Source organism: Rhamphochromis longiceps, linkage group LG3 (assembly GCF_057381845.1).
Source record: "Rhamphochromis longiceps isolate RC_006_pf linkage group LG3, R_longiceps_female_GT1.1, whole genome shotgun sequence".
Lineage (NCBI taxonomy): Eukaryota > Metazoa > Chordata > Actinopteri > Cichliformes > Cichlidae > Rhamphochromis > Rhamphochromis longiceps.
Genome location: NC_140559.1, coordinates 15985736 through 16127750, shown reverse-complemented (window position 1 = coordinate 16127750; position 142015 = coordinate 15985736). Strand labels below are relative to the sequence as shown.

The 142015-nt window shown below is 42.2% G+C and overlaps 10 protein-coding genes across 11 annotated transcripts; 9 read left to right on the top strand and 1 right to left on the bottom strand.

Moving 5' to 3' along the window:
- The first annotated feature begins 1327 nt into the window (after window positions 1-1327).
- On the top strand, window positions 1328-12155 carry LOC146673148 (Fc receptor-like protein 4). 2 transcript variants are annotated; one of them, XM_085402268.1, is made up of 9 exons: window positions 1328-1391; window positions 1705-1740; window positions 4679-4796; window positions 5315-5463; window positions 6721-6963; window positions 7800-8066; window positions 9873-10124; window positions 10268-10405; window positions 12049-12155. In XM_085402268.1, exons 1-9 carry the CDS (start codon window positions 1367-1369, stop codon window positions 12153-12155), a joined length of 1335 nt encoding a protein of 444 aa, XP_085258394.1. In that variant the 5' UTR covers window positions 1328-1366. The 2 variants fall into 2 exon arrangements, with proteins under 2 accessions (XP_085258394.1, XP_085258393.1); XM_085402267.1 differs by having other exon boundaries at window positions 6715-6963.
- Window positions 12156-17230: 5075 nt separating this feature from the next.
- On the top strand, window positions 17231-18547 carry LOC146673147 (P2Y purinoceptor 14-like). The gene is made up of 3 exons (XM_085402632.1): window positions 17231-17335; window positions 17435-17694; window positions 17896-18547. The coding sequence occupies exons 1-3, from the start codon at window positions 17231-17233 to the stop codon at window positions 18545-18547; spliced, it is 1017 nt and encodes a 338-aa protein (XP_085258758.1).
- A 16338-nt stretch (window positions 18548-34885) lies between these two features.
- Window positions 34886-36227, top strand: LOC146673146 (P2Y purinoceptor 14-like). Its single transcript, XM_085402631.1, has 3 exons — window positions 34886-34990; window positions 35094-35353; window positions 35561-36227. Exons 1-3 carry the CDS (start codon window positions 34886-34888, stop codon window positions 36225-36227), a joined length of 1032 nt encoding a protein of 343 aa, XP_085258757.1.
- An 8916-nt stretch (window positions 36228-45143) lies between these two features.
- Window positions 45144-46557, top strand: LOC146673145 (P2Y purinoceptor 14-like). The gene is made up of 3 exons (XM_085402630.1): window positions 45144-45248; window positions 45347-45603; window positions 45909-46557. Exons 1-3 carry the CDS (start codon window positions 45144-45146, stop codon window positions 46555-46557), a joined length of 1011 nt encoding a protein of 336 aa, XP_085258756.1.
- A 6625-nt stretch (window positions 46558-53182) lies between these two features.
- On the top strand, window positions 53183-54581 carry LOC146673144 (P2Y purinoceptor 14-like). The gene is made up of 3 exons (XM_085402266.1): window positions 53183-53287; window positions 53385-53644; window positions 53805-54581. The coding sequence occupies exons 1-3, from the start codon at window positions 53183-53185 to the stop codon at window positions 54400-54402; spliced, it is 963 nt and encodes a 320-aa protein (XP_085258392.1). The 3' UTR covers window positions 54403-54581.
- A 7793-nt stretch (window positions 54582-62374) lies between these two features.
- Window positions 62375-74990, top strand: LOC146673143 (uncharacterized). Its single transcript, XM_085402629.1, has 6 exons — window positions 62375-62473; window positions 62565-62824; window positions 64032-64632; window positions 73495-74013; window positions 74063-74129; window positions 74812-74990. Exons 1-6 carry the CDS (start codon window positions 62375-62377, stop codon window positions 74988-74990), a joined length of 1725 nt encoding a protein of 574 aa, XP_085258755.1.
- A 28565-nt stretch (window positions 74991-103555) lies between these two features.
- On the top strand, window positions 103556-104623 carry LOC146673142 (G protein-coupled receptor 87-like). Its single transcript, XM_085402265.1, has 2 exons — window positions 103556-103815; window positions 103908-104623. Exons 1-2 carry the CDS (start codon window positions 103631-103633, stop codon window positions 104581-104583), a joined length of 861 nt encoding a protein of 286 aa, XP_085258391.1. The 5' UTR covers window positions 103556-103630; the 3' UTR covers window positions 104584-104623.
- Window positions 104624-114918: 10295 nt separating this feature from the next.
- LOC146673141 (P2Y purinoceptor 14-like) lies at window positions 114919-116231 on the top strand. The gene is made up of 3 exons (XM_085402264.1): window positions 114919-115017; window positions 115120-115370; window positions 115547-116231. Exons 1-3 carry the CDS (start codon window positions 114919-114921, stop codon window positions 116229-116231), a joined length of 1035 nt encoding a protein of 344 aa, XP_085258390.1.
- A 16362-nt stretch (window positions 116232-132593) lies between these two features.
- LOC146673140 (P2Y purinoceptor 14-like) lies at window positions 132594-134011 on the top strand. The gene is made up of 3 exons (XM_085402263.1): window positions 132594-132680; window positions 132784-133043; window positions 133345-134011. The coding sequence occupies exons 1-3, from the start codon at window positions 132594-132596 to the stop codon at window positions 134009-134011; spliced, it is 1014 nt and encodes a 337-aa protein (XP_085258389.1).
- Window positions 134012-140232: 6221 nt separating this feature from the next.
- Window positions 140233-141504, bottom strand: LOC146673139 (nuclear factor 7, ovary-like). The gene is made up of 2 exons (XM_085402628.1): window positions 141136-141504; window positions 140233-141090 (listed from the first exon to the last, which is right to left on the bottom strand). The coding sequence occupies exons 1-2, from the start codon at window positions 141502-141504 to the stop codon at window positions 140233-140235; spliced, it is 1227 nt and encodes a 408-aa protein (XP_085258754.1).
- Between the last annotated feature and the right edge of the window lie 511 nt (window positions 141505-142015).

Below are 142015 nucleotides of genomic sequence, written 5' to 3'. Positions count from 1 at the left end.
TCTGTTCAAAGATGGTCGCTCACAGTGGACATAGATGCTTCTTTCACTCCTCTTTCAAACCATCTGTCCTCTCTGTCCAAAATGTGAACATTGGCATCCTCGAAAGAGTGTCCTTTATCCTTAAGATGCAGATGGACAGCTGAGTCTTGTCCTGTGGAGGTGGCTCTTCTGTGTTGTGCCATGCGCTTGTGAAGTGGCTGTTTGGTCTCTCCAATGTAGAGGTCTGAGCATTCCTTGCTGCACAGTACAGCGTACACCACATTGTTAAGCTTGTGTTTTGGCGTTTTGTCTTTCGGGTGAACCAGTTTCTGTCTGAGTGTGTTGCTGGGTCTGAAATACACCGGGATGTCATGCTTGGAGAAAACTCTCCTGAGTTTTTCTGATACACCGGCTGCATAGGGGATGACAATGTTGTTGCGTCTGTCCTTCTTATCCTCCTTCGCTGGTGTCTGGTCTTCTTTTCTGTGCCTCTTTGCTGACTTTAAAAACGCCCATTTAGGATAGCCGCACGTTTTGAGTGCTTCCTTTACATGTGTGTGTTCCTTCTTTTTTCCTTCAGGTTGAGAGGGAACATGTTCTGCCCGGTGGTGTAGGGTCCTAATTACTCCAAGTTTGTGTTCCAGAGGGTGATGGGAGTCAAACAGGAGGTACTGGTCCGTGTGTGTGGGCTTCCGGTAAACTTCGATGTTGAGTTTGCCGTTCTCTTCAATGTGCACGGCGCAGTCCAGGAAAGGCAAACAGGGAAACTATGAGTATGACTCATGTCTCACTTCTTAAGTGGACATTACAGGAACAGCAGCTTTTGGCAGTTCAGTGTTGTCTTCATGACCCTTGATACTAAGCTGTTTAGAAGATGGGTGGATTCACAGAGCAGCTTCAAATAGACTTTGTGACTTGGAGTAATGAGCTCTCGCCCTATGTTCCAGGAAGGAGCAAACTTTTACCAGGTAGGTAAGAAAGATGTGCTGAAACCTATCAGCTACAACTGGCAGATAATTATATCCATATTATATTAATCTCCACTTTATTCCTTATATAAAAGCATTTGATGGCTTCTTATGTACAGCTGGCTGTTTCATGTCTCAGTTCCTGCTTGCATTTATCTTTTGTTTTTTTCAAAGTTTGGTGTCAGAACAAGAGGATCTGAATCCTGTTTCATTTCTCCCCCTGTTTACAAACACATTAACATAATGTGTTATACCAGATAAAGGTTTTCTTCTTAAATACCTTAAAAAAGTATTTTTTTATGTTCTTTTTGTCTTGAACTCACATCCTCCTCCCCCTCACCACCGTGTGGTTTCTTTAACAGGATGTTGTCGCCACTTTTGCTACAAAACGGTCAGTGAAACTGCAGCGTGCAGACGCCATGAAGGCAATTCTGCTTCTCCTCTGTAAGTACAGAACAAAAATTAACAACCAAAACTTCTTGCCACACAATACTGCAAAAGTACTATAGATTAAAATGCACAGAGGTGTGTTTGAGTTCTTTGTTGATGTATAACTCGTTATAACGTATAACGTTGTTTTTGCTGAACACAGTTCTGTGACAGACTGAATGGCTGTTTTATGAAAGTTTAAAGTTATCAGATGTCTTAAAGTTAAGAGTTGCAAATGAAACTTAGTGATTTCATGTTTGTGTCGTATGACTGAGAGTTTTTAAGAACACTTACACACTGTGTGGTTTGACTTTGACTTTCATATCAGTGTTGAGCACCTGCCGGACGTCAGCCGAGAGTCGTGGTAAGATTCAAGCCTGTTTATGTCTGTGTGTGTGTGTGTGTGTGTGTGTGTGTCTGTGTGTGTGTCTGTGTGTCTGCATGTGTGTGTCTGTGTGTGTGTGTGTGTGTGTGTGTGTGTGTGTCTGTGTGTGTGTCTGTGTGTCTGCATGTGTGTGTCCGTCTGTGTGTGTCTGTGTGTCTGTGTGTCTGCATGTGTGTGTCTGTCTGTCTGTGTGTGTCTGTGTGTCTGCATGTGTGTGTCTGTGTGTGTGTGTGTGTGTGTGTGTGTGTCTGTGTGTCTGTGTGTGTCTGTGTGTCTGCATTTGTGTGTCTGTCTGTGTGTGTCTGTGTGTCGGTATGTGTGTGTCTGTCTGTCTGTGTGTGTCTGTGTGTCTGCATGTGTGTGTCTGTGTGTCTGTGAGTCTCTGTGTGTGTCTGCATGTGTGTGTGTGCGTGTGTGTGTGTGTGTGTCTGCATGTGTGTGTGTGTCTGCATGTGTGTGTCTGTGTGTCTGCGTGTGTGTGTCTGTGTGTGTCTGTGAGTCTCTGTGTGTGTCTGCGTGTGTGTGTCTGCATGTGTGTGTCTGTGAGTCTCTGTGTGTGTCTGCGTGTGTGTGTCTGTGTGTCTGTATCTGTGTGTGTCTGTGTGTGTGTCTGTGTGTGTGTGTATCTGTGTGTGTCTGTGTGTGTGTGTGTCTGCATGTGTGTCTGCTGTGCGTATGTCTGCGTGTGTGTGTCTGCATGTGTGTCTGTGTGTCTCTGTGTGTGTCTGTATGTGTGTGTCTGTGTGTGTCTGTGTGTCTGCGTGCGTATGTCTGCGTGTGTCTGCATCTGTGTGTCTGTGTGTCTGCGTGCGTATGTCTGCGTGTGTGTGTCTGTGTGTGTGTGTCTGTGTGTGTGTCTTCATGCGTGTGTCTGTGTGTGTCTGTCTGTGCGTGTCTGTGTGTCTGCATGTGTGTGTCTGTGTGTGTCTGTCTGTGTGTGTCTGTGTGTCTGCATGTGTGTGTCTGTGTGTGTCTGTCTGTGTGTGTCTGTGTGTGTCTGTCTGTGTGTGTGTGTCTGCGTGTGTGTGTCTGTGTGTCTTCGTGTGTGTCTGTGTGTGTGTCTGTCTGTGTGTGTCTGTGTGTGTCTCTGTGTGTGTCTGTGTGTGTCTGTCTGTGTGTGTCTGTGTGTGTCTCTGTGTGTGTCTGTCTGTGTGTGTCTGTGTGTGTCTGTCTGTGTGTGTGTGTCTGTGTGTGTGTGTCTGTGTGTGTGTCTTCATGCGTGTGTCTGTGTGTGTCTGTCTGTGCGTGTCTGTGTGTCTGCATGTGTGTGTCTGTGTGTGTCTGTCTGTGTGTGTCTGTGTGTCTGCATGTGTGTGTCTGTGTGTGTCTGTCTGTGTGTGTCTGTGTGTCTGCATGTGTGTGTCTGTCTGTGTCTGTCTGTGTGTGTCTGTGTGTGTCTGTCTGTGTGTGTGTGTCTGCATGTGTGTGTCTGTGTGTGTCTGTCTGTGTGTGTGTGTCTGCGTGTGTGTGTCTGTGTGTCTTCGTGTGTGTCTGTGTGTGTGTCTGTATGTGTGTGTCTGTGTGTGTCTGCATGTGTGTGTCTTTGTGTGTCTGTCTGTGTGTCTGCATGTGTGTGTGTGTGTGTGTGTGTGTCTGTGTGTCTGTGTGTCTGCATGTGTGTTGACTGAATGCACTGAGATGTTATTATAAACATTTTCTTCTCTAATCTAAGGATCTTCAAACTGAACCTCACCAACTGTTTCCTGCCTGCAGAATCAGGCTTTTCTTCCTAATGACACCAACACAGCTCCTAAAGCAAAATGCTAAAGCCCAATGTTTTCATTGTATTTTCTGCTCCTTTATGATTCATATTTACACATTGGAAATAACAGTCAGTCAATCCAAAACAACCACCATCATCACCCAAGAAAACTAAAAAAGTCAGTTGCCTCACTGATGAAGGTCCCTTAGCTCCCCTAGCTGTTACAGTATCTTTTACCGAATCAAGCATTCGTATCGTAGCCTTAGCTCAACGCAGACGCATGTTTGCCCCTCGCTAACCAGAGATCTGTAAGACAACATGTCACACAGCAGATAAATGTCCGATCAGAACAAATAGCTGCCTTACTTTACTGTTTATTACTGCTGTGGGGCAACATAACACATGAGTTTTATTCATTACATTTCTTCTGTGTGTGTGTGAAGTGAAGCACACCATCATCAGATCTCTCACACTCACTATGTTAACGACAGCAATTGCAAAGCTCAGTTGTTACACTGTTTCACTAACTTGGTAACTCTCTGGGTTTTTGATTAATTCAGTGAGTGCATTTATTCACTTTGGCTAACATCTGGTCTCAAATAATAACCCCTCAGAAACAGCACTGAGCTGAAAAATCAGAATTTGAGCATTTGTATTCAGCAAATGTTCAGAAAGCCCAAAAGAACCACTTGCTTATTTTATTTAGGCCATTGCATGGGAAGGAAACAGGAAGTCAGTCGACTTAGGAGGCACGGCTCTCATTGGTGCAGGTTCAACAGAGAAAGGCGCGTTTTCTTTAGGCCAAAGTTTGCATGAGTTTACATGACACCAGAGTTTGTAGTGGAGGAAGCTTTCTCAGCACGGGGTCGACTGTCCAACTACTGTTCACACGTAGGATGGTAACAATGTAAAGTGCCTTAAAAACCACACATTTACTACACTCACCGACTGTTTGTGGATCTGAGTGGATTATGTAGAGATGTTGCTGATGATGTGTTTTTCTCTCCAGGTATGATGGTACATTTCTCACTGATTTTTATCAGATCCCAGCTTGTTTCGTTCATTATTTTGGCCTTTGTTCACCCCAGAGTCAAAGGTTTCAGTTTGGTATTGATAAAATCACCTTAACTTGTAAATTTGTTTCTGGGTATAACTTTGGGGACCACGGCAGGGTCACCTTCCTTTTAAACACTTATGCTGTGCTATCTCTCTCAGCCTCTTTGAAGGTCACTCCCAACTGGTCCCAGTTTTTCGAGTACGAGCACATCAGTCTGAGCTGTGAGCGGATCGCCTCCGGTGAATGGACAGTGTGGAGATCCCCAGCGAAAAAAGGGTCAGTTTACTGCTTAAATAACTAAAATCACAAAACTGGCATGTTAAAGGAAGAGCACTCTTTATGTTTCCCTCAGCTAATTCATCCTTTCACTTGCTGTTGTGCAGGAAGAAAATCATTTCTACCGAGATGTTTTCAGTGTCTAAACCTGATAGAATCATTTTCAGTGAATTAACCTAACCGGAGACTGAAAGCAAATAAAAGGAGATGTTAAAGAAAAGCAATCAGCAAAACAAAGAGCAAATTCCAGCGGTCTCATAACAAACTGCTGACAAACTGATATTTGACTGGTGATTCAGAGCACCAAAGTACTTTATGAGTGACAGTGAGAGTCAGCAGGCATCTGGCAAAATGCCTGGTTTGAGAATTTCTTGCATAATTTACAACCTTGGACTGTAAAATGATTCCAGTATAGTACTGAATTAGATAATTAGTTTATTCATTAGTCGTCTAAAAATGAAGTTGAGAATCAGGTTATTCCACATGTGTAAAGGACTAACACAAACGATGTTTCTCAGGTTGAAAGTGTCTGACTGCACATCAGGCTGGGGTATTCAAACTTCCTCTACCTGTGAAATTAAGAGAGTCACACATTCAGACTCTGGGGTTTACTGGTGCCAGTCCACACACGGTCACAGCAGCAACGCCATCAGCATCACTGTCAATGGTAAGATTCATTAAACTGCATTTCAGCATGCCTGAAGGAGGCTACATAACTCCTGCTTCCTGTTTCTATGAAATTTAATGTGACTCATTCATGTGTGAATCAGCTCTTCTCTCTCCAATAGACTTTTGCAACTATAGACGTGTATAGTGTTTTACAGGGAACTAGTTGTGATAAAGGGAAGCACATCAATATAAACCAAAAAGGTTTAGTTCAGTTAAGTGGACTCATTTTTATACACAACTTGCTTCATTCATTCGGGGTGATTGTGGCTCAAGAGTTAGGTGTTCCTCTTGTAATCGGAAGGTTGCCGGTTTGAGCCCCGGCTCGGACAGTCTCGGTCGTTGTGTCCTTGGGCAAGACACTTCACCTGCCGCCTACTGGTGTTGGCCAGAGGGGCCGATGGCGTCATATGGCAGCCTCGCCTCTGTCAGTCTGCCCCAGGGCAGCTGTGGCTGCAACTGTAGCTGCCTCCACCAGTGTTTGAATGTGAGAGTGAATGAATAGTGGAATTGTAAAGTGCTTTGAGGGGTCCCGAAAAGCGTTATATAAATGCAATCCATTATTATTATTATTCTCCCATTAACACAAGCACTATTGACTAACTTGATATTTGGCATTGAGACTGGTGCAGTCAGGGATTGAACCACCAGCCTTTTGGTTGGTGGTCTGGCTCAGGGCTGCAGCTCCAAACAAGCCACACTTTTGCAGTCTAACATTTAACATTCAAGTCAAAGTCTGTGAGCTGTAGCTCTTTGATGTGTTTCTGATCAGCAGCGACCTGCTCTACTTTCTGTGCCACAGCCAAGCAGAGCTAATGTTGCATGTTATGTCAGTAAGCTCTCTGTATGTGGAAAAAATGATCTATAATGCTGCGCATTTCTTGCTGTATGGGGCTGTTCATGATCAGTGTTAGAAATGGATGCCTGATTAACCTCTATGAGGCTGGTAGCTAACCTGTGCAGTGTTAGGTTCCCTAAACTGGGACGCTCAAATAAAATCATTTTTAAAAGCAGCTAAATTACTTTTTAGCAATACCAAAAATGATCCCACTGGGCCTGTTGAATATCAGTTGTGTATGTGGACGCAACACCTCCAGTCCTTCTCTGTAAACCACAGTGACCTAATTTCTTACCGGCAGAGATTCAGAGATAGCTGATTTTGTTAGCATAATTGTTCTAGGGCAGTCACCTCTTCCCTGTAGGCTGTCTCCTCACCTGAAATCACACAACAACATATTTCATTTTTCTGGAGGTTTAGAGAACCCAGTGATCCTGCTGAGTCCTGCTGCCCCTGTGGTGGAGGGAGAGAACATCACTCTGCTCTGTAGAACAAAGAATCCATCCAAGCTCCCTGCTAATTTCTTTAAAGATGATCACCCCATCAAAAGTGAAACTGCAAACCACACGACCATCTACCAAGCATCTAAAGCTGATCAAGGTTCCTACAAATGTCACATAAGTGGTCATGGGGAATCACCATCCAGCTGGCTGCTGATACAAGGTAAGGAACAAAGTCATTTCACTAAATAACAGCTGTCTGCTTAAGCTGCTGCCTGTGACATGACCCAGATAAGTGAATGAATGGATGCAGACAGCTGTATAAAGACATAGTGAGGGTAAAGATGACTGAAGAAGAAACATTCAGTGCATCCTGGGACTCCCCCAGCAGCCTACACCTAAATGCAGCTTAACTAAGGGAGGATTCAGGGTAAGAGTGGACATGCAGCCAAAGTCCACAAAAGTCATAAAGCCAAAGTAACTTGTGTTTTGCCCACATACACCGATGGTGATCTCACAATCTAAACTGGCATTCATCAGGATTCATTCAGTTCAAGTATGAACAGGACGGCTGTGAGTATGCTGAAGGAACATCCTAAAAATCTCTTCTTTACTCTTGGATTTGGTTACCTGACATCATGTATTTATTAGGATTTGTGTTAATTAGAAAATCTTATTGTAAAACTAATTGTGTTACCAGTCTCAGTGAGATTCGTAGCGCTGCAATACATCATCCAACACGTTGCTTTATATGTAATAATGTGTGCCCAGTCGAACTGGGGTTTGTAAAGGTTTAAATATATATGATTTTAAAATGCATATTATATTAATATTAGTTGTAATGCCTTGCATGAATGGAATTCTGATTGGGGCTCAGCAACATAATAAATACATTAATTGAATTTTGTTGCATTTTTTTAGTGTAAAAAAGTTTTGACACGTGTATCATAGAAACAAAGTGAATAAGCAAAACAGAAGACGTCTCATAACAACAGGAAATGTGAAAACATTGAATACAGCGCACATATTTTAACACACTGAGTCTTGTTCTGTCCCCAGATCATTCTGACCTTCCCACTCTCACACCGTCTCCCAACTCCGCTCAGATGTTTGAGTATAAGGACTTGAATCTGAGCTGCGGCATTCAAGGATGGACAGTCAAGAGATTCAGCACCTTTGACAAACAAGTGTCCCGATGTGAAGTCTGGGGAAAAGCTACTTCCTATGGTTGCATCCTCCACAAAATCAAGGGGCTCGACAGTGCTGTTTACTGGTGCGAATCTCCTACACACCAGCGGAGCAACTCAGTCAACATCACAGTTTATGGTAGGAGAGGGTTAAAAATCTAATTTGAAACAGAAGCCCTCAAAATGTATACGAATGAGAGAAAACTAAACACGTAATAGTCATGCTTGTAAAACACGTGTCAATGTTGTTATAACAAAAATGGTTAAATGAACACTTTTTGTTTTACACACAAACAGTGGAGCTGTACAGCTTCACAGCTGAGCTCAGTGGATGGATGCTTTACTATGAACAAACATAGTCGAGCTAAACAGAAAAAAACATGCATTTCTATTGCTTGTAGAAAATAATAGTTTCCAACTTCATGAGAATAGGTTGGCCAACTCTTCTTTACAGCATTGTTTCAGTTTATTAATGTGCACAGCTCTCTATCTTAAGATCCCACAGGGTTGCAGTCGGGTTCACTCCTGGACTTTGCATAAATCACTGATACATTTGATCACAGAAGATGTCGTTCTTAAAATCCTGTAACTAAGTTTAAGGATGTAAATTCTCCACTGTTATCTTCTCCAATGACATACGCCAACACAATGTAAAACAGCTACCTAGACTCCCACAAGACTGATTATCTTGTTAGTGTTGCATTAAACAGCTTTCATTGAAAAAGCAGGCCTCAAATCAGAAGTGCATGAGTCCCTGGTATAACTCACAAAAGTGTGCCTTAAAGCAGATAAACTGCAAGCTGTAGAGAGAAAGGCAGCTCACTATTCTAGATCTTCATTTAGACTGGAAGAAGAGTTTGCTGCTCTATAATAAAAAGACGTCTTAGTATTTGTCACTGAATCAAGACAACAAAAACAACCCCAGGTTTCCTCAGGTGACCACAATATTTTAATACACAGAGAAGAACATGCAATAGAAATTAAAGGTACTGCACTGCAGTGCTCTGAATCATTCCATATCTATCTAATAAACTCTGTTTTCATGTAGATTGATATCTCTCTTCACACACAAAGGTTTATTATGAAGTTCCACAGGGTTTAGTGGTGGAATCAATTATGTTTTTCCCAAATATATTTTTCCTATCATCACTTTGGTGCAGATAATACCCAGCTTTATCTATCCATGATGACACACACTGATTAGCTAAACTGCAGGAATTTCTTAAGGACCTGGATGAGCTGTAATTCCTTGCTTCTTAATTCAGATGAAACTAAGATTATTGTAATTTGCACTAAAAATGTTAGAAACATTGTATTTAACCAAAATGCTTACTCTGAGTGGGATTACCTTTGCCTCCAGTAACACTGCGAGGAGTCATTTTTGACCAGGATATGTCCTTCCATGTACATATTAAACAAATAGGGAAGGTGCTGCATATCTGCAAGAAACGTTCATGCAAAAACTAGTTCAGTCATTTATTACTCAGAATCTGCACTGCTGTAATTTATTATGATCAGGATGTTCAGATGACCCACAATGACAGTGACTACTGTTGTAAATTGCTGAAATAAAAATGAAACCGAATTGAACTGCATCTTGTAGAAGTACTCACACTTGCTGATGATCAAATAATCAAGTGCATTTAGTAGCACCTGCCCAGAATACTTCCTCACCCACTGTTTCTCTATTCTGGCTTAATTTTTTATATGTCATGTCATGTAGTTCCTCTGAGGTTTTACTTACTTAATTTTAAGAACTTTAAGGAATCAGAATATTTTATGTCCTGATACTTGAAACCTTAGCAACTAAGGAAGGTTTACTTTCTTTATTTACTCTGATTTTATCTGCCTCTCATCAGACAGTGCTTGATAAATAAAGCTGAATAGCATGTTCTGCTACATGGCATGTACTCGTGTATTCAAACAATTTGTTTTTATCTCTCAGAACGAGAATATACTCCAGTAATCCTGCAGAGTCCCGTCTGCCCCGTGATGAAGGGAGATAACGTTACTCTGCTCTGTGAATCAAAGAACAGTCAATCCGACATCCCAGCAACTTTCTATAAAAATGAATCTATTATTGGGACTGCGCCTAGAAGTCACATGATCATCTATAACATCACAAAGTCTCATGAGGGCATCTACAAGTGTAACATGAGTGTGGGAGTGTCTCCATTCAGCTGGCTGTTCATCATAGGTAAGGACTGAAAATCCAAGGAATGACATGACTGGTGACTTTGGTCTTTTTTCTTTGATGTGTATTAGACACTGTTCATCTGTGGTTTAGAGAGAAGATAAAAAGAGCTTTTTTCCAGCAAGATCTTTGTTGTTTGTTTCTAGATCCTGAAGATCCTGATGCCCCCACCTCAGATCCTCACAAAAACCTGTCTTCTCTGGGAATACTGCGCTACATCTTGGTGTACTTCCCATATGTAATTTCCACATTCCTCATGGCTTCTATATATCGCATGTCTGCAGGTAACACTGATCATTATGTTCAAAAATCACCCATTCATCTCGTAGTGTTGGATCTATAATCTTTACCAGAATAGAAAAACACTGGTTACTGAACATGAATATTTTGTCATAAACCAGAGTTACTATGTAAAAATCAGAGAATAACCAAAGTTATTGTCGTTTTGATGGAGGTTTGATGTGCCTGAGCCACATTTAATTACAGTTCACACAAAAGTCGATAAGAAAAGCAGGAAATTGGCAGACGAACTGGCCAACATCTACAGAGACATGTTTTCAGGGCTCTTAATCTACCAGTTTCCCAGAAAACTGGGATGATGTGTAGAACAGCATCAAAAACAGAAATTCATTATTCATAATTCATTATAAGTGCACCTGTATTTATTTTGTTTTTCACATCAAAAAAATTTGTATTTGAACAAGGATAGCAAAAGACTAAGACATCTCATTGTGGTTCAATTTTCACTACTAATCGGGTTATTTAGGGACATGATCGATATATTAGATGATCTCATAGAGGCTTTGTGTTTCAGAAGCAACCCTTGGTAACCTCCAGTCTCTGTGTGTTTATTCTCAAACCAGTTGCTGAGTGGTTGTGAGATCAGTCACATAAAGGGTGCTGCATCAAAAACCTTCTTGCTTTGGACACTTGTAGATTGCAGTGGTTGCCCAGATGCATGGAAGATGCAGACTTTGCCTTAAAAGTAAAAGTTACACATCATCTGGTTTCTGTGACACTTTTACCACAGCTTGGGAAGTATTTGGCATTTATTTGCAGAAAAGTTAGTGTCTTCCTTTCAAATTATAGGCAACGTTTGCAATGTGCTAGTGACCAAATTAAATACAAGGAGGTCCTCAATGTATAGCTTTTTACAACCAGCTTCATGTTATGGACTGCCAGCAACTTTATCAAATCAGACAAATCACTTTTATTGTCACATCACATGTGCAGGTACATTGGTACAGTACATGTGAGTGAAATTCTTGTGTGCGAGCTTCACAAGCAACAGAGTTGTGCAAATACAATAACGTAAACAAGAAAAATACAAGAATGTCTAAATCTGAAACTAATAAATATATGTACAATATATAATAGTATATGCATTTCTGGATGTGTATACTAAATATTTTTCTACGTTTAGCAACCACTCATTGGGTCACAGAATACACATTATTCCAGAGGGGGTCAGTGACTGGATTAATGGGACCAATGGGCTAATGACTCAAAATCAATATACATAAGGGAATAAATGAAAGCTTAAATTTAAAAGCCATGATCTTCAGGCCCTCAGGCAGCACTGCAGTAACGTCTTGATATTCACATGTCCCGGCTTAGGTTTGGAAGTTGTTTTAGCCACATGTTAGTTTTAGTCACTACAATCTGCAATTCAAATAAAGTCTAATACAGTTTGGCGGTCCAGTTTTGCTGTCTTAACAGTTTCCATCCCACTTTCTGTTGGCCCCAAATTATTTAAGATGGCGACAAATAGAAGCTCAAATCTATCGTCAGACAAGAATAAGTTAACATCTACAGTCGATGTCAAATTAAGTTCAAATTAAGAATGTATTATTCAAAAGAAAAATGACTTCTTTATATTTACAGTTTGTTTCATCACTGTTGTCATTTCTTACTTTGCGCCTAACAGGCAGGAGCTCACATGTTTCCATAACGATGCCTCCACCCACCGAGGAAGACGAGGACCAGTCGTATGATGATGTCATGGCTGACGTCACCACTGAGCATAATTTCTAACTTAAACTCTTTGTCATGTTTTGCAGTCCTGGTTTTACATGAATTTTGTTGCATGTTGTTTTTAATTTTTGTATCAATAAAGTTTTACTGTTTTTTTTTTGTAAATTCATTGCTGTGTGTTTTCTTTAGTTTACATCTTCGACCTCTTAACATGAAAAATGAAGCGGTGCTTTCCTGGCAACAAACGTTATCAGGGTTAGAGGTGAGATTTTATTTATAGGATCTATTTTTAGGGCAAAGGGAGAATTTAACTGTTAGTTTCAAACTTTACTGGGTTGAAGAAGTATATTCAAAATGAATAGAACCGTGATGTTAAGCTGCCACCTGCTGATGGCTTCTTGTCACTGCATCTCTGAGAGGTGACTGTGGAGCTACAGCAGCAAACTGACTCTGAGATATTAAAGATGGAGCTTTATTAAAACACCACCAGACTTTATGCCTGACTTCAAACATACATGTGGCTTAAAACTGATGATGCATATACATGTATATTTTAGTTAGTTGGTATTTAGTTGTGTGAAGGGAACCTGCAAAGTGCGGTGTATATGACAATAAACTTCTTGAATCTTGAATATTTTTTTTAATGTAATGCTTACACCCCACGAAACAGGCCGTCTGTTTTTTCAGTCTGATGACTGACAGCCTGCACAGAAGGAACCCTGATCCTCTCACCAGAGAGAGGCCAAACTGAGTGCAATCATGGTTGGCTGAAACAAATCACAGAATGCATGAAAGCTATTGGAAAATAGCTCAATTTAACTGAGCAAGTGAAAGAAAGTTTAAAGTAACATAAAAAGAAAATCAAATATTTTCCACAACATTTCTTTTGCTGGCCACCTTTTCAGTCCCCAGAGAAACTGCGATATCGGCCAGTCTCCGGTGCAGCCGCTCCACTGCTGGCTGCTCATTTGACCTCCAGAGATGCTCATGTGTCCTTCTCCATGTCCAGGCTGATGCTCTAAAGTGTCTTCAGGCCTCGCTCAGCCTCGTGGTAGACCCCCTGAAGTGGTTAGCCCCTGCACAGGGCCTTCCTTTCTCCTGTCGTTGTCTCCTATGCTGTGCAAACCTCTCACACCTTAGTTTATTCTTGCTTTTGTATCTTGCTTATCTTTGGACTTCAGCACTAAATGGTCCCTTGAGTTTTCATCTGCCTCCTTTTTCTACATTTGGGTTAACAACTTTCTAGATTTAGTATTTCTAGTAATTCATAGCATCTGTAGTTATGCAGTGAAATGGGTAACACAGCAAAAGAGTTTGTAAATGTAAATGAGCAAAAACACGCAGCCATTAGCTGTGTTTTCACTTCTATTATGAAAATAAAAAATGGTGCCAAAAGGTAAAAAACTAAAATCTTGAAAATAAGTTCTTCTTGCTATGAGAAAATATTGAAATTAAAACAGGTTTTGACACTCGCTTGAATTCAGATTTCACACATTTAACACTTCTTACTTTGTTGTAAGACTTGGGCCACAGACTGGTTGAGTTTATTCATGCCTACAGATCAGTAATTGTGCTAATAGCTGGCAGCTAGCATGGAGTTGATGGGGAGGAGAAACTTGTTGTGGGCAGCACACATGGGAGAATTTCAACCCCAGGTTTGACCACGAGAACAGTAGAAGCATTCAGCCATCCAAAAAACATCTATCCAGCAAGAGACGCAGCTGCAAGATGCACATGTAACCTAGATTTGCTTCTGAGTAAAATATCATGAGCAGAAATGATGCTTGCCAGTGAAACTACAGCAGGAGGAATCTGCCAGTTCTGCAGTAGTTAGAGCTACAGTAACAAAATATGCACAAATGCTGTCTATTTAAGATCATGTTTGTGTTGAGTTCAGCCTCATGTTGATCTCTGATATCATATTCATTTTCCTGAATGCTTGGGATCGATTAAAGCTCTTTCTCTCACTGATATCATTTGACTCAAAAGGCCTCACCTCCTGCAGGAGGTGCTGTAGTAGAAGAAGAAAACCAACCTACAGCTGGATGGTGAAGCTGGTGTTGATTGTTTTGATGAGCAAGTCGACATTAGAAAGAGATCTGAGATAACGTCAACGGGCACTAAAAAGTGCCTTCAAAACAAAATTCCCCCTCAGTGTACGGAAATAATGTGCAGTACAGATAAGCAAATGACGCATGTTGTGGTTGCTTAAGAGCAAAGTCAGACTTTGAGGGGAAAAAAACTCAAATCAAACTGAATTATAAAGGTGGAAAGCCTGTGAAGTCTTATCAGAAAGTGACAGTGTGATATGACCATCTGAGAAAAAAGTCCTGACATTTGAAGAATACAATATGCAGGCAACCTGTGCATCATAAATGATGAGAAAGCATATCTGTTCCTGCGTTGGAAATTTGTAGCCCAGTTTAGCATAAAATACAAAGAGGAAATAAGTATGAGGGTAGTAGTGCGGTCTTTGTGAGTTTCCTGATTTGCAACAATATCATTAAACTCAGAGGACTCAGCGAATCAAGCAGCTTTTCCACAGGTGAGTCTTGTTTACGCTCAAAACTTTTGTGCTTAAGTTCTAATTTCATGCTTAAGTTGAACGATGATTTGTAGCAGCACCACAGTTGGCTCCTGCCAGTGTTCAGGGTGCAGATCTATTGATGTCATTACAAATTGGTTATTGTTGTTGTTATAGACAAAGACTTAGAGTGTACTGGTGCCAAATGCACTGATAATCAGCCTCACACTCTTTTATGGCTTCGTTATGAACAATCTGTTCACTACCATTCAAATGTTTGGACACCTTCTCATTTAATGTTTTTTCATCTTTCGTCCTGGAAATTGTTTTTAATGGAGTTATGTAGTAAACAAAAAAGTGCGAATCAACTCAAAACACGTTTTATATTTTAGATTCTTGAAAGCAGACACCCTTTGCTTTGTTGACAGTGCGCGTTTCAATTATCGCTTTTAGCTTGAATATCAAAATATAAATGTATTTTGCCAGAAACACCAGAATCTCAGGTTAAAGCTTTCATTTGAACAACCATCAAACAGCTAAAACAGCAAATGACAGCAGGTAAACAGATTCCAAATGAAGACGTAAACACAAAGCTCACCGACGGCACGCATACAGACCTGCTGCTGGGGCTGAAAGCCAACATCTTACAGGTTCTGATTCTGCACATTTTGTCACTCTCCAACCAAAATTCATTGAAACAGCAGAAGAAGGAGATCAAAACTACGCATCACATTTTATAGACATTTACATTCACAGCATAAACAGTTCCCTCTTACTTTCCCTCTTACCATAAAAATCACACTTGCTGCACAGCTCTCTCTCTCTCTCAGTGTTCGCTCAGTTCACGACCAGTATCTATATCTAAGAAATGTAAACTTTTTAAAACCCTTAGCTGTGTCTCTAATCAAACCTCTGTAACTTTTCTCTGCTTCAGTTCAGCAGCATCACTTACTGTTCATATGCTGATTAATGCTTCCCTCAGTTTTTGTTCTACTCCAGAATATTTTTAAGGTATTTGCTATAAAAAACCAGGCCAGGAAAATTTCCTTCATGTTTTTCTGTGTTTTAGCCTCACTTACACTGACAAAAAGGCATCTGCTGTGATGTTTACACCTGTGATGAAGTCTCACGAGTGTTAGTACTGATAAATGATCAGAATTATAATATTTCTTACTGTTTGAGGCAAAATTTCCCTAATTTAAATTGAAACAAATTAAAAACAAATCGATTACAGAAATCAGTGACGATACCCAGCCCTCCTGCAAACCCTTGACCTTCTCTCAGTGAGATTCATGTTGTAGACACCTGCCGTGGTCTTCACTTCACATTCCTTGTCAGGCTTGTCAAACTTGTCAGTTTGCATGTTCTCCCCGTGTTTGCCTGGGTTCTCTCCAGGTACTCCGGCTTCCTCCCACAGTCCAAAGACATGCAGTTAGTGGGGATAGGTTAATTGATTAATCCAAATTGCCCATAGGTGTGAATGTGAGTGTAAATGGTTGTCTGTCTCTGTGTGTTGGCCCTGTGACAGACTGGCGACCTGTCCAGGGTGTACCCGCCTCTCATCCTATGACAGCTGGGATAGGCTCCAGCGCCCCCCGCGACCCTGAAAAGGATAAGCGGAAGTGAATGAATGGATGTTCAGACTTATACCACAGGTTGTTGTTAATTTCAGATGTGTTCATTCATAGTTTTGATGCTTTCAGTGAAAATCTTCAATGTAAATAGTCATGAAAATAAATAAAAACCATTAAATAAGAAAGGATCTGTCTACCAGAGGACCCAAGCTTGAAGGATAGACCACCCGCAGGGGCAAGAGGGGATTTATTATTATTATATACTCAGCCTTGGAAAGAGCAAAGATGACTGACAACCTTGGCCAACCACTTGAAGAAGTATACTAGAGATATTAAAGGCAGAAGAATAAACCAGCACTACTCCACGGAGCCATCTGAGGTGTACTCTGAGTGGCAGGGGAACAAAATGAGAACAGTGCCACTAAAGCTGGAGACAGAGCAATAGTGGAAGAGCATAAGGGAGAAGGACGCAACCATGACGGCAATGCTCAGAAAGGGTCATCAGTATGAGCTGAAAGTTGGACATCAACAGGCCCATGATTCACGTCCACTGGCTGAAGAAACTGACTCCACTCCATTAGTGACTAGCAGCACACACACACACACACACACACACAATCAACCCAGTTGATAGTCAATGAGTCACTTCCAGAAGGGAGCAGTCCCATTTAACTACTGAAGAACAACCTGCCTCTGTAACACATGGATTCTCCTGATCTCCAGACTTCACCAACGTTGTTTTGCTGAAGCTGGTTCTCCATCTTCTGCCTGTAGCTGTCCTTCCCATTCCTTATCAGTCCCCTCAACTCTCTCTGCACCCTTTTCAACTCCTCTTTGTCTTTGGATTTGAAGGCCCTCCTCTTCTGCTTGAGGACAGCTTTAATTTCTGGGGTAATCCAAGGTTAAAGAAATGGATTAAAACACAATACTAATAATAAAGTGTTAGAATAATAGGTCGGTTAAGACTGAGCAGTGGATTTCTATGACTGCTCCTTCTTGAACTCAATAAATTGGATTTATTTTTCAGCTCCAGAAACATGGCTGACACAATAAATGTGACTTCATCTTCCAAAAAGACCTGCGATGCTGTTAACACTTCAGCCTATCCTTTCTTTATGCTGGTCTACAGTCTAGTGTTCCTGGTAAGTTTCAAATCATCAGATCACTGTTAAAAATGTGTTAAAGGTTCTCAGTGTATGTACTGAAGTCCTGTCCTCTCCATCCTTTCTGTGTTTCTTTAGGTGGGGTTAATCCTCAATGGCTTCATCATGAAGTTTCACTTTTGTGGAGCACAGCAGCGGGCATCGAGCAGCTTGAAGATCTACCTGAAAAACCTGACAGCTGCTGACTTCCTGCTCTGCCTCTTTCTGCCACTCCGCATCACCCACTATGCCAGCAGCTCTGTCATCATTCGGCAGCTCTACTGTAGTTTTGGAGCTTGTGCCATTTTCATCAACATGTACGCCAGCATCATATTCATGGGCTACATCGCTGCCAACAGGTAAACTTCATGATGAAGATTAGAGGAACCTTTTACCTTTTACTCAAACTGCATTTCATGGTAATGCTGTTTACGCCTGACAGCTTGACTAAAGTGCTGACAAGAATTTTTACTTTATTAATGATTTCTGCTGATTTCAAACTAATAATTAATAAATAGTGACTGATTCATCTACTCAACCCCCGTTTCTTTTCTCTTCAGGTATCTAAAGATCGTCCGACCTTCAGGAACTCACATCCTGCAGACAGCAAAAACTGCCCACATCATTTCCATCATTACCTGGGTTTTCCTCCTGGTTCCGACTGTGACATACACCATCCTGTTTTTCATCACCCAGACCCCTGTGACCTCTAACCCCAGCTGCTGTGATCCCTTCTTTAGTGAATCAATCAAGTTGTTCTTCACAATCATCCACACTTTGTCTCCCATCATCTTCCTCGTGGTCTTCATATCCCTGGTTTTCTTCTATTACAGCACCTCCCGCAGGGTGTTGCGGGCACAGCAGAGGCAGCTGGCCTCCTCTGGCTCCGAGAAGCTTGTCAAGCCTCGCAGGAACATGTTGGTGCTGGTCAGCATCTTCTGTGTTTGCTTTGTCCCCTATCACCTGGCTCGTCTTCCCTATAGTCTTCTGTGGAGCAATGACTCTGTAGGCTCAGTCTTGAACTATGTAATGGAGGTGACCACCATGGTGGCAGTTTTCAATGTCTGCCTGGACCCTGTTGTTTACTTTTTCCTCTGTAAGTCTTTCCGGGCAAAGGTTAGAAAGGTGTCCAGGACAACCAACAACCAACAAGCAACTGAGGAGAGTGAGAGTACCAAAGAGCCACTGGACAGTGTTCCAGCAATGAAGTAACCCAGTGAGTTGTAAGGAAAAGCTCAACATTTTATAAAATAGAGAGATTTGCATTTGGTTTGAGAGTCAGATTACACCAGTGAAACCAGTGTCATGGATCCCTAATCCTTGTCAGTTATATGACTCTCTGCTAAGCACATGAATCAATACAGTGCTTAACACAAACATAAAGACAGAATCAGTGTTTGTGTTGCTTTCAGCTATTAGCACAGTGGCTGATTTAGCATAAACAAATTGAACCAGTCTGGGTTCACATGGATATAACACTTGGCATCTGATGAACATTTACAGAGGACAGAGATGACTCCCTTTGGGGAGAGTGTGATGGTATGATGACAGTTATGAAGTGAGGGTTAAAGCCATGCACACACTGGAAGTGATTCCCCTCATCGCACATGGCTCTGAAAATGGTTGTTGGTCACTTGTGGACATTGCAGGCTATGGTTGCCTGGGTAACGCTTTAATGTATTTATTACCAGGTTGTATATCAATCAGTGGTTCCCCATGTTCTCATTGGTAGTTGCTTCAATCTCTTACCTGGGCCCAGAAAAATGTCGTTCGCTTCATTTTGCCAGAGTGTATTTTTGTTGTAGTCATTTAAAGTTGCAGAATGTCATTCACTTTCTATGTCTCAGGTTGCCAAATTCCTGTGAATTTGATGTATGTATGAAGCTTAAATCTGTAAGAAAACCTGCATCAGAATGAGGCTTAATGAAAAAACGAGTACTGTGTCAAATAAAGCAGCATCTTAACACCAGTGAACTCGTTTTGGTTTCTTTTCTGAATCTTGTCAACAGTTTTTCAGGTCTTCGCTGTGTTCCCTCTGTCTGTCCATGATGTCATAGTGTCTGCTCGTGGGTCTGTCTGTTAAGTTCAGTGTCCAGTCTGGATCTCTGTGTCTGTATTTCCTGTTTTACTTAGAAGGTCCATTTCTGATGTGTATAACTGTGTCCCAAAACGTCGGCTGTATCCTTTGGAGGCTGTCACAGCCAGGCGACGAAGGCTGTCCCAATTCGGCGATTCCTTCAAATGCAGACGACAAATGAGTCCTCCATTTCCCCAAATTTGAAGGATGGGTCGGGTGTGTCCTTTGTGGCCCACCATATCCCAGAATTCATAGTGCGGCCCAGCCAATTTCAGTTCCCAACAATGGCAGCCGCTACTAAGTTTTAAAATTACTCTTATTAATCTTTCTGGGTCACAAAATAAACTTTTAACATTTCTCAGGTGAGAAAGTAGCTGTGTAAACTTCAAATATCTGCTTTGTTTATCGAGACATTGCATATGTGCAAAAGTGCGCCGATGTTTTTGGAGACGTCTGTTACCCACCCGCTCAACCGGGGGATTCAATGGTCACTCCAGCCGGCGAGAGCAGCGGACTCCCGTCTTTTCAGACCCCCGCTCTTTCGCTACTCAGGTTAAACATGATATATAAGTCACTCGGATAACTTAAAAATGTAATTGTTTGGATTTTTTGTAATTAGCTTCCTTTAAGTTGCTTCAGTGATGCAGTTTTTCAAAACTTTTTTATGAAACTAACACCTCGGTGGTTGTCCAGTTTCCTCTTTCTGATAAAACCTGTTTTACTGCATGCCTGTCGTGTTTAATAACCCACATAGTCACCCACATGTGCACAATGCAAATTATGCGGTTTCAGCATGTTTTGAAGCAGCTCAGCAGTCTGTCTAACCCACATGAGTCACCATTCTCGTCATCAGAAGTCTTTATTTTTCTTAAACACTTAAAACATCATCATCTTTATTTATACAGCACTTAAAAAAAAACAAAGCTGTCACGAAGTACTGTACATTTAAAGTAAATAATAAAAATACACAGGTGTACAAAATGAATTGTTAAGTGATGATGAGAAAGTTGCACACATTCATCATGGAGGTGGATTCATGGTAATCTGTTCTTTTTACAAGGTGGAATGATTGCACAGCATGCAGGCTCAAAAGTATACATATGGGGTCAATTATAAACATGTATGGGATGCTGTGTAAGACATAAATAAAGCTAAAATACAAAGGTTTGGACACTGTTTTGCATGTTTCGGAGGGGGGCTATGTGTTTACGTGCATAACGAGTGGTGCTGTAACAGCAGGATCATTCACACACACTGTTCTCCTGATTTGGAGGTTCTGGCAGTCTCGTGCAGACCTTTTTACATCCCGAGGGAGTTTACAGTAGTTATTGTGATAGCTGTTTATATACCGCCGGATGCTAACGTTGGCACGGCTCTCAGCCTCTTGCTCAACACCATAAACAAACAACAGCTTGCCCACCCTGATGGGGTTTTTATTGTCGCCGGCGACTTTAACAAAGCGTGCCTAAAGACTGTGCTTCCTAAATTTGTCCAGTTTGTGTACTTTGCTATGAGAGGAGAACACACTTTGGACCATGTCTATTCAAACATCAGGCATGCTTTCAGAGCGACACCCCTCCCCCACCTGGCTGGATCTGACCACCTCTGCATGTCCCTCACCCCCACCTAGACCCCCCTGCTGAGAAAAACAAAGCCCCAGACAAAGACAATAAAAACCTGGCCTGAAGGAGCCCTCTCTCAACTGCAGGACTGCTTCTCAACAACTGTATGGGATTTATTCTCCAGCCACAACCTCAAGGAGTACATGGACACTGTACTCTCATACATCAGGAACTGTGTTGACAATGTCACCATCAACAAAAGGGTCAGGGTTTTTCCAAATCAAAAACCCTGGATGAATAGCGAAGTGCAATCCCTCCTAAAAAGCCGCAACACTGCCTTCAAGTCAGGGGACAGGGCTGCGTATAGGGCGGCCAGGACAGACCTGAGTAGAGGCATCAGGAAAGCTAAGGCTGCCTATAGGAGGAGGATTGAAGATCACTTTGCTGACAACGACCCCAGAAAAATGTGGCACAACCCTCTGTAGAGCTCGTCTGTCCTGCATGGTGCTGTTCCCGAACCAGGTTAAGATGTTTCCCGCCAGGATGCTCTCTATGGTGCACGAGTAAAAGTTCCTGAGCACCTTGGAGGGCAGTTGGAAGTCTCTCAAGCGTCTGAGGTGGTAGAGACGCTGACGGGCCTTTTTCACCACGGTGTTGATGTGACAGGACCATGACAGGTCCTGCGTGATGTGAACTCTGAGGTATTTGAAGCTGTCCACTCTCTCCACTGGGCACTCGTTGATGACGGGGGTCTGGTAGTTCCTCTCCTGCTTAGTGCTGAAGTCCACTATCAGCTCCTTTGTCTTACTGACGTTTAGAAGGAGGTTGTTCCTCTGGCACCAGTTCTCCAGATTCCTAATCTCCTTCAGGTAGGCCGTCTCGTTGTTATCAGAGATCAGGCCCACCACGACGGTGTCGTCAGCAAACTTGATGATGGTGGTGGAGCTGGTAGTGGCCACACAGTCATATGTGTACAAAGAGTACAGCAGGGGGCTCAGAACACACCCCTGGGGGGCTCCAGTGCTGAGAGTGGTGGAGGCTGAGACATGTCCGCCCATCCTTACTGCCTGTGGTCTGCCAGTTAGGAAGTTGGAGATCCACTGACACATAGATGAGCTGAGACCCAGATGCTCCAGCTTGGTGGTGAGTGTGGAGGGAATTATGGTGTTAAATGCAGAGCTGTAGTCTATGAAGAGCATTTTAACATAATTCCCCCTTCTAGTGTCCAAGTGAGTGAGTGATGTGTGGAGGAGATGAGAGATGGCATCGTCTGTGGAACGATTTGGACGGTAAGCGAACTGTAGTGGGTCCAGTGTGTCTGGTAGTGAAGAAATGATGAAGTCTCTGACCAGGCATTCAAAGCACTTCATCACTACTGAGGTGAGGGCTACAGGGCGATAGTCATTGAGAGAAGCAGGGTGGGGTTTCTTCGGGACAGGAACAATGATGGACTCTTTGAAGCATGTGGGGATCACCGACTGAGATAAAGAGATGTTGAATATCTCAGTGAACACAGGAGCTAGCTGGTATGCGCAGTCTCTTAGGATACGACCTGGGATGCCGTCTGGTCCTGCTGCTTTCCTGGTGTTCACTCTCTTGAAGGCTCTCCTTACTTCATGCTTGGAGATGACGAGCACGTTTCCGGTGCTGGCAGTATCTTCCTGTCTGCAGCCGTTAGCGCCGCTAACACTAGCATTGTTGGAGACCTTAGCTGCAGCCTCGAAGTGAGCATAGAAAGTGTTCAGCTCGTCTGCCAGAGTCACGGCCGCGTTCGTCATACCGGTTGTTGGTGCTTTATAGTCCGTTATTGTCCTTAGTCACCGCCACAGGCTCCTAGAGTCACTCTGTTGGAGTTGTGACTCTAGTTTCCTCCCGTAGCGCTGCTTCGCCTCTTTCACCGCCCTCCGGACGTTATATGACGCGGCTTTGTACGGGTCCATGTCCCCCGTCATGAGTCCCGTGTTGTAGGCAGCGGTGCGGGATCTCAGAGCGTCGCGGATGGTTTTATCCACCCACGGCTTCTGGTTGGGAAACGTTGTGATAGTCTTTGTCTCCACGGTATCATCCGCTAGTTTCCCGATGAATCCCACAACCGCTTCCGTAAACACGTTGACGTCATCGTCGGAGCTGTTTCTGAACATGCCCCAGTCTGCGTCATCGAGTGCGTCCTGTAACGCGGCCACTGATTGATCCGTCCAGCGCGCGACCTTCCTCTGAACCGGAACTTCCTGTTTCAGCCTTTGTTTGTATTTTGGCATGAGGAAGATGGCGGCGTGATCAGATTTGCCAAACGGGGGGCGGGATTGTGCCTTGTAGCCGTCCTTGACCGTAGTGTAGCAGTGGTCCAGTGTCCTTTCACCCCTGGTGGGGCAGGTGATGTGTTGATAAAAGTTCGGCGCTGTGCATTTGAGGTTGGCGCTATTAAAGTCCCCCGTCACAATAAGCGCAGCGTCCCGGTGTTGTGTCTGGTGCTGTGTGAGTGCCTCATGCAGCTCGCATAAGGCGGTGACCGTGTCCGCTTGTGGTGGAATATAAACGGCACTTACAATGACCGATGTAAATTCCCGAGGTAGATAAAAAGGACGACACATGATGGACAGTAGTTCCAGATTTGGTGTGCAGGAGCGTGTGAGAGGAACAAGAATGCTATGTGAGAATGCTCTTCCTGGACTTTAGCTCAGCATTCAATCATATCATCCCGGAGATCCTGGTCCAGAAACTGTCTCACCTGGGACTCTCCACCCCCATCTGCCTCTGGATCAAGGACTTCCTGACAAATAGACCACAGTCTGTCAGACTCGGCCCCCACCGGTCCAGCACCATCACACTCAGCACCGGGTCTCCACAAGGATGTGTTTTGAGTCCCCTCCTGTTTACGCTCTACACATCCGACTGCTCCCCTACCCATCTCTCAAACACCATCATAAAGTTCGCGGATGACACCACAGTGGTTGGACTCATCTCAAGGGGGGATGAGTCGGACTACAGAGATGAGGTCAACAGACTGACTCAGTTAGCAACCTCCACCTGAACACTACGAAAACTAAAGAACTTATCTTGGACTTCAGGAAGGGCAGAGCAGACCCGGCCCCACTCTACATCCACGGGAACTGTGTGGAGAGGGTACACTCCACGAGGTTTCTGGGCGTGCAGATCTCTGATGACCTCTCCTGGACTGCAAATACCACGGCGGTGGTTTAAAAGGCCCAGCAGCGTCTCCACTTTCTGAGAGTGCTCAAGAGGAACAACCTGGAGGAGAGGCTGCTGGTGACATTTTACAGAGCCACCATAGAGAGCATCCTAACGTACGGCATAACATCATGGTATGCAGGGTGCTCAGCTGCGGACAGGAAAGTACTGCAGAGGGTCATCAACACAGCCCAGAAGATCACTGGCTGCTCTCTGCCCAGCCTGGAGGTCATTGCATACTCTCGGTACCTCAGCAGAGCTGGCAATATCATCAAGGACCACTCTCACCCCAGCAACCAACTGTTTGAACTATTACCGTCAGGCCGACGGTACAGGTCACATAAAACCAGGACAAACAGATTCAGGGATAGCTTCTTTCCCAGAGCTATCACCGTAGTAAATAAGCACAAAAACAATTGAACCTGCTTAGCTATACCATACCGTCACTGCCATTATATTATGCTGCTATTCATACTGTCATTATATTAATGCTGCTATCCTGTATATATCGTACTTACTATTGTTTGAGTACTTGCGATTATTTTATTGTACTTTTTATATTTTACATTTATATTTATTATTTATCTTGCACCAAGGGAGTGGCACTCCAATTTCGTTGTACTCTGTACAATGACAATAAAGGCTATTCTATTCTATTCTATTCTATTCTATTCTATGTTTCCCTACTGTAGGGGTCTGTTCAGGGCTCTGAGAGGGTACAAGATGACAACTTTGGAATTCTACAAGAAACAGTCGATCATATTTGTTTGTCAAAGCTGAATCCAGGGCAAACTACGCTAAATTAGCATTTTTAGCTAACAACTACAATAAGCATAAAAGTTACTGTACGGCTATCATTTGTCAACATGATGCTTGTTCTTTTACATGTAATACATTTATTAACAACCTGAGAGTTTATCCGCTGGTCATTCGACATGACGAATGACTTCTGAAGTCTTAATTCAGCTCAAGACGCTGTAGATTCCCGTCAGTAACACTTTCGGTCCGCTAGTAAAACGTAGTTCTATTAATCTGCGCTTGATTACTTTTGAACCGGAACCGGATGTAAGTCCCAAAAAAACAGAATTTTGGAACTGAAACTGAATTGTAGAACTGAAACTGAATGGTGAGAAGTGAAACTGAAATTATTCAAGAGCTAAATTTTTAAAGGATAAAATATGGTTTCAAAGCAAATGAATTCATTTTCAAACTATAAAATTCAATTTCAGTTTAGTGATGATCATTTTCAAACCAATAAATTGAATTTCAAATTAGGCTAATTCATATTCTGTTTTTAAAAGCATTTATTTAAGTTACAATTCAGATTCAATCCGAGCAATTCAAATTCAAATTGAACTTATTCAAATTCAGTTTTTGATGGCACAGATTTCTGCCCATATGAAAGGGCATAGCCTAACATATAAAACAGGAACAGACCGCTATGTAATTCATTTATTTCAACAAAGTAACTTTATTCTGAATATCACCTTTTTAAACGGTAACTGTAATGGACTACAGTTACTAAAATTTTGTTTTAAATATGTAATGCTGGTACATGCACTCTGTTACTCCCCAACACTGTCTGTGTACAATATATAGTGCTCTAGCATGGTCCATGGTAGTGATGTGCAAAAACACAGTGACTTCCAAACCCTTTTCTCAGTGATGATTCAGCTCTCATAACTCTCCTCCTCTCTCCTCTCAGTTCCAAGTTCCACTTAATACTTAATACTCCAGGGCTGACTGAGGCCCTCTGTTAAATAGTCAAGGCAAGAAGATTAGTGGCAGGTTTGACGTCTCCAGCACGGGAACGCTCCCAAGAGCGCGTGACCTTGATAAACATAAACAACACATACAGAGGGAAATGAGAGGGAGAGGAAGTGAGAACACCACACCAACGCAAGTCGACCGGTGAAGATCATCAGACCTTGACAGTTTCCATTTTGCATCATAGTCTAAACTTTGTGGTGACACCTCACGGACTAAATAATGAGTGATTTAGAAAAGTTAACATCTACAAAAGTGACCAAAGAAAAAACAAGGAGGATTTTGGTGAAACACCTTCAGTACAAGTGACTTTAACCAGCATTAGCCAAAGAACAACCAGCAAGTTTCATGTTGCCATGTTTTTATCCATGGCAACATGATGTTGCCAGGGGATCACCAACTGGTTTCTATGCTTAAGTAACTGTGGTGCAGCTGAAGTCATGTTTTCATTATTTTAACTATAACTGTGACTCTATTATTTTACAAACTTCAACAACGTGTCTCATTACTGTCACACACAGGCATTAAAAACAGAAATATTATGTTCACTGTCATTAGTTCAAAATGAAAATATATTGTTCAAAAGGACAATTACTGAATTTTAACATTTGATATGTTCGCTTTGTGCTCTGCTCCAGGACTTGATGACTCAATTTTCTTTTATTTATATTTAATTTGAGACAATTATTTACTGTACAACTAACAGAGAGGAACTCATGTGTTTCCAGGACAATGAAGCCACTCACCCAGAAAGATGAGGAAAAACTGTGTGACATAGCTGACGTCACTACTGAGCATCATTTCTGGAACTGCCATATGTTGTTTCCTGATGTCTTTGTTTTTTTCTAACACAATAATTTCAGGTTTCAGTTCATGGCTTTGCTTTTGTTCCGGTTTGTTTGTGTTTTTCAGTTTGCCTATTGATAAAGATATTTTTTTTTCAAGTTTATTAGTATTAAAGTTGGCATTGCAGGATAACATGTAGGTTTTCATTTTCAGATTCTCTGTTACACTAAAAAGTCGTCTTATCCCTCAATTGCAGCGGTGTGAAACATAAATCTGGTCCACTGGAAGGCACAAAATTTTGATTTTTAATTGTATTTTTATATGTATTGTGGCGATCGTGGCTCAAGAGTTGGGAGTTCGCCTTGTAATCGGAAGGTTGCCGGTTCGAGCCCCGGCTTGGACAGTCTCGGTCGTTGTGTCCTTGGGCAAGACACTTCACCCGTTGCCTACTGGTGGTGGTCAGAGGGCCCGGTGGCGCCAGTGTCCGGCAGCCTCGCCTCTGTCAGTGTGCCCCAGGGTGGCTGTGGCTACAATGTAGCTTGCCATCACCAGTGTGTGAATGTGTGCGTGAATGGGTGGATGACTGGATATGTAAAGCGCTTTGGGGTCCTTAGGGACTAGTAAAGCGCTATATAAATACAGGCCATTTACCATGTATTACAGCTTTTCCTACTAAAGGTCATTCATACTACACCATGATAATGAAGTACAATACTACATAAAAAATTAAATAACCAAGAAATGTTTTTCAATATCTAGTATAAAAAATAAAATAAGACATTTCTTGTAAATTGACAAAGATATTCTTTAAAAAAAATGCAGGCCAATCAATGAATACATGAATGTAAATTTGACATATTCATATTCATATTTCACGGCACGGTGGTTAGCACTGTTGCCGCACAGCAAGAAGGTCCTCCATCAGGCCGGGGTCTTTCTGTGTGGAGTTCGTGTAATGGTCCCCGCACCTCGCCAGCTGACAGCAGTCAGGCGCTTTGTTTTGTTTATTCTCCTCTCTCACCTCTGCTCTCCCTTTCTCTCTCGTCCTCTTCCACTCTCTCTTTCTCCTGCCGGGGCGGAGCTCAGTATGGGCTCCTGCTCCTGGCCCACGCACCTGGAGATGATCAGCACACCTGCCGCTGATTATGAGAATTGGAGTCCTACTTAAGATGGCGAGTCTGCTCTACTCGTCGCTGGATCGTTGAGCCATCAGCGTCAGTCGTCCTGCACTCTGCAAAGTTTGTTCGTGATTACGTCTGAACCAGGAGGCTAACTGTTTCTCTGTCTGTGTATAGATTTCCCCTGGACCTGTTTTCCCTGTGCACGGTGACTGAGCGTGAGCAAGAGTGATAGAGGAAAGAAGAGGAGCTGTGTGTGGTTGCGAGGGCTGTATGGAAATCTCCCCTCCCTGGACTCCTGCCCCTTTCACTCCCGGACCCTGGAACCCCTTTTCCCCAGACACCGTTGTGTGTGTATATATATTTCACCGTGGGGAACACTGTAAATAAATTCACTTTTGATTTGAAGAAGCTTGTGGTCTGCGCCTGAGTCCGCTCCACTAATCGTGACAGTTCGCATGTTCTCCCCATGTTTGCGTGGGTTCCCTCTGGGTACTCCGGCTTCCACCCACCATCCAAAGACATGCGGCTTGTGGGGATAGGTTGATTTATTAATCTAAATTACCACAGGAGTGAATATGAGTGTAAATGGTTGTCTGTTGCTGTGTGTTAGCCCTGCGACAGACTGGCGACCTGTCCAGGGTGTACCCCGCCTCTCGCCCTATGACAGCTGGGATAGGCTCCAGTGCCCCCTGTGACCCTGAAAAGTATTAGCGGAAGTAAATGGATGGATGTTCATTTTTCATTGTTTCACTGGTTCATCCCACTTCAAATCAATATGGGCTTTATGTGGCCCACGATGTAAAATGGGTTCCTAGTCTAATGAGTTGTGGCTGTGAGGATGTCCAAATCCATGGGCTGCATCCTCCTGAGGATGGATTTGTAGGCCGATTACGTCAAAGCGACGCAACGAAGGCTGTCCAAATTCGTAGACTCCTCCGAATGCAGTCGACAAATGCGTCCTCTTTTTCCCTGAATTTGAAGGATGGGTCGGGTCTGTCATTAGTTGCCCAACCTATCCCAGAATTCATAGCTCGGTTCCAATTCCAGTTTCCAACAATGGCGGCCGCAACTAAGTTTTTAATATCACTCTTATTATTCTTTCTGGGTCAAAAAATAAACTTTTAACATATTTGCAGGCGGGGATGTAGCTGTGTAAACATTAAATATCTGCTCGGTTTATCAAGATATCACATATTTGCAAAAGTGCTCTGACGTTTTCAGAGATGTCTGTTATCCACCAGCTCAATAGCTATCCAAGAGCTCGAGGAGCAGAGAACAGGAAACTCCCGGCACATCATTTTCAGTTCACCGCAAAGAGCACACGGCCGAGTTTATTCAACTCCACCGAGACAGCAGTGACACAAATCCAAAGGCTACACCGTCCAATTTCACAGGGGTTTACTTTCAGCCTACCCGACGTTTTGAGGACCCGGCCCACGTAGACTGTAAAGGCCGGGTCCTCAGGAGGATGCAGCCCATGAATTTGGACATGACTTATATACACACAATTTGTAGAACCATTTATTGAGATGGGCAGCTGGCTTCTTTCTGTTTCTGTTAAGGCTGTCCATATCTGAGAGGAGACCGTGGAGCTACAGTAGGAAACCATTTGATATTAAAGACAGAGCTTTATTAAAATACCACCATCCATGTGTGTAGTGAACTGTTCAGATGGGTTACTGGAACAATAAATAAGTTTAAGCATAAATTTTCATAAGATAGAAAGAAAATGATGTTGCAGTCATTTAAAAGAAAAGTTTGTTCTGTTAAAACTGTTTGTTATTCTATAAAAAAAGCTCTCGGCAAAGTTAGGAAAATTGGAACAGCCCCACTAATCTTTCCAACACTGTAGCCAGGCTGCAAAGACCCAGAGTTCAGTTCACTCAGTAGTCCCTTAACTGTAACTAGCAATTAATTTATGAATTATCTATCCATCCATCCCTCCTTATCAGGGTCAGATCAGAACTGGACACTATCCCAGGTACCATAATAATACATAATTCTTTAGGTTTTAGAGAACAAGACTGTGAGACTTTATGCAGGTTCGAGTTAGACGAGATTAGACAAGGACCTAATAAGGCAATCAGGAATGATAAGGAAGGAGATGGTGAACAATGTGTCCGCCTCTGCCAGGGCCAAAGCAACACGTCCAGTGACCAAAAGACAGATGAAAAGTGAAATTCACATTTTTCTATCTTTACTATCTTTACTCTTCTATCTTGTAGCACATTGCATTGGACCCATTTATCCTTCAGAGACTAAAATAAAATAAAAAATCAGAATATAATCCAAGTAAATAATATGATGACTGGTAAAAATAAAAAGATTACAGACAGTATTGTGGAGCCCACCATCTGTATCCCCAAAATTACCTGACTGTGGAATCTGTATCGTGAGGCCATGGGTCTTTCATCTAGTGTTTGCAAATATACACCCAGAAACAGGAACTTAGCCCAGACAGGCAGAACCTGGACTCATGGGCCAGAATGGAAACATACAGCAACACCCTTGACACTCAGCATGGACCATGACACTATTGATCTTGTTTTTAGAGTTTGTTCCTGTGTTGCTATGATTAGTGCCACTGTGCCATCTTTCAGCCCAGCTTTGTCCATCCACTGGTCCAGATTTCTAATATTAGATTAATATCAGCCACTTCTTCTATCTGTTGGTGCTAAATACCATGTTTTCATGTTTTCAATGATGGTTCCTCTTGCTCCTCTTTTTTCTCTGGCTTCGGCTGTCTGAGATAGTTACTAAGCAAATAATAAGTCGTAACTATCTTCCTGATGTATTCATGAATCTTTGTTGTTTCGTCCTGGAAAGGGGTTCAGACACTATCTAGTCTCCGGGTGCCTTCCTTCTGCTTAGTGTATGTAACACTCCCCTAGTAAAAGGGCAACAAACAGCTTATATATGGTCCTGAAAAAAAAGAGCAAATGATGAGATGGATGAAAGGTAGTGTGTTTTCCTCTCCCGCATCTGCTAAAGCTTTATTTATACACATTCACGTCTTCACAATAGATTACAAAAACTTCTTAATCTCTTTGTGTCACATTACTAAAATCTGAGTAAACTAAAATAATATAAAAAAAAATCTAAACAGTCATATCTGTTGTTTGTTACTCAAAGTTACACATCACACTCTTTTTCCCCACACATAGTTTAATAGAACAAACATTCGTACTTGTTCAGATACAAACTTGTATTGGAAATCTCCACATCAACATTTCAGAGTGACCAGAGTTGTTATTACACTAACTTTAGACAATTACAGTGCTAGAACATCAAACTGTCTCTGTGAACTCACTAATATAGAGGAGCTGTGGTGTACTGTTGTTACAAGAGACTGCCTTCAGTTTAGAAGAAGCCAAAGACAAAGGCTACTGCGGTGAGCTAAGCTAGCTCTGCTCTCTTAACCATAAAACGTTTCAAAGAGAAAAAACAGACAAATACAGATCCCACCAAGACAAACTGTTGGTCGGGTTTTACCCTTATTTGGCATCTTAATCATGTGGACCACATGTGTTGCCTTATTATTTACTAACCTGAAAAAAACAGGTGGACTACAGGTAGTGTGTTTTCCTGCTTCTGCCAGATCTGAAGACGAGCAGTAGCTCACACTAAACCGTCTCACTAAGGTGGAGGTGCCCCCTTGTGGCGCAACTTGGGATCACACAACATGTTGACTCTCCACACAAAATCACCAAATTAAAGGCCTCCTTTAACAAAAATACACCTGGAAACTTATACAATACACAAAAGGTAAATCACATAATAACGCTACCACACATTATGGGGTATCACATACGTTCTTAAAATGCAGATAAGGAGTTTTCTTGTCTCTCCCCTTTGCTCTCTCTCTCTCTCTCTCTCTATAGACAGTGACATGTTTTTTGTGTGTTTCTAAATCTGTTGCACTTTTATTGCAGTGAAGACAAACAGGAAGTAAGTGAGAGTGCAGGGTAGAAGTGTGATCGCGGTGTTTCCAGATTTAAAGCAGTACGATAAAAGAGCACATAAAAGCTCAAGCAGCTTTTCCTACTCATTGACAACTGCAGAAACATAGGTGAGTCCTGCTTGTTTTTCATCCTCCACTTTTTTCTTCTACTGATTTCATGTTTACCTTAAAATATGCATATATAAAATATACTTTACCAGCTCTGACACGCTAGAAGAGAAACACTATGTTCCTTCGATACAGCGATCGCAGCATCACAGCTGGTTTCTGGCAGTGTTCAAGATGCACAACCTACAGCTCTATAACACTTTTTTATTAACTAAGAGCTGCTAACTAGCCTGCAAATCAACCTTACACTCATTTTTTGCATTTATTACGAACAATCTGTGAGTAACACAACATTATATTTAAAAGTGTTGTATATTCAGTAATGCAATATATTTGGTCATTTTCCATCTGCATACAGGGATTTCTTCTCTGTATTTATACACGACACACATACTGTGGCCCTTGTTAACGATTTTATCCAGTTGCTATTGCAGATGACAGCTTTAATCTACGTACTGAGGCATATGGTGACCCAATTTCGGCTTTTCAATTTGCTTTTAGAAAAGCCAGATAGTAAGGAAAGTAACAAATGTAGAAACATTGATCAGATTAGAGAAGGAAGTTAAACAGTTGATACTTTAATGTGCGAGTTATGATAGGGGGAGGGGGCATGAGCACTGCTGAGCAAGAATAAAGTAGTTGTGGTAAACCAGTCATATGACCAATTTAAGGTAGCATAGTAATAAGATGCTATGTACCCATTTTTAAATTGTGTTGATAGGCCAGGTAAAACCAGAGTCATGATAAAAATAAAAAACAACGCTGTGTTTTTTCTGAATACTGTCGTCAAATTTACTGTCTAAGGACAGCGCTAGAATGCAGTCTCTGCTGATGACCCCCCGAAAGTTTAGAAAACAAAAAACACCTTTCCTATTGGTGGAAAAATGTACAATGTTTAGGAAGAGGGGGAGGTTTTAAGAGGGATGGTTGTGTGAGCGTTTTAAGATGTGAGAGATTTGTGGCATTTAGTGTGTTTAGAGAGTGTAATTAGTGTGTTGTGTAGTTGATAGTTTTGTGTTGTGTGTCAGAACAAGAGGCGACTGCTGAATCTCCCAGTTACTGTCAAAAAGCCCCCAAAGGCAGATTGCAATGTAAACGCTGTCTCCAGGTGAAAAAAATGAGTGATACACCTCCTACCGTAAGGCCTGCAGGTATCAGGCATGTGGCTGCGTTTTGAGGCAAATAGCTGCAAACTTTGTTCTTTGTAAAACTTGTGCGTAGGTTTTTAGAATTTCCAATTTATATTTGGATGTCAAGTGTCAGGGTTCCTGGGTCGTTGACTCAGTGATTTCAGTTTGTTCGTGTTCAGTTTATTTTCTACGTGCTAGTGTTTATCTGTGTCACCCTTCTGTCTCTGTGCATGTTCTAGTTCCACTGCATGTCATTAGTCAGATTATGTTCAACCCTGTACTCACCTGTTTCCAATCATTGTCATCATTCAGCCTGTGTATTGATATCGTCATTGTTGTCGTTCTTGCCTATGTTCAACCAGTCTCTCAGTCAGTTAGTCAGTCCTGCCGTTCCTGCTTTGTCAGTTCTCTCAATCCAATAAATCCGCATCATTTTTCACCGTGAGTTCTGTGTTTGGGTCGTCTCTTCCTTGCCTCCACACACGACACTCCTGACATCAAGCCATGAAAATGATTTTTTTAAATATGATTTTGGTTGTTACAGTAAAAATTGACTTTGATTCTGAATTTATGTTTTTTGTCTGAATTCAGATCAATTGTGTTAACCCTTTAAGACCTACCATAGAACCAAGTCCGCCAGAGCTTATATTATATTTTTACATGCTGCAGTGCCATTTTTGGGAGCATTTCAAGTTGATATAAATTAATACAACTGTTATAGCCCAAATTTTAATAATATGTATTCATTAAGTGCATAGTAATTACATAAATTGCAAAAAAGTGCAATAAACTACAAAAAAATTTAAAATCGTTTTTCTGTTTTTAACATATATTTCTAGTTAGAGAAATTTAAGAGGCTTATCCCTCAAAACTGTAAAAAGTTGCACAAAATAGTGTCTTCATAGTTTTCTTTTTGAAATACACCGATTTTTATATACTGCAGGAAAAACAAAAATAAATATTATACTGCAAATTTGCAAAAAAAACCAAAACAGCATATGCATCAAACTAAACTATTTCCAGCATATGAGTCATAAGCATCCGAGAAAAGACACAGAAAGTCATAAAGTCAAACATAACTTTTAAAAGCATCAGTTTAGCCTTACAAGGCCCTGATAGTAAAAAAATTACATTTCCGCAAAATGACGTCACTTCCGATTTCGGGCAGGACATGGAGGACATGCAATAGTTCGCGCTGATGGACATAGGAAGTGTTACGAACAGCTGATGAGATCGGCAAAGCGTGTTTCTGGAATATTATGTTTTTGTTGCTGCAAGTGCTTTTTATGCAGTTTTTGCAAAGCTATATGTGGAAGGAAACTGTGACCTAGGACAAGCTGATGGCATAAGATGTAAGTACAACTCCTCCGGTTTCATATGCAAAAAAAATTATTGCGCTAGCTTACGTGGTTGCAGTGCTACCGGGATTTAAAAATAGTTATGCAAAATAGAGCGTGCCCGCTCTGACTGGCTTTAAAGGGTTAATGCAGTATGTCAAAATGAAAAAAAAAGGAAGATCAGACATGTGAGATCATGCTGAAAAGAAAGGCAAGTAGGCAAAGTAGTCAAAAACGGCCAATTAAACCCTGGTCCCCAGAGGGTCAATAAAAGTTTAAAGTAACACAATGGTTACTTTTCCTAGTAATTACTTTTTCAAAGTACCTTGCCCAACACTGGTCTTGAGACACCGAGTATAGTGATTTAGATCTGAAAAAAAAGAAGAATGAATTAAAAAACAATACTAATGATAAAGTGTTAGAATAATTGGTTATTAAGACTGAGCAGTGGATTTCTATGACTGCTCCTTCTTGAACTAAATAAATTGGATTTATTTTTCAACTCTAGAAACATGGCTGACGCAATAAATGTGACTTCATCTTCCAACCAGACCTGCGATGCTATTAACACTTCAGCCTATCCTTTCTTTATGCTGGTCTACAGTCTAGTGTTCCTGGTAAGTTTCAAATAATCAGATTAACACATTTTTAACAGTGCACAAAGGTTCTCAGTATATGTGCTGAAGTCCTGTCCTCTCCATACTTTCTGTGTTTCTTTAGGTGGGGTTAATCCTCAATGGCTTCATCATGAAGTTCCACTTTTGTGGAGCACAGCAGCGGGCATCGAGCAGCTTGAAGATCTACCTGAAAAACCTGACAGCTGCTGACTTCCTGCTCTGCCTCTCTTTGCCACTCCGCATCACCCACTATGCTAGCAGCTCTGTCATCATTCGGCAGCTCTACTGTAGTTTTGGAGCTTGTACCATCTTCCTCAACATGTACGCTAGCATCACATTCATGGGCTACATTGCTGCCAACAGGTAAACTTCATGATGAAGATTAGAGGAACCTTTTACTGAATTCAGACTGCATTTCATGACAATGTTTTTACTACAAATTCTGACAGCCTGACTAAATCACTGACATCACTTTTGACTTTATTAATTTCTACTGATCTGAAACCACTGTGACTGATTAATGAATAGTGACTGATTCATCTACTCAACCCCCATTTCTTTTCTCTTCAGGTATCTAAAGATCATCCAGCCTTCAGGAACTCACATCCTGCAGACAGCAAAAACTGCCCACATCATTTCCATCATTACCTGGGTGTTTCTCCTGGTTCCGACTGTGACATACACCATCCTGTTTTTCATCACCCAGACCCCTGTGACCTCTAACCCCAGCTGCTGTGATCCCTTCTTTAGTGAATCAATCAAGCTGTTCTTCACAATCATCCACACTTTGTCTCCCATTATCTTCTTGTTGGTCTCCATATGTATGGTCTTCTTCTACTACAGCACCTCCCGCAGGGTGTTGCAGGCACAGCAGAGTCAGCTGGCCTCCTCTGGCTCCGAGAAGCTTGTGAAGTCTCGCAGGAACATGTTAGTGCTGGTCAGCATCTTCTGTGTTTGTTTTGTCCCCTATCACCTGGCTCGTCTTCCCTATAGTCTTCTGTGGAGCAATGACTCTGTAGGCTCAGTCTTGAACTATGTAATGGAGGTGACCACCATGGTGGCAGTTTTCAATGTCTGCCTGGACCCTGTTGTTTACTTTTTCCTCTGTAAGTCTTTCCGGGCAAAGATGAGGAAGGTGGCCATTGTGACCAATATCCGACAAGCAACTGAAGAGAGTGAGCTCAGCAAGGAGCATCTGGACATTAACAGTCTGCAGGAGACAGACACAACACTGTGAGCACAGAAGCAGGCATCAAGCAGCTTTCAACTCTGCCCTCAACAGTTCTCTACGTTTCATATACTGATATAATCTCAGCGATTTTAGTAAAGATTATTTACTTTTGTTACGTTAAAGAAAGAGGAATTTTCTGATCTTGGCCCATGAGAAGTCCATAACAAATAACTTGGTTATGAATGAATCTGTAAGAGTTTTTGGAAAGGAAAGCAAAAGACATCCCAGTGTACTTCAGACCCAGCAACACAATCAGACAGAAACTGGTTCATCCCGAACACAAAACGCCAAAACACAGACTTAACAATGTGGTGTATGCTGTACAGTGTAGCAAGGAATGCCCAGACCTCTACATCGGAGAGACCAAACAGCCACTTCACAAGCGCATGACACAACATAGAAGAGCCACCTCCACAGGACAAGACTCAGCAGTCCATCTGCATCTTAAGGATGCCAATGTTCACATTTTGGACAGAGAGGACAGATGGTTAGAAAGAGGAGTGAAAGACGCCATTTTTGTCCACTGTGAGCGACCATCTTTGAGCAAAGACACCAGCTGTCTGCCATCTATAATCCAGTTTTGAGATCCCTTGCCAGACGCCTTAACGCCCACTCACATCCTGGGCCATCTGGCCTCAGGAAATCACATGATGGGGTGGGGCCAGGTTTCACAATGAGCTCACCCGAAACCCTGGCTGATTGTGACCTAAACCCGTTTTCACACCTTGGCTCATGTGATTACGTAGAAGATCCCTAAGGGGTCCCTAACCCCCTTGGGGACACTCGCATAGGGCTTAAAATCTGTGACTCTCCTCCAATTGCTCTTAGAACATCTTGCTTAACTGTAACTAGCAATGAATTTAAGAATATCTTTAATCCATTCATCCATCTTCTCCTGTATATATGTGTATTACATATATCAATAATGTGATTAGGTAGAGGATCATTAGGGGGTCGATTGTCCCTCTCGGGGGAATAATCCCCAAATCTGGGACTCCCCACCATTTGACCTTAGAACTGAAGAAGCTTCTTGTATGAGAGGTGAAACGTCTTCAAACAACTTAAAGAAGTCCAGACTCTTTTCTTTCCAAGGTCCTTAGACTACGATGAGCTGGATGACTGAGAACCTTCACAGACAAGCAGGAGACTGTTGTTGTACAGTGGATTGAAGAGAGAGAGGAGCAGTTCGGTTTCAATCAGAGTTCAGTTCCTTGCAAAACAAATAAGCTTAAAACAAGACAAAATCTGTTGTTTTCTACAAACAGTGTTGGAGAGTAATGGAATACATGTACCACCGTTACATATTTAAAATCCAAAATATGAGTAACGGTTTTCCGTTAGTGGTACTGTTTAAAAAGGTAGTATTCAGAGTACAGTTGCTTACACAGAAGTCTGTTCCTGTTTCGTATGTTAGGCTATGCCCTCTCTATTTTAGGTAATTCCACGGTGGTGGAAACCTAAACAAAACACGCATTAAGAGGCTCTAATGCCTGTGTCTCAATCTCGAGTCTCATAATGGCGTGAGGAAATATTTTTAAGAATAATTTAATATGAAGGCAAAGCGGAGTGTTACAGGTATAGCCCTAAAGAATGTAGCCTCGTGGGTAGGGATGGTATCGTTTAGGTTTTATCTGATACCGGTGCTAAAACAGTACTTTTGAAATGGTGCCGGTGCTTAAACGGTGCTTAAACTGGTGCTTAAAGAATGAAGAACACAAACTTTGTCCAAAAACCTCTCACGTTTAGCTGTTTTTTTTTGTAAAAAGATAACAATGTTAGCCTTTTCTGCAGCTATAGGGCATATATGGTATCACTCTTGGCTGGAAGCAGTGCTTAAACAGTGGGAAAAAATCCAAAAACCTCTCATATTCAGCTGTTTTCCACTTTTTCTTTGGTCATTTTAGCCTTTTTGGCCAGGGTGAAGAGAGTATCTGCCATCAAACAAGAAGACAGCCGCATGTAACTACAACGGTGTTTGCTAGTTCACCTTACGTGCATTAATGTAATAACGTGGTTAGCCTACTCAACGTAAATTACACACGAACAACATTAAGCTACTCGCCCAGAGAAGAACGGCTGCTGCTGCATCATCATCCGTCATCATTTCTGCTACACTGGCAGGGCTAGGGGCCAGGACTCTACTCTTTGGGTTTTTGGGGGATGTTGCAAACTCCGGGCCCGATAACAGGCACCACACCCGCAGTAGATGTGCACAGTGTGAGGTCTCACAGCAAGCTATCAAATACGGTGCATTTCTCGGCTTTTAACAAAACGCTATATGTCTCAAGGTTTGTCGTCAGATTCAAGGTGTTACCTCCTTTGACAGTATCACAGTATCAGCTTAAAGCACTTGTTGCAGGCTGCTGAGTTTGCATCTTTTGCTGTGAAGTACAGCCAGACTTTTGACCGCTTCGCCTTGGGCATTTTTAATCTGTAGCTCTTCTCTAAAAGAACGTACGTACCTTGGCCCGCTTACTATCCTTGCAAAGGTAAAATTATTGGCTAGAATCCAAAGTGTATCACATCTCAGGAAAAAAGGCAACTACCGTTTATGTCAGACCGGTACACATCCCTACTCATTGGCAGTGTAGTCTGTGCCGCAGGGAGAATGGACTGCCATATCCGTTATGTGTCTGTGAGCGCGAGGGAGGGAGAAAAAGGAGAGTAGAAAAGTACGAGTTGTCATCGAGCAGAAACGGGAGCTGGAAGCATGTAAATATAATAATAACCACTGCAGCCAAGAAGAGTGCCTGACGAGCCCAGTTGTAAGTAAGCTATTAAGACTCGACTGTACACCGTGTTCATGTTTTCCTCTGAAACAATAAGTTCAGTTGGAGCTTTCAACGCCTCTCTCTGTCTCTTGCTATACAGTTGACCCAGACAACAAAGCATGTCTGTAAGACATGGCAAATTGTTTTGTTTTTTTTACTATGCCAACCCTTTTAGGTTTGTTACGGCCCTGGCCGAAACTGGAGTCCTAGGGGTCTCTTGTTTCTGTCTGTGTCTTTAAGAGTCCACAGGTCCTTCCTCATTGGAGAGCTGGCGGCTGCTGATTGGTCCCCTGATCTTGTGACTGCTTTGAAAATCCCTCAGCAGCAGTTGACCTGTGGCAGCCACTGGTTGTGTCCCAATTCAGGGTCTGCATGCTTGAAGTACGCGCACTACGTACAGTGCGTACTATAAGTACGAGAAGTGCGGAAGTGAGAGGCTTGTGAAATGGGATGGTCTAGCCTTCGTCGCGCTGTTCAGGTTGCCTAGCAACCATGATACTAACCGCGAGAAACGTTACATACAGCATTGTGTGACAGAAATGAAGGAGAAAAAATGTTTTGTTGGTCATTCGTTTTTGTCATGACATCACTTTGATTAGTTGAATATCTGAGGCTGAGACCACGGGACTGTAAAACATGATTGTTGGGCTTCATTTTTGTACTGAACAGTCATTTCAAGATTAGTTAGTAAAGAACAATTAGTTAATGTTGTTCATGAGACTAAAATCATCTCACTGTGGTAATGTAAATATAATATGGCCAATATTATAGTATTGTCAGATTATTATGATATATATATAGATTATATATATATATATATTAGGGGTGCAACGATACACAAAATTCACGGTTCGGTTCGATACTTTGGTGTCACGGTTCGATATTTTTTCGATACAAAAAAATGTTCATGCTTTTTTAATTTGTCATTTATTAAAATTATAAATATATATTTTAACTCAAACGTGCAGTTTTTAAATTTAATGTTGCTGAAACAACAAAGGGATAAAATGCAAATGCTACACCTAGCTCCCTAACTGGATAAACAGGAGAAAACAAGACAGAAAATAACAAGGCAGCTCCTCCCTTCTGCTTCAGTGACTACTTACACATGAATCTAACTGTACACTATATACAAATAGGGACATTCCTCAGAAAACACACACAAAATGTCAAAGGGTTTGGAGGCCAAGGATGGGTCTGCTGCTGCTGTCAGTGGCTGTGTCCCAATTCAGGGTCTGCACGTTTGAAGTACGCATTTTAAGTGCGGTTACGTCACCGCCACGCCACGACGGCTGTCCCAATTCGAAGTGTACTTCAAATGCATACTCGAAATGCTCCATCAATTTCCCCAAATATCAAGCGTGGTCCGGTGCACACTTCGTGGTCCCATATATCCCACAATTCATAGCGCGGCGGAGGGTGTGGATAATTTTGCCGCAAAATACGGCAGAAGGGAGCGGCTGAAGAGTGAACTGTCAAAAGTAAGTACTGAATATGACGTCACTTATTTATGTGCGAATGTTTAATAATGAAGAACATTAAAACATTGCTGTTGGCCACATGTCGGCAAAGCTATGTGACATTAGTGATGTTTGTACTTTCAGTGTTGACTTGGTTTTAATATATATATATATATATAACAACACCCAGCACGCCCCTGCGGGCGGTTTATCCTTCAAGCTCGGGTCCTCTACCAGAGGCCTGGGAGCTTGAGGGTCCTGCGCAGTATCTTAGCTGTTCCCAGGACTGCGCTCTTCTGGACAGAGATCTCTGATGTTATTCCCGGGATCTGCTGGAGCCACTCGCCTAGCTTGGGAGTCACCGCACCTAGTGCTCCGATTACCACGGGGACCACCGTTACCTTCACCCTCCACATCCTCTCGAGCTCTTCTCTGAGCCCTTGGTATTTCTCCAGCTTCTCGTGTTCCTTCTTCCTGATGTTGCTGTCATTCGGAACCGCTACATCGATCACTACGGCCGTCTTCTTCTGTTTGTCTACCACCACTATGTCCGGTTGGTTAGCCACCACCATTTTGTCCGACTGTATCTGGAAGTCCCACAGGATCTTAGCTCGGTCATTCTCCACCACCCTTGGGGGCATCTCCCATTTTGACCTCGGGACTTCCAGGTTATACTCGGCACAGATGTTCCTGTACACTATGCCGGCCACTTGGTTATGGCGTTCCATGTATGCCTTGCCTGCTAGCATCTTGCACCCTGCTGTTATGTGCTGGATTGTCTCTGGGGCATCTTTACACAGCCTGCACCTGGGGTCTTGCCTGGTGTGATAGACCCCAGCCTCTATGGATCTTGTGCTCAGAGCTTGTTCTTGTGCTGCCATGATTAGTGCCTCTGTGCTGTCTTTCAGTCCAGCTTTGTCCAGCCACTGGTAGGATTTCTGGATATCAGCCACCTCCTCTATCTGCCGGTGGTACATACCGTGCAGGGGCCTGTCCTTCCATGATGGTTCCTCGTCTCCCTCCTCTTTCTTGGGTTTCTGCTGCCTGAGGTATTCACTGAGCACTCGGTCAGTTGGGGCCATCTTCCCAATGTATTCTTGGATGTACGTTGTCTCATCCTGGACTGTGGTGCTGACACTCACCAGTCCCCAGCCCCCTTCCTTCCGCTTAGCGTACAGCCTCAGGGTGCTGGACTTGGGGTGAAACCCTCCATGCATGTTAAGGAGCTTTCTTGTCTTTATGTCAGTGGCTTCTATCTCCTTCTTTTGGCCAGCCTATTACCCCAGCAGGGTACCTGATCACAGGCAGGGCGTACGTGTTGATGGCCCGGATCTTGTTCTTACCATTCAGCTGACTCCTCAGGACTTGCCTGACCCTCTGCAGGTACTTGGTGGTTGCAGCTTTTCTAGCGACCTCTTCATGGTTCCCATTCACCTGCGGGATCCCCAGGTACTTGTAACTGTCCTCTATGTCTGCAATGTTGGCTTCTGGTAGTTCAATCCCCTCAGTTCTGACTACCTTCCCTCTCTTTGTTACCATCCAACTACACTTCTCCCATCCATGTACAGGAGGTGGCTGACAACTGCTCCGTTCCGTAGTCTGTATCCGTAGCCAGTCTTGTTAATGATCTCACTGAAGGGGTTCAGGCCTATGCAGAACAGCAGTGGGGACAGAGCATCTCCTTGGTAGATCCCGCACTTGATGGTGACTTGTGCTATGGGCTTGGAGTTGGCCTCTAGTGTTGTACGCCACATCCCCATTGAGTTCCTGATGAAGGCTCTTAGGGTCCCATTGATCTTGTACAATTCTAGGCATTCCAGTATCCAGCTGTGGGGCATTGAGTCATAGGCCTTCTTGTAATCAATCCAGGCAGTGCACAGGTTGGTCAGTCTGGTCTTGCAGTCTCGGCTGACTGTTCTGTCTACCAGTAGCTGGTGTTTTGCGTCTCTGGTATTCTTGCCAATCCCTTTCTGTGCCCCGCTCATGTATTGACCCATGTGCCTGTTCATCTTAGCCGATATGATGCCTGACAGGAGCTTCCATGTAGTACTGAGGCAGGTTATTGGTCGGTAGTTGGAGGAGACCGGTCCCTTCTTGGGGTCCTTGGGGATCAGGACCGTCCGACCTTCGGAGCGGTATAATATTTATTTTTGTTTTTCCTGCAGTATATAAAAATTGGTGTATTTCAAAAATAGAACTATGAAGACACTCAAAATAAATTTCCTGTGGTAGGAAACTATTTTGTGCAACTTTTTTGTATTTACAGTTTTGAGGGATAAGCCTCTTAAATTTCTCTAACTAGAAATATATGTTAAAAAAGCAAAAACGATTTTCAATTTTTTTGTAGTTTATTGCACTTTTTTGCAATTTATGTAATTACTATGCACTTAATGAATACATATTATTAAAATCTGGGCTATAACAGCTGTATTGATGTATAGCAACTTGAAATGCTCCCAAAAATGGCACCACACCATGTAAAAATATAATATAAGCTCTGGCGGACTTGGTTCTATGGTAGGTCTTAAAGGGTTAAGACTGCACTAAACTAGACAGAGATCTTGGATGTCATTCCTTTCATGTACTGGAGCCATCTACCCATTTGGGGGTCTCTGCCCTGAGTGCTCCAGGTCATCCATCTGCATCTTGAAGTCCCACATGATCTCAGCCTTATCATTCTCCACCTTTGGGGTATCCAATTTTCACCTCTCTGGTCTGTGTCCAGATCCACCAGTTCTGCTGGAAGTGATGTGTGAATGCATGGTGAGATCTGTCTATACAGTCCTCTGTCAGGCACAACTTCTATTAGAATTTGATGTAGTTTGAAAACACGGTCAATAAATAATTTAGAGGTGTGTGACACTGTGGGCAGTTTTTCTAGGGCTAGGAAGTGTCATTTGGTACTGCTTTTATTGTTCTATGAGAAAAGGCGGTTCAGCTCCCTCCAACCAGCGTCACCATTTGTCCAGCTCCAGCCTAACCTTGAGTAGTTCACAATCACCCCACATTCAAATTTTGTTCTTTGGGGGTTAACTGATAGGAGGATAATGCACAAGGTTGCAGCCTACCCAGTGTTTAGAGACTCAAAAAAAAATCAGAATATAATTCAAGTGAACTAAAATCAAAATGTTCAAGAAGTAAATGGCCTGCATTTGTATAGCGCTTTTCTACTCCCTAAGGACCCCAAAGCGCTTCACACTACATTCAGGCATTCACCCACACACATTGGCGATGGCAAGCTACATCAAGCTACATTGTAGCCACAGCTGCCCTGGGGCGCACTGACAGAGGCGAGGCTGCCGGACACTGGCGCCACCAGGCCCTCTGACCACCACCAGTAGGCAAACATGGGGTTAGTATCTTGCCCAAGGATATTTGGCATGCAGCCAGGAGGCAGCCTGGGATCGAACCACCGACTTTCTGATTAGTGGCTGACCTGCTCTGCCACCTGAGCTACAGCCACCCCTTAACACATCATTAAATAAGTCCTGGAAGACTGCAGGTGCAATTGTGATCCAAAAAGCCATCACAAGATCTTCAAAATGTCCTAAACATGTGTTAAACACAGCCTTACATTCATCCTCCTCCCTGATATGGACCAAGTGTAAAATGTTTCAGAGGTCAAACACTGGAGAGGCTCCAGAGCAGATCTAACGAGTGGCAAAGGATACTTACTCTTCAGGTTACAGTAGTCAGTGCATGGCCTACATGTTTTTTTTTCTTCTTGGCTGCAAAGGGCATGACACTGTGTTTTTTTTCTGTGTTTTAAATATGTTGCACTATTTTGCAGTGAAGGCAAACAGGAAATAAGTTAGCGGGCAGTGTAGAAGTGTGATCACTGCTTGTTTCCTGATCTAAAGCAGTACTATAAAAGAACCCCTAACAGCTCAAGCAGTTATTCCTGCACACTGAAAACTGCAGAAATAAAGGTGAGTCTTGCTTGTTGTTCAACCTCAAGTTTTTTTGTACTTTTAGTGATTTCATGCTTAACTAAAAATATGATTTAACCAGCTCCTGACTCATGAGAAGAGAAGCAGTGTATAATCCTTCTGTACTGCCATCTCAATGCCAACGTTGGCTTCTGACTGTGTTCCAAATGGGAAACCTGTAACACTATAACAAATTTGTCATTGACAAAGGCCCAAGTAATGCTAACTGACCTGAAAATCAACCTTACACTCATTTGTAGCATTCATTATGAACACACCATTGTACGTAGCGTTGTATATTCAATAATGTAATATATTCAGGAATTTCTTCTCTGCACGTGGATATTTCTTCATAAATTGTGCACCAATCCCATGTCACAAGTTCTTGATAAGGATTATATCCAGTTAAATGCTGGTATAGAAAACAGCTTATAATGTTCAGAGTAATGGGTCAGTTAAGAGTCAGTGTTGGATTGCATATGTAGGCTAAAGATGAGAGATGACATCTAACAGTGGTTTCTGTACTTGCATGTTAAGCTTTCAACTTTGTCTTCAAAGCTGCAAGACTGTAGGGAAAGCAACCTGAGACAACTGTAAACTGAATAGAATTAAACTTTCAGTAAACTCCTCCAGAAAGTAGCATGTATAAAGAGAGCTTTACTGAATCTTAAAGGCAACATTTAAAACTGGACTTTGATTAACACTAAGAGACTATGAAAGAGGGATCTCTGAAGGCAGATTTATTTTTCAGCTTTGGGAAAAATGAGTGACTTAAAAAATATGACTTCAACTTTGAGCCAGACGTGTGATGTTGTCGCCACATCAGTCAACTCTTTCTTTATGCTGGTCTACAGTCTGGTGTTTCTGGTATGTTTCAAATCTTCAGATTATGTTCTGTCAGAAATGTTATTAAAGATCGCTGTGCATGCACTAAACTCCTGCCTTCTTCATGTCTGTCCTTTCAGGTGGGTTTACCCCTCAATGGCTTCATCATGAAATTTTACTTTCGTCGTCAGCAGCAGACATTGAGCAGCTTGATGGTCTACATGAAGAACCTGGCAGCTGCTGACTTCCTGCTTTGCCTCTCCCTGCCACTGCGAATCACTTTCTATGCCAGCAAGTCTACCATTGTTCAGCAGCTCTACTGTAGTTTTGGAGCTTCTGCCCTGCTCCTCAACATGTATGCCAGCATCCTGTTCATGGGACACATCGCTGTTAACAGGTAAGTACAATCCCCGTTTCCCTGATCCAAGCATAGGCATCTCTTTGTAACTTTCCAAAAGTTGATCCTGTTCGTCTGGACGTAGCGTTTTGTCTCTGGAGACTGAAGAAATCGCTTGGATGAGTCACAAACGTTTCTCCCACAAAACGCTACGTCCAGATGAACAGAATCAACTTTTGGAGATTTACTTACCTGGACGATTGCAGGCATTTTAACCATCTTTGTAACTCAGTTATGTCTTCTGCAGATTCTCTTCCACTGTGACTGATCAGTGAAATTGCATACTGCCTCTTTTCTCTCTTCAGGTATCTGAAGATTGTTCACCCTTCAGGAACTCACATTCTGCAGTCAGTGCGAGCTGCCCACATCATCTCCATGGTCACCTGGGTTTGTCTCCTGGCTCCAGCAGTTATTTACACCATCTTGTTTTTCATCACCCAGAAGCCTCTGAACTCTATCCCGAGCTGCTGTGATCCATTCATTAGTGCATCAATTAGCTTGTTCTTCACAATCATCCACACTTTATCCACCATCATCTTCCTCGTGGTCTTCATATCCATGGTCTTCTTCTACTACAGCACCTCCCGCAGGGTGTTGCAGGCACAGCAGACACAGCTGGCCTCCTCTGGCTCCGAGAAGCTTGTGAAGTCTCGCAGGAACATGTTAGTGCTGGTCAGCATCTTCTGTGTTTGTTTCGTCCCCTATCACCTAGTTCGGCTTCCCTCAACGTTTTTGACAAGCAATCGCTCTGTTGTTTCAGTCTTGAACTATATAATGGAGATGACCACGATGGTGGCAGTTTTCAATATCTGTCTGGACCCTGTTGTTTACTTTTTCCTCAGTAAGACTTTTCGGTCCCAGGTGAGGATGGTGTCCTGGAGAGGCAACATTCAACAAGTGAAAGAGCAGGAAGGAGCAGCTGGACATTGCTACAGCTGTGAGTTAAGCCAGTAAGCTGTTGCTTTGATTCTGACAGCGTGTCATAGATCCAAGTCCTCGTGAACCACAGGAGCTTCTGCTAAGCTAAAAAATCAACACAAGCCTGAACTCAACACAACACATGGACAGCGTGAATGTCAGCAGTGTTTCATACAAAAAAATATGTGAAAACTGAATTTCTGTGTGTCTTACAAGGCATTTGAGATATCAACCTTTCAGCATTGATTTGTGTTAAGATGTCTTAACTGCTGATGCTTATAAAGGAAAAAGATTTTAACTGTTTTGCTACCCTACTGACTGATTTCACGTTTTTGGTCTGAAGTATAGGAAATGCATTTAATGAAGACGTGTGATGACGTGTACAAATGTGACTCTTGTGTTGACATTTCCCTTTTGACTGGCGAAGCAACAATGTGACAAGCTGTACGGCACTATTTTGGTAAAACAGGACCTTGGTGTAAAGGCTCATATAGATGTAATTCATAAGTCATGTCCGTAAACTTAACAAAAAGCAACGATTCTCTTCTGATCCTGTTTGAATTACGGAGAATTCAGAGAAGAAAAGAAATTCACATTTGTACACGCAGTTCTTATTTTGTAAACTCCTCAAACATGCATGTTTTACAATCATTTCACCTTGAAAGTGGAAGAGTTCAAAGAAATCATTAAAAACCTAAAATTACCACGACATTCTTGTATAAAAAGTTTAGGCAATACCTATAAACCACCTTTGTAGTGGTTTTTCTAACCCTCAACCTTCCTGTCAGTCAGATTGAAAATGTAACTTGACTATGAAGAGTTTAGTTTAGTTCGATCAAGAAAACTTTGAGTCTTTTTCTTTTGTTTTATGTTTTGTATGTTTGCAGGTTGCTATGTTGTATGACAAGCATGTGAAACCACAACAGTTATTTCCTCTCTTTTTTTTTTACTCTATGTGCAAAGCTATAGTGAGATTTTTTCACCACAGTGCTGAACATAGCATACTATCGCATACTGTGACAAAGTGTGGGTCTGTTTTGTACTTTGAGTCACTGTGTATTCATTTACACCTAAACTCACAGCACTGCTCTGTGCTTTAGTTTTTTAGAAAACAAAAACCCTATAAATCCTGTTTTTCATTGATGTTGAACATTACACTTTAGTATAACACCTGGGAGAATAACCACACTGATCATTTTACTGGAGCCAAAAGAATTTGGACTATTTTAATTCTCAGTCGTGAACTGCAGGATCCCCTGCATTTGAACCCAACATTCATTACGTTATGAGTTTATCGAGTGTTTGGCGCTCTCACTTAGAGTTGGTTCTCTCTGTGGTATTGTATCACATCCTTTTCCTGTTAAAGTGCACCCCGCTGTTTTGCCTAGCTTATCTCTGTACCTGTTTATTTAAAACCTTTAGAATAAGACTCTTTTCATATTGTAATCTCCATGTGCTATATTCAAAGCACACTCTCCTAGCGAGGCACCTGTACCAGTAGCTTTTCCCAGCAAAAACCAGGCCGACTGGGTGACAGTGAGAAGGAGCTGTAGTCTTAAATAGAAGCCCCCAGTACGCCACCAACATGTTCACATTTCACATCATTTTCTGGCACTCTGTGACACACACACCAAAGAAAAAACTATTCTTATTGCCAGTTCCGTTTTGACAAACCTGAAGTGAGAAACACAAGCAGCCAATTACCAGGGGCCAGCGCACACGGCACTGAATGGAAACCTGAAACTGCAAATAAATGTAAACTTCACAAAATAATAATTCACTTCGGCAGTAATGACACTTGCCAAAACAAAGGTGAACTGTAGTTTTCTCTGGTCCCCTCCCCAATCGGACCAGAAGTGACATTTTTAGCTGGCTTTCTGAGTGAGCTGGTGTGGTCTTTATAGATAACAAAAGTTTGGGGAAGTTTGTGGGTGAAACCTGTGAATATTCAAAGATGGAACCAGGAGCAAAGTTGCAGTTTCTCTTCCTCTATCATCCCAGGAAAACACTATCCTAGAGAAACTGCAGGTGGTGCTGTTGCAGAAGCGATATGAGGATCAACCTAAAGATGATGGTGTGGCTGGCATAGATGATTTTGATGAACAGGCTGACTAATGCACTTAAAACTCAAAGGGAACTAGGGGAAAAATCTTTAAAACCATAATAGCCTCAGACCTCAAAGATGCCTCCCCCCCCCTCCCTTCTTTTTTACTTTAGATCACAGGCAGATTTTCAAATGAAGAACCTGAGATCAACTCGAACCATGGACGTGGAAGTGCTTTGCTTTGTTGCTGATGATAGATTTTCTGCTCGTGGATTGTTCTTGTAAGATAATGTGAGATCATCTAAGAAAAAACTGCAGACAGGTGAAGTAAGTATTATATATAAACAACCTGTTGACCACATCTAAAAATGACATCAGGGTTTTCTGTGGTGGAAATGTGTTGAGACAGTCTAGCAGTGACGTCAAACAGAAAATAAGTACAAGTGCAGGTTAGCGGTGTGGTCTCTGTGTGTTTCCTGATCTTTAACAATACAGTTAAATTGAGAAGGCATAACAACTCAAGCAGCCTCTTCTGCTCACCGAAGTCTGCGAAAACACATGTGAGTCTTGCTGTTTTTTTTATGAAACATACTCTGAAATCATATATATTTTTATACATACCTATGCAGGAGTGTTTATATACTGGAATTACAATGTTAAGCAAGTGACCCACATAGTTAAATTGTTTATGACCCATATACTTAGGTGCATCACTGGTGATGTGCAGCGGTTGCTTTAGCCTACTATTTTAGACTATGGCAGTTTTATGGGTTATGCTGACAGGTTTGTCTCTTACAGTTGGTAGAGTTTGGCTGATTTGATGCATCTGGTTTGGGTTTGTGTGTCCTCGTCTTAATCTTTTTTTGTCTTTGTTAGTTTTTGACGCACATGTGCTTAAAGCTTTTCACCCAGGTTTGCTTTGTCTTGTTCTTCTGTGATGTTATGTTTTGCTCTACATATGGCTCTGTTCAGTAAGCTCTGTTTCAAGAACTCTGCTCTGTTCCAGAGGATCTTTTTGAGTGGTTTGATTTTAATTGGATTTAAAAAGCTGAATCCACAAATGATGTGCTGGATAAAGTTCATCATATTTGTCTTAAAATTGTGACCTGACACTCATCCTTAAATCTTTTGTACTTCTGTTGAATTCCTGCTTAACTTTACTCCTGTAATGGGAAAGACAGACAGCTGCCTCAGCACTACAGCTGGTTTCTGCCAGGCCCAAGGCATCTTGCTGCCAAGAGTGCTGACAATCTTACAGTCATATGTGGAGTTCATTATGAAAAATCTGTGATTAGCATATAATTATATTCACATTGAATAATGATATATTCAGTAATTTTTCTGCTGCACACCAGTGTTTCTTCCAAAAAATACATATAGAGTGGTCTGAGCCCAGACTTCTCAACCTCAAAGCTCTGATTACCTGTTCTGATCAAATTGTGCAAACAACAATGGAGGTGGAATATTAAGAAATGCGTGAACACAGTAAATCTAAAATTATCATCTGAAAACTTATTATTTGGCGCCATCGACAAGTTTCATCTTCTTGGCAAGAAAAGTACAGGATTGGAGATACCAATGACATATTCCATACCCATTATATTTTTGACCATTAACATAAATATCTGGTTGCAACATTTGTTTACATTTTCGAATAAATATACTCAGTGGAAGGCATGTAGATCTGCACCAATGCAAAACAAACACAGACTGTGAATTAATCTCATGTTACAGGTTTGATAAGAAGAAAAACAATTACTGTCCCCAGAAAGTTGGGTACATGTCAGTAATTGACTGTACAGGTGTGTTACACAGAATGCACTGTAAGACAAATGTTTTGAATGGAATTGAATTGTCAGAAAATACAAGTATCTGCCTTAAAGAGGGATGTTGCCACGGACAGGTGCAGACCATGGAGTAGCAGTGAGGAGGACCCAAAACACTATACATGGAACAATATACAGAAATACATCACGCTTACGATGAACACTGGATTTATTTATAGTGAGTGGAAAAAAACACAACTATATAGAAATCCCAGCACCGTGGCCCCACCCATATGGAAAAGATATATATAAATCTTATAAAGTTTGTATCTGTCTTGTGGAAACTTGTATGAAAAGCATATAAGAGTGAAAACAGATATAAGATCCCTTGAAAAATTATATAATGCAACTTGTATGTTTTGGATACTTACTAAAACAATATATGAAGGTAGGGAGAAAGTGGCCACTTTCATGAGTAAATCATGTAAGCCTTATATGATTTACTCATGAAAGTGGCCACTTTCATGAGTAATCACATATAAGTTTTTACTATTTCTTTTCCATATGGGCAGTGGCAATTCTCATTGATTCCCACACAGTGGACATGTCCATGAAAGGTGAAAAAGTAACATCTCCAAAAACACCCTCCGCTCCCCAATTCCTGGTAACACACAAACATACTCAGCTTAGCAGGATCAGCTATAATCACGACAGTGTTCTTGGTCCACAGTTATACTAACAAGTTTTGCGTTAAGGATCTAGTGCCGACTAGAGCTCAGCCACCCTCTTAAATAGGGCGCTCTTGACGAGGCCATCAGCTACAGCTGGTGATGGCTGATGAGCGGCAGGTGTGGAAGCCTCCAGTGTAGGAACACATCTGAGAGCGCAAACGTACATAAACACACACAGGGAGACGGAGGAAGAAGCGAGAGGATACAACCAAAACACTACACATGGAACAATGAACAGAAATACATGAGCCCTGGATCCCTAGACCCAGGCCATGACAGACGTAGTGGATCTCAATGCAAAATATTTATAATTTGTTTAAATTTGATTTGACATAACAAACTAAGAGTCTACCAAGGTCGATCCTTCTGAGTATTTATGTCTCCCAAACCATCAATGTGTCTTTTAGACCCCATCCTACAAGACTGTTCAAGAAAGTACTACGATTAATTAATGTTTCAATCTGATCAACCTATCTCTGTTAATTATTTAATCTCCACAGGCCATCAGTAGTTTAACCGCAATCACTTTACCTAGCTGTTACAGCTAATTATAGGCCAATCTCCAACCTTCCTTTCATATCAAAAATCCTTGAAAGAGTAGTTGTCAAACAGCTAACAGATCACCTGCAGAGGAATGGTTTATTTGAATTCGATACTGTCGACCATAATATCCTATTAGAGCGATTAGAACATGCTGTAGGTATTACAGGTACTGCACTGCAGTGGTTTGTATCACATCTATCTAAAAGACTCCAATTTGTGCATGTAAATGGAGAGTCCTCTTCACACACTGAGGTTAATTATGGAGTTCCACAGGGTTCAGTGCTAGGACCAATTCAGTTTACACTATACATGCTTCCCTTAGGCAGCATCATTAGAAGACATAGCATACATTTTCACTGCTATGCAGATGACACCCAGCTCTATCTGTCCATGAAGCCAGATAACGCACACCAATTAGTTAAACTGCAGGAATGTCTTAAAGACATAAAGACCTGGATGGCCACTAACTTTCTGCTTCTTAATTCAGATAAAACTGAGGTTATTGTACTCGGCCCTGAAAAGCCTAGAAATATGGTATCTAACCAGATTCTTACTCTGGATGGCATTACCTTGGCCTCCAGTAACACTGTGAGGAACCTTGGAGTCATTTTTGACCAAGATATGTCCTTCAATGCTAATATTACAGAAATATGTACGGCTGCTTTCTTCAAGTTTTGCAGTATGTCCAAAATTAGAAATATCCTGTCTCAGAGTGATGCGAAAAAACTAGTAAATGCATTACTTCTAGGCTGGACTACTGTAATTGGTTATTATCAGGTTGTCTGAAAAACGCAGTTTTGATAAAGTGGTATAGTTTGCATTGGCTCAGGTAAACCTGACCCCTCTTTTAGTTACACTACAATGAGTGTAGGCTGCTGGGGGATTCCCTTGGTGCACCTACTGTTTCTTCTTTAGTCATCTTTTTCAGTTAATATGTGTTCACACACCTTTCTGCATTTAATCATTAGTTATTGTTAATCTCTGGCTCTTTTTAACCACATTTCTTTGTCCTGTCTTCATCTGCACACCTGCAACCGGTCACAGCAGATAGTCGCCCCTCAGAGATCCTGGTTCTATTAGACGTTTATTCCTGTCACTGTCTCCAAAGCGCTTCCTAACAGGGGTCATATGGTTGTTGGAGTTTTCTGTTTTCTTTGTATTATTTACCTTACAATATGAACTCCCTTGAGGCAGCTGTTGTTGTGATTTCCTATAATCCTATAATTCCTATAATTTATAATCCTTATCTTTATAATCTCTTCTGCTATTTGCACATTCTTTACTGTAAATTCCTAAGTTAATTTGTAAATTTTTGTAGTAAATTGTAAATATTGTAAAACTTTTCTTCTGTCATTTAATGGTCGGGCATTGTACAGCTACAAGCATTTCACCCCCATGTCATACTGTGTATGGTTGTGTGTGTGACAAATAAAATTTGAATTTAAATTTGAATTTGAATTTGAATTTGAATTTGATTTGGTACTATAAAAATACATTGGATTGAACTGAATCTTTTTCAAGATGAAACTTGCATTTATATGCAATGTATTTATTATCTATTTTTCAGCTCCACAAACATGGATGGCCCCAACAATTTGACTTCCATTATGAACAAGACCTGTGATCCAGTTGTCCCATCAGTTAACCCTTTCTTTATGCTGGTCTACAGTCTAGTGTTTGTGGTAAATTTTCAGTTTCAATTTTTTTTAGAAATTGGTATAAGGTTCTCTGTGCATCTACCAAAGTCCTGTCATTTCCATTTTCTCTGTGTCATTTCAGGTGGGTTTACTCCTTAATGGTTTCATCATGAAGTTTTACTGTTGTCGAGTTCGGCAGCAGGCATCAAGCAGCTTGATGGTCTACATGAAGAACCTGACAGCTGCTGACTTCCTGCTCTGCCTCTCTCTGCCACTGCGCATCAGCCACTATGCTAGCAGCTCTCTCATCATTCAGCAGCTGTACTGCACAGTTGGAGCTTATGCCCTGTTCCTCAACATGTACGCCAGCATCCTATTCATGGGGTACATTGCTGCCAACAGGTAAGGAACCTTTACTAATTTCAGACTGTATTTCTTGTCATCATTGTTAATTTCAAAGCCCAGACATCTCTCTAGAAGTCAATAATGTCTTCTGAAGATTTGGCACCACTGTGACTGATTAGTGAATTTTTCTACACCTTTCTTTCTATTCTCTCTCCAGGTATCTGAAGATAGTCCATCCTTCAAAAACTCACATTCTACAGAGAGTACGAACTGCCCACATCATCTCTGTGGTCACTTGGGTTTGTCTCATTATTCCAGCAGTCACCAGCAACAGCCTGTTTTTCATCACCCAGAAACACCTGAACGTCACCCCGAGACGCTGTCGTCCCCTGTTTAGTTCATTGGTCAGGCTGGTCCAAAAAATCGTCCATATCTTCTCTGTTATCATCTTCCTCTTAGTCTTCATATCCCTGGTCTTCTTCTATAACGGCATCTCCCGCAGGGTGTTGCAGGCACAGCAGACACAGCTGGCCTCCTCTGGCTCTGAGAAGCTGGTGAAGTCTCGCAGGAACATGTTGCTACTTGTCAGCATCTTCTGTGTGTGTTTTGTCCCCTATCACCTGTTTCGACTCCCCTATATTTTTCTGTCGGGAAACTGCTCTGCTGTTAAGGTGTTGTACTACCTGAAGGAGGCGGCCACCATAGTGTCAGTTTTCAACGTCTGCCTGGACCCTGTTGTTTACTTTTTCCTCTGTAAGACTTTTCAGGCCCAGGTGAATCGGAGTATGGCCTCCATAAGAGTCAACGTTCAATAAGCAAATGAGGAGAGTGTGACGTAGGCCAGTCCACTGGCTGTCACAAGAGTGACAGCATAAAGAAGGAGCTGGAGCTTTTCGAGAGTGAGATGAGACCAGTAAAACCAGTATCATGTATGCTAAGCCCTCACATACTAGAGAACTTTCTGTGGCGCTGAGAGAACAAATCAGCCCAAACACACTCCCACACAGAGAGCATCAGTTTATGTTGCCAACTTTCAGCTATTAGTCTGTGTCAGTTTTAGCAAACAGAAACGGAACCAGTCTGTGGTTAAATTTCTACAAACAATATCCAATGTGTGAAATCTGAATTTCAGTGTTTATGAACAAAAATATTTTAACATTTATAAATAAAAACTGAAGTGAAAATTACTGCTGAAAATTTCGTCCGCAGCAATTTTTATGATTCATGACGAGAAGCAAAACATAGGCAATGCCTCAAGAAGAAGAAAATATAAGGTTTCCAGCCTGTTTTGCTACTTTAATAATTTTTCATTTCTTATTTCGAAGTTTTGTTCTTTCGAGTAGAAAATAGTTTAAATCAAGACAAAACAAGTGTTCCTCTGCAACTAGGAGTCATAGCTCTACATTACTAGAGGGGGTCCACACAGGAATCCTTGGAGAGCAAGCAAAAGACTTCACCTGTGCCTTCAACACATTATAATACACATTTATGCAGGTCATGTTTAAATAGCAGTAGTATAAAATGCCCTTTCATACTGAGGGACACTCAGTTCCTGGTTAACAACTGAACCTTCTCCAAGATCTTCCCATATGGCGTGCAGTAAATGCAGTCTGAGTGCTCATGGCTTGCCCATCGTCAATCATGTCGGCCAGCCAACAGCTGTAACCGCTTTCTTTCTTCCTCGATAAGGCAGGTTCAAGCCAGCTCTGACCAGGCAGAACTCTGTTGTCATGGTTCCTGTTTAATGTTATTGCTTGTCTAAATGAGTTGACTTATCAATTCATCTCTAAGAAGTTTTGAAGGATCCAATAAATGATCTAATGGTAGTGACCTATACCTTTAACAGATTGCAAAGCATTCTGGGTGAGCATGTTGAACAACAGAGACCAACACTGAGCTCTTTCTATAGTTATAAACCACAAAGTTTCAAAGTAACCGAACCGATTTACTGCACACATGGCTTAGCTTTTAACCTTTCTTCTTTCCACCTCACGCTAACACGTAGCTCAAACTATCTTTACTTCTGATTTGTCTTCTTTCAAATGTTTTGATGCTATAGTTCTTAAATCAATAAGTCGTTACCCTTCAGTTGTTCTGTGTTTTAAGAACAGTAAAGTGAGTCAGTTTCTTTGACGTGGACTGTTTTTTCAGCCTGCAGTTTGTCTGTGTAACAGATACTAACTCTAGCTCTGTGGTTGTTCAGTTTCCTGTTTCGAATCAAAACTTAGCTGCTCACATTTTACTGCAGGGTAAACTGTGTGGGTGTAGGTAAAATGTCCTATAAATGTCCTACACACACACCTACACACATTTCTACATTTTAAAGTAAACTAAATATATTCTATAACTTAAATACAGTTGGTACATTGCAATAAACCAACATGTATGAAAATCACATGTCAGCTTTAATTCTGTATAGACCGCAGAGTCCACAGATATACATGCACTGGAAGGCAATATGGCTGCAGTTACCAGTGCCAGTCCCTCTTCCCTCTTTAATGGTTTTATTTCAACCCTCAACACAGCCTGCTTCCTTTCAGCCAGACTCATAGTTCGAAGTGAAAGATGAACTGATAAAATCTTTATTAAGGTATTCAGTAATCATAACTGGGTGTTCAATGTATTTAAAGAGTCATTTAGAAAACTTTACCTGCTCTTTATCAGTTGAATTGACAGGACAACATTGGAGCTTGCATGAAGTTCAGATTTACAGCAAACATGAATGCACCAAAAATGAATGAACACTTGTGTGATCTTTGATGTTTTGTGTGTTTGTATGTTGCACTTCTTCCTGCACCGAGGGAATCACTTGATAAAACCTGTTACTGTGGATCATATTTAAGCCTCTTTGTGGCATTGCTCCACCAAATGATCATGCTACTTCACCAAACGTATAGATCTGTATTGTGAGCAACATGTGAGCTGAAACGAAATAATGTTCAGGGTTTATGCTCATATTTTAAGATTTACGATACATGTTAACAACTCATAAATTGTTAACAATCAGGAAGTGGTTTCAAAGTCTGAGACTGGGGTCAGACTCATTTTACATGGCGGGCCACATATAACCACATAAATATCTATGGTAGAAAGTGAAAAACAGAATTTCTTGTGGAATTTTTTCAACACCAAACACAACTGTAGACTTGGTCTCAAAGCATACTGAGAGACAGAGCTGTGCAGGAAGTGAGATTTTATCTTGGTGAAAGTAAAATTCATGATGTTTTTCAAATGTGGAGCCCAATTTTGATCTTCTGTTTCTGTTAGTTCAGGGAATTTTGGTCAGACAGTGATAAAAGGTTTGGGTAGTTTGATAGCATGTCCATGTACGTCTATCATGTCCATCTTTTTTCAGAGTCTGTGTATCTGCTCTTTAATCGTTTGCTGTTTTGGCTTTTTGGTGGTTCTTGATTCTGACGTTTCTGTGGATAACACGTGTCTATATTTAAATAACAGATCAGTGATACATCCTGTTAAACTAGATGTTCTTCCTCTCACCCCCAAAAGGTTCAACAATTCATAACTTTATAGATTCTGCTCTCAGCTTTGTCTCTAGTATCACTGAAATGCAGCCAGATGCTCATTTTATGTTTCCACTCGTTTCTTCACTTTTTTCCGACGTCCCACTCTGTCTTTGCATGTGATTGGCTGCATGGTGCGCCCATCAACATAAAGCCCCGCCCCTGCCTGAATGGATTCTCAGCAGGGCTGGAGATTCAGCTCCTACATACCTAGGGTTGCCAACCGTCCCTTAAAATACGGAATCGTCCCGTATTTCGAAACAAAAGTACACGTCCCGTATTGAGCTAATAAGGGACGCACTTTGTCCCGTAATACAGTGAGAATCAAAAGTAGTCTATAAATGTTTATGGAATTAACACTTTGTTTGAAAACATAATTCCCAGCCCCTCTCCTGCTTTGTGACCAATGAGCTGACAGCACACTTATGACAATTCGAGTATGACAATTCAGATTACCGCTCATCTCATTGGTCGAGGAAAGGTCGCTTACAGAGAAAATACCAGAAGACAACAGATGACCACAACAAGAAGCATGGCCAACAGGGGAACAAACACCGACTCTGCGGTGCAAGTCTCGGATGACAGTACACCTAAAGCTGGGCAAACACTGTGCGATTTTTTTCAGTCACGTTATTCAGCTCCTGCTCAAACTGCACGATTGACTCGCAGGGGTTAGAAGTTCGTATGTCACGATGTACTCTCACACTATACCGCCCGATGCTCTGATGCGACCTGAGTGCTCACACTGTGCCTCCATAACATGAAGGTTATAACAGAAAATCTGTCGCTCGCTCTCTCTGTCTTTCACTCACACAGACACGCACACCACCACCATCAACTTTGCTAAATTGCTAATGAAAAACATTGATCAGGCAGCTGTGATTGAGCAGCGATGTAGATCCAACTATTTTCACGGTTGTTGTGGTCGTGATAATTTTGTGATGCCACATCGAAAAGGCTCGGATGAGCTTTCCAAAGTTCTACAAGTTGTGCCTCCATCGCTTGTGTCCAGATCACACGCTGCACAGCTGTGCTGCTCCATCTTTTTCACCAACGTTTACGTTTGCGCGTGAGCAGTGTGAGCGCCTGTGGTGACACCCTCACGAGCGATTGATGATCGGGAGCTGGTCGTGAGGTGTTAATCACTTCTCGTTACCCCACGTATACTACACGACGCACGATGAAGGCCAAAATCGGTCCGATCACTCAAAAATCGGCTCAAAATGGGCCAAAAATCGCACAGTGTGAGCCCAGCATTAGAGCAGCAATGTTTGTTCCCCTCAGAGAAAGGGAAGAATGGGAAAAGGAAAACACCTGGCTGGAAAACGTTAATATGGGCATGTGCAGTGAATATCAGCGCTATGTGGCCAGAAGTGTGATAATATAATTTATTTTGTGTAATAAACAACTGCAAGGATAGATGATTACAACAAATTGATGACTAATACATAAAAGTAATACATAGATGAATAATGATGATGAGTTATGATGCGTAATCATGGGAACAAGCGGGTTTACAAACAGGAGCAGCTGATTAGCATTAGAAAAGCTGAAATAATACCTCAACTGAAGCCAATTGTACTAAATGCACTAAATGTGCACTGTTACAAGAATATTTTTCTTTCTATTGTTTTCTATTATTTTAAGTTAAGCAGGACAGAGTTCTTTTAAAGAAAGATTTACTTATATTCTCAAAAGTTAAGCATGACAGGCTTCTGTTTAAGAAAGAGACCTGTTTTATTGTGTTAATGTTGTCATTTTGAGCTAAAAATAAATGGCTAAATGATCATTTGTTTCACATGTGTTCATATCACAAAGAATAGAATATGCATCTACTTAAATCAACTTCAAGTCAAATGGTTAAAAAAATAATTTCACACACAAAAAAAGAGCTAGAAAATTCACCACACTGGGAAGGGTGAAGACAACTGGGTCGCCCGGCCCTGGCCACGAGGTGTCCCTTATTTATTTTTCAGGGAGTTGGCAACCCTATACATACCTAATGACTGACATTTAAATTATCACAAAACAAAACAAGAGACGTACATATGTTACTTTTGAAAACAAAAGTCTGTGACTGTGGGTCAGCCGGATTGCCCGACACTCAAACACCCACCTGTTCCTCGGGTTTACTTCCTGAAAACCTCTGAAACGTCTGCTCATCTTTCCGGGTTTACAGAGCAGCACCAGCTATGAGAGCACAGAGAAAACCCAACACAGACCTCTAGCATGACCGGATTGGACTGCATGAACTGCGCTTCAGTAAAACAAAGAAAAGACAGGTGGCGTGAGCTGAGCCGTCACAAGTGCAGCTCAGTGACGTGATATTAGTGACACAACCACAGACTTTGCTGAGACTCTCTTCTTTGATATCAGTTACCACACTAAACACTTCCTGCTGGATCTCTTTCAGATTAAAAGGTTATTTGAAATGAGGTGACTGCAATACTTTTAATGTGAAATTAAGAGAGGAAGTGCTGCGTTTTATTCTTTGCACTCTGACATTGTGCAAGAGCGGATGTGGTTTTTCCTGTAATAAATTAGTAAAATATTATTTTAAATGGGTAAAAAATATTAGTGCATATATGAAACAGTATCATCGTGTTACCGTTTAGAAATGTACTCTTCAAATAAAAAAATACTGAATTTGTTCTCTTTGTGTCGTGTTCAGTTGAATGTTGGTTTAAATGTTTTACACATCACTGAAACTTCGTTAAATTTACATTTTGTTTCATACATTTATTATTTAGTGTACACCAAGTAGGAAAGGAGTTACATGTTTACATTACCCACTAATGTAAACTGTTTCCAGATCTGTTCTCTCTTTTCAAAAAAGAAGCCCTAGTTTTGGTTCAGTCCTTTGCTTTTCTTCTTGTTTGCATGTTTATTTCAGGACTTTTACAATACATTTTAAAAGTTGCCAAGTCATTTTTTTTTCAAACCTGATAGTTCTGACCTGATAAGGTGCTGTATTTCATTTAAGATTAAGCAGAAAATGTCAGGATAGGCTTTTATTTGTAGGCCTTCTTTTTGATATCAAAATCTGACAGTGACATCAAAAGCACTGTGGTGATTTGCTGCCACCTGCTGCCTGCTTCCTGTCACTGCTCAGGTTGTCCATCTCCCAGAGGAAACTGTGGAGCTACATCAGAAAACCAACTGTATGATATATGACCGTGATCCATGATGAGTCTTGGGTGGGGTGGCTCAGTAGTGAATATGGGGATTGTTGAGTGAAGACAAAGTCCTTCAGCCAGGTCAAGTCAGCATACTGGGGCAAACTGCAGATCCTTTGCCTGAATTCCTTCTACCTCTCGGAAAAAGGAAAAATCCACCGCCCACGGAGCTGATTCTGAAACTCCTCAAAATTTACAAAACAAAATCTGCTGGGTCCACTCTAGTCGGAGTCTGCTGTCCGGATCATGGATCCGGATCATCAGGGTCATCAAAAAAACACCAAAACATAACAAATAACTTAAACTGGGAAATAAAATAAAAAAGACACGTGACATGTGTAACAGGAAATAAGTGCTGGTTAGTGGTGTGGCCATCATTTCCTGATCTACAGCAGCACTGTTACACCAAGAGCACAAAACAACTGAAGCAGCTTTTCCTGCTCACTGAAACCTCCAGAAACACAGGTGAGTCCTGCTGGTTAATCATCCCTGAATCTTTTGTGCTTCTACTAAATTTATGCTTGACTTCAAAGATGACTTAACATTTCCTGACCTGGGGACCAGAAACACTTAAAATCAACTCCACACAGCTGCCTCAGCACCACTGCTGCCTCTATCAGGATGCATGTGTAATGACACCATTACAAATTTCTCACTGACTAAGGCCTAGGTGCGTCCTGGTGCCACGTGGTGTAATAGTCATCCTTACACTTATATATGTGGTTCATAATGAACAGTCTGTCATTAGCCCATCATTACATTCAGTGCTGTGTGTTCAGTCATCCAATATTCAGTCATTCTTCTGCTGCACAAAAGCGTTTCCTTCAAAAAATACATCTACGGTTATGCGAGCAGTGAACCTCAAAGCTCTGCTCATCTGTGCTGAGCAAAGGTTTAGAAAACGGTTTAACAGTTGAACCAATTTAATGCTGTTGTTACAGCCACACTGCAAAATGAGCTGTGGGAGGGTGGGGGGCAGGTGTAAAAGGCATGCAGTGCTTATTTATCACATGTTTCAACAACAATCAAGAAAAAAACAGAGGTGGGGGAGGAGGACCAGGCGGCTGAGCCAAATTAGAAAACTCAATAATAAAACAAAACTGGTCTACAGCTTCTCGAAAGGTCATGTCTATCTACAACAAGTTCAGTCAAAACCATACAGATGTAGCATCAACCGCATAGGGTAGTGTTTCTAACATGTGTCTGTCTATGTGCTTTATATGTATAGAGTACCCCAGAATTACATACACAGCTGCCCACAATAAAGACGCTACTAATACATAGAAATCAGCAGCTGCCCCCTTTGTAATGATCCCTGGTGAGTGATTGGTCACCTTTGTCCAGATCAACCAAATACGCATGTACCAGTCAATTTTGAAAGGCCTAGAGGCTCGAGGCGCTACACCTGGAAGACAAGAGAGTGACAGAACAACCAGCTGAATATAAAACTGGGTTCTGAAAACTAAGAAGGAGCTCCTGATGAGATTCATATCAACAAATTTAATCCTCATGGCATGCTGTCTAAAGCTACGTGCAGGATCTGAGAAAACAGTGAAATATTTAGCACTGTGCTGTTCTTAAAGAAGACATGAAACACTACACAGTTAAAGAGTAATTTAATCCATTGAGTCCTGCTCTTTATAAACTGACACAAAGTTTATGTTTAGCACCATCTTCTGTTGGTACAGAACATCATGTGGTTGGTTGGTTGATAGACTTACATTAGTTTATGTTAGCTAACTAGTGACCGAATCAATTACTCAGAGGAAAATAAGGAAACTAAAACTAACAATCAGTTTACAGGGATCACTTTAACGTTGAAACAGTGAGTTTGATGTTCAGAAATATTCAGAAGATATAGTGTCCACTTTCATTGCCCATCTCTTTAGCAGTAAGTAGCAGAAACATTCAGCCATAACTGAATTTAACTGACCAGAAGATGACATTTATCAAACTTTCTGAGGGATTTAGGGGATCTCAACATTATATTTAAAATTAGTTTGACTTTTGATTTACCTAAAATAATATGAAGGCGTATCCTATCAAAGAGAGATCTTAATGAAGGGGATTTATTTTTCAGCTCCAGAAACATGAATGAACCAATAAATGTGACAGATGGCCAGACCTGTGATTATGTCAACACATCAGTCAACTCTTTCTTTATTCTGGTCTACAGTCTGGTCTTTCTGGTGAGTTTTAAGTCTTCAGATTGTGCTCTGATGGAAACGAGGTTCTCTGTGCATCTACCAAAGTCCTGTCGTCCTCTCTGTGTCTCTACAGGTGGGTTTACCCCTCAATGGCTTCATCATGAAGTTTTACTTTTGTGGAGCTCGGCAGCAGGCATCAAGCAGCTTGATGGTCTACATGAAGAACCTGACAGCTGCTGACTTCCTGCTCTGCCTCTCTCTGCCACTGCGCATCAGCCACTATGCTAGCAGCTCTCTCATCATTCAGCAGCTCTACTGCAGCTTTGGGGCTTCTGCTTTCTTCCTCAACATGTATGCCAGCATCATATTTATGGGGTCCATTGCTGCTGACAGGTAAGGAACCTAGTAAAACCAGAATAATGTGTTAGTTATGAACCCTGTGCTCCAGATCAAAGTGTAGAAATCTCCTTTGGACTTAATAATTAATTGACCGGCCCACCAGGTATTAAAGCCATAAAGACTTTGAATGAAAACAAACCCTGTTGTGACAGTGATGTACAGTCTTGTTGGTATATGTATGATTTCTATACATTTTACATCACATACAAACTTTAGTTGTAACATTCAGATAATTATTTATTAAAAGCTAGATATTTTAAATAAGAATAAGAAAGAAAAGTATTTCTTTGTGCCCCCCTCTCCCTGTTAATGCCCTACCTGCCCCCCTGGCAACACTTTGCTAGATCCGCCCCTGCACAGTTACCAACTGTCAGCTACTTAGAAAAGGATCCTGGTGTTATTTGTCTCTCAGAAAAAGTTCATAACTTCCCTTCAACTCATTCATGTCACCTAAAAGGTAAACCTGTTTCTCCATCACCTGTTCAGCTCTGATGATTCAGTAAGGACATCTCCTGGTTTCATCTTCATGTTTCCCTCTCACCACATAACCAAACCATATCATGACCAGCAGCTTTACAGCTGTGGCTCCAGCAAACATCAGTTGATACTAGAAATTAATATTAAATAAATTCTAGCAACAGCTGATCAAGCTTAAACGTGCTGCTGTTGTTTAGCGCGACCTCCGCCTGTTTCCCCGTTCTGGCGCAAAGTGCGCAAAACAAAAAATAGAGACGGGACCTGCGACAGAAAAGCCGATCAGCTGATCATTGATCAGTTTCATGATTGAAGTGGGAGAGGGAGGGGGAGAGAGTGAGAGTAGAAAAGGCAGCTGTGCAGCATAAAGACGCAGAATAACTCCAGCTTTGTGTCTTTTTCATTGTAGCTGAAGTCCGGGACAAACTGTGTTCCTTTTCAGCTCAATACCAAACGCGCCCGCCACGGATCTCTGCTCCTCCTGGCTTCCCTTTTGCTCACCACCTGCTGGCCTCTGTGGGAGCTCTGCCATAGCCACCACCAAACATCAGAGTTATTTTTACACATCGACCTGCATCTGGCCAATCCACCACCTTTCATTTTTTATACCGTTACAAAAACAACAACAACAACAAAAAGAAAAAAAGATTGGCCCATAATAAGCTATGTTGGCACCTCTGTAACAGCTTAATTAAGTTGTCTCCTGCCTCCTGTCTCTTCTCGCTAGGTATCTGAAAATTGTTCATACTTCACAAATGCACATGCTGCAGACAGTACAAGCAGCAAACATCATCTCCATGGTCACCTGGGTTTTTCTTCTGATTCCTGCCATCACCTACACCATCCTGTTCACCCAAGAACCTCTGAGTTCTACCCTGAGCCGCTGTGGTTCCCTCTTTAGTGCATCACTCAGCCTGGTCTTCAAAATAATTCACATCAGTTGCACTATCATCTTCCTCGTGGTCTTCATATCTTTGGTCTTCTTCTACTACAGTACCTCCCGCAGGGTGTTGAAGGCACAGCAGAGGCAGCTGGCCTCCTCTGAGAAGCTGGTGAAGTCTCGCAGGAACATGTTGGTGCTGGTCAGCATCTTCTGTGTTTGCTTTGTCCCCTATCACCTGGTTCGACTTCCCGACACTTTTCTTTTGAACAGCTGCTCTGTGGGGCCAATGTTGTTCTACCTGAAGGAGGCAGCCACCATGGTGTCAGTTTTCAATGTCTGCCTGGACCCTGTTGTTTACTTTTTCCTCAGTAAGACTCTTTCGGGCTCAAGTGAGAAAGGCGTCCAGGAGAGCCAACATTCAACAAACGGACAACAGGTCAAATTGGTGAGCTGTGAGGAAAACAATGCACTTTATTAAATGTGTGAAATGTGAGTTTTGTCTAAGATTCTGCTTTAATAGTTACACATGTCTGGATGACTGCATCACTTTTTAGCACTTTTTATTTTTGATAACAAAAAAATTAAATATAGCTAATATCTTCATTTCTTTTCCTTATAAAAAAATCCAGCATTCACAACCATTTTTTGCTTTACTGACATCTTATTTCTCCATTTTGTTAATAAGAAATAAGAAATTTATAAATAAGGATAAAATGAGAGTTGATGTGTTCACATGTTAAACTGGTGCTTTACGCAGTCTGGGAGCTGCTCCAGACTCCTTCACCTTGCTTCAGTAAGGCTTGTATCAACATTTTATGCACTATCAGTGCCCGAGGTTATAACAGGTATTAAAGGATTCTGGTTGTTTTGATTTTCATCATCTGAGCAACTGAAACCAAAGCTGCTCTCCATCCATCCATTCGCTTCCGCTAATACTTTTCAGGGTCACGCTGCTGGAGCCTATCCCAGCTGTCATAGGGTGAGAGGCGGGGTACAGCCTGGACAGGTTGCCAGTCTGTCGCAGGGCTAACACACATCATTTTATTGGAGCTCAAACTCTCAGTCATGCCTCCATGCTGGTTGGGAACTGCAGAAACCCTTGCATTCGAACCCTTAAATGGCATTCATTACTTAATGACTTAATCAAGTGTTTGGAACTCTCACTCAGTGTTGGCTCTCTCTGTGGTATTGTATCACTTCCTGTTCATGCTACAGTGCACTGTGCTGTTTTGTGTAGCTTTTGTGTGTACTTGTTTAATTAAAAACACTTTCAATTGAAATTAACTGCCCTTTATATTCACAGTACTTTTGTCTTTTATTTTAGTCTTTCGACATTTGCTAGCTTAGCTTAGTAATAAATTTATTTGTATTAAATGCAGCCTATTTGCAGCTCTGGAGGCCAGGATCACTGAATTGGCTCAGAAACCTGGAAAATCCTGTAGGTAGCCTGTAGTTGGTAACTTTGCCACCATTAGCTTTCTCCCAGCAGAAACCAGGCTGGCTGGGTGATAGTGAGGAGGAGCTGAGTCCTAATTGGAAGTCCCCGATTCACTTCACCATGTTCATGTGTCTAATGATTTTTCCCCACTCTGCGACACACCAACTAAGGAACAACAACTGTGATTCTATTTTAAGAATCATGAAGTGAGAGACATCAGCACCCATCACCAATTGTCTTCCAGAGCAGGCGACACCTAACAGAAACCTGAAACTACTGGCTCTGGATAAATGTAGATTTAATAGAACAATAACTCCTGCTGGCAGTAATGACACCCAGTTACCTCAATTGGAGTCTAGGTATTGTTACAAGTTCAAATATTGAGGGTGAGCACAAAAACAGCAATTGGTCCAGGAGAGTCGGTCAAACAATGATTTTAATGAACACACGCGTGGTGAGATGAACACTGCACACAGACAGCATCGATCAATCGATCACTGAACAGATGATGGATCAATAACTGCAGCTGGATTGTGTTTGTTCTCTTCATCAGATTCCTGTCAACTCAGAATCGACACAAACACAGTAAACAGACACATTAAACTGTCTGACAACAACAGGAAGATGACACATGTGGAGGAGGTTCAGTCATATCCTGATCATCTAGACAGATTTGATTATTTTTTTCAGCTGATGTGTAGTAATGGTCTGACTGGTCGCTGTTACTGGGAGGTCGAGTGGAAAGAAACAGTTGAGATATCAGTGAGTTACAGAAGAAAAGGAAACAGTTATGACTGCGTGTTTGGATGGAACGATCATTCCTGGAGTCTGATCTGCTCTGAATATGGTCCTCATTATGTGACATCCATCTCCTCCTCCTCCCCCTCCCCTGTCTCTAACAGAGTAGCAGTGTATGTGGACTGTCCTGCTGATCCACCTCCACACCTTCAACACCACATTCACTGAAACTCTTTATCCTGGGTTTGGGTTCAATCCTGGTTGCTCGGTGCGTCTGTGCAGAGTTGGGTGTAAAGAGTGTCCTCCTGTTAGAGAAACACTCTGACTGCTGAACAGTTCTGTCTGTTTCACTCAGAAACACGTTTTCAGATTCATGGATTCAATCAGTTGATGTTTTCAACTGTTCTAAATGATTCCTTGTGAACTTCTTCCTCTTCAGTCCTTTAGCAAACAAACATGTTAACATGTAGATACTAGACTAAGATGAATCATATCATCTGAATGCAGGGAATGTGAACTTTGATTTTTAGGAAATTAACATAATTCCTCTCATCATCTTATAATATTAGAATATTTCAAATCAATCCAATGTATTTGAAATGTCAGATATAAAATCGAGCACTTCACTCTCGCTCTGCAGGCCTACTTGTTGTTCCTAGAGTATTTAAAAGTAGAATGGGAGGGAGAGCCTTCAGTTTTCAGGCCCCTCTTCTGTGGAAACAGCTTCCAGTTTGGATTCAGGAGACAGACACTATCTCTACTTTTAAGATCAGGCTTCAAACTTTCCTTTTTGCTAGAGCATATAGTTAGGGCTGGACCAGGTGACCCTGAATCCTCCCTTAGTTATGCTGCAATAGGTGTAGACTGCTGGTGACTGAGTGTTTCTTCTTCATTCACCATGTTTGTATATACAACTCTCTGCCTTTAATTATGAGTTATTGTATTATTGTCTTTACCTTACAATATAACATGTAAATATAAAGCACCTTTAGCTGACTGCTGTGCTATAAGAATAAAATTAAACTGAAGGTAACACTGTAATATGTGTGTCTGTGTTTGTCTGTGTGTGTCCTGGAACTACCTGCTGTACTGTAAGACAAATATGAAAGCTACTGGACCAGTTCTAGGTTGGCAGGAGTGGTGGAGCAAAGCACCGTGTAAAGATCAGAACTGAAAACCTTTGAATGAAAAGTCGGCATCTTTAATAAAACACAAACAGGTCACACTTAACCGTCCATAGATTAAGATCATTTTAGTTATCCCAGCTTTGTTCTAAATGACACACCGAGGTTATTCTTTAAGCTTTAGTTCTTGATTTACAAATAAGATTGAAACTAAAACCTTCAGTTTCACAGTTTCACAACTTATTTAAGACAAACTGAGAGTCTGAGAGTCTAAAACCGGTCTGTTCTGCAGGGCAAATAAAGCCAACTTAGTGCTATGAGCTCAATGAATTTATGCCCACTACTGATCATGGTGAGCAGTTTCTGTCTTTGCTTGCAAGAATTCTAAATTGTTCTCAAACCCAATTTGGTGCTTAAACACAGAGTTCCTATAGAAAAATCTAATTTGGCTCAAAACAAGAAAATAATAATAATCATTAGCATATAACATGAGTCAATAGTTCAAATAATCACACTTTCAGTTCAGTTCTATGTCAGTGTGATCAGATCAAAGCACCCCTCCAATCCGGTCGTTAAGTCTGACGTCACTAGCCGTGTCTGGGCCTAAACTCCGCTGCAGGTCCATATATCAAACGATCACTATGGCATTACTGAGTTGAAAAACTGTCTAAAGTCTTTCATCTTTAATAAAATGATCAGCGTTCTGCTCTACCAGGTGTAACAATTGAGTTTAACATCCAGGCATCCATGAAAACTGAATTTATGACATTTAACGGAGTTAGAAGTTAGCAGGAAGTTAGCTCGCTAGCTTCTATCTAAATACAATATAGCATGTCCTGACTGTGGGGTTTTGGAAACAAATTAAAACGTACAGCTCTGTTATCACTTCCAGCATAAATGAAGACAGAAAACTAAAGAGCAGTGACATTTGTAGGGTTACTAAAGTTTGGTCAGCTGGTATATAATGATGTGCTAGCGACACAGCTATGTTAGCATAATATAAACAAGCTAACTTTTTTTCCACTCGATAAAAGTTAACGTGAGTGTTCTCAGTGGTCAGGAACAAATGTAATCGCATGGCAGGATGCTGTAAAAGGAACATGGGGGAACATGTTCCCTCTAAGCCTGAAGGAAAAAATAAGGAACACACACATGTAAAGGAAGCACTCAAAACGTGCGGCTATCCTAAATGGGGGTTCTTAAAGTCAGCAAAGAGGCACAGAAAAGAAGACCAGACACCAGCGAGGGAGGATAAGAAGGACAGACACAACAACATTGTCATCCCCTATGTAGCCGGTGTATCAGAAAAACTCAGGAGAGTTTTCTCCAAGCATGACATCCCGGTGCATTTCAGACCCAGCAACACGCTCAGACAAAAACTGGTTCACCCGAAAGATAAAACGCCAAAACACAGACTTAACAATGTGGTGTATGCTGTACAGTGCAGCGAGGAATGCCCAGACCTCTACATTGGAGAGACCAAACAGCCACTTCACAAGCGCATGGCACAACACAGAAGAGCCACCTACACGGGACAAGACTCAGCAGTCCATCTGCATCTTAAGGATAAAGGACACTCTTTCGAGGATGCCAATGTTCACATTTTGGACAGAGAGGACAGATGGTTTGAAAGAGGAGTGAAAGAAGCCATCTATGTCCACTGTGAGCGACCATCTTTGAACAGAGGCGGGGGTTTACGACACCAACTCTCTGCCATCTATAATCCAGTTTTGAGATCCCTTCCCAGACGCCTTAACGCCCACTCACATCCTGGGCCATCTGATCTCAGGAATTCGCATGATAAGGTGGGGCCAGGTTTCACAATGAACTCACCCGAAACTCTGGCTGATTGGGGCCCACACCCAGTTTCACACCTTGGCTCAGGCGATTAGAGGATCATCAGGGGGTCCTTTTGTCCCTCCGTGGGGGGAAACTCCCACTAGGTTTATATCTGGGACTCTCCACCATTTGACCTTAGAACTGAAGAAGCTTCTCGGATGAGAGGTGAAACGTCTTCAAGTAACTTAAAGAAGTCCAGACGCTTTTCTATGCAAGCTCCTTTGACTACGATGACCTGGATGACTGAGAACCTTCACAGACATGCTGTAAAAGGACCAAACTTCAGCCAGGAGAACAACTGAGATGATCAATCCACAATACGAGGTTAGTCATTCATATACTGCTGCATGGGCTGGGCTGTAGTTACATCGTAAGGTTTTAAAAACTGAGCTTAAATAAATGATTAGCAGGGAGGTCAACAGTGATCACTGACTGTTTTAGGAGCTTTTTGAGATCAAATAGAAGAAAATACAAAACATTAAACATGTTAACAACACAAAAGCCATATTAAATGCAGACTACTTTAGGCCCGGAAGTAGGATTCCTCACGTCATCACTTAACGACCGGATGGCCAAACCCATCTGTTCTCTGATTGGATAGTTAAATTTGTGATTGACAAGACATTGGCCAATCAGATGAAAGGAAGAAAAAACGGGTCAAAATTCATACTTGTAACGTGATACTTGAGTGCAGAATTTGACATGTATTTTTTGGCTAAGTCCACACACAAATTCTTTTTACACATACAAATCCTGATTTACAAGTACAAAATATTTACGACCACAATTTGAGTCGGGAGATGGCAGGACTGGTTGCTTGTTTCCCAGAAAAGAGTCATAATAGTATTTGTTTTTGTTGTGGTATTATACTGTATTGCCCACTTACAGGGTCATCCTGTTTGTGAAGCAGATCACTGATTCACATTGAAGTTCAGCATGCTGGAACTTCTAATTTCAACTGCTGAAATGAATTAAATCTTTTAAAAGGTAGTCATTGTCCTGTACTTCCCGAAAGAAAGAAAAAACCAAAGAACACTAACAGAGGTCAGGTTGCCCAGGTGTTTGGCCTGGTCTATCAGAGATCCTGAGGGCAGCTGTGGATCATCCAGCAGGGGGCAGCCTTATAGCAATCGGAATATGAATGTGAGTGAATGTTAGATAACCAGCATTTATACAGAAGTAAAAGCTTAGAAAAAGTGTGTGTGTGTGTGTGTGTGAATAATGCAAGTGGTGTAACTTGCTTCATTCACCCACTCTGAGTAATGAGAAAAACGCTATATAAGAACCAGTCTGTTTGTTATTTACACAAATATCAAAGCTGAATCTCTCTCTATTCCACTTTTCTTAACACCTGCCATGATATTGAGAGAAGAGTAAGGTTGCTAGCATAGCTGAAGATTGAGGTGATGTTTGCATGCTGGTGCCTTTTAAGCTAATGTCAATTGGTAGGCCCATGAACCTGCTATACAGGAAGTCTGGTTCAGCTCCTTGAAGTTCTAATCCCTGATCCTATGAGTCGATGTGGGTGGGAGGACTCACACAGCCTGACTGCCTTGACATCTGCGTGTCTTCCCTGCTCACCCTGATATAAAGAAATCTGAGTAGTCTCGCGGGTCAAATCGCATCAGTCACACCTACTATGGCAGCTCCCCTGTTGATCATGGCACTTTGTTTTTTATCTGACTTGGTTTCAGAGTCTGGACAGCAGGCCCCAAAGAAAGATATTACTTGGAAAGGCTAGAGCAACCTATTTGAGCTATTTGGACAAATATAGATTAATAGTTGTTTGTATATATATATATATATATATATATATATATATATATATATATATATATATATATATATATATATATATATATATAACAACACCCAGCACGCCCCTGCGGGCGGTTTATCCTTCAAGCTCGGGTCCTCTACCAGAGGCCTGGGAGCTTGAGGGTCCTGCGCAGTATCTTAGCTGTTCCCAGGACTGCGCTCTTCTGGACAGAGATCTCCGATGTTGTTCCCGGGATCTGCTGGAGCCACTCGCCTAGCTTGGGAGTCACCGCACCTAGTGCTCCGATTACCACGGGGACCACCGTTACCTTCACCCTCCACATCCTCTCGAGCTCTTCTCTGAGCCCTTGGTATTTCTCCAGCTTCTCGTGTTCCTTCTTCCTGATATTGCTGTCATTCGGAACCGCTACATCGATCACTACGGCCGTCTTCTTCTGTTTGTCTACCACCACTATGTCCGGTTGGTTTGCCACCACCATTTTGTCCGTCTGTATCTGGAAGTCCCACAGGATCTTAGCTCGGTCATTCTCCACCACTCTTGGGGGCATCTCCCATTTTGACCTCGGGACTTCCAGGTTAAACTCGGCACAGATGTTCCTGTACACTATGCCGGCCACTTGGTTATGGCGTTCCATGTATGCCTTGCCTGCTAGCATCTTGCACCCTGCTGTTATGTGCTGGATTGTCTCTGGGGCATCTTTACACAGCCTGCACCTGGGGTCTTGCCTGGTGTGATAGACCCCAGCCTCTATGGATCTTGTACTCAGAGCTTGTTCTTGTGCTGCCATGATTAGTGCCTCTGTGCTGTCTTTCAGTCCAGCTTTGTCCAGCCACTGGTAGGATTTCTGGATATCAGCCACCTCCTCTATCTGTCGGTGGTACATACCGTGCAGGGGCCTGTCCTTCCATGATGGTTCCTCGTCTCCCTCCTCTTTCTTGGGTTTCTGCTGCCTGAGGTATTCACGGAGCACTCGGTCAGTTGGGGCCATCTTCCCAATGTATTCTTGGATGTTCGTTGTCTCATCCTGGACTGTGGTGCTGACACTCACCAGTCCCCGGCCCCCTTCCTTCCGCTTAGCGTACAGCCTCAGGGTGCTGGACTTGGGGTGAAACCCTCCATGCATGGTAAGGAGCTTTCTTGTCTTTATGTCAGTGGCTTCTATCTCCTCCTCTGGCCAGCCTATTACCCCAGCAGGGTACCTGATCACGGGCAGGGCGTACGTGTTGATGGCCCGGATCTTGTTCTTACCATTCAGCTGACTCCTCAGGACTTGCCTGACCCTCTGCAGGTACTTGGTGGTTGCAGCTTTTCTAGCGGCCTCTTCATGGTTCCCATTCGCATATATATATATATATATATATATATATATATATATATATATATATATATATATATATACATATATGTATATATGATCTCACTGAGGGGGTGAGATCATATATATATATATGTGTGTATTGTTTCATTAAAGGTTAAAAAAATGAATGTTCATTATTTAGACTTTTTGTCTAGAAGATTGTATTAAAGCAACTTAGAGCAAAACAAAAACAAAAATGATTTTAGAAAAGGATAATAAAATCACATCAATTCTACTTATTTATTTAATCCACTCTAAGCTGATGATTATTTTGTTCTTTGGAGGGAGATAAATTGGTGGTGATATGGAAAAAAATGTTTTCCTCCTCAGTGCTCTGTGCTCTGCTCTATATTCGGCAAAGCAGGATTCCTTGATAGAACCCACATCTTCTCAAACTTATACTTTTGCTTTTCCACAGGGAAAACCTTCGAAATATCCCGTCTGGATTGTGACTAACTAATGTTCAGATTTTTATTTTCACAAATGAAAAAAAAACTACAACAGTAGCTGAACAAACAAGTTATTGGTGGCACTTCTGCAATCAATATACTCTGAAATTGTCATGGTCCTGGGCCATGTTGGCCCAGTGTTCTTAGTTTCCTTGTATGTTTGTATTTTGTTCCTTATTTAGGCCATGTTTTCTGAGTTGCCCTGTTGTGTTGTTCCCTAAGTGTTTTGCCTTCATGGCTTTTACCCCCTGTGTGCCCCTCTGTGTATCTGTGAGCCCTCGTCTCTCCTTATGTTTTATTCCATGCTTCCCCTGCCCATTATGTCTAAGTTCTCCCCATGCTCTCTCTTCCCCCTGTGTGCCCTCTATGTATTTATGAGCCCTCGTCTCCCTCTGTTCAGCGTGACGTCGTCCCTCATGCTGTGTGTGATTCCCCCATGTTTCCTGGTGAGCTTTATGTTAGTTTTTCCCAGTTTAGTTTTGTATCTCCTATTATCTTTGGTCAGCAATAAAGCTGCTTTTTGAGTTCATCCCCGTGTGTGTGAGTTTTGCATTTTGGGTCCTCCTCCTGCCTGCCACACAGCCGAGCCTTGACAGTACGACGTCACCAGACATGGACCCAGCAGGCTCCTCCCGGGAAAGCGATTTGGCCCGCATCTTCAGCCTGTGGGAGCGAGTTTCCCACGCCTCGGACATTAAAGCCATGTCCATTGGGATAAACGCCATCGAGGCTATTCTCAAAGGGAATCCCCATCTTCACGAGCTCTCAGGATTTTCGGGCCTACTGTCCAATCTGCAGAAAGCCAAGGAGACAGTACAAGTTCGCGAGCTCGTCATACCGCAACAGCGACCGCCACAATCGGGAAACGTTTCCACGCTGCTGCCACTGGACTCCTCTCCATCCACCCTCCACTCTGACTGTCACTCACCCGCTGCTTTTCTCGCAGCAATGTGGTCGGAGGATGAGGAGCCGGCCGTGATCTCTCCGTCGTTGCCGGTTTCCTCCATCACCGTACCTCCAGCTTCCCGAAGAAAACGGCATTCACGCCGCCGCCGCGCCACCCCACAGCCGGACATCCGGCCTTCTAATTCACCTGCTGTGGTGAGTGAGAACTCTGTGTCTTTTCCAGACATTATGACTGTTCATTCAGGGGCTGTGTTTTGTGTGGCGGAAGTCAATGCGAGCTGCTTATCGCCTGTGCAGCTACCAGAAGCTCGGTCAGCTCCCTCGCAGCCCTTCCCAGCTCAGTTAGCTCCCTCGCAGCCACCCTCAGTTCAGTTTCCAGTGTCCCCCTCAGTTCAGTTTCCAGTGTCCCCCTCAGTTCAGTTTCCAGTGTCCCCCTCAGTTCAGTTTCCAGTGTCCCCCTCAGTTCAGTCTCCTGTGTCCCCGCTAGCTCAGCCATTAACTCCACCACACGCTCCATTTTCACCTCTACCATCGCTTCAGTCATCAGTTCGGTCTGCCACTCAGTCGCCCTTAGTTCCGTCATCCACACTACCACCTGTTTCCCTTCCACCCCAACCATCACTACACCCAGCCATTCAGGCTGCTACTCAGTCAGACATTCAACCCATAGCCCTGCCGTTACTATACTCTGTAGCTGAGCCACTAGCCGCCCGACCCACAGCCACTTCAGCCACTCCTCCACCCGTTACACCTCCACTACAACCATCACTGCAGTCTCCAGTGTCCCCAGTGCAGTCTCCAGTGTCCCCAGTGCAGTCTCCAGTGTCCCCAGTGCAGTCTCCAGTGTCCCCAGTGCAGTCTCCAGTGTCCCCAGTGCAGCATCCCTTAGCACAGTCATCCACTCAATCACCAGCTCCACTTTCCCCTCAACTATCACTACCACCTCTAGCTCAGTCTCCTGTGCACTCACCTCTGGTTCATTCTCCTGTGAAGTCATCAACTCCACTGCCTACTCCACTCTCACCACCTCCGTTACAACAGACATCAGTTCAGTCCCCTGTGCCAGTGCAGACGCCCTCAGTTCAGTCTCCCGTGCAGTTATCTACTTCACCACCATCAGTAGCTCAGCTCCCACTCTCATCCGCATCTCCAGTAGCTCAGCTCGCACCTGAACCATTGGCCCAGTCCCCGATAGCAATGCGGTCTTCTGTTCGGCTTAACATTCAGCCAGGGGTCCCAAACCTCTCTGGCTCTACATCAGCTCCTGCTGGAAGCTCGGATGAGCTCATCCAGGACTCCGCGGCTCCCACGCCGCCATCTACCTCGTCCGCTGGGGGTTCCAGTGAGCCCGGCCAGCACCTCCTCGTCTCCGCTGGAGGGTCCGAGGGGCCCGTTCAGCCTCCTGTCTCCGCTGGAGGGTCCGAGGGGCCCGTTCAGCCACCTGTCTCCGCTGGAGGGCCCGAGGGGCCCGTTCGGCCTCCTGTCTCCGCTGGAGGGTCCGAGGGGCCCGTTCGGCCTCCTGTTTCCGCTGGAGGGTCCGAGGGGCCCGTTCGGCCTCCTGTCTCCGCTGGAGGGTCCGAGGGGCCCGTTCGGCCTCCTGTCTCCGCTGGAGGGTCCGAGGGGCCCGTTCGGCCTCACGCCGCATCAGCTGGAGGGCCCGAGGAGCCTGTCCAGCCGCCATCTGCGACCGCTTCGTCATCGCCTGGTCCGGCTGCATCCGCCTGTGCTTCTGGTCCAGCTTTGGCTTCTGCTTCTGCTCCGCCTGGCCCAGCCTCAGCCTCTGCAGCTCCGCCTGGTCCGGCCTCAGCCTCTGCAGCTCCGCCTGGTCCTGCCTCCGAGTCTTCGTCCTCGTCTGGTCCTGCCTCGTCTGGTCCTGCCTCGTCTGGTCCTGCCTCGTCTGGTCCTGTGCCCACCAGGCCATGGCCAGCACGCCTGGGACTGGAGGGCCGCCGCCGCCTTCCGCGCGGTCGGCCCCCTGAACTGTTCCGTCGTCTCCTTCGCCGCCGCCTTCCGCGCGGTCGGCCTCCTGAACTGCTCCGTTGTCTCCTTCGCCGCCGCCGTTGCCTTGCGCACGGCCGGCCTCCTGAATTGTTTCCACGTCTCCGCCGTTGCCTTCCGCGTGGTCGGCCCCCTGAACTGCTCTGTGTTTGGGTTATTTTCTTGGGCTCCGGTGTTTGCTGTGCTCTTCTTTTGTTTTCTGTTCCGAGCCCTCCGTCCTGGGCCCCCGCCGCCCGCCCTGGGTTGTTTTCTGTTTGGTTTTGTTTTTCTGTGTTTGGGCTGTCTGGAGCCAGCCCTTGAGGGGGGGGTACTGTCATGGTCCTGGGCCATGTTGGCCCAGTGTTCTTAGTTTCCTTGTATGTTTGTATTTTGTTCCTTATTTAGGCCATGTTTTCTGAGTTGCCCTGTTGTGTTGTTCCCTAAGTGTTTTCCCTTCATGGCTTTTACCCCCTGTGTGCCCCTCTGTGTATCTGTGAGCCCTCGTCTCTCCTTATGTTTTATTCCATGCTTCCCCTGCCCATTATGTCTAAGTTCTCCCCATGCTCTCTCTTCCCCCTGTGTGCCCTCTATGTATTTATGAGCCCTCGTCTCCCTCTGTTCAGCGTGACGTCGTCCCTCATGCTGTGTGTGATTCCCCCATGTTTCCTGGTGAGCTTTATGTTAGTTTTTCCCAGTTTAGTTTTGTATCTCCTATTATCTTTGGTCAGCAATAAAGCTGCTTTTTGAGTTCATCCCCGTGTGTGTGAGTTTTGCATTTTGGGTCCTCCTCCTGCCTGCCACACAGCCGAGCCTTGACAGAAATAAAAGATTTAAAGGATGAGACAGCTCAGCACAGCATGTTATTAACTTCACACATGAAGTGGTTCAGTCCAGTCAGACTTCAGTTTTGCAGCCACCGTCTCCATCCTCCTTCTTCAACTGGTCGTCATGGTAACTCTGGACCTTCCTCCAACGAATCCTGAAATCTGTTGCACTCCTGGCTCCACCCAGAGTTTCTACCTAGAAACAAAACCTGTGTGTTAACATTAACTTCAAATTTGAAAACCTAATTTTTATTTTTTTTATTAGTTTTGTCTACTTTGCTCTTGTTTTCCTGCAGTACCACGTCCTATCGCATACCCCGGCTGTGCTCTCTTTTTAAAAAAAAATAATTTTACTATTTTAAAGGGAAAAACCTCAGTCACTTGGACCAGTGTTTGTTATTCCATAACTGTATTTTGAATGTGACAAGTCTACCAATCCCCTATGTAATTCATAAATATTGTTTTGGTTCTGACTATTTTGCTCTATATAATTTGATTGACTTCTACAGTGGCCTGCTATTGTTAATGGTAACATGAGTGATATCAAAAATTTTCTTAAAGCAAACATCAGCAACCCAAAATTAGCAGCCAAAGGGTTCAGTCTGCAGCTCAACACTCTCATGTGACCCTACAGTCTCTCCCTCCGGTCTCTCTTGTCCTCCTACTCCTTTCAAAAGCAAAACAAAGCAAAGCAAAGCATCCACCCTTTCCTTACCGGTGTGTTGAATTGTTTGTCAACATTTACTCGTCCTAACCTTGCTCCAGTCTTTGTCTCAGTGTAAAGTCAGTCAACACTTAAGTCCACATCGTCAGTCCAGTCACACATTCACTCACCCGCATTCACACAAGATATTGCTGATAGTGGAGACTCACGCACAACCTATTCCAGTCTCCATCACCAGCAAAATCCTGTCATCATTTTTATAACAAAAAAAATGTTTATGATTTTAGACTGGATTGACTCGCTGCATTTCTTTTAGACAGGAACTCACACTCTGGTCGGATCCCCATAGGTAGCCTTCTCCTCAGCCCATTGTAACAATGGTTTCCAATCATGAGTACTTTCACCTTACTTTGTCGTCAGGCAGAGGTTTGCAAGAGGGGAGTGAGCGCATGGATCAAGGCAGGATAGCAGCAGGAGAGACCAGTTATGGGGCTGTGGTTAACTGCAGGCTGACTCAGATTATATTGCGTGGAGTTGACTAGGGACAGAGACAACAAGGTTAGTACTAATCTTTTGAGAACAAGAAATATGAGAAACCGACACTAAATTTCAATTTCAAATATTTTATTGTCCCACAAGGGGAAATTAGGATTTTTCAAACAATTAACAATAGAATGAGCCTTCCTGAGCAGATTTGTGTTATAAATGGCTGAATTTCCATATTGCCAGTGCCCTGAAATTTTGCTAGCAGTTTTTACCAGAAGTCCCAACTGATTCTTATTCTTCACAGTCAAGGTATTGAACCAGGTAGCGATACAAAAACATAATGGATTACATAAACCTTCTATAAAACAAAGACAACATCTGAGATGAGACATTACTCCGCACAATCCCAATATCAGCAGTTTTAATACTAGTACAGTAATAGTAAACAAGAGGACTTCCCAAATCAATAATCATGTCTTTAGTTTTAGACACATTGAGTGAATAGAAGGACTCACCACACCAAGCCACAAAATCTGTCACCAGTCTTTCCATTTTATTATTATCTCATAACACTTGTTTCTTCAGCTACCATGTCTCATGTGGACTTTACAGTGTCTACAGTCTCAGATCAACAAATTCCTTCCCTCCAGCACAATCAGCAGCAGGGGCAGCGACTCCTCAACAGCAACATTGTACCCTTTACATAAAACATAGAATATGCATGATTTGCATTGTTCCCACATAATGTCAGTGATCGTATGATACAATTCCACATTAGATTCTTGATGAATGTAGGTTATTGTTATTCAGCCCTGTTCTAATGTGCCTCTTTATAACTTTGAGCATCTGCCCCTTCAAACATATCTGCACAGCCCTGAACCTAAGCCTGATCTAAGCTGGTGAAATGTTAACTTATAACAAGCTGTTGTTGTTTATCCAGTTCTTCTCAGCTGTTCAGAGAACTGCAGAGATTGTCTTCCTCAAAGTCAAATATTTGAAATGGAGACAGCTTTAATGTGTCAAGGACATTATGTCATTACAACATGCCAAAGTGCAACAATAACATGTTTTCTCTAAAGTGAAGTATAACAAATTTAAATGCAAAAAAAGAACAGTTTGAGCTCTTTATCTTATTTTATTGATGTTCAGTGACGTACAGCAATGCATTTTTAATCTGTTACAGTTTATTTTCCCACAAGTGTGGGATTCAGCCCAATCCCAAGTCGACCCTAAGATTTAAGAGTTAGTTCCTTCTCTCGTGCTTATTTAAATTTAGTTTTTTGTCTTGTGTTTTAACGCTTGTTGTGGTTAACCTGTGGTTAACATCACAGCGCTATAAACTGCAGGTCATGCCTTAAGTCAAAGTCTGCAGACATAAAGACTCACAGAAAGTTTTTCTCAAAGACCTCAGGCTTCTCATCTGAGCAGGGCCATTGGGATTGGACCGCTTACTGTCATTAATAGAAAGTTATATATTTTATATTTGCATAATATATTAAACACAATTCTACTATATAACATAACAGCAACATGCATATATTATACTTCCCAACACCAGTTTAACTAAACATATATAAATTTCTCTGGAGTTTCCCAACCTTCCTGTTTCCACTTGAGCTGCTCTTTTTTAGATTGTAGAAATCACATTCAGGTCTTTTACATTTTAAAACCACTGAATTTAACACGGGCCTCAAACGTACACAGAGAGAAAAAAACTAAAGAAACAGAAAACTTTATTGTCAAGAGTTTTTATGTTTATAGATCTGTAACAATGTTACCTGATTTATTACTCTGTAAAAACCCACAAAGGACTCATTCTTTTATTAATAGAAAAATAAGCTCAAATCACCAAGAAAACACATTAAGATCAAAATAAAAGAAGTGAAATTATCAGGACTTGAGTCTAACTTAGCATTTTAATTTACGTGTTTCATTAAATATTGCTTCTTGTATACTTGCCTATGTGATGCATTTGTGTAAGTCAGCAGAGGTTGCTGTCACAATGAAACAGAACTATGGATCCTAATAAACTGCACACAGACAAAGCCTGTGCAGTGACGTCCACAGATGGACAGGGTCTAAGGTGTTGGAAGCCACACTGAAAAACAAAAACAAGAGACTAGAGCCTATCACGAAAACTAGTGAGTGGACCTATGATTAAAGAATTTCTACCAAACTACAACTGCAGCTGAACAAATGAGCTGTAGGTGGAACTTTACACTCTGAAATATTGAAAGATTTAAAGGCTGAGACAGCTCAGCACAGCATGTTATTAACTTCACACATCAATAGGGCTGCCACAAGCGATTATTTTGATAGTCGACTAGTCACCGATTATTTTTGCGATTAGTCGACTAATCAGATCGTCATCCATTGGACGTAAAACGTACAGCTTATTGCACCAGCATGCATCTGCTCTCATATAACTATCATTAGCTTACAGGTTTAAGTGTTTAGGGTATGTGCTAACTAAAAATAAAGACAGGATGATAGTTTATTAAATTTTAATAAAAATTTGCAGATTGTTTCGGTGGAGTTTAATAAACTCAGCCGTCTGCTCCTTGCTATCTAAAGTATAACAGGACACCGGAGTATATTCTCGAGCATCTCACACTTCTTATAGTAAGTTGTCTGCTTGACGTTTATTCAGCTGCCGGGAGTCCGGTGTTTTCACCGGCGCTAGTGAGCCTTGCCCCCGGCTCGCTATCGAGCTGGTGGGTAGCAGACGTCTCCGAAAACGTTGAAGTGCTTTTGAAAATATGTGGTGTCTTGATAAACTGAGCAGATATTTGAGGTTTACACAGCTACTTTCTCACCTGAAAATATGCTAAACGTTTATTTTGTGACCCAGAAAGAATAATAAGAGTAATATTAAAACTAACTAGCTGCCGCCATTGTTGGAAACTGAGCTGGGCCGCGCTATGAATTCTGTGACGCTGCTTCTTCTTCTTCGGGGTTTAACGGCAGCTGGCATCCTTGTACATACAGTGCTGCCATTTTCTGTTTCAGTCCGTTATTACACTCTTAAATCCTACTACTTATTCCTGCGTCTTTTGGGATCTTACAAAGCTTCAAAGGACGTGTCGACTATTAAATTAGTTGTCGACGATTTTGATAGTCGACTAATCGTGGCAGCCCTTCACTTCAAGTGGTTCAGTCCAGTCAGACTTCAGTTTTGCAGCCACCGTCCACATCCTGCTTCTTCAACTGGTCGTCATGGTAACTCTGGACTTTCCTCCAACGAATCCTGAAGTTTGTCAGTCCTTCTGACAGCATGAGGCCTGACAGCTGGATAAATGTCGGGTGATGAAAAACATGAAGCATAGTTTGAACTTGTGTCAAGTTTGTGTTGGTGACTGAACTGCTGACCTGCTGTGAAACCTGCTGCTGGATCTCTGTGCTGTGCATGTCTGCCTCTGACTGAAGCTTCATTTTCACCACTGTTTGCTTTGTCAGGATCTTACAGTGTTTGCATTCTGAGCCTCACCTTTGAAACAGAAAAGAAAGTGTCTGGCGGTACTGAAGCCATCAGCCCATTCCCCTGACATTAAATTTAGTGCTCCACCGTATTCAAGTGAACCGTAGTTATCAGGCTGACCAGACATCCAGTTAGTGAATGTGGAGGTTGTGTTGTCAGACCAGAAGGCCCAGGGATCCCTGTAGAGGCCAATCCACACATACTGAACCCCTGATCCATTCAAAGTGAGCGTGATGTTGGATTTCTCCTCTTTGCTTCTTATACTGGTCAGGTCTGTGTGGTATGTCCTGCAGTACGACTGAGCTGCTGACCAGGAGCGGCTCTCCTTCACTAAGATATAACTTGTACTGCTGGCTGTAAAAGATTCAGAAAATGATTAATTTTGAAACATGCCTAGTCTCATAGAATTGTAGAGATAAATAGGCCAACAAGCCTTTTTTCCTACCATTGTAACACAGGAAAGGGTAAGAATCTCCACAGGGTCTATCATCCATCTGTGTTTGTCCCTGAAGAGCCACACAGTATTCCTTTGCATTTACACAGTCTGGTTGGCCGTTAGCCCAGATTAAAAATTCATGTTTACTGCCAACATAGAAAAGTTTTTCCTCCATGGACCACTTCCAGCTGTAACGATCATCATAGAGTCCTATCCAAGCCCAGTCATTGATCCTTGGTGAAACTGAGAGAAGCAGTTGGTTGATGTTGCTGTTGTAGATGGTGACCAAGTCAGTGAAGTGTTCTCTGCAGTAACTCTGAGCTTCAGTCCAGGTCATCAGCTGGCTCACAAAGTGGTATTCTCTGGAGTGGGGAGGAAGAGTGGAAAGTCCTCCTGAGAAAATGAAAAGATTTTATTGTGAAATATTTTCCCTTAAATTTTTACAAATATTTAAGTAATTTTATTTATTTATTTTTATAATGTTTGGTTTACCACATTTCTTGGTTCAAACTGTTTGAGGGAAGTGTTTTATTTCACATCACTGCACACCTTCAAACTTCAAACTTGTTTGAGTCCAAATGGAGGAAATGATAGCATATGAAAGAAAGTCCAACTGGTGAACGAGCTGTATTTTTAATTTTATTTATTTTTCTCTTCTCTGTAGTCAAACTGCAACAAGTATGCGTAGTGCAGCCATGTACAACTAATATAGTTCAACTAATAATACATGTATTACAACATTTTTGTAACATCATTTTAAAGGAGTGAGTACAAAATTAAATGTTTCTCAACTCTCAAATGACCTGAAGACAAAGATTGTTCACCATCATGGTTTAGGGGAAGGATACAGAAAGCTGTCTCAGAGATTTAAGCTGTCTGTTTCCACAGTTAGGAACATATTGAGAAAATGGAAGACCACAGGCTCAGTTCAAGTTAAGGCTCGAAGTGGCAGACCAAGAAAAATCTCGGAGAGACAGAAAGGACGAATGGTGAGAACAGTCAGAGTCAACCCACAGACCAGCACCAAAGACCTACAACATCATCTTGCAGCAGATGGAGTCACTGTGCATCGTTCAACCATTCGGCACACTTTATACAAGGAGACGCTGTATGTGAGAGTGATGCAGAGGAAGCCTTTCCTCCACCCACAGCACAAACAGAGCCGCTTGAGGTTTGCTAAAGCACATTTGGACAAGCCAGCTTCATTCTGGAATAAGATGCTGTGCCGGGGCTGGATATTTCAACAAGACAACAACCCGAAACACTGCTCAAAATCCAATAAGGCATTCATGCAGAGGAACAAGTACAACGTTCTGGAACGGCCATCTCAGTCCCAGACCTGAATATTATTGTAAACCCGTGGTGTGAGTTAAAGAGAGCTGTCCATGCTCAGAAGCCATCAAACCTGAATGAACAAGAGATGTTTTGTCAAGACGAATGATCCAAAATACCTTCAACCACAATTCAGACTCTCATTGGAACCTACAGGAAGCGTTTAGAGGCTGTAATTTCTGCAAAAGGTGGATCTACTAAATATTGATTTCATTTCTTTTTTTGTGGTGCCTAGATTAATGCACCTGCCTGGTTTTGTTTAAACAATTATTGCACACTTTCTGTAAATCCAATAAACTTCATTTCACTTCTCAAATATTACTGTGTGTCTCCTATATGATGTATTTAACTGACATTTTTTTATTGTAACAACCAACAATTTATACAGGAAAATAATGACCATTAACAAGGTTGCCCAAACTTTGCATCCCCTTTTGGCTCCTACCTCAAAGCACACTGTGTTCTGTTGATCTTATGTGCTGCACAATAATGTTTAATATTTAGTATTTACTGTCATATTCCCATATATCATTGTGATGTTGTTTATTCTATTACTCTTGTTCTCTTCTGCTTGTTTTCTTTTTTCTTTCTCAACAGGTGATCCAGGTGATTGATATATGCATTTTTTTTCCTCTGCTCATTCTGTTGGTTTTTGTTTTTCGACCCTTCTCCCCCGTCCCTCTTCTCAGCTGTTTTTCTTTCCCTCTTTCTTTCTCCCCTTCTTTCCCCTAGTCAAGTCTGTCCTGTATTCAGCAAGTGAAAATAAAATAAACAACAAAAGGTGAATCAAATGGACCATTACGGCAAGGCTGGGATGGTCAGTTTGGTAAAGTAAATCCGTTGGGCATCTTTCTTCGCCTTTAGACAATAATTCTGATGGCAAAAGAGCCAAACGGGACAGGCAAAAAAAAAAAAAAAAAAAGATGCTGAACGATAGGCTATAGGCTAATTGCTAACTAGAACAACAATACGTTGTTCACGTGGAACAGAAAGCGCAAGTACGGAAGACAAGGGGTTGTCACATGATTCGGAAGGCATTGTGGGCATTGTAGGCTCGGCATTTTGCCGTAACACGGGCAGAAATATTGCAGTTCAGTGCATTCGTTACTGAAATTTTTCGTGAAACGGGGTATTTGTAAGTCGGGGTTCCACTATACAGCAAAACTACTTACTCAGTTCAAAAGTTATAGTGCTTCTCCATACAATGGGTTTTGTTAAATAATATCATGGGTTTGTATTAACTTTAGCTTTAACTGAGCAGACCAGCAACATATTCCTCCCAAAAAGTTCAGCCATTTGTGTACATGGCCATATCACTAAAGGTTAACTTGACTTGACTTTAACCATCTCATGTCACTTACCTACCAACTACTCCTGGCCCTTTTTTTAATCAGTTCTGAATTCTTCAGTAAATCCTTCTTTTACATTTTAAAAGATTAGATTTCATTATAATGTCTGTACACCATAATAAGCATCGTATCAAAAAATGAAAAAAACAAATCAAATTCCTGAAAATATCACACTATGTATAGTTTAAAAACTTAGCATATCTATCTGTCTATCACAGCTACTGCTGTGAACTCAGTCCACTATCTTAGTGAAGTGGCTGTGTTAGCTTGATAGCTGTTAGCTTATTAAGTATTGGTGCCAGTGAGAATTGGTTTGCTGGCATGTCAATAAAACTGACTTGGAAAACATAGAAATCTAAAGAAAATTAGCATACTTACTGTGATACAAATAATACTGGTAATGGTCAACGCTTTATAGCCGGTGTCCCTGGGCTTTCAATGAATCTCCACTCCCGCCCACTCATATTGCAAAGCAAACAACGGCAAAAAAAGTGGGCGAACCTCCATACATCACACAAAATTACCTCACAAGTTGAGTTTTTCTTGGAAGAAATACATTCAAAGCAAACAGCTAGTTGACTGTTTTTACAGCTAGCAGTTGATATAGGCTTTTTTTTTAATCATAAATTCACTACAGTAAATTCCTAATTTTTGTCATATATTTTTATAACAAACTTTATGTGATGTTTCAAAAAGAAATTTGTTAAACAGTGTGCATAATGTTAGTGCAAGAACCTGTGAGCAACTGATAATAGTCAAGGTCAATCTCAAAAAGACATAAAAAAAAAATCTATTTTATGTTTGTGGTCAAATTGACCCCACGAATCGAAACATTCTAAAGATGGCTGCAATATAACTGAGATAAATATGTGAAATTAAATGAAGTTTTTAAGTAGCGGGTATTTTTTAAGTTGTCTTAAACTTTTGATCAGGACTATATGCACCTTCATTCTCTGCAACACATCAGCCAGTGCTTTCCCTTTACAGTCATAGTCCCTACATTTAAAATCCCTACTCTTACACACCATACTGCCTTTACCTCCCTATATTTATACACCTTCCCCTATCCTCCTCCTTTGTCAAAGCCCAGCAGTTTGTAATGGCACTGAGCTTATCAACAGCACTGGTGCTGGGAAATGTTAACTCAGGGCGCTAACAATCCAGTATGGAAATGTACTTCTTATCCACATATTTGACTGTGACTTGATGTCAGGTGCCATTCCTGGTACAAGTCTTCTTATTTTATCTGGGCTTAGGACTGTCATGATACAGGATACATTGGCTGTTGTTAAAAACTGTAATCCACAGTAACTATTTAGTTTAATAGCTAAACTAAATAGTAACACAATTTAAAGTGAATGCAGGTATTGTGGTATAAGTAGGTAAAGATTTTCTCTCTGTCATTGTTGTAAATGTGTTAATAAATACATTTATTTTTTTTAAAAAACTTAACATGTAATCTGATTACCCAAATGACATTAATCTGTCTCAGTAAGTTTATAAACTATATTTCAATGTTTAATATTTTATATTACTGACCTGAGAGCAGCAGGATGAGCACTAAACAGGTTTCTTCCATTCTTTGCTTCTGTAGAACAAATATAGTCGTCATGATTATTTTTGTCATTTTTTATCATTTAGAATCAGAATCAGAAAAGTGTTTGTCAGATATTGAGCAGATTTACAACATTAGGAAATTGCTGCGGTACTTAGTGGGAAACATACCATAAGACAAACACTTAGATAAAAAAAAAATATATGAAAAGTGCTAAGCAGATTGATATATACATTAATGCAGGTGATGATCGGTGCAAAAATGGAACAGATGCAGAGAACACAATACAGGTCATGTGTTTGTGGTGGGACCAGTCATATGGTTATTGTTCATGAGTCCAACAGCAGAGGGGAAGAAACTGTTCTTATGGCGAGAGGTTCGGGTCTGAATGGACCGGAGCCTCCTGCCTGAGGGGAGCAGGTCAAACAGACAGTGTCCAGGGTGGGAAGGGTCAGCTGTGATCCGAGCTGCACGCCCCAGTGTCCTGGAGCTGTAGGTTTATTATCTCCAGTCTGATAAGATGCTTAATATAGAGTTTAGTGTGTATATCCAAAATAATTATACCTTTTGAATATCTAAAAGTCTATTGTATCTTTAAATGGTTTCAATCATCAATCATAAGTTTATATGTTTTGTCATTAATAAATTAATGATGCGTAACTTACCGGGCAGCTCATCTAGTCATCTGCTGACTGGGGCTGACTTTTAACAAGGTTTTTGTTTGATTTCTTTGTATATTTTACTGTCAAATGAGGACATCAAGAGGGAGTGAACTAAAGTGAAGGTAATGTGGTAATGTTATGGTAATGGGGCGATCGTGGCTCAAGAGTTGGGAGTTCGCCTTGTAATCGGAAGGTTGCCGGTTTGAGCCCCGGCGTGGACAGTCTCGGTCGTTGTGTCCTTGGGCAAGACACTTCACCTGTTGCCTACTGGTGGTGGTCAGAGGGCCCGGTGGCGCCAGTGTCCGGCAGCCTCGCCTCTGTCAGTGCGCCCCAGGGTGGCTGTGGCTACAATGTAGCTGCCATCACCAGTGTGTGAATGGGTGGATGCCTGAATGTGTAAAGCGCTTTGGGGTCCTTAGGGACTAGTAAAGCGCTATATAAATACAGGCCATTTACCATAATGTTATGGTAATGTTTTAATAAATGTTAATTAATAATATTATTGCATTCATGTTTTTAAGCCAATGCTGTAAACACACTTTTCTAAACTATTACAATATAAACCAGTTTATTGATTATCACCTTACCTTCCGTACTCAGGCTTATCTGTAATTTTTGAAAAGGTAACAATTGTCAGTTTGTCCAGACAGTCTACAGAAGGTTTGGCACCACATGAAAAACCTCTGCAAGGTTACAGAAAGGTGAATACTCTTTAACAATATTCAAATCATTAGGGAAATCAAGCTGTTAAAGCGGGAAACACACACACACACACACACACACACACACACACACACACACACACACACACACACACACAAAGAAGCTCAGACATGTTTCTAAGGATCAGACAACATGGGTGTTAGTAACAAGCGGGGAAGATATATGGAGTCTGTGCTTGTCATTTGTCTTCGTCATTCAGGGCACTGTACAATTTATTAGGAGGCAATTCATTTTTGTCAATTATACTTAAAAAAATATTAATGTTCTTGTAGGTAGAACTTAACAACAAAGCATTTTAACTTAAAAAGTACTTTGTGCACATGTCCATGTTTCAGTGAGCTGACTAATCATTTTAAAACTCAGTGCACCAAAAAGAAAAAACACTCCTTCACTTAAATTTTTGAGTATATTGAACAAAATCTTTTTGTCATCACTTAACAACAGAAAATATTAAGCTTGTGTAACACATAAAAGTGAGTCTGAAAACCCTTTGTGTTTGAATTGCATGCCCTGTACCATCAGAATCAGAAAGACTTTATTTATCCCCAAGGGGCAATTAACATATAACAGAGCAGCATGGCAATGAAGATAAGGATAGGGCAATAAGAGTGAGATAATAAATACACGGTGAATAAAGAACTGTAAATTAAAAATAAGTTAGTTAAGTGTCAGCAGTAGAAATAGACTGTAGAGTAGTTTATGTTTCTGGTGTGGGAAGTGTTCTTATCGGCTGGAGTTAAAAAGCAGAGTGCCTTTGGGGACAAAGGTGGCGCTCCTCCTCTCAGTCCTGCAGGAAATGCAGCGGAGGCGTCGCCCAGAGGGGAGCCATTGAAATGTGGGGTGAAGAATGTGAGAGGGGTCGTTGATGATTTTGGCTGCCTGTCTAAGGACCTGTTGGCTGAAAACCTGAGCCAGAGTTCTGACAGGCCAATGATTTTAGAGCACACTGATGCAGTGTGCTGCAGTCTGTTCCTGCTCTGAACGGTGAGGGAGTGGAACCAGCAGGTGATGGAGAAGGTCATGATGCTTTCCAGGAAGGCATAGTAAAAAGTCGTCTTGATGGGTGTGCTGACTCCAAAGGAGTTGAGTTTCCTAAGGAGGTATAGCCGTTGGTGGCACCTCCTGAGAATCTCCTCTGTGCTGCGGAGAATTTCAGGAGGTTGTCAAAGATGGTTCCCAGGTATTTGTACTCCTCAACTACCTCCACTGGCTTCCCGTGGATGGTGGTGTGACTGAAGCAGCCAGATCCCTCTACCTACTGGAGAAGGACACCACCATCTCTTTGGTTTTGCTCACGTTCAGTTCAAGTTTGGAGCTGTCACACCACTCTACAAACTCCTGAAGAGTGGGCCTGTGGTGTTGTGAGGGGCAGTGACATGAGAACTGTCGTCAGCGTATTTAACCAGGTGACAGTTGGGCTGTGTGGATCTGCAGTCATCAGTGTAGAGGATGAAGAGCAGGGGGGGAGCACACAGCCCTGAGGGGAGCCAGTGGAGGTGGAACAGAGACCGGAAAGACAGTTGTTGACCCAAACTTTCAGAGCCCTGTTGGTCAAAAAGTCCAATATCCACAGGATCAGCTGATCATCCAGGTGAAATTGGGAGGAAAGTTTAGTGGCCAGGATCTGAGGCTGCAGAGTGATGAATGGTGATGAGAAATCAGCAAACAGAAGTCTGGCCGAGGAGTCAGGGAGCTTAATTTGTTTGTGGATGGAGTCCAACATGAAGATTTTTGCATCATCAACAACTCTGCGTGCACGGTAAGCAAACTGGAGTGGGTCCATCACGGGGTCTTACGATGAGCTGTTTTATGATCTTCTCCATGGCCTTTATCACCAGGGAGCTGAGGGCCAGAGGACGAAGATCATTCAGAGACTTTGGGTTGTTTCTTCTGGGGATGGGGATGACTGTGGAGTGTTTCCACAGCTGGGGGACGGTGTGACTATCAATTGAGTGTTGAAATGGAGTCTGGAACACACTTCCTAGTTGCCCTGCGCAGTGCCTCAGAACTCGACTGCTGATGTTGTCAGCTCCTCTCCCTGGCCCTCCTGAGGGCTCTCAATAGGTCCTCATTCCTGAAGGTGACTGCAGAGCTGCCAGCTTTGAGTGAGGATCTGGAATCTTCAAGCTGGGCCATGTTGTCCATCTCAAACCATAATGAAAACATTATTACAACTGAAATAGGAAAAAACATTAGAGGAAACAAAAAAATCTGAGGTTGGCAACACTTCCTGGTAGGTTTCATGTTTTATAGTGTTTTATTAATATGTACTAGTTATATAATTTTAATGTGCAAAACATTTTTGTCACAAAACAAAAACTTTGTAGTTATTTTTTGTAATGTAGCAGAGTGAAGATGTTAAAAAAAAACTCTAGCTAGCCATGTTTTTTAACTAGCAAACATTCCTCAGAAATATGAATCTGTGATAGTTTCACAATGGCTGCTGAATGATATGAACTGAATAGCCCCCTAATAAACTGCCCTGAATCATAAAGACAAATGACAAGGTCAGACTTCCCCACTTCTTGCTACTCACACCCATGTTGTCTGTTCCTAAAAACACATCTGACCTCATTTGCTTTTAGGTTTGTACCTGCTTTAACAGCTTGATTTCCCTACTGATTTGCATGTTCTTGAAGTAGATTCACCTTTGTGTAACCTTGCTTGTGTTTCTTTGGCCCAGAGGCGCGTCATTTCCAGAGATATTTTTCTTTTAGACAAGCACAGGTATGGACACATCACCAAAAATACCACTATATGTATTTTTGGAGCAGCACCACTTCCACTACACTACATGTAGTTGTTTTATTGTCAATAAAACTCTGAAACATGAGCATTATAAAATTTATTGGTCAATATATCATAGAAACACGTTAAATGAAAGTTTAAAGTTTACTTTGGTGTGAAAACATTTGACGGCATAAAAATCCTGTTGGCACCAGTGTTGGGCAACTTACTTTATTAAAGAAGTAATTAATTATAGTTACTAGTTACTTCTTCAAAAAAGTAACTGAGTTACAATATTCTAAAAGTAATTAATTACTTGAAAAGTAACTATTGAGTTACTTTAAAAAAAAAACTTTTAACCTTCTGGGGTCCAGGGTATTATTGTCCATTTTAACTACTTTTGATTTTCCCTCCACATTTCACCTTTAAACTATTTACTTTGCCTTGTTTGGTGTCATTCTTTTCAGCACAACCTCACGTGTCTGAATTTACAGTTATGTTTTCATTTTGACATACTGTATTAACACAATTGATCTAAAATCAGACAAAAACTGTAACAACCACAAACATGTTTAATGATCATATTTCACAACTTTAAATGCAAATATAAATTGTCAATTTTAAAATCCTATGCACAAGTTTGCAAACAACAAAGTTATTTGCATCCATTTACCTTTTACCTTAATTTTTTTAATAACCATTTCAAACTATTTACAGATCAGCTGTTCTTCAATAAGATGCCACAAATTATTTGTGCCACTCCAAAAACATAATTTCTGTCCACTATAAAGGAAACATCACAGCCTGATACCTGCAGGTCTGACAGCAGCAGGTGTATCACTCCTGTTTCTACCTGGAGACAGCAGTCGCCTCATTGTTCTGACACAACACAAAACTATCCACAACACTAAACACTAACTACACAAGACAACACATTAACTACACACTCCAAACACGCTAAACGTCACAAATCTCTCACACCTCAAAACTCGCTCTCTCTCTTTCGGCTGTCTCTCTCTCTCTCTCTCCCTCCCTCTCTCCCTTTTTTGCTCATAAGCAGAGAGTGCTCGCTGCGCTGTCCTTAGACAGTAAACGTGACGAAACTATTGAGGAAAAAAAGCCGTGTATATATTTTTTATCATGACTCTGGTTTTACGTGGCCTATCAACACAGTTTACAAACTGGTATATATCACCTTTACTTTGTCTTTAAGTGGTCATGTGATTGTCTTACCACGACTCCTTTATTCTTCCTCAGTCAAACATCATCACTCATGCGATTGTTTTGTACATAAAACAATCTAATAGGAAAATAAGGATACTAAGGATATTGATTTCATGACATTACCGTCCGCGGGAGCGCGCAGCTGCTTAAAGCTGTATCGTCTAGATTACTTACATAGTCAGCTACTTCCGTGCAACTGATATAAGATGCGGTAAGCTGAGCACAGCTTCAACCGTCTGTTTGTTGAAAAATAGTAACGGACCACATTTCCTTGTTAGTAACTCTAATGCCGTTGTAAGGATAGGAATAGTAATTAGTTAGATTACTCGTTACTGAAAAAAGTAACGCCATTACTAACACCGTTACTTGTAACGCCATTATTCCCATCACTGCTCGACATAGAGTTTTCAGTGGGAGAAAGGATGCTGAATGGAGGATAGGAACAAGTGGATGAGAAATGTGTCTGACAGCCAACTGACTCAAACAGTGACAAACATACGTGCAAAAGGGTTGAACTTTCCTGTGGCGCTGATACTAATCCCACTAGTGGAACTGATCACAGCAAAACAGAAACAGCCCACGTAATCCAACATCAACACGAAGGATAGGAATGCACTCACAACACTTAGTATTGACAACAACAACATTATCATCCTTGCGGCAGACAAGGGTATGTTGCTAAACCAGAAAGACTGAAGCAGTTAGAACAAGACAATGCTATTGACTGGACCTCGTACCACAGTCTATACCCAGAGAAATCTACACCAAGTCTGTAGGGTTTACCAAAGATATATTAACAGGGTGCAACTTAAAGACCAATTGCCTGTATGATCAACACAGTGACCTATAACGTCTCTAGGTTTCTGGCTTTGATCCTCAACCATTTGTAGACAGTTTTGTAGACACATCCAGATCACTTTGGATTTTGTTGAAAAGGTGAAAGATGTCATTATGGAGGCAGATGAAACAATGGTCTTGTACAATGTTACATCTGCCCTCACTTGCATCCCAGTCACGGAAGCTTTGGAGGTATTGCGTAAGAGATTACAGGATGACCCCAACCTACCTATTTTACATACAAGGGTCAATACTACAGGCAGAAACATGGGGAGAACAAACAACCTCTGGCGAAGCAGATGGCACAACACAGAAGAGCTACCTTGTCAGGCCAGGACTCTGCAGTCTATTTACACCTACAGGTCAGTTGTTACGTGTTCAGATATTGAGGGTGAGCACAAAACAACAATTGGTCCAGGAGAGTCGGTCAAACAATGATTTTTAATGAACACACGCGTGGGGAGATGAACACTGCACACCGTCAGCATCGATCTCCGCCCAATAATACACAAGCAGTTGTTTTTATAACATCAGGGTATTATTTATGACGCCCCCTCATGCGTCAAAGCAGATATAATACATGCATAAGTTTCAAAACCACAAATATTCTGTTGACGACTTTTGACACATTTAAAAGGACATCTTCTCCGTCTCGAGGCCAGGTGCTTCCTATTAATCTTCTAACTCTCGCTTATTTCCTGGAACAAACTGTCCCTTATGCAGACACAATTTTGCAGTCACAAGCTTTTGCAAACTATTATTTGAACTCTTACCTAAACATGAATCTAACTACTGTTTGTGTGTGTGTGTGTGTGTGTGTGTGTGTGTGTGTGTGTGTGTGTGTGTGTGTGTGTGTGTGTGTGTGTGTGTGTGTGTGTGTGTCGACCTCCAACGCACTCAGCCTCACCCCACCCGTTGATGCTTCTGGCCTTTTACCAGACAGAAGCTCTCTGTGATAGGTGTAATAATCTTAACTAAGAACATGTGTAATCTATTAAATAAATGCTTTGATGAAATGATAATTAATGTAATGGTAATGATGATGGTTATGAATAGTAGCAGTAAAATATTTCCCTGATCTCCACAGTATTCATGGTTATGTGCTGGGATCAATCTCATTTACATTGTTTATGTTTCTGCAGTATCACTAGAAGGCAAAGAATATACTGTTGTCCTTTTTTCCCTCTTTATAAAACATCTCTTGTACAACATATCCAATTTCCTTCCACATGTGCAAAAAGCCTTGCATCTCTAACTTTCTCTCCAAATTGATCAATCTGAGCTATCCTTCTGTAGAACTGAGACCCATGAAGACTTGGGATCTATGGCATTGGTCTCATCTGACTCAAAAAGCAGAAGAGACCAGCTGTGTCTGGTATGCTAACTAAATCCTGGAGGTGGTGCTGCAGTAGAAGAGATATGAGGACCAACATAAAGATGATGGTGCAGCTGGCATGAATGGTTTTGATGAGCAGGCTGACTGATGCAGTTAAAAGATAATTCAAAAGCACTAGAGAAGAATTTTTTTTAAAACCATACTAGCCCCAAAATTTCAAAAATAATTAATGATTAATCAAATCAAAAATCCATCAAAAATGTCCCTCCCCCTCCCCCCAAAACAGATCCCAGTAAATATGTTTACTTTAGATCACAGATGGATTTTCAGGTAAAGAACCTCAAATCAACTGTCACGGTTCTGGGTCAGTTTGGCCCAGTATTTTGAGTTGTTATGTTTTTGCAGGTTTAGTTTAGTTCCATGTGTCATTTTCTGTCTGTCTCTCAGTGTCGAGTCTGCATCTTTGTGTGATGGTTTCTTGTTCCTGTTTTATTGAGAAGGTCTGCGTCTCATGTGAGTGTGTTCAGTTTTACCTCTGTCTCGTCTTGTTGATTACTCCCAGCTGTGTTCCCCACCTGTGTGTAATCTCCCTGTGTTTCTCTGTGTGCATTTAAGTCGCGTCTTCTGTCTTTGTAGTTGCTGGTCTGTCTGTGTTTCCACCCTGTGTCATCTGTGTGTTTCCCTGCAGTCAACCATCATCTGTTTCCGCCCGCTCATGTCCAGGTTCGTGTTCTGTAGTTAGTTTGTTCCCAGTTTAGTTTAGTTTAGTTTGTCCATTTCCTTTTTGTGTTTAATAAACCACCCTCACACCTGTACAAGTGCCTGCGTTTGGATCCTCCTTTATTTTCCACACGGCTCATCTCACTCACCGTGACGGTACGGACCAGCCAGATATGGATCCAGCGGCATTCAGCCCACCCAGGGAGCTTCAGGAGGCCGTTATCGACTCTGCTTCTAAATTAATCAACCAGTGGTTAGAGCATGAGGGAGAAGCGTCTCTTTACACTGTGGAAGCTGTTAAGGTTCACAATTGAGGAAGGAGAGTACAAACCACCCATGGTCCAGAAGGTCTTGGTCAAACAATGATTTTAATGAACACACACGTGTGGGAAGAACACTCTGTACGTCGACAGCAAGTGATCTCCAACTTAATCAAAGCATAAACAGATATTTTATAGCATCAGGGTTTGATTTACTGACGCCCCTTCATGTGTCACAGATACATTTTATACATAGATCAGATCAACACTACAATGGCTTTTAACCCAGAAGATCATCTTCTATTTTCATGGCTGGTACTTTCCGTTCTTGTCTTAAAGTAAATTGTTCCTCTTTCTTGCCGAGACAACAAGGACGGTTCCTCTTTTACCGAGACACTTTTGCAGTTACAACCAGACATGACTAATCTCTCCTCTAAATAAATCTAACTCATGTGTGTGTATGTGTTGACCTCACATGCTCTTTCTCAATTCACCTGTTGCACTTTTGACCTTTCACTAGACCAGAAGCTCACTGAGACTATGTGTATGTCTTCTACTAAATAAATGTTTTAATCAAGAACCCCTACTAAAAGCTTAATATAAGAATATGAACATATAAAAGATATTAAAATGAACTGTTGTGTAAGCATGTACTGCAATTCCTTCTATGTTCTAGTTTTCCCTCAGCATGGATCATCTAGACCAGGGGTGGGCAATCTCAGTCCACGAGGGCCGGTGTCCCTGCAGGTTTTAGATGTGTCCTCGAACCAACACAGCTGATTTAAATGGCTAAATTAGCTCAACATGTCCTGAAGTTCTCCAGAGGCCTGGTAACGAACTAATCATGTGATTCAGGTGTGTTGACCCAAGGTGAGATCTAAAACCCGCAGGGATACCGGCCCTCGTGGACTGAGATTGCCCACCCCTGATCTAGACACTCTCACTAGATGAAGCTTAAGACCATTAATGAACCTGAACATCAACTCAAATAAGCACAGATATGCATTGTGTATAAAATAGTCATAACGGCTTAAGGCCTTCTTAAAGCTATCTGTTACATTGTTAAAGCCTCGTCTTAGCCTGCTGCTCAAAATAACTTCCACTTCTGCAAAACTCTCCAAGCCTGTTTCCTGTCCTGTTACTTTTAGCCTTTCTGAAAGACACACACTGTTCAACCCCTGAATGCAATATAAACTCCAGATTATATTATTAATGCAATGGTAATGATGACAATTATTTAACAATAGCAGTAAAATAATTTCCCTGCTCCACAAAGCCAACCTACAACACCTTATTTCCAGTTACCCCTGGTTATTGGACTCACTGCATCCGCTCGTACAGAATTTTGTTCTTCACGAGCTTCACCTTCACCCTCCCACCGCTACCGCTCGCCCACTCGCTTCAATGGAGGACGTGCTGTCCGACCGGCCGGACAAGGAATTACCCGGTCCATCGGAGCCGTCTCCGAGATGACAGCGACGTTCGCGCCACCGGCGCGGCACCCCACAACCGGATGTAGGGACATGTAAGCAGTCGGCTGTGGTGAGTGAAAGGGACAGTTTTTATGCTGCGTCAGACTCTGTGACTGTGTTTTCTGGAGCTATTTTTTGTGTGTCTTCTGAATATAACAATAATTTTTCCGTCTCACCCATGGCCACTGCTCCAAAGACTGCCTTTGCTGAGCCCACATTCAGGGTTAATGACTGTGTTCACGCTGTTGTTTCTAAACCTGAAGTTACTGAGTCAAGCACCACGAGTTTAGGGAATGACTATGTTAGGGGAGCCTTTTCGTCCGCCTCGGTTTCTTCAGGTAAAGCAATAAACTTCCCCGAAACAGTTTTTCCTGACCATATCCACACCTTCACCACAATTCAATGTGGGGCCTGTAACACAGTTAGCAGTACAGTTAGCAGTTCAGCCAGCAGCCCAGCTGCCCTCAGTTCAGCCAACAGCCCAGCTGCCCTCAGTTCAGCCAGCAGCCCAGCTGCCCTCAGTTCAGCCAGCAGCCCAGCTGCCACCAGTTCAGCAGCCTACCCACTCGTTCATTCAGCCACCATCCTCACTGTCTCATTCTAAGCAGGGAACACACTTCACCACAACATCTGCTGGTTCTCTTAAGCTGGCCATGTCAGAGACAGTTGCTCCCTCTAGGGCCTCCCCAGAGGCTGGGTGTCAGTCACCAGCCAACTCTGGACCCCTAGAGGTCAAGACGCCAGCGCCAGCAGCCTCACCGGAGAACTCACCAGAACAGTCTCAGCTCTCAGCACCCCCTGAGAGTTCAAGTGAGTTCACCCGTCCGTCTCCGTCCTCTGCTGAGTGTATTGGGGAACACTTCCAGCCCTCTGAGGACTGCATCCCGCTGTTGCTGCCTGAGTCTAGCCACTGTGCTGCTCAGTCCCAGCCAGTGTCCACACTGGCAGAGGTCTCCGTGCCTGCTGCTTCAGTGTCTGTTTCCACTGGAGGGCCAGAGGGGCCCGTCCAGTCTCAAGCCATGTTAGCTGGTGGTTCAGGTGAACCCAGCCAGCGTCCTGCCTCGTCGGCTGGAGGGCCCGAGTCGCCCGTCCAGCCTCAAGTGTCGTCTGCTGGAGGGCCCGAGTCGCCCGTCAAGCCTCAAGCAGAGTCAGCTGGTGGGTCCGAGGAGCCCGTCCAGCCTCAAGCCAAGTCAGCTGGTGGGTCCGAGGAGCCCACCCAGCACCACTCCTCGTCTGCTTACGGTCTGGGGAAGTTTGTTAAGCCACCACCTGCTGAATCATCCCCTATGACTTCTACACTGTTGCCTGCATCCACATCACCTCCTGCAGCATCACCACTGTCAGGTTCCGCAGCCGTCCCGCTGCCGTCAGGTTCCGCAGCCGTCCCGCTGCCGCCTGGTCCAGCCTTCCAAGTGGTCAGCCTCCAGAACTGTTTGCCCGTCGCTGCCGTTGCCGTGTGCACAGTCGGCCTCCAGAACTGTTTGCCCGTCGCCGCCGTTGCTGTGTGCACGGCCGGCCTCCAGAACTGTCTTGGTCTTTGTGTTGTCGACCCCCGGGTCGACCCCTGAACTTTTCTCGGACTCTTGAGCTCTAGTTTGGTTTTGTTTTTGATCTGTTTTCCAGTGTGCTTGAATTGTTTGCTTGCGTTTTTGGACTCTTGTGCTCCTTGTTTTTTGTTTGGTTTCTGGTTTTCTGTATTTTCATGACCATTTACACTGAAAATCCTCAATGAAGGCATCAAAACTATCAACGAACATATATGGAATCATGTAGTAAACATATAAGTGTGAAATAACTCAAATAAAACATGTTTTCTATTTTAGATTCTTCAAAATAGCCACCATTTGCTTTGATTACTGCTTTGCACATTCTCTCCATGACCTTCATTATTTAGTCACCTGAAATGGTTTTCTAGCAGTCTGGAAGGAGTTCACAGAGATGCTGAGCACTTGTTGGCCCTTTTGTCTTAACTCTGCGATCCATCTCATCCCAAACCATCTCAATTGTGACTGTGGAGGCCAGGCCATCTGGCGCAGTACTCCATCATTCTCCTTCTTGGTCAAATAGCCCTTACACAACATAGAGGTGTGTTTGGCATCATTGCCCTGTTGAAAAATAAATGATGGTCCCATTCCCCTCCACAAATCATTACCTTATCATGGTGGAGGTGTTTGTATGTCCCATGGATCCCAGGGGCTATGTTGTCCGGGGGCTCCTCCTGCCTGGTAGGGTCTCCCATGTCAAATTGGTCCTGGGTGAGGGACCAGACAAGGAGTGATTCAGAAGACCTCTATGAGAAGAACACCTAGGGAACAGTTCACCTAGCCTGGGATAGGGTTACTGGGGCCCCACTCCGGAGCCAGAGCCAGAGGCCTTAGTCCATGGGGCCAGCCAGGTACAGCCCGAAAAAGGGACATGGGTCCATCTTCCTGCAGGGCTACCACCCACAGGAGGGCCTGTAGGGGTTGGGTGCATTGTGAGCTGGGTGGTGGCTAGGAGCAGAGGCCCTGGCAGACTGATCCCTGCTTATCAAGACTTGCAATTGGGACATGAATGTCACCTCTCTGGTGGGGAAGGAGCCCAAGTTAGTGCGTGAGGTTGAGAGGTACTGGCTAGATATAGTCAGGCTAACCACACCGTACGCTTGGGCTCTGGAACGAGTCTTCTGGAAAGTGGGTTGGACTCAGTCTGGAGTTGCCCCTGGTGAGTGGCGGTTGGCTGGGGTGGGTATTCTGGTATCCCTTCGGCTTGCTGCCTGTACGTTGGAGTTTCTCCCAGTGGACGAGAGGGTTTGTTCCCTGCGCCCTCAGGTTGAGGCACAGGTCCGGACTGTCGTCTGCGCTCATGCATCACAATACCCAGCCTCCTTGGAGTCCCTTGGCCGGGTGCTGGAGGGTGCTCTGCCTGGGGACTCTGTTGTCCTACTGGGCGACTTCAATGGTCATGTGAGCAACGACAGTGAGACTTGGAGGATCTTGATGGGCGGAATGGCCTCCTGGATCTGAACCCGAGCGGTGTTTTATTGTTGGACTTCTGTGCAAACCATGGTTTGGCCATAACAAACACCATGTTCGAACATAAGAGTGTCCATAAGTACATGGACACTCTAGGCCTCAGGTCGAGGATTGATTTTGTAAATGTATCACTAGACTTGCAGCCATATGTTCTGGACACTCATGTACAGAGAGGGGCTCAGCTGTCAACTGATCAGCAGTGGGGTTTTTTAGCAGGTGTTTGACCATAAAGGCCTTATTTGTGCAGTCTCCTCCTAATAGTTGATGTAGAGATTCTGAGGTGCTCTTAACTTTTGCCATTTGTGAGGCTGGTGACTCGGGTGAATTTATCCTCAGCAACAGAGGTGACTCTTGGTCTTCCTTTCCTGGGGCGTCCTAATGTAACCCAGCTTTGTCATAGAACTTGATAGTTTTTGGTCTTTGGTATAGTGAAAACAGGACTGTTGGAAAACCATTTCAGCTGACTACGTTATGAAACTCAGTGAGAGAAGACCAAGGGTTTGCAGTGCTGTCAATAAAGCAAAGGGTGGCTACATTCAGGAATCAAAAATATAAGATATATTTAGAGTTATTTATCAATTTTTGTCTTTGCTACAAAATTAATCTTGCTTCATATATTTGACCTCTCCAGTATGTGTCTACAAGTAGAAAGTAGTAAAAATAAAGATGAATAAAACCGTTGACTATTAGAGTATATAAGCAACCTGTCCATCACAACTAATCAGAACATGAAATCTGTTTTTTCTGTACAAAAAAATATGTTGATCCAGTTTAGCAGTGACGTCAAACAGGAAATAAGTCAGAGTGCAGGTTAGCAGTGTGGTCACTGTGTTTCCTGACACACGTCAGTCATGCTGGTTGCTCATGTGGTGGACATTGAGACATTCATACTCTGATATCATATGTATTTGTGTACATTATATAATCTTAATGGAGTGTTTAGATATTGGATGGTGATGGGCTGGATAACTTTGTCATATTGGTCTTAGAATTGCAACCTGACACTAATCCCTAAATTTTTTTACTGAGAGATGCAGACCCTAAATACAAGAGGAAATGAGGGCAAAGAGGAAACACCTGGCAAAAATGTAACAGAACAGGCAGGATGAAGCAAAACAGAACAGGATGCACATGAGACAGTAGACTATCAAAGTAAAAACATGAGGAACACACTGAGACACAGACTGACAAAACCTAGGAAACAAAGAGAGGAGAGAGCAAGGGATGAGAGTCCAGAAACAAAAAAACAAACCGAGTTTAAAACTCAAATAATTCAGGAGGAAGAACATTAGTCCAGAAATGAGTCTGAACTAAGGAACAGAAGTTCAAAACACAAGAAAAAATAAGCTCTGGGGCTCGACTGCAGGGCCAGCAGGGCCAGTAGTGCCAGCGATGGAGCAGGTCTAGAGGCCAACTGCAGGGCCAATGGTACAGGTGACAAAGGTATGGTAAATGGCCTGTATTTATATAGCGCTTTTACTAGTCCCTAAGGACCCCAAAGCGCTTTACATATCCAGTCATCCACCCATTCACACATACATATAGGGGACAGCCACTGGTCCCTGCTCTCCAGAGCCCACAGCTGGCAATGGAGTTGCCTAGATGGGCTCTCCCGAGGCTCCAGCAGGTGATGAAGGTGGCTGGTTGGTTTCACCTGAGCCCCTAGCTGACATAGGAGGATGCTGTATGGGCTTGCCTGAGACACAGACAAAGAAATGAGTGCAGGCACCTGCCAGAAACCAGTCACTCCCACCTTAGCAGTAGATACCGGTGCAAGAGTATAGGCTGGATCAATGCCAATCTCACCCTGGGAGTTGGTACCAGCACAGCGAATGGCTGGCACCAGCTGACCCCACCCGAAGAATAGATACAGCTGCAGGGACTAGCAAAGCCTTAGCGGGCCAGGGAACTTGAGTAGGGACCAACTGAGTCCTGACCACCCTCACCCGAGGCACTGGTATGGGTGCAGGGATATGCTGGGCCCAGGCATCCCTGGGAACAGGATCAGATGAAGATTTAGGCACAGGGGTGCCTAAAAACCGCATCTTATTAACCCTTTCACGCATAGTGGTCACTAGTTGTCCACCTAAATGGACGTGTAACAAAACTCTTTGAAAAGTACATGTTTAAAAAAAATAAGGTTCAAAAGTCTTTTTTTCATGCCTAAAGATGAATAAAAATACTGCAGAAAAAAAATCCTGCTTGAGATTGTCATAATTCATGCATGAAAGGGTTAATCAGCAGACCGTGATAATAATAATCTTAGTGAGCTCCCTGAACAGCACCACAGTCTCAGGAGCATCCATCGCAGAAATGTGGCATGAAGTTTTCGATAGATTTGATGAGTGAGTATTTTTAATAGTATCAAAAGGTGAGGAACCATAAACAGCTCTTGAGGTGTTCAGATGAGATTCACAGACAGTCTTCAGGCAGATCAACTTGGATGAATAAACACTGGTCTCAGAACAGCCAGGCAGGCAAACATTAGTAGACTCTAACTCAGTGGTTGTGGACTTTCAAACAGTCTTAAAACTAGCGGACATAAGCACACAAGAAACAGATTCAGAGTGCACCGACAGAAACTCAGTATGAGTGGTTTGTGTGGTTCATTTGCACAGGTTTGAACACAGTGATCGTACTCAGGAGCAGAGAGAAAAACAACGTACCCTTTGGAGAGGTGGTCTTATTCGAAACAAACTCCGGAGAGGATCATTCGTGGTGAGAATGTAATCCAACCATCTGAACCCATTATCGGGTTTACGTTCCAAGTTTGAGCAAAAAAAAAAAAACATCCCATGATCACGTATGCTTCGTATTGTGGGATGCAAGAAGTTGCTATGTATGTACAAGGTTCTGCACATGCCAGAGTACTTCTGTTCTCCAAAGGTCCAAAACAAAGCACCACATTTTTTTTATTTTATTGCTCCTCCCCTACAGAAGAAGCCAATGAGCAGACTAAACATTCTCACATAGTTTGTAGTGACACATTTTGGTTGGATGTGCATCATAGCCATCGTTCCCCCAAGACTCTGGAACTCACCCCTCTGAATCTGAGGTCTGTGCACTCATGGATCTCTTTTTTAAAAGTGAAAACTAATGTTTTTAAACCTTGTTTTAAGGAAACGTTTTGCTTTTCTATCATTTTTATTGTGAAGCTCTTCATAAATTAATATAATAACCTGACATTCTGTTGGCTAAAGTGTTTACTTAGATGAGTGGTTTGTGTGGAATGTGCAGGTGTTTGAAATGACCTCAAAGTATTAATTGACTGAAATGCTGTTTACCACAGTGTTGGGTTTGCAACACATGTGCAGGCATTTCAAAAATATTAATAGATTGATATACTGGTAAGAAAAAGTTTTACCCAGATATATTCAATTTATTCTTTAAAAAAATGCTTCACACACACTATTAATCAGCTTTTCTTGCACTTAAAACTGCAGAAGGATAAATTAAAAAATATAATATAAATAGATAGATCTAGATTTTCAGTATTAGCATGTTGTTGGCCTGAAGAAAAACAGGAAGTACAACAACGATTGCAGGTAGCTGTGTGGTTACTGTGTGTTTACTGATCTGCTTTAAACTAGAGTGACACAGTTAGACAGACAGTACATAACAACCTAAGCTTCTGCTGCTCATTAAAAACAGCGTCAAACAAAGGTAAGTCATTTTTATTTCTATACCTGGATCCAATGATAATGAACAACATTCATGGTTTAATTAGGAGCGCAGGGTTTGTAGTTAAGCCAAAGATTCTTTATTTGTGCCCTGCGATCAATAATATGCTGCATACATGTTGTAGTTGAAGGCAACAGATGACCAGGAGGTAGAGCAGGTCGTCTAACGCTGTCACAGGCACAGCAATAAACTGAATACTGAGATGTACCCTCACTCGCTTTTGGATCAAGTGAATGCTTTTCTGATATTAAAGAATTTCAATACTCGACCCTCAGTTATGACTAGATGAAAGAAGGCAGTCCTAGTTACTTAAATAATCTGTGTGTTAACTTTAGACCTGCCAAGTTTCTAGAGTCATATACATTTAAATGATGTGATATTACTACTGCTGACACAGCAGGAGCTATTTTGATCATTCCAGGCACTTAAAGGACATTTCCTGATTATAAATAACTAAGTGTTAGCAGGGCCCAAAGTAAACCAGGTCTGGTTAGACACCACGTTGCTAAGATTTGTAGAGATGAATGTGTTCCTGCCCTCTGTCAGAACAATATTGAACGTGATTAAAAAACTAGGTGAGCTTACTCACATTCAAAGAGATCATTCCCACTTTAGTCAAGGGCTTAAATCAGATTAATGAGACGTTTGATTCATTTAGAAAGACATATTACTACAGAGTGAACATTAAAGATTAAAAACCATAAAAGGGGTTTCTTTTAAAGATGAAGATGATATCTATGCACGGTTTGTTTCAAAGAGGGGGGTTTATTTTTAATCTCCAGAAACATGGCTGACCCAACAAACATAACTTCATCTTACAATCAGACCTGTGATCTGGCCGTCCCGTCAGTCAGCCCTGTCTTTATGGTTGCCTACAGTCTGGTGTTTCTGGTAAGTTTCAAAATTTAAGATTACGCTCTGTTTGAAATGTACTTATTACTGAAGTCCTGTTCTCTCGATCCCTTCTGTGTCCTCTACAGGTGGGTTTGTTTCTCAATGGCATCATCGTGCGGTTTTACTGTTGTCGAGCTCGGCAGCAGGCATCAAGCAGCTTGATGGTCTACCTGAAGAACCTGACAGCTGCTGACTTCCTGCTCTGCCTCTGTCTGCCACTCCGCATCACCAAGTACGCCACCAGCTCTCTCACCATTCGGAGGCTCTACTGTAGCTTTGGAACTTCTGCCTTCTTCCTCAACATGCAAGCCAGTATCCTATTCATGGGGTACATCGCTGCCAACAGGTAAGGAACTAATAATTTATCATTTATTGTAAAAGTGACGTCGGCACTGATTCGTGAGTTTGTCTACTGCCTCCTTTCTCTTCTCTCTCCAGGTATCTGAAGGTGGTCCATTCTTCAGGGCCCCACTTCCTCCAGACAGTACGAGCTGCATACATCATCTCCATGATCACCTGGGTTAGTGTCCTGGCTCCAATAATCACCTATACCATACTATTTTTCATTACTCAACAACCTCTGACCTCTGACCCTGGTTGCTGTGAAGCCCTCATTAGTGCATCAATTAGACCGATCTACAAAGTCTTCCAGGCCTCCTCTTTCATACTCTTCCTGTTGGTCCTCATATCCCTGGTCTTCTTCTACTACAGCACCTCCCGCAGGGTGTTACAGGAACAGAAGAAGCAGCTGGCCTCCCGCCACTCTGAGAAGCTTGTGAAGTCTCGCAGGAACATATTGGTGCTTGTCAGCATTTTCTGTGTTTGCTTCATCCCGTATTACTTGGTTCGGCTTCCCTTGGCATTTAAGTTGGGCGGCAGATCTGTGCGTCAGGTGTTCTACTATTTAATGGATGCAACCACAATACTGTCAGTTTTCAATGTCTGTTTGGACCCTCTTGTTTACTTTTTCCTTTGTAAGAGTGTCCGAGCTCAGGTGAATCTGAAGATTCCATCCAAGAAGACCAAGAGCCGACAACCAAACAAGGGGAGTGAGTGGAGTGAGGAGCAGCAGACAGTTGTTACAACAGCAGCAAGTCAAACCAGTGAGCTGTAAGAAAAATGTAAACAGTTTAAAATATCCAGATTTACTTGAAACCAGGCCATGGATCCCAATTCAGTCTGTGAAGGTTCTCAGTCATCCAGGTCATCATGGTCTCCCAGAAGCTTCTTCAGTTCTAGGGTCAAATGATACCAGATACTCCCAGATACTAAATCTGGACCCTAGAACTGAAGAAGCTTCTCGGATGAGAAGTGAAATGTCTTTAAGCAACTTAAAGAAGTCCAGATGCTTTTCTTTCCGAGCTCCTTTGATCCCAGTTGAGATAAATCCTCTCCAATTAAAAATGTAATGTAAAAAATCTAAAATAGGAGGACAGAAAAGATAGTGTTTACAAGAGTTTGCAAGTTACAGTGTCTGATTTAAATAAACTGAACAAGTGGTCACATTCATTCCAACAATTCATATTGTTAATATGCCTGAAAAATGATTTCAACATTTTCACAAATTAAAATGATTCTTTCTGCCTCTCAGCAGTAATTTTTATATTTCAGTGCACAAATGAATAAATGTTTTCACAGCTTCTGCTTATTAAGGAAAGCTCTAACATTTCTGTGCTTTATAATGTTTCTCTCGCTGCATAACTAGAGATGTCTGATTCCACAGTTTTATTCTGTCTTCATTAAAGACAAAGTTTTCATGTTGGTGTGTTCAAACCTTTGACTGTTACCTTCTCAGTTTGTGAGACACTCTCCTGCTGATGTCACACAAAAGGAAACTATAACTTTTCTCATTCAAACCAACAATAAATTATTGAATAAACCAGTAAGTTTAAAAAAACAGCTTCATCATGTTTTCCATAAATGAAATTTGATTGAAGACAATCAAATTCAAATGTACTTTATTTCAGTTTTATTTATAAAGCACTAATCACAACAGTCACCTCAGGGGCTTTATATTGTAAGGCAAACTGAAGACAGGAGAAAAGACGTGCTGTGGAAGAGAGCCAGAAATTAGTAGTTGCTAATGATTAAATGAAGAGATGTACATTCAGAACTGTTGTACTGACTCATGAATCAGCGATGTGACAGAGCTCTGCTGGAGTGTCTCAGTGGGAGCAAATCTGCATCTAAAGGCTCATGTAGCTCAAATGTATAACATAAGTCATATTTACTCGGTAAAAATTTAGGATGATTAACTTTGGGTAGAACGTGATAGAGGTGCTGATATAAAAACAAAATTCTGTGTCAGACTGAAGGTGATGTAAAGAGATGAATCATTTAAGTGTCTCCAGCTGTGTAACTAAAGCCTTTTATTGATTATCTGAATAAACTTATTTATAATGTCTGCAGCTCTGCGCTGTGTGAAGATAAACGCCCTGAGCCAACTATTGTTGGGATTTGGTCTTTTTAAAGCACAATGTGTTCTTTATATACTCATTTTTTGACAACAGAAGGATCAGCTGTTGTTTGCTCAATAAAATAGATCCATGTGCATTACAGCAGGAACTACAACAGGAAGTGATGCAATGGACTTCACCACACATGCCTGGGCACCAAGGCCAAATTAGCACCAAGTGACTATGTAAGAGATTTAAAATAGATTTTAAATAATTATTCTGTTGTGAGCGTTACCTGACAATGAGTGGTAAGGGAACCTATATGTATTCTACATGTACAAGTATTGTTAAATACGATTTGTATAAGTCAGTTAATTAACTACGTTTCAAAGACAAAAGTATTATTCTGCAGATTCCTTCCTACAGTCAAATACCACAAAAACAGTTTGAAGCTTAATTTTTTGGTGTATGTTTTAGATATTTTTGTTTTGTTTTATTTTTTTACAATTTCATTTCCATACTTTGATTTTGAACATCTTTCTTTTTAGTTAGAAACCCACATCTTCCAATCAGTGAGTGAATCACACATGTCTGCTCCTCTTGTGAGTCTCCTGATTATTTTTTTTGCTCCTCTTCCTCTTGGTTTTTTTCACATTTTGATTTCTGGATTCTTGTTTTGTGATCTTTTTAAACATGAAAACCTAAAAAAAAACAAAAAACCTCTCGCTCCTATTTTGCACTGGCTGTGTTTGCACTGTGTCTGCAAGAACACAGGCTGAAATATTGTGTTCATTTATATTTGCAGGCAGTTTATCACCAAGAATGTTCAGCCAATGAACTTGGTGGCTTGGACTGTAGCAGTAGGTTCACCTCTGGTGTTTTTAGGCTTTGTATCCATATTTGATTATTATTCTATAATATATTTGATGTGCAGCAGCAGATGGAAATTAGCCAGAAGCTAAATCTGTTACAAGGCATGCTTTCTCTCAGCTGTACACAAGCAGATGGCTGTTTTTTTCTTAACATTGTGGGTATGTTTTAATATAAAGCACCTTGAGATCAAGTACCTTAAAGCTTTTGTGCTCAGTATATATAGTACACTGCAAATACATTTTATTAATTTGTAATACAACAGAAGTGTGGTGTCCAATGTTAGGAACTGCTGAAGGCTCCCCTTTTTTGAGAGTACAGCATGAAATCAGCAGAAGTAAAAGTTAAATGTTAAGTTAAGATTAAGAACCAGCAGGACTCACCTGTCTTCGATGTATGCCTCTGAAGCGATCCCCTGCCGCATCACTGTAGATCAGACAACACAGTGACGACACTGCTAACCTGCAGGCTTTCCTCTGCTTCCTGTGTGTCTTCACTGCAAACAGCGGTGACAAAATGTTTGCACAGACAACACAGACATATCATTGGTCAGAGTGAGGCTCGAGCAGTGTGTTCATCCAAAACAGAGGACTTGGAAAACGTGATCATCCAAGCATCTTCCGGTGCGTCTGTGAAGTGAAATGACGTGTTAAAACTCATCAATCTTATTAACAGTTTGCATCAGCAGCTTTTCTTTGTGAATGCTGAGGGGGAAGTACTGAAGCACACATCACACACTCAGGGAGACGTGAAAGGGGAGGGGTTTATTTTCTGAATAACCTTTTCTTTTAGCTCACAAACAGATGACACCAAATATTCCTTTCACTGAAGCAGAGCAGGAGAGACTGAGCGTGAACAGCTTGAGTCTAATATTTGCTGTAGCGCTGGATCATTAATAAAAGAGAAAACGTTTTATTCTGTTTGAAAAAATCTCTCCAAGCAGTTCAAAACCATGCAGTGCAAGTGACCTCGTTTGGGCTTTGTGGCTGTTTCATTTTAATTCAGTGTCATTTTAATCGTACAGTGGTCAGTGTGTTCACTAGAACCATCCACACTCAGCCGCCTTCTAAAGCAGGTACAGTTACAGCTTTGTATTGTTTGAAGCATCATCATTCCTGGACAATCAGCGCAGACAGAAAAGGGCTTCAAAGTTTATCTCATGGGTATCAGTCAGAAATATAAAAACAACTTTACTGTATTTATTCTACTTTAGCCTCCTGTAAACTCAACATGTTCTTCTAATATTATAGTTTTATCTTCCTTTGTGAGATCCGTCGCTCTGCTGCTGTTAGCCTATCCATGTTTGTTATTGATCAGATACGTGAACGCACTCTTTTAGTAAACCCTGGGTTGGTGTTTGAAGTTTATAACCAACTTAAAGTGTCCTTTTAGCATCAATGATGATGTCTGGATATGTTATTAATATTATTGTTGTTATTTTGAATCCGTTATTACATTCAGGACACAAATAATGATGATGTCAAAAGAGAGCAAGCTGTTTATTGGTTGGTTGAGAAAGTCTTCAAGATAAGACTCCAACATTACATTGAGAATCATAGGAAACGAAGCGAGACGTGGGACTATTTATACTCTGAGGAAAGAAAGAAAGAAAATGAGAAAATGCAAATACTAAATACAGACACAAGAAGATTCAACGATGACGTGACAGTGACGGTGGAACAGGAAGTGATACGAGGCAGAGGGAGTAGAAGGCAAAGTACCGAGAGCTAAAATTTCCACTCACACTAATTAAAACAGTAGATTACAGAACTGATGGTCGTCATTAGAACAACCAAAATGTAAAACCAGAGCTCACACAAACTACGACTCAGAATTAGGAACATCCAAAACTGTCACACACCTCTGACCAACAGCACCCGCCTCCTCCTCACTAAGATCACGAAAGCTTCAGAGTGTTTTCTAGAAGCTTATTCAGTTTGTGTGGGATCCTTCAATATGATCCACGGTAAGCAGACGCGTCAGATTCAGTTACAAACTGTGGCACACAGGGCAGTATCTGAGGCAATCTGCCCCCACACGCACACTACGTGGGTTTATTTGTGGTGTGTGTGTGTGTGTGTGTGTGTGTGTGTGTGTGTGTGTGTGTGTGTGTGTGTGTGTGTGTGTGTGTGTGTGTGTGTGTGTGTGTGTGTGTGTGTGAGAGGCAAACCACACTCTGTGGGAGTGCAGACTTCACTGTAGCTCAGCTATGTGCAATTTTATGTTAGAGGAAGTTAACTCGTGTGGGTTTTTGTGCAATTCTATGGAGTGATATGGGACGAGAAAGAGGAAACTGAATGCACCAAGTAAGAAAACAATGAACGAATGAACAAAAATATTTTGGAAGGAAGGACAGGAGGAAGGAAGGAAGACAGGAAGGAAGGGAGGAAGGAAGGAAGGAAGGAAGGAAGGAAGGAAAGAAGAAGATGGATTGCACACAAGGAGCTGTTTAACATTTGCAAACTCACTTGTATCGAGCAAAGGATGATAGTTTTATCCTGTCCAGGTTTGCTCTGTTTATATTCTTCTTCTTCCTCTTTTTTGTTTCCTTGTTTGTTTGTTTTCTCTTTGTTTGGTGGTGGTGGAGGTTTAATTTAGTAATGTAGATTTTTGTTGGAAAGAGGGATCATTAACTAACTTTGTTAAAATAAATACATCGATTGCTAGTGAACGTCAGCTGACAGAAGAACTTTTCATTCTCACTTCAGACGTATTTTGTCAGTTTTTTAAAGACATCTTTTCTCCTTATATGTCTTTTCACTTGGTTCTCACTCATGTACACGGTGTACATCACTTCCTGTTCTGTTTCCTGTTGTAACACACAGTATTGTCTTCTTCTTTTACCGCACCACTGAACAGCTGCCGTTTACGCTGTCAAAGTGAAAATATAAACCGCACATTTGGGTCTCGAACAGAACGTTAGACAGACGAGAGAGCAGCCTCCTGTAAGTCTGCTACCATGTCTGCTGTGTTTTTCAACAACCCCCCCCCAAGCATTTATACAGGAAGATGAGCTGCTAATAAGAGAAGAAACCACAAAACACTCACTGGTGTTTAGGTGCTCTGTCGCTTTAGAGGCACAGCTGGAGAGCAGTCAACCATTTTAAATGAACAACCCCCCCGAGCCTCATTCCGCCCCAGGTTTTCTAACCATTTTATCCCTGCACGTTCACCACATGTTGTCCAAAGAGAATCACCCTGAAGTCTTTAAATCAAAAGATTTCATTCACGTCATGACAAATTAGTGCTGAATGGTAGAAAACTTCCACTTGGTACTTATTCATTTATTGATCAAACACGAGGCTGATTTTCAGCAGATTAACCTCAAACCAACTGTGAAACAAAGAGGAACACATTTTCTGGCTTGTTGTTCCCAACAGGAGTGCAGAATGAGCGGACAATATAATAAACAATAAAAATGAAGGCAAAGTATTTTTACTGGGCCGATAACCATAAAGGGCTTTGTACACGAGAATGTGTAAAACTGGCTCCAACACGAGGCAGTAGAATATGAGGATCTAGCTTTTTAGACCCTGTTATACATTTTAGTTTTTTAATTTTAGATCTATACTTTGTCAGTGTCAGAGAAAACATGCCTTACACCAGATTTAGCTGCTACCTTATTCCATCTGACGTCCTTGGGTGGGTACACACTTTGCATAAGACATATAATTTCCTCATCATTTCAGAGTTCTGTCTGGGCGCCTCCTCTCTTTTGTAAAGGCCTGAACCAGGCATTTACAAGACATCCTAATTATTAATTTCCTTTGCTTATCCTGCTTTGTGTCCTCTTAATGTTTACCCCTGAACAGCTTCATTATGAAACTTTACTTTTGTCGAGCTCAGCAGCATCCAGCAACTAAAAGGTCTATCTGAAGAACCTGACAGCTGCACTTCTCTGCATCACCCACTATGTCAGCAAGTCATTTATTTTTCCAAAGCTCTGCTGCAGCTTTGGTGCTTCTGCCCTGCCCCTCATTATGCATGCATGCTTCTCTTAATGGAGTACATCACTTCCAACAGGTATAAAACCTTTAATGTTTTCATGTGGCAGCTCAAGGTAATATTAAGACAGCTTTAATTTGCTGCTGATCAAACCATGAACTTCTCTATTTACCACAAATCACTCTACACCAGTTACACCATCATCTCCCTGTCGTTCTTCATATCGTCCGTCTTCTTCTACTACAGGAACTCCCACGGAGTGTTACTGTCACAGCAGAGGCTGCTGGCCTCCTATGGCTCTGAGAAGATTTTGAAGTCTGACCACTATGGTGGTAGTTTCCAATGTCTATCTGGCCTTTTTGTTTAGCTTTTCCTTTGTAATGCTTTTTGGACCCAATGGAGGCTGGGGATTTTCTCTATGAGGACAAGGGGCAGCTCAAACTAGTTAACGGTATATAAAACTTTAACATTTTATAAAATGCCCACATTTCCAGTTTCTGCAGAGCTCACTGATCAATAAGGGGCTGAAATGAACACTATCACACTCCCACACAAACAACATGAGGGTTTCTGTTGCTAGCTTTCAGCTATTAGCACAACATCTTATTTAACATGAATAAACTGAACTAGCCTGTGATCAAATTTATACAAAAGCATGATATCTGAATTTTGATGTCTGAAAAAATATATTAACATTTACACCTATCAAGATGAACTTTTCACCAGGAACTGTTACATGACATAATACAAATGAAAACATAGATAATGTCTTAATTCTTTTGATTATAAGAAAAATTCAATTTCTCTATTTTTCAATTTTAATTTTTTCTCTACTGTCATAACTACAGATGTTTGATTTCATAAATAAAGATGAAGAGAAAAGTTGATAAGACAGCAATTCTTCCAGAAAGAAGAACACTACTGCATCACTACTTGGTACGGCAATAGCACCGCCTACAACCGCAAAACTCTCCAGAGAGTGGTGCGCTGAAAGGATCACTGGAGGAGAGCTTCCTTCCAGGAAATCTACAGGAAGCGGTGCCTGAGGATAGCGGGGAGGATCATCAAGGACTCCAGTCACAAACTGTTCAGACTACTTTTGTCAGGCAGAGGTTCTGCAGTATCCGGTCCTGAACCAGCAGACTGAGAGACAGCTTTTTCCATCAGGCCATCAGACTGCTGAACACTTCACAGACACATCACTGTCACTTATTCTTATGGTTCTTGTATTTTGCACACCACGTTTGGCTTGTGAAGCTTGCACACAATGTGACAATAACAGTGATTTGATTTGAAAGAAGGAATGTCCAAACTTCAAATGGCAAAGGAGTGAATAATAAGCATGGGAGACCAACCCAAAAGTGTCCAGAGTGACACTGTGACCTGTGGCGGAGACTGGCGTAGTTTAACATAAACTTGTATTGTTAATGAACACTCAGGATCCGTGACACTGGTTTTTCTGGTCTTATTTGTGAAGAGAACATGCAACGTACATTGGCTGCAGGTACTGTCTCCTGCTAGCTGTAGTGATAAGGACACTAAAACCAAAGAACAATAAGTCAGTGGTAACAAACAGGAAACAAGTGTAGTGTAGCAAGATGTGTAGCAGTTGTGTTTCCTGATTTACACTGACACCATTCCATCTTAGAAGAACCAAAGCAACTATTCGTCCACACAGAAAGCTGCAGAAACAGAGGTGAGTCCCGTTAGTTTCTCACCCTCACATTTATTTTTTACTCCTACTGATAAAGGCATGAATGAATAAGACCATTTTTAAATTACTCCCAATTTAGGAAACAAAAATACTAAAATGTAACTTCCGACAAATTCAAAAAGCTTATCTGATTATACGTTTATAAATCTGTTACTGACTAAGCCAAGTACAATGATGAAAAATCTTTACCGCACCATTATATTCAGTCATATCATTCAAATAAGAGCTCTTTTCTTACAAATACTGCATGTGCATTTAGTTAACCAACCTTTTCACCACAGACACTGTAAGAGAGTGTGCTTGTGTCTATGAAGAAAACACAACCTGTATCAGCTGCAGGTACTGCCTCATGAAAGCTGTAGTGATACGGACACTAGCAAAAAGTGAAAACAGTGAAATATCAGTCAGCAAAGATAAAGAGATAAAAGCGGCCTGTGGCAACTTTGTGATTGAACGTGATGATCGCTTGTTTTTTAGCAGCGTGATTGCAAACTATTTATAGCAGCTTTAATCACATGATGGGTCTGCATTTTCTGTGTACCCCTTTCAGTCGCAGCAAACAGGAAATAAGTCAGAGTTCAAAGAAGAAGTGCAGCAACCACGTGTTTTCTTATCTGTAGTGACATTATTACATCCGAGAACAACCAAAGTAACTTTTCCTGCTTACAGACGACCTCTAACCCGAGGAGAGTCCTGTTTGTTTCTCATTCTCAAATCTGCTGTATTTCTACTAATAGAAAACTAAATAAATAAGAAGATTTGGAATCAGTCATTACATAGGGAACAAAAATACTTAGCTGTCTTTTCTACTGTTCAGAAGGCTAATCTGTCTACATCCTGGGTGTCTTCGTGCCAGCTGCACTGATGAAAAACGTTATGCTCAAACACGTGGTTAATAATGGACAAACTGTGACTGGCACATCATTATAGCCAGTGCTAGATATTCAATAATCCCACTTCATTTTTCTGCTGTGACAGTGTGAGGTTATCTGAGTAGTAAAGCTTTAAGCTTTGCTTTTAACAGTGCAGGTGCAGTACTATCAACAACTTCAGGGTTGTTCAATAAAGATAGCTGAAAAGTGAATATTTGGTATTTCCCATGGAGATCACAAAAGCAAAGAGCGACTGCTGTGGTTTAATTTAAGAACTTTTTTGACTTGCTTTCTGAATTACTTGGATCTGGGATAACACAGAAATACTCAACATCCACTATTCTCTTTATTTATTTTTTGACCATCAACATAAATATTTTGATGTAACTTGTGTTTACACTTCCTTGTAAAATCTCCAAGGTTTTCTCACTTTTCAATGTAAAGAATGGAGATTTAACCCAGTGTGAAAGTTTTTTTGTAAGTAGCAAGTGCTCAACTCTCATTGGATGAAAAAAGGCGGTCCTACATATTTGTTCAAATGAAAAGACTTTTGCTGGTCGTAAGTGACTCTAAGGTTTCTCACAGTAGTACTGGAGTCTAAAGAAGAAGACTGAAATTGTGATTAATAGACAGAGTGGGTTTACAGCCAGCACACCCTGTGATTTAATAGCTGACAGAACCACTTCTAGCAGCAATAATTTGAAGCAAGCATTTCTGTAGGATTATATGAGTCTTGCATTACTATAGAGAAATGATTGTACTTGGTAATGGGTACGAGATGTTAGTGCTGATATTTGTTTGTTTTTTACTAACTGTGCTGCTGTAGATTATGGGCACACATTTACACTTTAGTCTCACCTGTTCAAAGGATGCTGGCCGACACCATTTATACACAAATCTCGATAAAAACCATGTGTGTAAATCAACCTTTTCTCTCCATCATAGCAGCCAGCTCTCTGTAGTAATGCCCCCATATTTAATGTCTGTACTCTCACCTCCTCACTCCTGCCTTTCCTTCTCTCCTGCTGCCTCCTAACATATGTCCTCCCTGCTTTTCCTTTGTCTTTGCCCCACAGTTTCCACCAAGCACCCTGTTGGTCAACAGCACTGGAGGCAGTGGTTGACCAAATTGTATTAAAAGACTGCTGCCACTATTGAGATGTTTAATTACATTTGATTGATGTTGTTTTCTTTCCACAAATAGAGTTTGCATAACAGATGATGTCACTAGCAATTTCCTATACAGTATTTGCATTTGCGTTAATTTTGTCTTTAAGGCTTGTTCATCATGTAAAAAAAAAATATAACTGTTGTGCATTGAATTGAATTTAGGTAAACTGTCAGTAAACTCCACCAGAAGGGAAAGTGCTGTTTAAAAAGACAAATATGGTGGATTTTAGCACTTATCAGAATTTAATAACATTGGTTTAACTCTGATTTAACAAAACAAACTAAGAAATTATGAAGTATTTTAATGAAGATGGTGTATTTAAGACTCCTATTTAATCTTAATCTTTTTATCTATCTATTGTTTTACTGTACACCGAGGGCCATGGGAGCATTGCAATTTCAAATTCCTGTGTATGACTGTAAATATGGTCTTTGACAATAAAGCTAACTTTGAATTTGTATTTTTTTTTACCTTCAGAAACATGGCCGACTCAAACAACATCACTTCAAACCAGACCTGTGTTATGATCGATACATCAGTCAGCACTTTCCTTATACTGGTCTACAGCATGGTCTTTCTGGTAAGTTTCAAATCTTCAGACTATGCTCTGTTAGAAATGGGTTTAAGGATCACAGTGCATGTACCAAGGTAATGTTTCTTCCATTGTCTATGTCCTGCTTAGGTGGGTTTACTTCTCAATTGCTTCATCATGAAGTTATACTTTCAACAGCAAGCATCTAGTAGCTTAATGGTCTACCTGAAGAACCTGACAGCTGCTGACTTCCTGCTCTGCCTCTTTCTACCGCTCCGTATCGTCCACTATGCCAGGAATTCTGTTCCCATTCAGAGACTCTACTGCACCTTTGGAGCTTCTGCCATCTTCCTTAACATGTACGCCAGCATCATATTCATGGGGTACATCGCTGTTAACAGGTAAGGATTTCCGAATGCAGTTGATGTCAATTTCAAAACTATATTAATGGGTCGACTACAAATCCTGCACTCCTGAATAGAGAATGGTGGTGTCTTTTAGTCTCAATGACTTTTGTAGATTTAGCAGAACTATTACTGCTTAGTGAAGTACTGCTTCCTTTCTCTTCTTTCCTCAGGTATCTGAAGATTGTCCATCCTTATAGGACTCACTTCCTCCAAACAATACAAGCAGCCCGCAAGATTTCCCTAATCACCTGGTTGATTCTGCTGGCTCCCACAGTTATCTACAACATCCTGCTTTTGATCACTCAGCCACATGTATCTGCAGGTCCTGGTTGCTGCAGTGCCTTCTTTAGTGAATTCGGCAGTGTGCTCCACAAAACACTCCATGCTGGCTGCATTAGCATCTTCCTGTTGGTCTTCATATCCCTGGTCTTCTTCTACTACAGCATCTCCCGCAGGGTGTTGCTGGTACAGCAGAGGCAGCTGGCCTCCTCTGGCTGCGAGAAGCTCCTGAAGTCTCGCAGGAACATGTTAGTGCTGGTCAGCATCTTCTGTATTTGTTTTGTTCCCCATCACCTGGTTCGCCTTCCTTTTACTTTTCTATGCAGCAAGGGCTTTGTTGGTCAGGTGTTATACTACTTGAAGGAGGTGGCTACCTTAGTGTCAGTTTTCAACATCTGCGTGGATCCTGTTGTTTACTTTTTTCTCTGTAAGGCTTTTCGGGCCCAGTTGAGCCAGAAGACAGCATCGCTGAGAGCACATGTCAATATTCAACAATCAAAGGAGGAGAATGAAAACACTGAGCAACAGCTTAGCATCCTCCAATCAACAGCAACGAGTCAAACCAGTGAGCTGTGAGGAAAAGTTCAACATTTTTCAAAATTAAAACAGACACCTACACAGACATCATTGATGTTTATATTTCTATCTTATGGCTATTAGTACAATGGCTGTTTTAGCTAGAATAAATTACATGGGTGTTTTCATCCTGTCCACATGTGCAGTATTGAAAAAATATCTCTGTCCGCAAGTAAATGCAAAAAACGAAGTCAAACGCTGTTAAGAACATGCCAAATTATTTTTTTTTGTGTCCTGTTTGGATCTTTTGCCATCAGAATTGTTGTCTTAAGGCCAAGAAAGATGCGAAGTGGATTTATTTATTTTCATCATGGCCTTGCCATATTGGTCCATTTGATTGACCTTTATTATAATTATGTATTTATTTTACAAATGGGACAGACATGACTGGGGGATAGGACAGAGAGAAAGAATGAAAGAAAGAGAGGGAGAGAAAGAAAACCAGAGGGAAGAAGAGACGGTGAGAAAGGGGGGAGGAAAGAAAGAAAAACAAACAAAACACCTGGATCACCTGTATGGAGAAAAAAAACAGAAGAAAGAAGAAGAAGAAAGCAAAACCAAAAAAAGAGCAACATAATAAAAACAGCACCATCACAATAAACTAGCTAGCAGTAGATAACAGTAGATACTAAATACTAAACGATATTGTGCAGCACGCAAGATAGACAGCGCACAATGTGCTTTGAGGCAGCAGCCAACAAAGGTGTAGTCCGCGTCTGTGAACACCCGTGTGTACACCTGTGTGCATACCTGTGTGGATCAGCATGCTTGTATTCCAAAGGTTTCTCCATGTAACGATCTGCTAGGGAGTGTGGGGAGCCACAGCCCAGTCCTCCAGGGCATGAAGCAGGTATGGAGGAGATCCAGGCCCCAGATATCTAGAGGCCCCAGAGTACGAGGACCGAGGAGGACCACCAAAAGGGGGGGAACCGTGCCACCCTCCTGGGAAGAGCTGAGTAGAGCCCCAAACGAGAGGTCACCCAGCACCTACGGAGCAGAGGCCAGAGGGGGTTGCAGTGGCGTGCCCGCGGGTTCTGCCGGCAGCCAGCTGTGCCAGAGAGGACTGAGCTTCAGGCCCAGAGGCCAGAGGACTGTTAAATTTCAGACACTTTGATAAGTCTTCACATATCTCACGCCAAAACTTTTGAACTGGTGGACGGAACCAAAGAGCGTGGATGTGAATTGTCCGGTGTATTTGCTGTGCAATGTGAGCAGTTGTTGGAAGGCGTATAGCCCATCTTGGACATCCTATGACCAGTATAGTGCACTCTATGTAATATTTTGCATTGTATTAATTGCAAACTGGGATTTCTGATCCACTGAAAGGTTTTTAAGTATATCTGAGACCAAAGGTTTGGGTCTAAGCTGATCGATAAATCTGCTTCCCATTTTGCAATAGGAAGGGATATTGATTCATCCATTTTAGAACGTGTTCTGTATATTTTAGGCAATAATTTGGGGGGTTTTAGACTAAAAAATTGTACCACACTTGGTGGTGTTTGTAATTCAGCTTCACTGGGATTGAATTTCTTTTTTTACTATGGATTTAATTTGTTGATATTCCAAAAATCGTTTCTTGTTGATCCCGTATTGTGTAACTAGTCTGTCAAACAAAATAAAGTCTGTTCCTTCCAATATATGTTCCAAGTATTTAATTCCTTTGCAACTCCAATCTGGAAAGTTTATCATATTATTGTTTTGTAATATGTCAGGGTTGTTCCAGATAGGTGTACGTTTGCATGTCATTTTTAGAAACTCCCACCATGCTGTCAGAGAAGAGCTGCTATTGATGCTTTTAAAACATTCATGTCATTTGATGTTTGAGCTGATAAATGGTAGGTCTGAAATTTCTATGTTATTACATAGTGCCTGTTCTACATCTATCCAAGGTTCATCTAAGAGGGTGTGTTTAAACAATCTGGAGATGAACTGAAGCCTGTTGGCTAAAAACTAGTGATTAAAGTTAGGCAGATCTAATCGTCCTATATCCTTGGTCTTTTGTAATGTTTTTAAGCTGATATGTGGGGGTTTATCTTTCCAAAGGAATTTAGAAATATACGAGTCTAACATACGAGTTGTATGAAGTACAGTTATACAGAAATGTGAACTATGCAAGTTATAAACAGTTGTAGGATTAAAAATTATCGTATGTACAGAATGATTATTTACACAGAGCTATACGGTAGTGCAGTTAAGATAAGTGAGATATGTGGATAATTCCTACAGAGGCTGTATAAAGTGCCAGTGGTTGTGAGTGGTGGTTCAGTCCATGTTATTATTGTGTGTTTGAGGGTACAGTTGTCCATTGTGGGTGTGTGTATGTTCAGTCCATGAGTTAACGTGGGTCAGATGTCAGGAGGCAGAGTTCAGGAGTCTGACAGCTGTGGGGAAGAAGCTGTTCCGGTACCTGGTGGTCTTAGTCCGGAGGCTCCTGTAGCACCTTCCAGAGGGCAGGAGGGTGAAGAGTCCATGTGATGGGTGACTGGGGTCTTTGATGATTTTCCCAGCCCTTTTCAGACACCGCTTCCTGTAGATGTCCTTTATGGCAGGAAGTGGTGCTCCGGCGATGCGCTGGGCAGTTTTCACGACCCTCTGCAACGCCTTCCGGTCCGAGGCAGAGCAGTTCCCGTACCAGACTGTTATACAGTTGGTCAGGATGCTCTCGATGGTGCAGCGATAGAAGTTCACCAGGATGTCTGAGGACAGGTGGTTCTTCCTCAGAGTCCTCAAGAAGAAGAGGCGCTGGTGAGCCTTCTTGACCAGCTTGGAGCAGTTGGTCGTCCAGATGAGATCCTAGGAGATGTGGACTCCCAGGAACTTGAAGCTGCTCACACGCTCCACAGCCGTCCCCTTAATGTGGATGAGTGGATGTGGGTCAGTATTCCTCCTGTAGTCCACGATGAGCTCCTTGGTCTTCTCGGTGTTAAGCAGCAGGTTGTTTCTGTCGCACCACTCAGCCAGACGATCCACCTCCTCCCTGTAGGCGGCCTCATAATTGTCACTGATGAGGCCAATCACCGTGGTGTCATCTGCAAACTTAATGATGGTGTTGGAACCATCAGCAGGTCTGCAGTCGTGGGTGAAGAGGGAGTAGAGGAAAGGGCTCATCACACAGCCTTGTGGTACACCGGTGTTCATTGTGATGGTAGATGAGCAGCGGTTATCCAGCCGGACATGTTGGGGGCGGTTGGTCAGGAAGTCCAATATGCACAGTCCAATATGCACTGTTGTAAATTTTGACTAGCAGTTAGTGGGGATAGGTTAATTGATTAATCTAAATTGCCCATAGGTGTGAATCTGTGTGTGAATGTGAGCGCGAATGGTTGTCTATGTCTCTATGTGTTAGCCCTTCGACAGGCTGGCGACCTGTCCAGGGTGTACCCCGCCTCTCGCCCTATGACATCTGGGATAAGCTCCAGCGCCCCCCGCGACCCTGAAAAGCAGAAGCAGAAGTGAATGGATGGATGGATGGATGGATGTTTTAAATTACTTTTATTTATTTTTTTAATTCAGTTCAGTATTATTTCTATAGTGCCAAATCATAAGCTTGAAGGGGCTTTGTATTCCAGGGCAAAGGCCCAACAAAAATAGAGAAAAAACCCCAAGGCTAATTTACACCATTTACCACCATTGAGGCCTGCTCTCATAAAGTGTCATAGGTTTTACTCTGTCTGTAAAGCTGGTTTTCAGAAATATAAGATTTTAGAGTACCATCTTTAGCCAGTATAGTGTGACGTCACCAGGTTGGTTGGTTGGGGCATATAGACTTCGCTAACATAAAGTAATGTAAGTGACGGAAGTGATGTTGTAGGTGACGTCAGACGCCGGAGATTTTGGCGGAGAAAAAGCAAATGGTAGCATAGAGTTTAACAAAGGTTTTCCAAGCTTCAGTATTACCAAATATACTAATCAATTGTCATATAACTAACAACATCTGTTTTATCATCTCTAACACCCTGGAGGACAACGGGGAGAGTTTAGACGCTCTCCAAGATTACATCGACCGCTGTTTTCAAGATTTAGTAATGCATAAGGCCCAGAGTGCATCTTCCCCGGCCAAAATCGAGACGCCGTCATCGAAGAGAAGTCGCCAGGCAGACTCCCCCGGTACAACATCGCCTGCCGGCAAAGACATCGCAGAAATCCTGGAGTCAATCGACAAGCGATTGTCCAGTTTCGATGCGAGGCTGTCCCTGGTGGAGATTTTACACCGGGAATTTAAATCTCTGAGAGAATCCCTGGAATTCAGCCAGCGGCAGGTGGAAACGCTTGCCGCTGAAAATGCCACGCTACGGGAGTCGGTTAAATCTCTCACCGATAACGTGACCCAGCTAAACATTGAAAATAAAAAAATAAAAGAGTCCGTTATCGATCTACAAGCCCGTAGCATGAGAGATAATCTTGTGTTTTCTGGTATTCCAGATACTGCCGGAGAGGACGCAGAGGCAACGGTGAAAAACTTCATTAAAATCCACCTGAAGCTGCCGGAGGACACCGTAAAGAACATCGACTTCAATAGAGTACATCGCTTGGGGGGCGCGCGGTCGCGGACCGGGAGACCACGGCCTATTGTGGCCAAATTCAGTCAATTCAAACAGAAGGAACAGGTGAAGAGTCGCGGCAGAGAGCTGAAAGGAACGGACTTCAGCGTGAACGACCAGTTCCCCAAAGAGATCCTGGAACGACGCAAGGTCCTGTTCCCAGTTCGACGTAGCTTTATCCAGAAAGGCTCCCGTGCTGTCATCGCTGTGGACCGGCTCTACGTGGACGGACAGCTGTACCGCGACCCCGGCACCACACCGTGGTTATACTGACTGCACTCCAGATAAGAACCCGCTACACTCTTTTCTTATTCATTCACACTTTCTCCTTTAAAATGTGTTTAACCTAGTAATATCAGTAGGATGTCATAGCAGATATAACACCGTCACCCTCCGTCATTGCTTTAATTGGAATGTTTCCGTTTCGTCTCTTTTTTTTTGTTGTCGCTCACAGTTCATGTGGTTTCTTTCTTTCTCTTGTCTTTCACTGCTGTGGTCACCTACTCCCCCACTCACCTACAAACAACACCCTCTATATCTCCATATTTTCACAACACGATCACGCAAACACATCAGCTCAACGGCAGCACATTCACAACAGCCTCACAGCACGCACAGACTTGCAGGACACATAAGCAAGCCACGCTTGTTCATATTAGTGAATATTCACACACATAGTCAGACTTATGGAGTCTCTCACCACACTTCTTTTTCTCTTTCTATTTACAAACAAGGAATGTTTCCATATTCTCTCCACCTGTCTAAACGAAACACCCAGCATACATCATTAAACATACACGCACAATTAAGGGCATGCTGAGGTTTGTCACATGGAATGTAAATGGAGCTGGCACCAGAGGAAAGAGGTTAAAAATATTTAACCAGCTTAAAAAACTACAGGCAGATGTTGTTTTATTACAAGAAACTCACAAACCTGTCACAGGTTTAAATGAACTTAAAACACCTGAGTTTCCTAACGTGTTTGCAGCCGGTTATAATTCTAGACAACGGGGAGTAGCAATTTTAATACATAAAAATGTTAATTTTACAGTACTCGATACAGTTATAGATCCAGAGGGTAGATTTCTAATTATTAAACTATCAATATTGAACAAAAAACTATGTATTGTTAGTATATATGGTCCAAATGTTGATGAACCCTCATTCTTCCACGGTTTTTTTAGTGCACTCTCTGAACACCTTGATTGCACACTCATTCTTGGCGGTGACCTCAACCTTGGACTAAATGAAGAAATGGATAGGCTCAACACAACAGGAACTCAGCGTAATTGGCAGTCCACAAATATAATCAAACAGTATATGAACGACTTTGGTCTTTGCGATGCATGGCGCTCTCTTCACCCCACCAGTAAGGAATATACTTTTTTCTCGCATGTTCATCACTCTTACTCTCGTCTGGATTATTTTTTGGTCAGCAGCTCACTGCTGTGTGACATTTCAGACACTGAGATTCATCCTATAGCTGTCAGCGATCATGCTCCTGTATCTTTAACACTAATGCACAAGAATAATACTACGCCAAGTAAAAACTGGAGATTTAATATATCACTACTTAAAGATGAAGACTTTATTAAATACTTTAAAAAGGAATGGACTTCATATTTAGACTTTAATGACACTCCCGGAATATCTGCTTCTGTTCTATGGGAAGCAGGGAAAGCTGTGATGAGAGGTAAAATAATTTCTTTCTCATCACACAAAAAGAAAGAAGAAAACAAAAATATTCAAGAATTAGAAAAAAACATCAAATCACTAGAAGAAGCCTACGCGTCCCACCAAGATCAGGAAACATTGAACAAAATATGCAAAACAAAACTAGAATTAAATGAAACTATTAATAAAAAAACACAATTCCTTATACAAAGACTTCGCTTGCAGAATTTTGAACACAGTAACAAATCAGGTCGATTTCTAGCTAACCAGCTAAAAATAAATAAAGAAAAAACAACTATATGTGCTGCTAAAGATTTATCGGGGAACACAATATATGATCCTGGAAGAATAAACAACATTTTTAGGGATTTCTATGAAACTTTATACTCACCACAAATAAACCCATCTAAAAATGAAATTGATCTGTTTCTTGACAACGTAACTCTTCCAAAATTACTAGACAGTCAAGCAATGGAACTGGATTCGCCACTGACGCCAAGTGAACTCCAGGAAGCCCTGATAAGTATGCCCAATAATAAGGCTCCAGGTCTAGACGGCTTCCCTGCAGAATTCTACAAAGAATTCTGGACAATTTTGGCACCAGTATTCCACAGCATGTTGCAGGAAATCGAGGAAAAGGGCAGACTACCACCAAATATGAATTCTGCCAACATTAGTCTCCTGCTAAAACCAGGCAAAGATCCTTTATTTCCCTCAAGCTATCGTCCAATTTCTCTTTTAAATGTAGACCTTAAAATAATCTGCAAAGCTCTCTCAAAGAGATTAGAGAAAATGACCCCCCTCTTAATTCATCCTGACCAAACTGGTTTCATAAAAGGTCGGCACTCCTCAACAAACACTCGTAGATTACTTAATTTAATAGACTACTCATACGATAAAAACATCGAAGCCATAATATTATCTCTAGATGCAGAAAAAGCATTTGACAGAGTTAATTGGAAATTTTTATTCGCAACTTTACACAAATTTGGTTTTGGAAACTCTTTCATAAACTGGATAAGAATATTATACAATTCCCCAACGGCTCGTATCAGAACAAATGACCAGACATCCTCCAGCTTCTGTCTCCTGAGGGGCACCAGACAGGGATGCCCACTCTCCCCCTCACTTTTTGCAATTTTTATCGAACCTCTAGCAGCAGCATTTAGACAGGCATAAAATGTAAGAACATAGAACATAAAATCAGTCTCTATGCGGATGATGTGTTGCTTTTTCTGCAAAACACACAAACCAACCTCTCTGAGGTAATTACTTTAATAAACTGGTTTTCAAGAGTTTCAGATTATTCAATTAACTGGCCAAAATCTACAGTTCTCCCCATTAACTGCTCCTTCCATAATTCTTCCTCTGCCCCACTGCAATCCGGAAATATTAAATATTTAGGTATTAATATCTCTCCTAAGCTTTCAGACTTAACTAAACTAAACCACATCCCACTTCTAAAGAAAGTAGAAGGCGATCTGACTAGATGGAAATCTTTACCCATATCACTCATGGGAAGGGTCGCCACTATAAAAATGATGATCTTGCCAAAAATAAATTACTTATTTTTGATGATCCCTAACAAACCATCACAAGATTGGTTCAGATCTCTGGATTCATATATTTCCAAATTCCTTTGGAAAGATAAACCCCCGCGTATTAGCTTAAAAACGCTACAAAGAACCAAGGATAGAGGAGGATTAGATCTGCCTAATTTTCACCAATACTTCTTAGCCAACAGGCTTCAGTTCATCTCAGAATGGTTAAAACATACCTTCTTAGTTGAGCCCTGGCTAGATGTTGAACAGGCACTATGCAAGGATCTAGAGATTTCAGACCTACCATTTATTAGCTCAAACATCAAAAGACATGAATGCTTTAAAAGTATCAACATCAGCTTTTCTCTAACAGCATGGTGGGAGTTTCTAAAAATAACGGAGTCTTCATTAATCCCATGCAAACGTACACCTATCTGGAATAACCCTGACATATTACAAAACAATAATATGATTAATTTCCCAGAATGGAGTTGTAAAGGAATTAAATACTTAGAACATATATTAGAGGGAACAGAATTTATTCCATTTGACAGACTAGTTGAACAATATGGGATCAACAAGACAAGGTTTTTAGAATATCAACAAATTAAATCCATAGTAAAAAAGAAATTTAACCTCAGTCAAGTTGAATTACAAACACCACTAAGTGCGGCACATTTTCTTACTCTTAAATCCCCCAAATTATTATCTAAAATATACAGAACACTTTCTAAATTAGATGAATCAATATCCCTTCCTACTGCAAAGTGGGAAGCAGATTTATCAGTCAACCTAGACCAAAACTTCTGGTCTCAGATTTGCTTAAAAACTTTTAAATTAATTAAAAATCCCAGTCTGCAATTAATACAATACAAAATACTTCATAGAGTGCACTATACAGGTCATCGGATGTTCAAGATGGGCTTTACATCTTCCAACAACTGCTCACACTGTCAAGGCAATACACCAGACAATTACATCCACGCTCTTTGGTTCTGTCCACCAGTGCAAAAGTTTTGGCGCGAGATATGTGAAGACTTATCAAAATGTCTGAAATGTAACATTCCAACCTCCCCCTTAGTGTGTTTGTTGGGCAGCTTAGATAATGTCACTTCAGAAAAGAATATAGCCCATATGATCTTCACTGCCCTATGCATAGCCAAGAAAACAGTCCTCATGAACTGGAAAAATAAAAATAATCTTAATTCTAACCAATATAGAAATTATCTATTAGATTACATTAGTCTTGACACAGCCTCTGCCACCACATTAGATCAATTGCTCTGGGCCCCTTTTATCAGCTCCATCACCTAGTGGGGGTGGGGGGTCATAGTTTGGTCCCGCCTTCACTGTTGTGATTGGTGAGGGGGTAGGGACAGGCTTAGGGCGTCGGGGGGTTCCCCGGAGGCATCTTCCTTGGGGGGCTCAACCCGGGGTAGCGGTCACGTCCGGTTGAGGGCTCTGTTGGCTCTCAGGTGACTGTTTCCTCGCGGCTGCGTGCAGCGGGGCTAGGGGAGGGTCTGTGCTGACGGACGTGGGTTACTGACCTGGCAACCTGGCTGCCCCTGGGTGGGTCCGGGATGGGCGTGAGGTTTTGGGGGCGCTCCGTCTCTGGGCTGGGGCCCGGGCCGGGCCTCGGGGGCTCGGGTCCTGGTTGGTGTGTTGCCGGGGTTGTGGGCGGGTGGGTGCATGGGGGCCCGGCCCTGGAGCAGGGTGCCGCCGGTGCATCGAGCCGCCTGGGGGGCTCTTCAACTGGTGGGGGGGATGGTCACATCTTGCAGGAGCTTTCTTCTCTCAGGAACTCTCTGCAGGAGGGGGAGATACAGGAGAGGTGGAGGAAGATCTCAGCCTGGGCGTTTACCGTCTTATGTAGTCTGGAAGATGTGTGGTTGGTGGGGTGGGTGCAGTTTTCTCTGTGGTGGGGTTGGGTGGACTGTCCAGGGCTCTGTGGAGCCGGGGGGCGCTACTGCACTGGGCCCCGGTCTGATGGGCCTGGGCCCCCCTTCCCTGGCGGGTCGCGGAGGGTGGGAGTGCCTACTGGGGTCAGCGGGGGAGCTGGCCCCAGGGAGGGGTTACCTGCCCCTCCCTTCCTTCCCTCCCCATCTCCAGCTGCCTCCCTCTTCCCGCTCCTCCACAACCACCCACACATGCAGGGCCTTGGAGTGGGGGTATGTCACCAGGGTGCAGAGGAGGCTACCCCCCCCCCCCCCCCCCCCCCCGTCCCCTTCTGGCTGCCTCTGCCTCAATTTTATCCCACAACTTAGACATTCACATTATTCACACTCTCATTACACATACATATAGGATCTTGGGGGTGGGCACAATCACGGAGTCCAAATCACCATCAGGGTGTATACCTCACCCCTGACGTCGTTGCCCACCTCTCAATTTTAAATACACTTAGTCATTGAGGGTTAGCAGGAGGGACTATGCGCTTACCTGCTGCTCCTTGGCAGGTAGCTCCATGCCCTCCTGGGTTTTAATTGCACCTTAGAACACATATGCATCAACACTACAATGAGCGGGTGGAGGGAGGTTTGGAGTCTTCTCCCACCCCCATTCTCTGCGGCCTGCTGGAGCGGGAGGGCTAGTAGGAGGAGTTGGCCGTCCGACTGCGGTCTGGGGTGTGGGGCCTCCCTGCTGCTGCGGAGTCGGGGTGGTCTGCCTCTCCCCACCGCAGGGAAAAGGGTAACACCACCTGGGTCTGGGTGCAATTCCCCCCTCCAGGGGCAAGGGTACCTAGACCCGGTTTGTAGAGTACGCTTGGGGAGTGTGATTGTGTGTACAGCGTCTCTTTATGTCTGTCTCCACGTTGGTTGAGTGTGGAGTGAGTGCATATGAGAGCATGAGGGTGGGAATGGATGTTTGTGTCTGTGTGTGCCTGTATGTCTGTGTCTATATGTCAGGTTGGGTATCAGACGCCACCTCTCTGGGGACACCTCAGGCCCTCCAAGGTTTGGAGGCCTATCTCCACCCACCACCACTTCCCCTGCCGGTGGCGGACTCCCTCAGGTGTCGGTGTGTTGGTGGTTCTTTGTGTCTGGGGGTGGGCGTCCGGGTGCACACCGGCTCACTCCTTGGCGGCCGCTTGTCGGGGCCTGGGGCCTGGGGCTCGCTCGGGCCCCTTTGGAGGTGGGGTGCCCCCGGCCTCTCGGCCTAGGGCTCGGTCACTCAGGCGCAGCTGGGGGCCGGCGGAGCTCACGGGCGCGTCACTGCAACTCCCCCTGACTTCTGCTCCGCGGCTGCTGGGCGAGCCCTCATCTGGGACTCTCCTCAGCTCTTACTGGGACAGTGGCGCGGCTGCCCCTCTGTTGGTCTTCCATGGTCTCTTGTGTTCTGGGGGCCTCTGGATGTCTGGAGTTTTGATCTCCTCCATACCCGCTTCACACCCTGGAGGACGGGGCTGTGGCCCCCCCCCACACTCCCTAGCAGATCATTACATGGAGAAACCTTTGGAATGCAAGCATGCTGATCCACACAGGTATGCACACATGGGTATTCACAGACGCGGACTAAAGCTTTCTTGGCTGCTGCCTCAAAGCACACTGTGCGCTGTCTATCTTGCGTGCTGCACAATATCGTTTATTACTTAGTAAATACTGATATCTATGACTAGCTAGTTTATTGTGATGGTGCTTTGTTTTCTCTATTATTATGTTGCTCTTTGTTGTTTGCTGTCTCCTCTGTTTGTTTTTGTTTGTTTGTTTGTTTTTTTGTTTTTTTTCTCCATACAGGTGACCCAGGAGTTTTGTTTTTTTTTTCTCTCTCTTCCCCCCCCTTCTCACCGTCTCTTCTCCCCTTTGGTTTTCTTTCTTTCTCTCCCCCTCTCTCTCTCATTCATTCCCCCTGTCCTATTTATTAAAAAAAAAAAAAAAAAAAAAAATGACAAAGGATGAACTGAAGCTCTGCCATCACGTAATGTCGCATACTGCTGTTTCTGATGTCATTTAAAAAAAAAAAAAAAAAAAAAAAAAAAAAAAAGTAATGTAACTAATGACAGAACCAATAACTCACTAGAAAACAAGGACGCTGAAACTAAAAATGAGTCTGAGAGGTTGGTTTTTGTTCTGTCCCTGAGTGCAACAATGAGCTTTATGTTAATCAAGAAATCAAGAATAAGGTGTCTACTTTAACTGTCTGTTTCAGTGGTTCTTATTGTTTGTCTATTGCATATCAGTCTTTCCTTTGCACATGATATAATTAGTTGCCTAACATAAACTAGTGTAAGTCTGTTAGCCACAACCAACCAGCCTGGTGACATCACATTCTGTACTGGCACTAGATGGTACTAAACATGTTTTAAAAAATTAAAGTTTTAACATGTATTTTTAAAATCCAACTTTACACACAGAGTTAAACAGATGATAATTTTTGGAGTTAGCCTTTAAATGTGTAGTGTTCACTGATTTTATCTTTGTTTTTTTGTGAACAGTATTTCCGGGTTGGTTTGCTGATTTGTCTGCTGGTTCACGCCTTACATTCAGAGTGTGCGATGTTGTCACATTCTTAGAATATTATGGGCTTGACCTTTGAACTGTTCCCTGTTTGGGCAGAACATGGTGGAAGTGCAGACGACAGCACTGTGAGTTGCAACAGAAAAGCAACAGGAAGTGATACAACACGCCTTAATGCATACATTACAGCACCCAGTGAGTGAAGTGGAGAGACACGAGACTCCGCAGAAACAAAAGATATAAACCTTACTTCTGTAGTGCTCAGTGCCATTATCATCACCATTATCTGACAGTGGGGATGGAGGCTGTATTTATTTTAACTGTGTGATAGCTAGCCAATATTACTTGGTTTTCAATTTTCCAACTGATGAGGGGAATGAGGAAGGCCTGCAATGTTATTATAGGTGTCAGTAAAATAATACATTTTGGCAAACCTGAGAAATCTGCAAAGTGGCCACTCTGTGTGTGTGGCAGTGTGTTTGTATTGAGTTCAGCCTCGTATTGACCTTTGAGCTCAGCAGAAGCCCTGGTGTAATGGCCCTGGCAGTATTTCGGTCATAAATCCTATAAATATGAATTATGACCACTAAATCCATATGTCTGGACTGTAGTTTACATGTGTGTTCTGTACCTTTAAGAGTCCTTTTTCTGATTAAGTGGGCTGTTTGGGGTTGGCTTGAACATGGCATCTGCTGATTGGACCCCACTGCCAACTTAGCCACCTCAGAAACTCTGGCAGCATCAAGCAGCAGCAGGCCCGTCTTCCACCGCCACACGTTTATATATAGTATTGGAAAATAGCTCTGCTTATTGTTCAGGTAGCACTTTTTTGGAATAGATTTTTTGTTTGTTATTTTGAACTTGGTTCACCCTGGGGTTTTGGTTCAGTTTTGGTACGTTCGCAGTAGCAATACACTTCACCTTTATCTGTGAATTGGCTACTAGGTGTGTGGCTTTGGGAACCAGGGCGGGGAAACACTTTTTTAAATGGGATCTATGACACTGGTTTCACTGAATTCATCTGCGGCGAGAACACAAAACCTCAATAGCCTAAAGGTACTGTCCTAATCTACCAGTTAAGGCCACCAGCAAAAAACTTAACTAGAGAAAAATCTGTAGTTATAGTCTCTGACTATCACCTGCTAAACTATTTCTTTTGAAGATTGGCCTGTTGTTTCATCTCTAGTGTAGTTGTTGTCACTTTCATCTTCACCAAAGCAGGTGAAATGAATTCACAACTTACTTGGAGAGACTGATACCCTTGATGTGACTTTGTGTTGCACTGTGATACACATACTGATGATAAGTGTATAAACAGTACTTTGTTTTAAATCATCATTTAAAAACTGCGTTTTATATCTATTCGAGTTATCTGTGTCAAATATTAAAATTGTGTTGATGATGCGAAACACTTAAGCGTGAAAATATATTTAAAAAAATTAAAAAGACATTACAAAGGAGGCACAGAATGATTCCCAGCATTGTATATGGCCTGTTTATCACAACTAATCGTAAATGAAGTGTCAGCTTTCTGTGCAGCAATTTCAGTGGTTTCAAACAGGAAACACGTCAGAGATCAGGGTAGAGCTGCAGTTACTGTGTGTTTTCTGATTTACAATGATACCATTAAACCACGAAGACATATTGACTGAAGTAGCGTTTCGTGCTGACAGAAAACTGCAGAGGGATACATCAAATACAGGTGAGTCCCGCTGGTTTCTCAGACTCACATTTATTTGTACTTCTGCTGATTAAAAAAACAAAAAAACTGAAAAATGATTATCTTTAACATGTGGAGCAAAAACAGTCAATGATCAGCACCCACAACTAACATCCGTGTTCAAGAGACCAATCTGATCTCATGATTCTAAATTTGACTAAGGCCTGGGCCAAAACTACCAATAGTTAACCATGATCCAGATCTGGACTCAGACCTATCTTTAGAATAAGTCTGAGGCCATTTCTAGTTAACTCTGCACAGCTTTTCTCATATTTACGGTAGGATTATTTTTAATCTATGCAGCCTATTTTGTTTGTCTTTATGGAAGTCAATGCACGTACACAGGAAACTCACAAATTAGTCGTGTGCATTGTAACTGATACCACATGATGTTACTCAGCAATTAAATAACCTATTCAGAGCATGGGTGAAAACACAACTCTGCAAGGAGATGAGATGTAGAAATTCAGATCAAAGTTCAAGTAGTAAGTCTGGCAAATCATGAGAGATAACGGTTAAAGATGAGATTGTTTCAATGTTAAATAGAGGGAAGAAGGATGCCATGCAGTAATTATCACTGTCATCTCGCTGCAAGATGGTCCTGGGTTTGAATCAAATCTGGGGCCTTTTTTTGTCCAGTTTCCTGGTGTTTGTTTCTCTGGTTACTCTGGCTTCATACCACAGTCTAAAGACTGAGGTTAGATTAACCACTGATTCTACATTGACCGTGAGAGTAGAGAGAGTTCACCACCTTGGCCTTCCTTGTTGTAGTAGACCTCAGTCTCTATTGATCTTGTGCTTAAGGCTCATTCCTGAGCTGGCACGTGCTTTCTTTCAGCCCAGCTTTCTCCAGCCATTAGTAAGATTTCTCAGTGTGAGTCATGTCTTTTGTCTGCTGGCAGTACATGCCATGCAAAGACCTGTCTTTCCATGGCGATTTTTCTTCTTGCTCCTCTTCTTTCTTGAGTTTCTGCTGCCTGACATTCACTGAGCACATGGTCAGTAGTGGCCATCTTCCTAATATACCACACATCTGTTGTTTCATCCAATTTTAGTCATATATAGCAACAAATCACAAGAACAGTTTCCTTAGCTTTATATCTTCAGGTACAATTATACAGAGAAACCACCAATAATCGTGTGCCCCCTTTGCGTAAGCACTTTGGCGACAGTTGGAAGGAAAAACTCCCTTTTAACAGGACTTCCTTTTAACTCAGCAGAACCAGGCTGTATGATTCAGTAGCTTTTAGAATCACTTTTAGCAGTAATGTGAAGTAATGGGTTTCTGCATGGCTTTGTCAGACTCTCACATTGTTGTGGAGCTCTATTGGCCTTCTTTACATGCTTCTTTGAGGTTTGCCGTCTCTCAATCATTCTGATGTTGATTTGCTGCTGTGCTTAGGATCTTTGTCCTATTGACGGTCTCACATTTGACTCCACTGTATAACACTTTGGTATGCAGAGGAGTTTATGGTCGACTCTGTGACTTTAAGGTGCCCAGGTCCCGTGGCTGCAAATCAAACCCTAATCATCACCCCTCCACCACTGTTCTAATAGTTAATGATACCTTTCGCTGAAATGCTGGGAATGCCAAACATGGTGCTGCCAAATATCTGCACTTCTGGCTGCTCTGTACAGAAGTCTTGTGGTTTGTTTAGAAGTAACTTCCCAAGCCTAAGCCATGTTGCCATATTCTTTGTGAGGAGAAGAGGCTTTCTCCTGGCAGCACTTTCAAACAAACCATAGTTGTTCGGTCTTCTTTAGATTGTTTGTCACGAACTTTAACATTTATCATGTTCACAGTGGCCTGTGGAGTCTGAGATATATCTCTTGGGATTTTTTCATAGTTTTTCTGAACATTGCACCATCTGACCTTAGGGTGAACTTACTTAGTTTGACCATCATCACATGGTGGCACGGTGGTTTGCACTGTTGCCGCACAGCACGAAGGTCCTGAGTTCAATTCTACCATCAGGCCGGGGTCTTTCTGTGTGGAGTTTGCATGTTCTCCCCGTGTTCGCGTGGGTTCCCTCCGGTACTCTGGCTTCCTCCCACTGTCCAAAGACATGCAGCTTGTGGGGATAGGTTAATTGATTAATCCAAATTGCCCATAGGTGTGAATGCGGGAGTGAATGTGAGTGTAAATGGTTGTCTGTCCCTGTGTGTTGGCCCTGTGACAGACTGGTGACCTGTCCAGGGTGTACCCTGCCTCTCGCCCTATGACAGCTGGGATAGGCTCCAGCGCCCCCGCGACCCTGAAAAGGATAAGCAAATGGATGGATGGTTTCACTTTGAGTTACCACATCAAACAAAGACACCATGAAGATAATTTCAAAGATTAAAATAGCAATTATACATAATTTGTTGCAAAATGATGTATATGTGAGGTGGATTTTTGTTTCCGCTCCAGAAACATCACTGACCAAAATACCATGACTTCACCTTCCAATGAGACCTGTGAGGTTAAGGATATTTCAGCCAAACCTTTCTTTATACTGGTCCACAGTTTGGTCTTTCTGGTAAGTTTCAAATCATCAAATTGTGCTCTGTCAGAAATTGGTTTGAGGTTCCCAGTGCATGTACCAAAGTCCTGTTCTCTCCATCCTTTCTGTGTTTCTTTAGGTAGGTTTACCTCTCAATGGCTTCATCATGAAGTTCTACTGTTGTCGAGGTCGAAAGCAGGCGTCCAGCAGCTTGAAAGTCTTCCTGAAGAACCTGACAGCTGCTGACTTCCTATTCTGCCTCTGTCTGCCACTCCGCATCACTTACTATGCCAGAAGCTCTGGAATAATCCCGAGTCTCTACTGCAGCTTTGGAGCTTCTGCCTTTTTCCTCAACATGTATGCCAGCATCATATTTATGGGGTACATCGCTGCCAACAGGTAAAAAAAAAAACCTTTATAGTGTTGTTAAGTACAACACTGGGTGTTACATCAGTAAATGTAGCTTGCCATCACCAGTGTGTGAATGTGTGTGTGAATGGGTGGATGACTGGATATGTAAAGCGCTTTGGGGTCCTTAGGGACTAGTAAAGCGCTATACAAATACAGGCCATTTACCATTTACCATTTAAATCCTGCAGTCCTAATTAAAGCATGAATGCATTTTTTAACTTAATGATTTTGGCAGCACTGTGGCTGATTAGTGAATTTGTCTATTGCCTGCTTTTGCTTCTCTCTTCAGGTATCTGAAGATCGTCCATCCATCAGGAACTCGCGTCCTGCAGACAGTACGAACTGCCCACATCATCTCTGCGGTCACCTGGGTTTTTCTTCTGGCTACAGCAATTTCTTACAGCAATCTGTATTTGATGACTCAGGAATCTCTGACCTCTAACTCCAGCCGCTGTGATCCCCTCTTTAGTGAATCAGTCAAGTTGTTCTTTAAAATCATCCAGGTTCTGTCTGCCATCATCTTCCTCTTAGTCTTCATATCCCTGGTCTTCTTCTACTACAGCACCTCCCGCAGGGTGTTGCAGGCACAGCAGAGGCAGCTGGCCTCCTCTGAGAAGCTCTTGAAGTCTCGTAGAAACATGTTGCTGCTTGTCAGCATCTTCTGTGTTTGCTTTGTCCCCTATCACCTGGTTCGACTTCCCTTTACTTTTCTGTCGGGAAACTGCACAGTAGGTCCAGTGTTGTACTACCTGAAGGAGGTGTCCACCATGGTCTCAGTTTTCAACATCTGCCTGGACCCTGTTGTTTACTTTTACCTCTGTAAGGCTTTTCGGGCCAGGGTGAGAAAGTTGTCCAGGAGAGCCAACATTCAACAAGTGAGTGAGGGGAGTGAGAGCAGCAAGGAGCAGTTTGGCATCGTTACATCAACAGCAACGTCTCAAACCAATGAACTGTAGGAAAACTTCCATATTTTATGTACAGCCTTGTTTTGTGTGTGTGTGTGTGTGTGTTTCTTTCTTTCTCTTTTTTTGTCACGTGAGTTCTGTGCAATCATGCTTATCCACCCCAAATCTTTACAAATAATATAGTTTCTGCTAAGCTTATTTAAACATATCATGAAGAACTTTTTACCTTTCTGCAATATTTTTTTTTATTATTTTATTCATAACAAAAATTAAAGCATAGTAGTAGTATCTATTTATTGTCATTGTCAAGAACAATGAAATTGCGTTTGGGGCTTCCATACAACCCAAAAAAAAAGAAGAAAATAATAAATACCCCTTAAAACCCAAGTGTACATATTTAACCCAGTGTGACTCCAATGCAATAAGACAATCCTTAGCAATAATGTTCGTAGAAATTCAGACAAAGACCTGAGAAACATGACAAAATACAACAATGCAACCCATTCAATATTATTGTACTGTGAGATATGATATCAGATATGATAGTTATCTATTTAAGAAAGAGGGGGGGGGGGGGGGGGGCAGGAGGGGGAAGAGAATAAAGATATGATGCACCAATGCAGACCAGTTCATTGCTATTAAGAAGTTGGATATGGTTATTGTCCGTGAGAGGGGGGCAGAGAGTTCAGGAGCCTCACAGCCTGTGGATACAGGCTGTTGGCCAGTCTGGATGTTCTGGCCTGTATAGACCTGTACCTTCTCCCTGAGGGCAGCAGATGGAAAAGGTGGCGCGCAGGGTGATGTTGGTCCCACAGGATACTGTGCACCCTCCTCAGACAGCGAGTGGGGAAGATATTACTGATCTCTGGCAGACTTGTTCCAATAATTCTGCCAGCTTCTTTCACCACCCGCTGGAGTGCTTGCTGATCGGCCTTGGTGCAGCTGGGGAACCATACTAGAAATCCATACGTCAGAACGCTGCTGATGGCACAGTTGTAGAAGTTCAACATCAGAGATCTGGGAATGTGTGCGCTCCGCAGTCTCCTCAGGTAGTAGAGGCGCAGTAGATAATTGGTGTTGCTTAAAAAAAAAGAAATCTCAGATTTTTTTTCTACTTGGCTGTTTTCCAGAAATGTTTCATTTCATTTTGATGTGTATTGTAGGAAATACACTGAATAAAGCGACAATGTTTTGAGGTTGGCATGTGCACATCATCATGATTTATATTCGTGAGCACATTCAGTCACATCATGATTCAAATATACTTTATAAATAGCATTGTTGTACTGACTTCTTTTTTGACTCATGAATCAGTTGTTCCACACCGTTTTAGTCAAAAGGACCTATATGCATCTATAGGGTCATATACGGTAGCTCTAATTCATAACAGAAGTTATCTCAAGGCATTTTAGCTAATGCTTTGGATTTGGTAATCTCACAGTCTAAGAAGGCTAACCTGCAGTCTCCATATCCTCCCTGGTGAATTTGATGTATTGGTCCACTGAGTTAATGTGATCTGTGAAATGTAGGATGTCCTGAGATTTGATTTTCACCCAGGTGTCATCCACATATCTGAACCAATGGCTTTGTGGTGTTCCAGGGTAGGATAGCAAAGCCCTCTTTTCCACTTCTTCAATCGATCAATCAATCAATCAATCAATCAAGGCTTCATTTGCTATGTGCAGGTTGCCCTGCAGTGAAATAGGACACCCCCCCCCCCTCCCCCGATCTTACACACACAACACAGACATCACATGGGGATACAGGTCGAAGATCGGTAGTGTTACAGAAAAAAAAACACTGAAATATACACTACAATGGGAAAGTAAAAGAGGAAAAAAAGTGACCTCTACTCATGCTGGGCTCCTGGGAGGACAGCATGAGCACAGGAAACAAAAAAACTCCTCTGCACAAAAAGCACATAAATGTCCACAGCACAACATTATGGAACACGTGACAAGCCACAGGGTCGGGTGGGGGGTGAGGAGTAATCCGAAGCAAACACAGCAGCCATTCCAGCCTGGGCTCAGACCCGCCTCGTGTTCCCAGGAGGGAACAATCATCGAAGGCGTTTGGAAAGGGAGGGGGGATGAGCGTGTGCATATCAGTGTATATGTGTGTGTGTGCGTGTCCAGAGTTCAGCTGAGACAGTGTCCTTCGCCCTGCTAGGCTAAGTAAACAGTCTTCCAGCCAACCCAAGTGGCCTTGCATGGAATGGGAAGGAACAGACTAAACACAGTTGTTATCAGGGTGTTGTTGTTCGGCTCCAGTCTTGCAACCGCAGCTGGCGCCGAAAGGGTATCCACAAGAAGTGATGGTGGTTTTAACTTTTTACTTTAGTGCAAACAGCTCATATGAATTTCAAAGCAGTTCTAACACTGGTCTCTTAATCTCCCGTTGGAGAGCCGCGAGCTTCGCCATACTTGGGTTCTGTGATGTTGTCATTCTTGTGCTCAAAGAGCCAATTCTGAGAACTCACGACCACAGTGAGCTTCTCCAAGATGTGATCCAATTTGCGCTCAGAGGTGTTATTCTGAGTATTCACAGCAGCCGTAGCCTTTCCAAGATCTTATCCGTGCCGACTCAATGAGCCCATTTTGAGAAACTCACGCCTCTCCCATCGTTTCAATCCCAGCAGGCAGCCTTAAGTCTTCGATAAGTCAGGGCCAAGCCAGCTCCAATCAGCCAGAACCCTGTTACCATGGTTCCAAATAGGTAGATATCTTCAGCACTCAGGCTCACCCAAGCCCAGACTTCTCGTTGAGAAAGGGGTGTCAATTGCATTTAGGGACCAGTTGATCCAATCCATAATTCCTCTTTTAGGTTTTAGAGAACAGACTGTGAGAGATTGTTCCAGGGAAAAGTAATACAAAATACACGAGACTAGACAAGGACATAAGAGGCTAAGCAGGGAAGCTAAGGGAGAGGAGGAGGAGGAGAAAAGTGTGACCGCCTTTGTCAAGAGCAAGAGCAGAAAAAAAAATTGGCCATTGTACAAATTGGCCATGATGGGTGAAACTGGGGAGCCCATTGCACACCCATGTTTCTGCCTGTAGAATTGACCCTTGTATGTGAAGTAGGTGGACACAGTTCCAAAAGCAAACACACTTGATTGTGATCCACTAGCGGGATTTGTCTCGGCGTCACAGCAAAGCTCAATCTTTTTTTTTCTGTTCTGCAGCTGCAGACTGTTTATGGACCCTAACATGTGAGACTTTGATAAGGTCAGAGATATTTAAGTTGTTTCTTTGTGTTTTCTTTAGTTTTCACAGTGTCTGAAGAAAATAAGAGAGAGAAATAAACTTCAGAAGACATCAGTAGGTGTGGCCACTGTTTGTTGGACCCTGTAGTTACAATACTGGTTAACTTGAACATATTTACTTTATTTTATTTACATTCAACATGTCAGTATTGAGCATAACTAACTCTCAGTAAAATCACAAATAAGTTATGTTATGTTTAACATGGGTTATATTTTGATCGGTGATTAACCGACTACACCACTACTTCTTTTATTTTATTTTATTTTTTATTTTTGATTACGAATAAATTATTTTTTAGGAAAAGAGAAAAGCTCTGTTTTACCACTCTTATAGTTTTTACTCACATGAGGCGAGATATTAAGACCTTTGACCACTTAGCTGGGATGTAGGCAATAGTTCAAGTGATTCACTAACAATGACATACGTGTTCCAGCAGGAGGCAGTAATACACTAAACTGCACCTGTTGTGTTGAAAAGAAGGTGAAAGAGACTCAGAGTCTTGTCAGAAGTATTGTGAGGGAGTTGAAAGAAGAGGGTTATATTTCCAAGTCTCGGGAAAAATATCTGTCTGCTCCGATTTTTCCTCATCCTCGCCGGTTTTATCTTTCACCTAAGATTCATAAACCTCCAGAAACCTTGTCTGTTCCATTTAAGATCCCTATTGTTAGTGATTGGGACTGTGAATCATTCAGGATTACAGCATATAGAGTCTTTTCTAAATTCCTTGTCTCATCCGTTTAATGCACCCTAGTTATGTGAAAGATACATATGACTTTATTGACAAATTGAAAGATGTGAATGATCCATGTGACGCCTTACTTTTTACGATGGATGTGGAGTTCCTCTGTACCAACATAGACACAAGGTTGGGCTTATTGGCAGTGGATGAAATATTTAAATAAAATGTGATTTTACACGTTCTGATGATAATATTTTAAAATTATTAAAATGAACTTTGACTAGAAATGATTTTCAATTTGAGGATTCCTTTTTTCTCCAAATCTCAGGTTGTGCACTACGTGGATATTTATACGTCCCACTGGGAAACGACAATTTTAGAAATTACCACTAATTTATTTTACGGTATTCGGACAATGTTTTTGGGATTTGGACACATGGATTAAAATATTTCAAAATCTTTTTGCATAAATTGAGCAATCACCACCCCTTAATAAAGTTAAAATTTCAGCTAGATCAATTTGTAGTTAATTTTTTAGACAAAGTTGTTTTCTTTAGAAAACAATAATAGTCAAAGTAAACAACTATGTAATAATTATTAATTATAGTAGTTACATTAATAGTAATGTAATCATTACACACACACACACAAAGAGATGATGTTCATTTGGTATAACTGAGCTGCTCACACACCTTTGATTTTAATAAACACACTGAATAACTGAAGATTGTAGAGTCAATAATGATACTCTTCACACATAATATGTCAAATGGAATAAGCCAAAGGTCAAAATAACGATGACGATGATGATACTTTCCACACAAAAAAACTGAAGTAGGTCAAATGTCAAAGTGGATGTAGTGATAAAACAGTCAGCAGTGTGTTAGTTTTGCACCAATATCAGTGGAGGACTTTACCCTGAAAAATGCAGAGTGTAATGTAGAGCTTGATGGTTTTCCCAGAAAACGAGGAAGAAGAGATGGCTGAGATTCTGTGGCTAGGATTTCATTGTGGATTGAGGTTTCTATCAAATCACTTTGAACGTCTATGTGGTGATAACGTGTTCACAGCTGAAAATGACACAGTGGGGTCTAAATCTTCTGGCAGTGGTTGGACAGCATGAAGGAAAATGGTGGAGCAACTTTATTCGTGAAGACTTGCTTTGTTGGTGCTGTGAACGGACACTTTATTTCCTGCTTTGAACTGTTTGTTTTAATGACACTTTAAAATAGATTGATTTGTTCTTCATTCAGTTATTGGATGACTCTTTTTATTTTTAGCAAATATTTATGTGCTCGTTCACAAATGAAAGACATAAAGACGTCAATCTTTTTGTGTGTTTGAGTGTTGAGAATGAGACTGACAGCAGGGTGAAAAGAAGTGAAAATGAGATTGATTTTATCCTCAGATGCTTTATTAAAGCACACAGGAAGTGATTGTGAATGCCGGTTCATGTTGGATCATCATGTGAAGTTTTCAGGATTCAGACTGGAAATGTGATTTCTCTTTAAGGCTCTAAAAACTGCGCTTTGCCCCTTTAAATCTCTTCCCCTCCTTTATTTGTACTGACAGCGAGCGCTCTGAATCCACACACACTTTCAGTTCTTCTTCTGCTGTAAATAAAGGAAAAACTAGCTGATTAAACGAGCTCCGTCATTACAAACTTCCTGCTGATGTTTCCATGTGAAGCAGTCGGAGATATTCCTCCGGCTGGACGACACGCTCTGCTTTGATACTAAATAAAGCTCAGATGATTTTCTCTACACTAGTTTATCTCATGACTTTGAATCCCCCTGAACATCCTGACAGTGAAGCACGTACATAATACTCCAGCCTTTCAACTCTGAGCTTATTTAGTTCTATTAATACACTGAAATCTGATTTGTGTCATGAAGAAAGTCTTTAATCAAACAGAATTCAAAGATCAGAAACATTTCATATATGGAGTTAAACATGAATCATTGTTTCAACAACATATTTATTGTTGTCATAAACAGACAAGAAGACAACAACAAACTGCTCCTCCCATTCAACACATGTCAGTCCATATCCCAGCAAACTAAATCATCTCCATTTACACATCAAATAGAAACATGAATCACTTGTAATGATTAGAAACTTGATAGAATTTCAAATCTAGTTTGGGGAGTCATTCAGTGAGAAACAGTGAAATGATTTTCCATGTGAAAAGGTGGACAGCAGAAACAGAAAGAAACAGTGAAACTAAAAGAGAAACAAAGAGCTTTGGAACAACGAGGCAGCAGGAGGACAGCTGCAGTTTAACAGCTTCAACTCACTGACAGGAAACAACATTAGAAACATCATCATCCTCAACTCATCTGCTGCACTGACACTGACACCTTCAACGGACACACCTTCAGTTTATCAGCCCAAATGTATGGAAACATCCTGTGAGTGAAAGTGTGTGTGAAGGTGTGTATGTGTGTGTTAGTATCAGGATCAGAGAACGACAGCTTTCCTCTGTTCCAGTCCAGATTCACTCTGATCCTCTGGAGCTTCTTCTGGACTGAGAGAGCAGTGAGAGGAGCTGATGGTGAACATGCTGAGTATTTACCATTACAAAACCCTATTCTCCAAAATCCAGACTCTATGTCTCCCTTCCTCTGCACAGACTCTGCCAACACACCCAGTATCCACACTGTACTGTCTACAACTTCAACATCCCAGCTGTGAGTCCCTGAGTTAAAGCCCTCAGAGCCCAGGACAGAGCAGAACAAATCAATCCTCTCTGGATTATCAGGAAGCTGCTGCCTCTCTCCTCCTCTCACACTGGTCAGATCTTCAGACAGGATGAGTTCTGGATGAGCAGTGTTTGGGTCCAGAATGAGAGGAGTGTAGGAGACCACGTCCTTCATGTTGTTCCAGATGTTGAAGGTCAGGTTGCCCAGGTGTTTGGCCTGGTCTATCAGAGCTCCTGAGGGCAGCTGTGGATCATCCAGCAGGGGGCAGCGCTGGACTCTTTCCACTGCAGCCTTGTAGTTGTGCAGGAATGAGACGTCTTCAGCTCTCAGCTCCTCCTCTGTGGCTCTGACTGTGTCTGAAAGAGCTGCTATCTCTCTGCTCAGAGCCTCCATCTTCTCCTTCATCATCCCACTCTTCTGCTCCTCTTCCTCCCTCAGTGCAGCCAGCCTGGCCTCCTCTTCCTCTGCTAGAAACTGGTGAAGCTTCTTAAACTGCTCCTTAATCTGCCTCTCTGTGTGTCGGGCCTGGACCTTAATGTGTTCTGCTGTTTGATCAAACTCCACTTGAACTTCTTCACAAACCTTTAACTTCTTCTTTAAGGGCTCCAGAGTTTCCTGAAGTTCCTTCTTGTGTTGTTGTGCAGCTTCATCGATGGGTCTGACTCTCTGATCTCTCTCCTGTAAGAACGACTCACACAGGTTCTTTAAAGCCCGGTTTAAAGGTGGTTCTTCCCTTGAAGATCTTCTCTTACAAACTGGACACTCGTGTGTTGGTCTCTCTCTCCACCATCTCTTCAGACAGTCTTTACAGAAGCTGTGGCTACATGACAGAATAACAGGATCTCTGAAGACCTCCTGACAGACCGGACAGCAGAGATCCTCCTCTGATCTGGAAGCCATTGAGTCTGTGAGTGAAGCTGAAAACAGCAGACAGGAAGTACAGTCAGTCCTGGCTCCCCTCCCTCCTCTACCACCTTCACTGAAACTTCCTTTGAGTCGTGTTTTTGCTCAAACTCACATTCAGTGTGTGGAGCGTCAGCAGCTTGAAGCAGCAGTGTTGGAGTTTTCCACTTTTCTCTCCTGTAGCTGGACTCACTCAGAGGAAGCTGCTAGTTTGGTCTGAGCTCAGTCTGATCGTCTGTGCGTCTCTCTTTACTGAGGATGAAGAACTTCCTGTTTCCTGGTTTGTCACATTTGAGTGACGTGAGGGGAGGAGAAAAATGTTGCTGTTTGACTTTTAACTAAGGTGTGTTTCAATCCTGCCTGCAGCTCAAAAGCTGTAAAACAGGTTTTGTGTCTTTTCACCTCCACAGGTCACAACATGAAACCTGTTGTGAAGTTTATAAAATAAAGTGTCACTCGGTGGTGCAGCTGTTTGTCAGCTTCTATTTTAGACTTTGTTCTGGTTCTT

What these genes read in the sequence shown, in the direction of transcription:
- LOC146673146 (XM_085402631.1), top strand. Translation starts at nt 34,886, where the DNA reads ATGGCTGACGCAATAAATGTGACTTCATCTTCCAACCAGACCTGCGAT. An exon ending in TCTACAGTCTAGTGTTCCTG is followed by an intron (nt 34,991 to 35,093) that starts GTAAGTTTCAAA and finishes GTGTTTCTTTAG; the next exon opens with GTGGGGTTAATCCTCAATGG. An exon ending in GGCTACATTGCTGCCAACAG is followed by an intron (nt 35,354 to 35,560) that starts GTAAACTTCATG and finishes TTTTCTCTTCAG; the next exon opens with GTATCTAAAGATCATCCAGC.
- LOC146673148 (XM_085402267.1), top strand. Translation starts at nt 1,367, where the DNA reads ATGAAGGCAATTCTGCTTCTCCTCT. An exon ending in GGCAATTCTGCTTCTCCTCT is followed by an intron (nt 1,392 to 1,704) that starts GTAAGTACAGAA and finishes CTTTCATATCAG; the next exon opens with TGTTGAGCACCTGCCGGACG. An exon ending in TATATATCGCATGTCTGCAG is followed by an intron (nt 10,406 to 12,048) that starts GTAACACTGATC and finishes TGCGCCTAACAG; the next exon opens with GCAGGAGCTCACATGTTTCC.
- LOC146673145 (XM_085402630.1), top strand. Translation starts at nt 45,144, where the DNA reads ATGAGTGACTTAAAAAATATGACTTCAACTTTGAGCCAGACGTGTGAT. An exon ending in TCTACAGTCTGGTGTTTCTG is followed by an intron (nt 45,249 to 45,346) that starts GTATGTTTCAAA and finishes CTGTCCTTTCAG; the next exon opens with GTGGGTTTACCCCTCAATGG. An exon ending in GGACACATCGCTGTTAACAG is followed by an intron (nt 45,604 to 45,908) that starts GTAAGTACAATC and finishes TTCTCTCTTCAG; the next exon opens with GTATCTGAAGATTGTTCACC.
- LOC146673139 (XM_085402628.1), bottom strand. Translation starts at nt 141,504, where the DNA reads ATGGCTTCCAGATCAGAGGAGGATCTCTGCTGTCCGGTCTGTCAGGAG. An exon ending in AAACAGCAGAACACATTAAG is followed by an intron (nt 141,091 to 141,135) that starts GTCCAGGCCCGA and finishes GAGCAGTTTAAG; the next exon opens with AAGCTTCACCAGTTTCTAGC.
- LOC146673141 (XM_085402264.1), top strand. Translation starts at nt 114,919, where the DNA reads ATGGCCGACTCAAACAACATCACTTCAAACCAGACCTGTGTTATGATC. An exon ending in TCTACAGCATGGTCTTTCTG is followed by an intron (nt 115,018 to 115,119) that starts GTAAGTTTCAAA and finishes TGTCCTGCTTAG; the next exon opens with GTGGGTTTACTTCTCAATTG. An exon ending in GGGTACATCGCTGTTAACAG is followed by an intron (nt 115,371 to 115,546) that starts GTAAGGATTTCC and finishes TTCTTTCCTCAG; the next exon opens with GTATCTGAAGATTGTCCATC.
- LOC146673147 (XM_085402632.1), top strand. Translation starts at nt 17,231, where the DNA reads ATGGCTGACACAATAAATGTGACTTCATCTTCCAAAAAGACCTGCGAT. An exon ending in TCTACAGTCTAGTGTTCCTG is followed by an intron (nt 17,336 to 17,434) that starts GTAAGTTTCAAA and finishes GTGTTTCTTTAG; the next exon opens with GTGGGGTTAATCCTCAATGG. An exon ending in GGCTACATCGCTGCCAACAG is followed by an intron (nt 17,695 to 17,895) that starts GTAAACTTCATG and finishes TTTTCTCTTCAG; the next exon opens with GTATCTAAAGATCGTCCGAC.
- LOC146673142 (XM_085402265.1), top strand. Translation starts at nt 103,631, where the DNA reads ATGGTCTACCTGAAGAACCTGACAGCTGCTGACTTCCTGCTCTGCCTC. An exon ending in GGGTACATCGCTGCCAACAG is followed by an intron (nt 103,816 to 103,907) that starts GTAAGGAACTAA and finishes TTCTCTCTCCAG; the next exon opens with GTATCTGAAGGTGGTCCATT.
- LOC146673140 (XM_085402263.1), top strand. Translation starts at nt 132,594, where the DNA reads ATGACTTCACCTTCCAATGAGACCTGTGAGGTTAAGGATATTTCAGCC. An exon ending in TCCACAGTTTGGTCTTTCTG is followed by an intron (nt 132,681 to 132,783) that starts GTAAGTTTCAAA and finishes GTGTTTCTTTAG; the next exon opens with GTAGGTTTACCTCTCAATGG. An exon ending in GGGTACATCGCTGCCAACAG is followed by an intron (nt 133,044 to 133,344) that starts GTAAAAAAAAAA and finishes TTCTCTCTTCAG; the next exon opens with GTATCTGAAGATCGTCCATC.
- LOC146673143 (XM_085402629.1), top strand. Translation starts at nt 62,375, where the DNA reads ATGAATGAACCAATAAATGTGACAGATGGCCAGACCTGTGATTATGTC. An exon ending in TCTACAGTCTGGTCTTTCTG is followed by an intron (nt 62,474 to 62,564) that starts GTGAGTTTTAAG and finishes GTGTCTCTACAG; the next exon opens with GTGGGTTTACCCCTCAATGG. An exon ending in ACGGACAACAGGTCAAATTG is followed by an intron (nt 64,633 to 73,494) that starts GTGAGCTGTGAG and finishes CCTGCCACACAG; the next exon opens with CCGAGCCTTGACAGTACGAC.
- LOC146673144 (XM_085402266.1), top strand. Translation starts at nt 53,183, where the DNA reads ATGGATGGCCCCAACAATTTGACTTCCATTATGAACAAGACCTGTGAT. An exon ending in TCTACAGTCTAGTGTTTGTG is followed by an intron (nt 53,288 to 53,384) that starts GTAAATTTTCAG and finishes GTGTCATTTCAG; the next exon opens with GTGGGTTTACTCCTTAATGG. An exon ending in GGGTACATTGCTGCCAACAG is followed by an intron (nt 53,645 to 53,804) that starts GTAAGGAACCTT and finishes TTCTCTCTCCAG; the next exon opens with GTATCTGAAGATAGTCCATC.